The following is a 144,179-nucleotide window of genomic DNA, read 5'->3' as shown; positions in this document are numbered from 1 at the left end:
TGCTTGTCAGTTGTTTGACCTTAACCAGTTGAGCATGTCCCTTAGTGGCTGATGATATGTGCATCTCTGATCACGAGCAGAAGTAGTGGGGGAACATCATAGTCATGTGTTGAGAGGGATTCTTTGGGGTTTGAATAATTCGCCTCTGGAAACATGGGTGTTTCATTCAATATCCTTAAACAACCTTTTGAGCAGGATGGGTTACTCGATCAGAATAAAATTTTAAGTGGGCCCCACTAGCAAGGTCATGTGCTGCTTATCTTGATATGAGATCACCATGTCGTGCACATATGGTTGTGATGCATGTGCCTAGTGTACCCTTATCAGATGGGTAGTCATGATGGGTATACTGGGCTTCATATATTTTACCCCAGTGTCACTTTGATGGCATGCACTGCTCTCTCACTCAATAATAATAATAGCAATAATAATAATCCTCTCTACTATAGGCACAAGGCCTGAAACTTTAGGGGAGTGGAATATGATGGAAAGCAAAATCAACCTTGACAGAATTTGAACTCAGTATGCAGACTGGGGTCTGGGAAGCCCGGAGGCTGCACCAGGCCCCAATCTGACCTGGCAGTGTTTCTTCAGCTGGAGGCCCTTCCTAATGCCAACCACACTGAGAGTGTAGTGGGTGATTTTTACATGCCACCAGTGCAGGGACCAGAGGTCATTGCCACTCGTCTTTGAGGTAGCTTGTAGAAGGGTATCATAAAATGGTCCTTCTGATCATTTGGTAGCCTTGCTTGTGTGGCGTAGGCAGAGATAATTGTAGCTGTGCTGTTCTACAGGGCTAGCCTGAGCTTAAGCACTCTATCACATACCCTGACAACCTCTATGACCTTATCCACCCATTTCTCTGCATGGAGTATGCCAACACCTCCTTCTCTATCCATATTACCTTGCCAGAAGACTTTATACCTATGTACCTTGCCTGTGAGGACCCTAGCTGAAGCTTCTTTCCATCTTACCTCTTGTATGCAGCATACATCAACCCGTCTCCTTTCCAGCATCTCTACAATCTCACTAGACCTACCTTTCAGTATGCCTACATTGACAGTGCCAACTCTGAAAAATGGGAAAGGAATGTGGGGTGAGGCTTGGGGAGGAGAGATGTTATTCAGTGCCTGAAAAGAAGAGGGAGGTTCTCGTGTTCGTTTTTTAGGCATGCTTCACCCATTCTCACTTCTGACCTGACATCATTCAAACATTCAAACGTGTTAAGATTATTGCCCCTACTGGAGGTAGGAGTAGGTGTTGGCGGCATTGTAAGCATTACTGATAGTAATAATAATAATAATAATAATAATAAATGCCCTGATGCAGTACCAGGCAGTGACTCTCGTGGCTTCTGATCTTAACTGATTGGAAGTGTTATCATGTACATTGTTTTGTCTTGGTATAAAAGATGGGCTACAGCAAATATTCTGCTCAATACCATAGATTTGCTTGTCAGTTGTTTGACCTTAACCAGTTGAGCATGTCCCTTAGTGGCTGATGATATGTGCATCTCTGATCACGAGCAGAAGTAGTGGGGGAACATCATAGCCATGTGTTGAGAGGGATTCTTTGGGGTTTGAATAATTCACCTCTGGAAACATGGGTGGTTCTTTCAACATCCTTAAACAACCCTTATTCAGGGACCGTTTGAGCGGGATGGGCTACTCAACCTGAAGAAAATTCTAACTGGGCCCCACCTGCAAGGTCATGTGCTGCTTATCTTGATATGAGATCACCATGTCATGCACATATGGTTGTGATGCATGTGCCTGGTGTACCCTTATCAGACGGGTAGTCATGATGGGTATATTGGGCTTCGTATATTTTACCCCAGTGTTACTTTGATGGCATGAACTGCTCTCTCACTCAATAATAATAATAATAATAATAATAATAATAATAATAATAATAATTTATTCTTTTATTAGCCACAAGGGCTCACATAAAATAACATTAAAAGACATGCAACAACATAAAAGACAAAAACAGTAATGATGATGGTGATTGCCATTCACAATGCCATTATCATCATCATTAACATTTTTTAAAAAAGCCATTTTCCTAAGCTGGCGCTGGTTGGATGTGTCTTTTGTACATCCTATCATTCATCATTTTATTCTTTAGTTATTTCTTCTGTGAGACCAAATATTCTACAATTTATCTTCCACCCCAGCACACCTGCCAATACAGTTTGGTAGGTTCACAATTCTGTACTCTTTCTCTCTTTTCCTTCCCCACCATTCATAAAGTTTAAAAACACATTATCTTAGACATCTTCCAACAACTTATGTACCTCCCATTTCTGTCCAACCTCTATTGACCTTCTGCAACAGATGTCTCACTCTATCACAATGTAAAGACAAAGATAGGATGGCTGGGTGAGAGAAAAGGACAAAGAAATATTTGAAGTGGGGGAAAAGTGTTTGAGGAGAAATGAATGCATGTGAGATAGAGAACGTTAGAGAGAAGGTAAGAGGTAAGAGTACAAAAGAGAGTTGGAGAGAAAATTATGAAAGAGAGAGAGAATGTGAGGAAGAGTTAAAGAGAAGGTGAAGTAGATAGTAAGAGAAAAACATAGGGAGAACGTGGGAATGGGAGGAAAACATGAAAAGAGAGTATAAGGAAGAGTAAATGCAGGAGAGGGAGTATAACATTGAAAATAGAAGGGGAGAAAATAAAAAGGAAAAAGAAAAAGTATGGAAGCCCATCTTGTCAACAGCTTAACACAGTAATCGCCTTTCTAGATAACCAATGTCATCTGCTTTAATCTATGAGCTCACTTTTAGAAACAGAATACAGAAAGCAGCAGAAATCATTGCTTTCACTTCACTTGAAATAAATCTTGTATGGATTAAAGATTAATAAGGAATAACCATTTGTTCAGCCACACCTTAACCCCAAAGATCAGATTTAGTCAACAGGGCAGTGAAGTTGGTTACTTTCTGCAATTTAGAGTCATGATTCTCCTGTAAGCATTGAGGATTTTTGTTTCAGAAATGGTGAGAGGCACTGGAACTAGAAGATCCAGTTCACATTATATTAACTATCAAGTGGAAATTGTAGTCGTGATACCTGTGCCAGTGGCACATAAAAAGCACCATCCGAATGTGGCCGATGCCAGCATCACTTTGAGTGGCTTCTGTGCCGGTGGCACATAAAAAGCACCAACCAATCATGGCCAATGCCAGCCTCCCCTGGCACCTGTGCCGGTGGCATGTAAAAAGCACCAACCGATCATGGCCAATGCCAGCCTCCCCTGGCACCTGTGCCGGTGGCATGTAAAAAGCACCCACTACACTCACAGAGTGGTTGGCGTTAGGAAGGGCATCCAGCTGTAGAAACATTGCCAGATCAGACTGGTGCCTGGTGCAGCCTCCTGGATTCCCAGACCCTGGTCGAACCATCCATCCCGTGCTAGCAAGGAAAACGGACGTTAAACGATGATGGTGATGATGATGATGATGATGGTGGTGGTGGTGGTGGTGGTGGTGGTGGTGGTGGTGGTGGTGGTGGTGGTGGTGGTGGTGGTGGTGATTGGTGGTGGTGGTGGTGGTGGTGATGATGATGATGATGATGATGATGATGATGATGATGATGATGATTGTGATGATGATGAGGATATTAGCAACAGAGACAGTTTTATATCTTTAAAAAGCTTACTTGTTAATTGCTTTGGCACTGTTATTCTATATATTGTTGGTGAGGAGGTGAATTGTTACTATCTCTAGTGGTCAAGTGCCCATCATTGACAAGACCAAGGAAGGTTGAAATAATGTGATCCAGTGCTCTTGGTGCTGGAGGTGACAAGGGTTTAGCTCCCCATTAATGAAATAATCAAAAGTGCATTTTGCACCAAAACCCAATGTGAGTGTTTCTCTCATGGCAACTATTGTAGTATGGCTTGTTCTAACAGAACATCCACACTTAAGTGAGGATATATATATATATAAATATATAAATTAAATTAGAGATAAAACCACTATTAGGCAAATCAGACAGTGAAAAACATAAACCAAAACATAGAAATAAAATTAATTAATATAATATACAAAATATATAAAATATAAAATTCAAAATTTAAATTATTTAAAGTTAAAAATTTAAAATTATTAATTTATATTTATAAATTTATATATATATATAGAATAACAGTGTCAAAGCAATTAACAAGTAAGCTTGTTAAAGATATAAAACTGTCTCTGTTGCTAATATCCTCATCATCATCATCATCATCATCATCATCATTATCATCATCATCATCATCATCATCATTTAAATTTTTTTTTATTAAATATATATAACTATCAAAAACTATTAAAAAGTATTATATATATATATATAAACTTTTTACCATCTCTGATCCATAAAATACAAAGTAGTAACTTATAGGGATGGATAAAATATATACCACACTTGGAGGAGGATAATAACATTGAAAGAGGTGTTGGTGGTAGCAGTGGCAGTAATGTTGGTAGCAGTGGCAGTAATGTTGATAGCAAAGTTTATTGTTGTTTAGTAGAAGGTCAACTCTGACTGAGCAGAGCTATAAACAAAAACATTCCTACCATGACTATTTCCTTTCTGTGTATATCAGGAACTATACTCCAATGTATTTCTTTATATGCTTGCTCAATATGCTAGAAATAGCAGGCAAATTTTCCTTATATTACATCTTTGTACTGTTGGAAAGTATGATACTGCTCAGGTGGAAGCTGTTTTGCCTTTATCCCCCCACTCTTTTGATTAAAGTATCTCAATAATGAAAATGTTTGTTCAGAAGGTGGTGAGCTGGCAGAAACGTTAGCATGCCGGGCGAAATGCTTATCGGTATTTCGTCTGCCGTTACGTTCTCAGTTCAAATTCCACCGAGGTCAACTTTGCCTTTCATCCTTTCGGGGTCGATAAATTAAATACCAGTTACGCACTGGTGTCAATGTAATCGATTTCACCCCTTCCCCAAAACTGCTGGCATTGTGCCAAAATTTGAAACCAATATCATTACAATCTAATAAGGCAGCAAGCTGGCAAAAAGCTTAGAGGAATTTCATCCATCTTTATGTTCTGAGTTTAAATGTTGCCAAGGTCAACTTTGCCTTCCATCTTTTCCAGGTTGATAAAAATTTTGTATAGAAAGTACCAAACACTGTCCTTATTGTACTACTTTAACCAAAAAGATTGCTATTTTTTCCTATAAAAGAAATCCTTGTTGAATGATTTCAATCATATTGGATTAAAGACAAATGGTATTGATGAGCGCCAGCACGGTCATGTAGTTAAGAATTCATTTTGCAGCTACATGGCTCCAGGTTTGATCCTAGTGTACAACATGTGGGCAATTATCTTCTATCATAGTGTCAGACCATGATGAGTGGAAACTGTGCTGAAGCTCAACATGACGTATTTATTCTGCCATCAGTGACTGATATGTTGGCAAATGGATGTAATAATTACAAGAAAATTGAAAAAAAAAACAGTGATCCTTGAATAAAGAATTTTGCAATGTTTGTTCTGTTCGAAGTTACAACCACTCCCCTTTCATTCCCACCATCAGAAATACAATGATTGGCCTGTGGAAAACCTGTATTCAATGGTAGTCATGTTCAACAATTATAATATAAAATAAATATCTTGCCCAAAGGCAATAATAAGTAAAGTGCTATAGTCACATCTGAGAATTAAACTTACCTGGATCACATACTTGATATACTTAGAGCTTATCTTCTCTCACAACCTACCTAAATTGCTCCCTGAAATGATAATTCCATTAAAGTTTTGACTTCTCTTTAATGTACAGCTTTGTTGAATTTATTTGCCATCGCTACACATGTAAAAATTCACAGAAAACTCACCAATTTTTCTTGGAATTACATTTATGATGTTCTTTACATTTACAGATATTTATCTGTTATTGGACATTTTTCAAAACCATATTTTGAATGAAATATATAGCCAGAGTTTTTGTCAATTAATTTTGAAAATATAGAATTTAGGATGGTTTAGGAAAATGGAATGACCCCAAAACAGAATGTACTTATATAAAATTATGACTTATGGTGGTTTTGCATCAAAGGACAGGAAAATTAAATCCCATTTTCCTGTTCAATTTTTTTTTTTAAACAAAATATTTTTTATATTCTCTTTCTCTCTCTCTCTCTCTCTATCTCTCTCTCTCTCTCTCTTTCTTGGAGAGGTACAAGCACCTACACACACATATACACACTTGGCAGTTAAGTTCCACCTACCAAATTCAATCACAAAGCTTCAGTCAGCCCAGGGCTATAGCAGAAGACACTTGCCCAAAGTGTCATGCAGTAGGACTGAACCCAAAACCATGTAGCTGGGAAGCAAGCCTCCTAACCACACAGCCATACCTGTGCCTATCTATATATTTATATCTTAGTCATAAGGAGAAGGGCCAGAGTATTTTCAGGTCCTTGAAAACTGTTGGGAGGAAAAGAGGAATTTATCTTTACCAGCTAAGTGAAATTGTTGTCATGGCCAGTGTCAGAGACATGTAAAAGGCACCTCGCTAGTGACACATAAAAGTCACCCAGTACACTTTGCAAAGTGGTTGTCATTAGGAAGAACATCCAGCTGTAGAAATCAAACCAAAACAGATGACTAGAGCCTGGTGCAGACCTCCAGCTTACCAGCTCCATTCAAACCATCTAACCCATGCCAGCATGGGAAAATGAACATTGAATGATGACAACAGACGCCAATAATAATAATAATAATGAAATTATTGTATACAGTGCTCAGGTGCACCACAACTTGTCAGAAAGTGTGTATAAAGTATATGCAGTAATGTACAAATGTCTGGAAAGTGAACAATGTATGAGTCAGATACATGCTTGTGTGTGTATGGAGGGAAGGAAATCAGGTGTAGTGTTGGTGAATCTCAGAAAGCATGGAGGTTTTGAAGGATGCAGTGCTCCGACAACTAACAATTGATGCCGGCAGTTTGTTCCATGCTTCAGCAACTCTCAGCATGAAAAAAAAAATGTTGACAACACTGACAAAGATTTATAACAGAATGGATTTTGGTTAAAGTTCTTCAAAGGCCACATGATGGTAACAAATAAGGTCTACCATTCCAGAACAAGAACAGTTCATCTGATAGGTTACTAAATGGTTTCTCCTCTACAGATTCTACTCACTACACATGCCTCAAGCGAATGCTTGAACTTGAAACTTGAATGCAAATCAAACCACGGCATACCTGCATCCAATTGTGAATATCTTTGAGAGCAGAAGAAAGTTCCACATGAACCATGAATTTGATTGAGTTTTAAATACATCAGTTACTTCATTTACATTCATGAACACCATTAGACACGAATGTAATAAACTTGAATTGTTCACCCAGGCCTCCGTGTTTTCATTAATGGATAGGTATGTCTTAACAGATGATTATCTAATCATCACATCTGTATAGCATAAGTAAAATGTATGTTTTATTGGACAAAGTTCAAAACCAATTGTTGAAAGAGGAATGTGAAGGTAATTGAGTTTCACACACCATCATATAACAGCTGTATTGTATTATTATTAATAATTACACTTTGTTATATTAACCCTTTCGTTACTGTATTTATTTTGAGATGCTCTGTGTTTCCTTCAATTACTTTAAATATAACTAAGAATTTAGTAAAATAACTTAGTTACCATTAAGCTAGTATTAGGAACATAAATTGTGACTAAGGTTTGGTGGAAGATTTTAATTCAAAACTTTTGAAAACAAGACATTTGTACTCAGAGCCAGAGCCGGTTTCAGCCGGGTTGGTAACGAAAGGGTTAACAAGAATTTTATGCTATAAAGGCAACTTTATATTACTCATGTTAATTGGTTTAAAACTGTTAATTATAACACAAGTAATATTGTTTTATCTTCTGGTTGGTGTATTTTTGTATTATCTTTTATATATGAAAACAAAACATTTGTACTCAGAGCCAGAGCCGGTTTCAGCCGGGTTAGTAACAAAAGAGTTAATGTTTCATTATTTTATTAATATTGGTTTCAAATTTTGGCACAAGGCCAGCAATTTCAGGAGAAGAGCTAAATCAATTACATCAACCCCAGTGCTTGACTGGCACTTATTTTATCAACCCCAAAAGGATGAAAGGCAAAGTCAACCTCAGCAGAATTTGAACTCAGAACATAAAGATGGATGGAATATCACTAAGCATTTTGCCCAGCATACTAACAATTCTGCCAGCTTGTCATCTTTAATTATATATATTATTAACCCTTTGAGTCCTGACATTCTGAACTTTATTTTGCCATATACCTGGCACTCCACTAGTGCTACGGTATAGAGAAAAATAAGCCATCCACTGCTAAACCGGTGTTACAGGCCCAAAGGATTAATATAAATTTCTTTACTACCCACAAGGGGCTAAACACAGAGGGGACAAACAAAGAGAGACAAAGGGATTAAGTCGATTACATCGACCCCAGTGCGAAACTGGTACTTTATTTATTGACCCCGAAAGGATGAAAGGCAAAGTCAACCTCAGTGGAATTTGAACTCAGAGCTAGCAGAATTGTTACCACACTGGACAAAATGCTAAATGGTATTTCTTTTGGCTTCTTATGTTCTGAATTAAAATTCTATTTAGGCTGACTTTGCCTTTCATCCTTTCAAAGTCAATTGGGCATGGACACATTGAAACTCCGATGTCTGGCAGCTGACTTGGCAGACACCCATAAAATTATTAACCATCTTAAAAACAATAACTCTGAGCACCTTTTCAAACTCCACCCGTCTAACACCCGTGGGCATATTTGCAAAGTCAGAAAACAGCACAGCTCCCATGACTTTCGGAAACATTTTTTCACGCTGAGAGTTGCTGAAGCATGGAACAAACTGCTGGCATCAGTTGTTAGTTGTTGGAGCACTGCATCCTTCAAAACTTCCATGCTTCCTGAGATTCGCCAACACTACACCTGATTTTCTCCCCTCCATACACACACAAGCATGTATCTGACTCATACATTGTTTGCTTCTCAGTCATTTGTACATTACTGCATATACTTTATATACACTTTTGACAAGTTGTGGTGCACCTGAGCACTGTATACAATAATTTCATTATATATTATTATTATTAAAATAAGTACCAGCAGAGTAATGGAATTGATGTAATTGACTTGAACCCCACTCCCCGAAATTTCTGGCCTTGTGCCAAAAACTTTGAAAACCAATTTAAAATATTATTAATATAGAATATAATGATGATTGATCTACAAACTGTCAAAGTGTCTACAGGAGATTGATATCTCTATTTTCTCTTTTATTCAGGTGTTGCAATAACAAACAGCATTTTTACATTGATGGTGATGTCTGTGGATCGCTACCTCTCTTTACAATACGCACACAGCACTCAACGAACCACAAGTCCTCAACAAGCCATTGTCATTATAATTACAATTTGGGTGCTGGCTGCTTTGATCATGGGACCATTACTGTTCATTCGTGAGATCGATGTCCTTGTTCTGCCTTCATTAGAACCCATGTCATTTTGTATTGAAAATTGGCCTCAAAGTACTGACCGTGAAGCTTATGCCATCTTCTTGTTCTTTGTAGTTTACATCATTCCATCAACCACACTGTTTTTGTGTTATATTCGAGTATTTAAATATGTCTGCAAGCAGGAAATGCAACGCGAGAATTCAGACTGCAGCACAAAACGTCTGATTAGTCGCAGGAAAGCTGCAAGGATGCTCATCATACTGGTGCTGATATTTATGGTGTGCTGGTTACCTTACAACATTGTTTCGCTAATAAGTGATATTTGGGGCAGCGCGTGGAACCAGTTGGATTTACTGCGTTACGCGCTGTGGCTAGGACATTCTCACAGCGCCATCAATCCCGTTATGTATTGGCTTCTGAACAAGAGGTTCCGCCAGCAAGTTCGCAGAATGTTCCGGAAAACGAAAAACTGTGGCAGTTCACACACTTGTCATGGATTTATCAGTCTACCAACCCCTAAATATGTGTAGGCCCCATACTGTACTGTGAATGATAAAGTTGAGAGGGATGAGAGCAACCGCAAGGGATAGTGAGACAAAGTATGCAAGGTGAGAGACTGTGTACAGGTATAGATGTGTATGTGTATGTGTGTGTAGATGTTTATAAGAAATGGTTTGAATTTCTGTTTCCAGACCAAATAATAATAATGATCATAATCATAATAATAAGTATTTGTTACAATGAAAAAAATTTTTAATAATTAAAACCACCCTAAAAAAAAAAAACAGAAAATTTTTAAAAATAAAAGAAATATCAAAAAAATATAATTGAAGAACACAAAAGATTTAAGAATTTACTGACAGAAGTTGCTAATTGAATGCCGTTTTTTTTCTCTTTTTTTTTTATTATTGACGAGGGAATAAAAACTTTGACTTTATGAGAGAAGGAAAAATGGAAGTTGTGATGTTTGTGCCTTCTTTCACATGAAACAAGAGTGAAATGGTACCAGCTGGAAATTCAAACCATGTCAGGAATTTGGTTGAATCAGAAAATTTATTTCTGCACCATTTACCATTCACTGGAATCGGTAATTTATTCCACACCCACATACACACACACACACACACACACGCATACACATTTAATGTGTTATTATTACAGATAAAATTAGTTTATTACAGAAAAAAAAATATTCATTTTATTGTTATAGTCAAACTTTATTTATTAATTTATTATTGCAGCTAAAATTAAATTATTCAATGAAAACATGATTATTAATTTATTATTACAGACAAAATGAATTTTTAACAGAAAGTTAAAGTTTAATGTGATGGTGGGGAAGACATGGCTGACATTTTTTGTTTTTTTTTTCACTAATAAATAAAAATGAATTATTGTTAATAAACTTACATGTTTAATTCTTCATGTTTAACATTTTATAACTATTTGTAAACTATTTTCTGTTTTTTTTCTTTGATTTAAATATCTTTTTTATAAAATAATACTTCAGGTAAAATTTGTGGTACTTGAAAGGTTCGAAATCAAAATCGTTCAAAAATCAATGGAAATTGTAGTTGCGATACCAGTACCGGTTGCACGTAAGAAAACCATCCAAATGTGGCTGTTGCCAGCGCTGCCCCAACTGGCCTCCGTGCCGGTGGCACATAAAAAGGAAACCATCCAATCGTGGCCATTGCCAGCCTTGCCTGGCATGTAAAAGCACCCACTACACTCATGGAGTGTTTGGCATTAGGAAGGGCATCCAGCTGTAGAAACACTGCCAGATCAGACTGGGCCTGGTGCAGCCTCCTGGCTTCCCAGACCCCAGTCGAACCGTCCAACCCATGCTAGCATGGAAAGCGGACGTTAAACGTTGATGATGATGATGATGATGATGTTTTGAAGAGGAAGTTCCGAAAAACAATGTTTTGAAGTTAAAGATTTAAAAAAAAAAAATGAAAACTATTGTTTACTTTGATTTATTTCTGGAAGTTGTGGGAATGGGAGATCCAGGAAGACCTGGGATGATGTATTGTGGTCCGATCTCAAAATGTTGAACCTTACAAAGGATACGACAGAAGACCAAGTCATGTGGCACATTACTGTACTCAAGAAGACCTGCCCACCACAACAGAACTGAGATCCTAAAACCAAGGTGCCATGTAAAAAGCATTCGTGTGGGTGCTGGTACCCCGTAAAAAGTACTGGTGATGGCACCATGTAAAAAGTACCCTGTACATTCTGTGGAATGGTTGGCATTAGGAAGGGCATCCAACCATTGAAATCAAGCCAAAACAGACTATGGAACCTGGTGCAGCCCTTGGTCTTACCAGTTCCTGTCAAGCCATCCAACCCATGCCAAGATGAGAAATGGATATTAAATGATGATGTGTTTAACCCTTTAGCATTCAAACAGGCCAATCCGGCCCAAATATTTGATGTATTTTATGTTCAAACAGGCCAGATCTGACCTCTCACACCTACCCTACAGTGTCATTCTAAACATAGACAATCACATCATCAAAATCACGAAGCTATGAGATAATGCAGAATTAATTTGAAATAATGTGGATAAATAAGCATTACAATTGATGAATTAATGTGAACGCTAAAGGGTTAACAAAATTATGATTTTAGAGATTTTCTAAAACCTTAAATTATTAACAATACACAACACTCCAAGATACCACTTGTGATCTTCTGGAGAACAGCTAACTGCCATTTGTCTCATCCTTCAAAACTTCCATGCTTCCTGAGATTCGCCAACACTGCACCTGATTTTCTCCCCTCCATACACACTCAAGCATGTATCTGACTCATACATTGTTCGCTTTCCAGACATTTGTACATTACTGCATATACTTAATATGCACTTTTGACAAGTTGTGGTGCACCTGAGCACTGTATACAATAATTTCATTGTTATTATTATTATCATTATTATCATTATTATTATACTAAAAGTAATACTCCCTTTAGTCATGAATGACTTTGTGATCGTACCTAGCAAGTTCCCCTCCAGGGTACAAGTCCAGACAAGTTTGCTTTGTGGAAGACAAGCAGTCACACATACATACCTGTCTCCCCTCTCCATGCTATCGATGTTGTCCAAGGGAAAGGCAAAGGATAATACAGCTGTGGTGCACCTGAGCACTGTATACAATAATTTCATATTATATTACTTTCTCTCATGTCTTCTTGGGTCTCCTTCTTCCACAAGTTCCATCCACATTTTGTGATCAGCACCTCGTTATGCAGCTACCCTTATTCATACACATTACATGACCAAACCAGCTCATTCATCTCTCTTGCACTCCACATATGATGCCTTTTATGCCCAATTTTTCTCTCAACACATTTACACTCTGCTGTACATGTGCACTGACATTGCACATCCAGCAGAGCATGCTAGCTTCATTCCTCCCTAGTTTTCACATGTCCTCTGCATTCAAGGCTCATTTCACACTACCATGTAGCATTGCTGTTCATACATTATACAATCTTCTTTTCATTCTGAAAGTTAGGCCTTTTGTTATCAACAGAGATAAAAGTTTTCAGAACTTTCTCCATCCAATTTGTATTTTAGCAACTATACTTTCAGAGCATCCTTTTCCATTGCTAATTAGGCCACCTCATCATCATCATCATCATCATCATCATCATTTAGCGTCCGTTTTCCATGCTAGCATGGGTTGGACGGTTCAACTGGGGTCTGTGAAGCTGGAAGGCTTCATCAGGCCCAGTCAGATCTGGCAGTGTTTCTACGGCTGGATGCCCTTCCTAACGCCACCTAGATAACAGAAACTATCTACTACCTCTAGGAAACTTTCTGGGAGTTCAAGGAAATCTATTTTCTGCATGTTTTCAGTATTTATTGCTTCTGCATACCTTCCACATACAAAGTCTACTTTCTCTGTTAATATCTGTGTGATTCCGCTGCAACTTTTGCATGTCCATATTTTGCACTGGGTACACTTCATGGAATTTCTACCAACACCTTTTCTACATACTGAGCTGTGGCATTTTCCCAAAGAGATTAGTGGCTGGTCTATTTTCCTACTTGCAAAAAACTTTGATCTTTGCTAAGTTAGTTAGCTTTAACCCTTTAGCATTCAGATTACTCTGTCAAATATAATGCTTTTTCATTCACATTGTTTTGAATTAATCCTGCATTATCTTGTAGTTCTGAGAATTTGATGATGAGATGGTTTATTTTGAGGATGTCATTGTAGGATATGAGTGAAAGGCCAGATCTAGACAGTTTGAACATAAAAGAAGTAGAAAATTTGGGCCGGATATGGCCAGTTTAAATGCTAAACAGTGAAGGTCCTTTGATTCCAGTTTTTGCTTCAACACCTAGAATTTCTTTTCTAATTCTATGACAGATTCTGCTATGGGAACAAGGTCATCAACATATAGTAGTTTCCACGGCAGCCAGTCTTAAATCCTTTTGTTATAGCCCAAAGGACTATAATGAGTAGGAGGGTACTGAGAGCTGCGCCCTAGTGAAGTCCTACCTGTACACTAAATTTGTCATTGTATTCATTGATATCATCCACCTTACCGATAGCACCCCTGCACATGGCATAGGCAGCTCTCGTCAGCCATTCATATAGGCGCAGGAGTGGCTGTGTGGTAAGTAGCTTGCTTACCAACCACATGGTTCTGGGTTCAGTCCCACTGCGTGGCACCTTGGGCAAGTGTCTTCTACTATAGCCTCGGGCCGACCAAAGCCTTGTGAGTGGATTTGGTAGACGGAAACTGAAAGAAGCCCATCGTATAAATGTATATATGTGTGTGTATGTTTGTGTGTCTGTGTTTGTCCCCCTAGCATTGCTTGATAACTGATGCTGGTGTGTTTATGTCCCAGCAACTTAGTGGTTCGGCAAAAAGAGACCGATAGAATAAGTACTGGGCTTACAAAGAATAAGTCCCGGGGTCGAGTTGCTCGATTAAAGGTGGTGCTCCAGCATGGCCACAGACAAATGACTGAAACAAGTAAAAGAGTAAGAGAGTATACACCTAGCTTCTGCAGTAACTACCAGATCAGGAAGTGAGGGACCCTGTTGAAAGCTTTCTCCAGGTCAACAAATGCGAAGTACAATGGCTTACTTTTAGCTAATTACTTCTCTTGTAGTTGACTAACTAGGAAGATGGCATCTGTAGTACTTCTCTCTGGCATAAAACCAAACTGCATTTCATCTAGTCTAACTCTCTTCCTAATTAGCAGAGCTATAAATCTTTCTATAACATTCATGACTGGTCCAACAGTTTGATGTCTCTGTAATTACTTCTCTCTAAAGTATCACCTTTACCCTTGTAGCAGTTAATTATAATTTTACTACACCAGTCATTGAGAATAACACTTTTCTGTACAACCTAATTAATTATACAGCTAGCTATGCCTTTTCCTACTTTGCCAGATATTTTGAGCATCTCAGTAGTAATTCCTGATGGACCAAAAGCTTTCTCTTCCCTACCTTCATATCCTTAATTGCTTTGTTTGTGTATGTGGGGAGGTGTGGGGGGTGATATTAGTCCCACCAAAAAGTTTAGCAACAAAAAGAACATTTTCTTTAATCAGAGGAAAAGCAATTTATTGTATTAAAATGAATCTCTCAAGCAAAAAATTAGCAATAAATAATACATGGACAATTATTCCAACTGGTTAAGTCTGCACACATTACCGTACTTCTGTAATACTGGTGGAAGCACTCCGTCGGTTACGACGATGAGGGTTCCAGTTGATCCGAATCAACGGAACAGCCTGCTCGTGAAACTAACGTGCAAGTGGCTGAGCACTCCACAGACACGTGTACCCTTAACGTAGTTCTCGGGGATATTCAGCATGACACAGAGAGTGACAAGGCCGGCCCCTTGAAATACAGGTACAACAGAAACAAGAAGTAAGAGTGAGAGTAAGTTGTGGTGAAAGAGTACAGCAGGGATCACCACCATCCCCTGCCGGAGCCTCGTGGAGCTTTAGGTGTTTTCGCTCAATAAACACTCACAACGCCCGGTCTGGGTATCGAAACGTGATCTATGACCGCGAGTCCGTGCCCTAACCACTGGGCCATTGCGCCTCCCTGCACACATTACCGTACTTCTAACACCATAAGATTTTCAGTAAATGGAATAACAAACGAGGTCGTCATAAAGAGACATCTGTACATTGTAACGATGAATGTTTTTTCTCTTTTACTCTTTTACTTGTTTCAGTCATTTGACTGCGGCCATGCTGGAGCACCGCCTTTAGTCGAGAAAATCGACCCCCGGGACTTATTTTTCGTAAGCCCAGTACTTATTCTATCAGTCTCTTTTGCCGAACCGCTAAGTGACGGGGACGTAACACACACAGCATCGGTTGTCAAGCAATGCTAGGGGGGGACAAACATAGACACACAAACATATACACATACACATACATATATATATATACATATATACGACAGGCTTCTTTCAGTTTCCGTCTGCCAAATCCACTCACAAGGCATTGGTCGGCCCGGGGCTATAGCAGAAGACATTTGCCCAAGATGCCACGCAGTGGGACTGAACCCGGAACCATGTGGTTGGTAAGCAAGCTACTTACCACACAACCACTCCTTCACCTATGTTTGTACAACATTTGTACCATTCTCTGATGCTCTGTGATTAGTATCTTCTGACAGGCTGAAGCAAGATATAACCAATAATCACAAATCATACAAAACTGCAGGTTTTATATCAGGGTGTCCCTCTCCTAGAAAGATGCTGCGTCAATTGCTTGAGGCCCCTCACTTCCAGTGGTTTTACTATTTTACTACATCCCTGACATCAACAAGGATATTTCTTATTTCTTTACTGCCCACAAGGGGCTACACAGAGAGGGGACAAACAAGGACAGACGAACGGATTAAGTCGATTTATATTGACCCCAGTGCATAACTGGTACTTATCTAATCGACCCCGAAAGAATGAAAGGCAAAGTGGACCTCAACGGAATTTGAACTCAGAACGTAGCAGAAGACGAAATACCTATTTCTTTATTACCCACAAGGGGCTAAACATAGAGGGGACAAACAAGGACAGACATAGGTATTAAGTCGATTACATCAACCCCCAGTGCGTAACTGGTACTTAATTTATTGACCCTGAAAGGACGAAAAGGCAAAGTCAACCTCAATAGAATTTGAACTCAGAATGCAGCGGCAGATGAAATACCACTAAGCATTTCGCCCGGCAGGCTAACATTTCTGCCAGCTCGTCGCCTTAACCAGCTCACCGCCTTATACCAGCTCGCCGCCAAGGGTATTTCTAAATCCCCCTGCACAGATGAATTGTCATCACATATGCTAGTTAATCCATACCTGAGACTTTGATAGAAGCTACAACTCCAGGAAGGAGTAGCCCTAGAAATAATAGTGTGTACACATGGATGTTTACAGCTCAGCCACATATGCTTATAAGTATGTGGTGACAAGATGGAAATCACCCAAACATCAGATTTATAGGTACAGACATGGCTGTGAGGTAGAAAGCTTGCTTCACAAATACATGGTTCCAGGTTCAGTCCCATTGAATGGCACCTTGAAGTAGTGTCTTCTACTATAACCTTGGGCTGACCAAAGCCTTATGAGTGGATTTGGTAGATGGAAACTGAAAGAAACTTATATATATTAGGGAGTATAACTCCAAACTTACAGGGAAAAATTCAATTTAGTATTAAATCAAATTTCACAATATAAATATATAAAATATAAATTAGAGATAAAACCACTATTATGCAACTCAAACAGTGATATACATAAACCAAAACATAAATAACAAATAAAATATATTTTTATAAAACATATAACTAGATCTCAATATTTTGGTTTATGTCTATCACTGTTTGAGTTGCATAATAGTGGTTTTATCTCTAATTTATATTATATTATATATATATATACACGAGTGTACGTGTCTTTGTGTCTGTATTTGGCCCCCACAACCCCTTGACAACTGGTGTTAGTGTGTTTACATCCCCATAACTTAGCAGTCCAGCAAAGAGACTGATAGAGTAAGTATCAGGCTTAAAAAGTAAATTAAAAAAATAAGTACTGGAGTCAACTCTTTTGACTATAAATCTTCCAAGGTGCTGCCCCAGCATGGCAGTGATCATTTGACTGAAACAAGTAAAACGATAGAAAGATACATACAGAACAAGTGGGGGGTGAATAATAAGTTGCCAGGGAAGAAAATTCATGTTAGTCATATGTTTTTGTTTGCAGTCATGGTAAGGAATAGCGCAGATGTAGGAAGCTGCCAAGCCATAAACAGAAAGGGTAAAAAAAGGTTAAAGACCCCCTTTAGTCATGAATGACCATAGGATTATACCTAGAAAGTTACACTCCAAGGAACAAGTCCAGGCAAGGTTGTTAATGGAAGACCAGCAGTCACCCATGCATACCGGCCTCTCCTCTCCATGTCACCAATGTTATCCAAAGGAAAGGCAAAGGCCAATGCAGTTTGGCACCAGTGATGTTACAACTCATTTCTACAGTTAAGTGAACTGGAGCAACATGAAATAAAGTGTCTTACTTAAGAACACAACACACTCAGCCTGGTCCAAGAATCGAACTCACTACCTTCTGATTGTGAGCCTAACACTCTAACCACTAAGCCATGCACCTTCACAAGGCACAAGTCTGGGCAAGGTTGTTTATGGAAGACCAGCATGAAATAAAGTGTCTTTCTTCAGAACACAACACAGCCTGGTCTGGGAATTGAAATCGCTACCTCATGATTGTGATCCCAACAGAATAAAATGAAAATACAGAGACTTTCTAGAAAACTGTGAGTGTCATATCCTACCTGATAAAAAATCTTGAAACCCTTATTTAAAACTAACCCCATGTAGTTCTTTTGGGTGTGAACAAGTGTCTAGCAACATGAATCTTATTGTGATAGAAATTTGGTCTAGACTTCTAAATTAATCAGTCATGGGTATAAACCCTATTGGAAATACTGGATTCTTTCAGTAACATTTAAATTGTATATCTGGATAAATTTCTTCCCTTTTGGTACTGGAATTTTTTTGAACATAAGAATATATCTCTACCTTGATCTATATACCTATTTCTTTACTACCTACAAGGGGCTAAACACAGAGGGGACAAACAAAGACAGACAAAGGTATTAAGTCGATTACATCAACCCCAGGGCGTAACTGGTACTTAATTTATCGACCCCGAAAGGATGAAAGGCAAAGTTGACATCGGCGGAATTTGAACTCAGAACGTAATGGCAGACAAAATACAGCTATGCATTTCGCCCAGCCTGCTAACATTTCTGCCAGCTTGCCGCCTCATATACCTTGATCTATATACCATTTGTGGGTTATAACCCCTAGAAGACTACCCGACAATAAGAATAAAAGGCTTCATAAAGGACTAAAAGCTAAGTTACCAAAATCATATTTAATTTGTGGAGCATTAGAAAAAATAACAAGAAAAATAACAAGAAATAAATTAATAAAATGTGAGAAAAAAATGAACATTTTGATGACTAATATTTTTCTCGGTTTCCTGGAAAGTAAGGGAGACAACTTTAAATATCTTTCAGTCTTGTTTCCTTCTCAGTAGACCAAAGCATTTATATTTACTTAGTGAGTCATATATCCCTAGTTGAGCATTTGCTTAACTAGGGATGTATGATTTACTAAGTAAATATAAGAGACAGAGTATTTATTGACAGAAAAATAGAGATTAAATAATGTAGAAATGTCATCCAAATGAAAACCAATAATAATATTTGTGTTAGTGCAGGAAGTTGAAAAGAAATAACCTAATTTGAGGAATTGCACAGGATATTTTCATTTGACCCTAAAGTGGTCCACAAAAAAAATTTATGTATCATTATATGCATCTATTGATTAGACATATCACATCTATCCATCTATCACCTACTATTTTGTTACACACACACAAAGAACAGAATATGTACTTCTCACTACCGGAAGAAGGGTATAAATAATTTAATTCAATCAGCTGAAGCTAAACTGACCGAAACTATAGCTAGTGTCGTTTCAGTTGAGTGGGTTTAATTATTTATGCGTACTTGTGTGTAAGACAGAGAGAGAGAGAGAGAGAGAGAGAGAGAGAGAGAGAGAGATAAGACCATCACATATGATGATGATGATCATCATCATTTCTCAACATCTGTTTCTCTATACTGACATGGTTTAGACATGTCTCTCAATGACTTACACCTTGGTCTTGTGATATTTCTATTATAATCTGGTTTGCTCACTGACAGAGAGCATCTACCTCATTGTGTGGAGGCGCAATGGCCCAGTGGTTAGGGCAGCGGACTCGCGGTCGTAGGATCACGGTTTCGATTCCCAGACCGGGCATTGTGAGTGTTTATTGAGCGAAAACACCTAAAGCTTCACAAGGCTCCTGCAGGGGGTGGTGGTGAACCCTGCTGTACTCTTTCACCACAACTTTCTTCCTGTTTCTGTTGTACCTGTATTTCAAAGGGCCATCCTTGTCACACTCTGTGTCATGCTGAATCTCCTCGAGAACTACGTTAAGGGTACACATGTCTGTGGAATGCTCAGCCACTTGCACGTTAATTCCACGAGCAAGCTGTTCTGTTGATCGTATCAGCTGGGACCCTCATCGTCATAACCGACGGAGTGCTCCTACTACCTCATTGTGTTTGCTTTTAGTTGTTATACTTGAATATCTCAAACTGCAGGACTTGACTGGTTCTTATTTTACCAATGCAGGAATAATGACAACATCCACTCACCACCTCCAGTAGGATTTGAACATGAAACGCAACTAAATATTGGTTAAATACACACACAACATATTCTACACACAATAATGTATTGAGTATATTAATGTTTATGCTTAGAACAGATATCCTCTATCTATTTATCAATATACATATATATATAACGGGAAGGTTTACGAAAATAAACAAAAGATGAAGGCAGGTGGAGTACAAGCAAACAAATGTATTAGTATGGCGCTCAGGAATAGAAATAAAACAAGTCTTTTACATTTCGAGCCTACGCTCTTCGACAGAAAGATACACTGAAAAGAAACAAGGAGAGAAACAAGAAGAGAAAAAAATGACTGTAGGAGCTAACGATCTATATATATGTACGTGTGTGTGTGTGTGTGTGTGCATATGTATATATAGGAGCAGGTGTGGCAAAAAGCTTGCTTCCCAACCACATGGTTCCAGGTTCAATCCCACTGTGTGGCACCTTGGGCAAGTGTCTTACACTATAGCCTCAGGCAACCAAGGCCTTGTGAGTCGATTTAGTAGACAGAAACTGAAAGAAACCCTTCATGTGTGTGTGTGTGTCTTTATGTCTGTGTTTGTCCCTCTCCGCTGCTTAACAACCAGTGTAGGTGTTTTTACATTCCCTTAACTTAACAGTTTAGCAAAAAGAGACCAATAGCATAAGTACCAGGCTTTAAAAAACAATCAGTTCTGGGGTTAATTTATTCAACTAAAACCATTCAAGGTGGTGCCCCAATATGGCTGCAGTCAAATGACTGAAACAAGTAAAAGAAAAGATATATATATATATATATATATATATATATATATATATACAAATTGAGATAGGGGTTGTGAGTGCAACCCACCATGGGATAACATATATCCAATATACTGCCAGTAAAGCATCCAACAAAGTTAATACATAAATGTTAAGAATTGCAATGCAATTAATTCATTTACTGTATTATATGGGCAAAGGTAAAATGTTTTACCACAAATTAATAATACAAAATAAGGAAATGGAGAAATACATCTTAAGGTGTATTTCTCCATTTTCTTATTTTGTATATATATATATATATATTATTTTGATTATTTTGATTTGAAAACCCCACTAGAATGGGAGAAAGCGCTAATGATCTGAATGATATGATATATATATGTAAAAAATGTAATATATAAATAAATATGAACCATCCGATCTTCTGATTACCTCATTTCTTCTAATATATATATATATCATCATCATCATCGTTTAACGTCCGTTCTCCATGCTAGCATGGGTTGGACGGTTCGACCGGGGTTCTGGGAAGCCAGAAGGCTGCACCAGGCTTCAGTCTAATCTGGCCATGTTTCTACAGCTGGATGCCCTTCCTAATCTGTTCCATGGCACAGAAGTATTATTGACTTCTGTTTTTAGCGATGCAGGTACTCATGTAGTACCCTTGTGTATGTGTGTGTGTGTATATATATATATATTATATATATATATATATATATGAATACATATCTTATATTGTATGTATATATTTTGTTAATTTGCCTCTTCAGTCTGGTATTCGCTTGCCACTAGTGGCGTTCCTTTAATAGTACTATCACTCTTATATAACTACTTATAAATAATTTCACGTATTTCATTTCTTTAAATAGTGTTTGATCACTTCAAACGAATTTTGCAGGCATGGGGGGGGGGTAAATTTTAGTAGTAGTCAGCTGGCAGATTCTGTCTGAGGAGAAACTGACACCTTTTTGGTCCTAATTTCAAAACCATGGTATCAGATTGACCAGCATTACTTGTGCTCACCTAGCAAAGGTAAGACGACTTTATTGGTCACTGGAATTTTTTTCCTACCATGCCTTACCTGTATTAGATTTGAGACTTTCCATGGCACAGAAGTATTTTTGACTTCTATATTTAGCGATACACGTACTCATGTAGCACCCTCATGTATATATATATATATATATATATATATATTGGGCCTGACGAAGCCTTCCAGCTTCACAGACCCCAGTTGACCCGTCCAACCCATGCTAGCATGGAAAGCGGACGCTAAACGATGATGATGATGATGATGATATATATATATATATATATATATAGTCATTACAGATATAGAGTGAAATATAATTAATTTAATAAAATCAACAAATTTCACCTAGTAGTATTTCAGTATGGTAAAAGGACCATATTCGGTAAAAAATTATATAATTATAATAATAAGGGTTTTTTGCAAGAAGTTGCTTAACCACATACCGAAAATTTTAGAAATAGCAGCCAAAAGACTACTATATCCTTCTTTTGGCTGCTATTTCTAAAATTTTCGGTATGTGGTTAAGCAACTTGTTGCAAAAAACCCTTATTATTATAATTATATATATATATGTACATATCTTATATTGCCTGTACAGCTAGTATTCACATCCCACTAGTGAGGGTATTTTAATAGTACCATCACTCTTATATTTACTCATAAATATATATACACACACACATGCACACACAGGTTGTTCCAAAAAAGTTAACAGCTGATAACTGATAAATCAATTAACTTTCTTTTCTTTTTGATTTAACCCATTAAAATAATGTAAGGAGCCAGACTAAACTTTGAACAGAGGAAATTTTTCCTAAAATGGTATCGGAACTTTGAAAATGCAGTCAAAGAGCAAAGTCAGTCCCAGAAGGAGTTTCAAACAGATCTGCTTTTGCAACTTACCTATTTCTTTACTACCCACAAGGGGCTAAACACAGAGAGGACAAACAAAGACAGAAAAATGGATTAAGTCAATTATATCGACCCCAGTGTGTAACTGGTACTTATTTAATCGAACCCAAAAGGATAAAAGGCAAAGTCGACCTTGGCGGAATTTGAACTCAGAACATAACGGCAGACGAAATACAGCTATGCATTTCGCCCGGCGTGCTCACGTTTCTGCCAGCTCGCCGCCTTTTTGCAACTTACCACCACTCAAATTAGAGATAAGTCTGAAGTAGAAGGAACAGTTCAGAATGTCCACAGGAAATCTTCCAGAAGACCATGGCCATCAGTGAACTCCACAAAGCAAGAAAAGGCACAACGAATATTGCCAGACCTGAAGAAAATCTGCACAGTAAGCAAGTCAGCAGATAGTTATTTTGAAATTAAGTATCCATTGCGTTTTGAAGTGCTGCCATCGCGAAAGTTACATTCCAAAAATAATCCATGCTCTAAATCAATTTCTCGACTGGGTTCCATATGACCCCTGGAGGTCCATGGTAGTATTTTAGAGGCCCATAACAAAATTTTGATTTAGATGTATTTAATGCAAGAAACAGCTAGCTTTGTTTACTTTTTTATTCTTTTACTTGTTTCAGTCATTTGATAGTGGCCATGCTGGAACACCGCCTTTTAGTCGAGCAAATCAACCCCAAGACTTATTTTTTGTAAGCCCAGTACTTATTCTATCGGTCTCTTATGCTGAACCACTAAGTTATGGGGACGTAAACACACCAGCATCGGTTGTCAAGCAATGTTGGGGGGGACAAACATATACACACACATACATATATACGACGGGCTTCTTTCAGTTTCCGTCTACCTCCAATGTTATTCAAGGGAAAGGCAACGGCCGATACAGCTTGGCATCAGTGATGTCACAACTCATTTCTACAGATGAGTGAACTGCAGCAACATGGAATAAAGTGTCTTGCTCAAGAACACAACACGCAGCCCGGTCCAGGATTCGAGCTCACAACCTCACGATCATAAGCTCGATGCTCTAACCACTGAGCCATCTGCCTTCACTTCATAGGGATTAATTAATCTACATTTAGAGTTCCTCATGAGATTATCTTTATGGTCCTTAAGAAAGAGGTAAGGCCTGTGCAGGTTTAATCCTTTAACATTTAAACCAGCCTCTAATATTCCTTCGGTTTTATGTTCAAACTGACTAGATCCAGCCTTTCGCACCTATCCTACAAGGTCACTCTCAAAAATAAATGCTCACATCATTGAAATCTCAAAGCTATGAGATAATGCATGATTAATTGAAAATAATGTGAATAAATAAGCATTGCGTTTGACAGTAATTTGAATGCTGAAGGGTTGAACGTTCCATTCTGCTTCCTCGTTTATAGCATTATGGGTGTTTTGTGCCAGAGCAACAAGCTGGCCTCCGTGCCGATGGCACGTTAAAAGCACCATTTGAGTGTTATCATTACCTGCGTCACTTTACTAGCACTTGTGCTGGTGGCACATGAAAAAACGTTCGAGCGAGGTCGTTGCCAGTGCCGCTGGACTGGCACCTGTGCAGGTGGCACATAAAAAAGCACCATTTGAGCGTGGCTGTTGCCAGTACTGCCTGACTGGCCCTCATGCCAGCGGCACGTGAAAGCACCCACTACACTCTCGGAGTGGTTGGCTTTAGGAAGGGCATCCAGCTGCAGAAACTCTGCCAGATCAAGATTGGAGCCTGGTGCAGCCATCTGGTTCACCAGTCCTCAGTCAAATCGTCCAACCCATGCTAGCATGGAAAGCAGATGTTAAACGATGATGATGATGATGATATGTCTTTACTTTTGCCAGGCTACACAAATGAATTGGTAGAGTTTTTAAAGGGAGATAATTTGACGACTATTTTGCTATGTTTACACCAGTTGGTAAGTCTTTTGCAGGACCGTGACGGGTCAATTTTAGTAGTTCTTTGTAATCTCCTACAGTAAATTCAGCTTCCTCTGTGTGTGTGTGTGTGTATCATCATCATCATCATCATCATCGTTTAACGTCCGCTTTCCATGCTAGCATGGGTTGGACGATTTGACTGAGGACTGGCGAGCCAGATGGCTGCACCAGGCTCCAATCTGATCTGGCAATGTTTCTACAGCTGGGTGCCCTTCCTAACGCTAACCACTCCGAGAGTGTATGTACATAAATATTCATAAACATATATACATGTGTATTAGTTGTATCAAATAAATAAATCAAAGCAAAAGTATAGTTTTGTCACATAACTTTATCACATATGTATCAAACAGCTTTATTACACGCCCACACACTTATATAACTTCATAATATACATGTCGATAGATCGATAGATATGTGGAACATTTTGATCAGGTATTGGTATTATTCAACAATGTTAAAAGAACACAATGTTGAACAAAAAAGGATTATAAATCTGAATTTATTAATATTCTTACGTGTTTCAGCAAAGAGAGTATTCATTAAGCATTATTCATTAGCATCGAAATGAAAGAGAGTTGAGTGATGAGGAAATGGGATTTCATAAGCAGGAATGAGGTTTGGCAACAGGAAGAGCATCTGTCTGTAAAATGGTACCTGAAATATCTCCTGTTCAAGCCTATACCAGAATGGGAAAACAGATGTTGGATGATGAAATGAACAAAGAAAATGAGAAAAATTAATTCACTGGACATTTGCTTTGCTGAAAGAATAGTGAGTATAAGTAAGAATATGAATAAATCCATATATATATATATATATATATATATAATATATATATATAATATATATATATATATATATAAATAATAAAATATTAGGGAATAAATCCAAACTTACAGGGAAAAATCAGATTTAGGATTGAATCCAATTTTATAGTAAAATATTATATTATATTAAATTAGAGATAAAACCACTATTAGGCAAATCATACAATGAAAAACTTAAGCCAATACAAAAAATTAATAGTGTTTTACTCATTATCTTTTATTAAACTTTTAATACTTTTGATATATATTTAAAATAATATAAATTAATTAATTTTATGTATTGGCTTAAGTTTTTCATTGTTTCATTTGCCTAATAGTGGTTTTATCTCTAATTTACTATAATATATATATATATATATATATATATATACTTTATTTCAAAGCAGCAGAAATTCGACAAAACCTGTTACTCTGAGTTTCACATTCCCGTTTGTCGGACAGTTTTTTTTAAAAAATATTTTTTTTTTTAACAAAAACTGTCCAACGTTACTCTGAGTTTAACGTTCCCGTTCGTTGGACAGTTTTTGTTAAAAAAAACTTTTTTATCTTTTTAACAAAAACTGTCCGACGAACGGTAATGTGTAACTCAGAGTAACAGGTTTTGTTGAATTTCTACTGCTTTGAAATAAAGGATATTACTCTACCCCTGGTATTTGAGTACTCTTTTTTCCACCTTGTTTCACATTTATGTGTTTACTCCGGTATATATATATATATAATATATATATATATATATATATATATATATATTATTGGTGAATTGAAGAAATGGAGCTGAACGAAGATTGAACAGAAATGTTTTCTGCTGTGATTTTTGCTACCAAGGTATCGGTTAAACTTTTGATTAATCTGCTACAAGATTATTCATCTTCTATTTCACATTATATATATATATATATATATAATATATATATATATATGTGTGTGTGTGTGTGGTGTGTGTGTGTGGTGTGTATACATACATATACATATGTATATGTATACAGCCTTATGATAACTATTCTGAATCTACAAGCAACAAATCAAAATAGTTCTTTCTCTGGGATAAATTATTCTTGTTCATCAGCATCTTCAAAAAACGGCTCAAATTGGTCATACGATTCCTGTTTGCTCTCTGATTTAACATTGGTAATTTCTTCTGGTTCTTCATGATCAGTGAATTCAAGCTGGATGAGACCAATAGCAAAAGCATAACCAACCATTGCAGTAATAGCAAATATTCCTGCTAACACCATGTTCCGTAACTTGTTGGGGTTGTCTTCACTTAAACTACTTGTATTCCTACTCGTACTTTCATTTTCTGTGATGCCAAAAAAAAACAAAAAAATATTAATAAATAAAAGGGGGAAGAAGAAACAATTTAATTACATTTCAATCAAAACAAGAAACGTTTTGTACATCTGTCATTGATTGATAATTGTTACAGTATCTGTGAGGTATATTTGCCATCTCAATATGGCTAACCACTAAGGGTGGGTGTTACTGTAGCTTGTAGCCCCAGGAGAGCATCGTCTCTAGCTGGCTAAAGCCAGCTGGAGACGATGCTCTCCTGGGGCTTGGAGACGATGCTCTCCTGGGGCTTGGAGACGATGCTCTCCTGGGGCTTGGAGACGATGCTCTCCTGGGGCTTGGAGACGATGCTCTCCTGGGACTTGGAGACGATGCTCTCCTGGGGCTTGGAGACGATGCTCTCCTGGGGCTTGGAGACGATGCTCTCCTGGGGCTTGGAGACGATGGTCTCCTGGGACTTGGAGACAATGCTCTCCTGGGGCTTGGAGACGATGCTCTCCTGGGGCTTGGAGATGATGCTCTCCTGGGGCTTGGAGACAATGCTCTCCTGGGGCTTGGAAACGATGCTCTCCTGGGACTTGGAGACGATGCTCTCCTGGGGCTTGGAGACGATGCTCTCCTGGGGCTTGGAGACAATGCTCTCCTGGGACTACAAGCTACAGTAACACCCACCCTTAGTGGTTAGCCATATTGAGATGGCAAATATACCTCACATTGTTGTGCAGTTACTGTTTATACCTCGTTCAGAGATTTATTATTGTTACAGTATCATAGTCTGTAAATATACAGATGTGTGCAATGTGGGTGGGGTGTTTGTGTGTGCATGCATGTGTGAGTGTGTGTGTGTGTGTTTGGTGCAGACATGACTGTGTGTTAAGAACTTTGCTTTGCACTTTCGGTGAAAGCCTTCTATCAGCCTTCAGCTGACCAATGCCTTCTGAATGTAATTGGAAGGTGGAAACTGTGAAGAATCCTGTTGTGTGTGTATATGTGTATATGTAAGAATGTGCATGAGCATTAGCCAACACCAGGCAACTGAGCAGCTCTCACTGATGAAACATATGGAAATACACAAAACTAAACATTTAGTCTCAGAGGTTCTCAAATTTGGTCATGGGGAAATTTCTTCCCCAGTCAGCATATGTATATACATTTACATTCTTCCTACAACACAAGGAGTATTTTACTTCTATGTTTAGCAATATAGGTGTCTAGGCACCCTAGTTGCATTTAGCGACGATTATATCTATATCTGTAGATATATATATATATATGGGCATGGCTGTGTGGTTAGGGAGCTTTCTTCCTAGCTACATGGTTCCGGGTTCAGTCCCACTGCATGGCACTTTGGGCAGGTCTCTTCTACTATAGCCCCGAACCGACCGAAGCTTTGTGATTGAATTCAGTAGGTGGAAGTTACTGCCGTGTGTGTATGTGTGCGTGTAGGTGCTCAGTGCCTCTCCGAAAAAGAGAGACGGTAACTATTTCCCCTCGTCTCTCACCTCTCATCACCAAATCGAACTCTGTAACTAATCATTTGCTTTGATGTTGAGAATCTTATACTTTATAGTTTGTTTATTAATACTGCTAAACTACCAAGGCGGCGAACTGGCAGAAACATTAGCATGCCGGGCGAAATGCTTAGTGGTACTTTGTCTGTCTTTATGTTCTGAGTTCAATTTCTGCTGAGGTCGACTTTGCCTTTCATCCTTTCAGGGTCGATAAATTAAGTACCAGTTACGCACTGGGGTCGATGTAATCGGCTTAATACCTATTTCTGTCCTTGTTTGTCCCCTCTATGTTTAGCCCCTTGTGGGCAATAAAGAAATAAGAAACATTAGCACGCCGGGCGAAATGCTTAGTGGTACTTCGTCTGTCTTTACGTTCTGAGTTCAATTTCTGCTGAGGTCGACTTTGCCTTTCATCCTTTTGGGGGTCGATAAATTAAGTACTAGTTGCGTACTGAGGTCGATCCAATCGACTGGCCCCATCTCCAAAAATTTCGGGCCTTGTGCCTAGAGTAGAAAAGAATAATGCTAGACTACTGCTTGGAAAGTTACTAGACAAGGGTGTGCAATTCTGAAGAGCTCCTATTGCCTTCAAACTGATAGATTAACTGACCAAAAATTTGGAAATATAAATCTCATTTTTTTTATAAGACACCTATGTGATAATTCATATCTCAATCTAAGTGATTACTGTTTAAATTATAAAGTATTTGTAATACAATTACTGGGGGCTTTTTGCTTATGTAAGAAATTAATATTTTAAATGTTTCATAAGCATATATGCCTGAATGATACAATTTGTCTCCCCTGTGAAGTACATCAGGTAAGTACTGACAAAATTGGCAAGCATTGGACAAAATGCATGCAGTATCTAGTTAAATCTAGTTAAATCTTCAAACTCCACCCATCTAACACCCGTGGACATATTTACAAAGTAAGAAAACAGCACAGCTCCCATGACTTCAGGAAACATTTTTTCACGCTGAGAGTTGCTGAAGCGTGGAACAAACTGCCGGCATCGGTTGTTAGTTGTCGGAGCACGGCATCCTTCAAAACTTCCATGCTTCCTGAGATTCGCCATTACTACACTTGATTTTCTCCCCTCCATACACACACAAGCATGTTCACTTTCCAGACATTTCTACATTACTGCATGTACTTTATATGCACTTTCTGACAAGTTGTGGTGCACCTGAGCACTGTATACAATAATTTCATTATTATTATTATTATTAAGTTCTGAGTTTGAACCCCATCAGCCAACTTCATCTTTCATCTGATTGCGATTGATAAAATAAAATATGAACCAAGCACTGGGATTGGTTTTAATATTCCAGTAAAACATCCAAGATGTGAGAATGGGATCATAAAACTAAGAAGACTAAAAGACAATGTGGCTCCTGAAAGTCATTTAAGATGAAGATCTGTGCCGGTGGCACATAAAAAGCACCATCCCATCGTGGCCGTTTGCCAGCCTCGCCTGGCACCTGTGCCAGTGGCACGTAAAAACCACCCACTACACTCATGGAGTGGTTGGCGTTAGGAAGGGCATCCAGCCGTAAAAACATTGCCAGATCAGACTGGGCCTGGTGCAGCCTCCTGGCTTCCCAGACCCCAGTTGAACCCTCCAACTCATGCCAGCATGGAAAGCGGACGCTAAACGATGATGATGATGATGATGATTGGTGGAGGGGAGGTCTGGGATTTACGATTTTTAGAAGTTAAATGAAACAAAAAAAGGTTAAGGAAAATAATCTCACCTTGAAGGCTCTGAGGAAAATAATCATGTAAGATTCGCTTGCAAAAATCTGTCAGTTTTGTACACGCAAGCAAATGGTTCTGCAATTGATTGCTGCTCAGTGGAGCTTTCATCATAGGAGCCAAGTAACCAAAGACTACGGCATCAAATAAGGATGGTCTTGAAAAGAGAGAATTTACAAAGATGCTGTTTTGTAACAAATTGGTTCAACCCGCGTCAAGCATGGAAAACATGTTAAATGATAATGATGATTGTTTATAAGAAACTAGCAGTATCGCCCGGCGTTGCTCGGGTTTGTAAGGGAAATAACTATATAAGCATTTTTAGAGAGTTATAGCCAAAAAATAGCAAAAAAATGCATTAAAAGTGGAAAACAAATGATGGTAAATTTTTTTTTAAATCGTTGACTCATTGTAGACATTTTTAGAGAGTTACTTCCTTTATATAATAGCGAAAAATGCATTAAAATGGAAAAAAATGATGGTAAATTTTTTTTTAAATCGTAGACTCATTGTAGACGCGTGCTAATACCCAGAAGGGCTCGATATGAATCACGACTGATTCAAAATGTGGGAGTAGTTAGGAATCTAAATCGTAGGAGACAGACACACAACTTCTCTTTTATATATAAAAATATATAAAAGATAATACAAAAGTACACCAACCAGAAGATAAAACAGTATTACTTGTGTTATAATTAATAGTTTTAATCCAATTAACATGAGTAATGTAAAGTTGCCTTTTTAGCATAAAATTCTTGTTAATCCTTTTGTTACCAACCCGGCTGAAACCAGCTCTAGCTCTGAGTACAAATGTCTTGTTTTCATAAGTTTCGAATTAGAATATTCCACCAAACCTTAGTTATAATTTATGTTCCTAACACTAGCTGAATAATAACTAAGTTATTTTACTAAATTCTTTGTTATATTTAAAAGTAATTGAAAGAAACACAGAGTCTCTCAAAATAAATACGGTAGCAAAAGGGTTAAAACAGATGTAAAAATGAATGATACATAAGTATGAAGACACTTGGGCCACTGCTAGTTCTTCCTGTCTTAACCCTTTTGATACCAACCCACCTGAAACCACCTCTGACTCTGTAGTACAAATGTCTTGTTTTCATAAGTTTCGAATTAGAATCTTCCACCAAACCTTAGTTATAATTTATGTTCCTAACACTAGCTGAATAATAACTAAGTTATTTTACTAAATTCTTTGTTATATTTAAAGTAATTGAAAGAAATGCAGAGCATCTCAACAGAAATACAGTAATGGAAGGGTTAATGTTAACCATGAAATAAAGGCAGCAAGTTGGCAAAATGCTTAGTAATATTTTGTCCATCTTTATGCTCTGAGTTCAAATTCTACTGCAGTCGATTTTGCCTTTCATCCTTTCAGGACCAATAAAACAAGTACCAGAAGGGTGGCAGAATTGTTAGCACGCCGGGCAAAATGCTTAACAGTAATTTGTCTGCCATTATGTTCTGAGTTCAAGTTCTGCCAAGGTCGACTTTGCCTTTCATCCTTTCGGGGTTGATTAAATAAGTACCAGTTATGCACTGGGGTCGATCTAATCGACTTAATCCCTTTGTTTGTCCTTGCTTGTCCCCTCTATGTTTAGGCCTCTGTGGGCAATAGATAAATAAATAAAATAAGTACCAGTTAAGCACTAGGGTTGATGCATTTGACTAACTCCCTTCCTTGAAATTACTGGCCTTGTGCCAAAATTTGAAACCAATATTAATCATGAAATAGAAATGGAACCAGTTAACAGAGCAAACAGGTTGAGTCAAAGAGAGGTTCTTTGTCTATTGCTTAGTCAAGAGGGATGAGTAGTACTCATAACCTTTTATAGAACCTACAAGATTGGCAGGAAGGAGGCAAATATCTTTAACTGGAAATTTTACCTCAATACTTGCATCAGAATGGACTCTGCTAAAGGCACCCAAAGATTGGGTGGTGGCAGAAAACTGGGAGAGAGATTAAGTCAACCATCCAAGTAGGCGCAGGAGTGGCTGTGTAGTAAGTAGCTTGCTAACCAACCACATGGTCCCAGGTTCAGTCCCACTGCGTGGCATCTTGGGCAAGTGTCTTCTGCTATAGCCCCGGGCCGACCAACGCCTTGTGAGTGGATCTGGTAGACGGAAACTGAAAAGAAGCCTGTTGTATATATGTATATGTATATATATATATATATATATATAATATATATATATATATATATATGTATGTATGTGTGTGTTTGTGTGTCTGTGTTTGTCCCCCTAGCATTGCTTGACAACCGATGCTGGTGTGTTTACGTCCTCGTCACTTAGCGGTTCGGCAAAAGAGACCGATAGAATAAGTACTAGGCTTACAAAGAATAAGTCCCGGGGTTCGATTTGCTCGACTAAAGGCGGTGCTCCAGCATGGCCACAGTCAAATTACTGAAACAAGTAAAAGAGTAAAGAGAGGTGACAGTAGAATTTGAAATCAGAACAAAAGGACCCGGAACTAATAGCACAAAATAGCCATCTGATCCTAATGTTTCCATCATTCCACTATCCTAGCTTGGAATGTGTTGAATTCCAGCATCCAATATGCCTGGCTTTCTCCATCAGTTACAACGAATGTTCCAGTTGACACAACAGAACAGCCTGCTCATAAAATTAATATGCATGTGGCTGTGCACTCCAGAGACACAAGTACCTTTAACCCTTTAGCATTTAAACTGGCCATATCCGGCCAAAAGTATTCTGCCTGTTTTATGTTCAAACTGGCCAGATCTGGTCTCTCACACCAGCCCTACAATATCGTTTTAAAAATTAACAGCTACCTCATCAAAATCTCATAGCTACAAGATAATGCATTTAAACTGGCCATATCCAGCCAAAAGTATTCTGCCTGTTTTATGTTCAAACTGGCCAGATCTGGTCTCTCACACCAGCCCTACAATATTGTTTTAAAAATTAACAGCTACCTCATCAAAATCTCATAGCTACAAGATTAATGAATGATTAGTTCAAGGTAATGTTGATAAAAAAGGATTAATTTTGGCAGAATAATGTGAACACTAAAGGGTTAACATAGTTCTCAGGGAGATTCAATGTGACAGAGAATGTGACAAAGCTGGCCCTTTTGAAATAGAGATACTATTTATTTTTGCCAGCTAAGTTTACTGAAGCAATGAGAAATAAAGTGTCTTGCTCAAGGACACAACACGCTGCCAGGGATTGAACTCATTACCTTATGATAGTGCTGAATACCCATAGACCCTAAGCTACGCACCTTCAAGACAAGGAAATTAGATTACTATAGTGAATATTTTAGTATTTTAACTTGTGTCTTCGAGCCTCTCTCTTTCACTTGTTTCAGTCATTTGACTGTGGCCATGCTGGAGCACCGCCTTTAATCGAGCAACTCGACCCCGGGACTTATTCTTTTGTAAGCCCAGTACTTATTCTATCAGTCTCTTTTTGCCGAACCGCTAAGTAACGGGGGACATAAACACACCAGCATCGGTTGTCAAGCAATGCTAGGGGGACAAACACAGACACACAAACACATACACGCATATATACATATACATATATACGACAGGCTTCTTTCAGTTTCCTTCTACCAAATCCACTCACAAGGCTTTGGTCGGCCCGAGGCTATAGTAGAAACACTTGCCCAAAGTGCCACACAGTGGGACTGAACCCGGAACCATGTGGTTGGTAAACAAGCTACTTACCACACAGCCACTCCGAATAACTTTAAATAATTTTACGCAGCAATAAAAGCTCATGAATATATAAAAGACATCAAAGTCATGGGGCTTTTCTCAATTAATCATATAAGGGAAACAGCTACAAACAGGAAACCATAATGGGTCAAAGTGTTTCAGAAAAGTTTCCCTTCTACTGAGATAAACTAGAATTAGTCACCAAAGTATTGTAGATTTGGATCCTTGATCAAACAGAACAAAAAAAAAACTGGTTTTTTATGAGTGGATGCATAACAGATAATACCTACAAATCCAGAAACTTAAAGACTCATGATAAATCAGTAAATATTGTTTCTAAGTGGAGAATGGCATAAAAATGCCAAAATAAGAGACTACAGAGTACAAGGAATTCTTTCTCAATATCATATAAGCAATTACATTTGACTGAATCAGAAGTGACAGAATAAAAGAAAATAAAACTACCTTTCTCCAAAAAAATAACGATTGTTCCCCAATTTCTTTTCCAATAAATTGAGACAAAATTTTGCTTCTCTGTAAATCTAAAACAGATGGAAAAATACTTCTTAAAAGCAGAGAATATTTTGAAGATGGCTTATTATAATCAATATGAATTATATTTTATTAAACTTAACATTTTTAACATTTTTAAAAATTGCTAAATTCAAAAATTTTAAAAAAAGGAATGTGTTCAGCAGTAGGAAAATCCTTTTAATTTTCATTTGAGTACATGTTAGCTAAAGTCAAACTATGTCTAGTTATAGACAACACAGAATATAATAAGAGAAGAATGAATTTATTGTTTACAGTGCTCAGGTGAACAAACAGTGACTAAGTCCTTAAGAAAAATAGAAAAAAAAAAGTGGTGGGGCATCAGGTGTATTGTTGGTGGATTTCAGGAAGCATGGAAGTTTTGAAGGATGTAGTGTCTTGACAGCTAACAACTGATGGAGGTAATTTATTCCATGCTTCAGGAATTCTGAGCATGGAAAAGCATCGGAAAATGTCATGGGTGCTGTATTGTTTTTTGATTTTGAACACTTGTCCATGAGTGTTAGACATATAGATTTCAAAATGTTGCCTAAAATTGTTGTTGATGAATAATCTTGTGGGTGTCTACATTAGGAGTACTCCGTCGGTTACGACAACGAGGGTCCCAGCTGATACGATCAAGAGAACAATTTGCTTGTGAAATTAACGTGCAAGTGACTGAGCACTCCACAGACATGTGTACTCCTAACGTAGTTCTCAGGGAGATTCAGCGTGACAAGGCCGGCCCTTTGATATACAGGTACAACTCATTTTTGCCAGCTGAGTGGACTGGAGCAACGTGAAATAAAGTGTCTTGCTCAAGGACACAATGCGTCGTCAGGTATTGAACTCACGACCTTACAATCATGAGCCGAATGCCCCTAACCACTAAACCACACGCCTTCACAACTACACACATAAATGCATAATCCTAAATAATTATCACAGAAGATAAGATGAGCAAAGGAATGAAGTCATGCGATTTCAAAGGTTATTTTGAAAACATGTGATTTCAGGTCCAGTGTTACTGTTTGGCACCTCAGGCAAGTGTCTTGTGCTATAGCCTCAAGCCAGCCAATGCTTTGTGAGGGGAATTGGTAATCGGAAACTTTGCAGGAGTCCAACGCGTGTGTGTGTATGTGTGTGTTTGTTTACATTGTGTGAATAAATGTTGACTGTGTCTTTATGAACACAAAACAGCGACATTCTCTGGTAAACATGTCCCATGGATGTGAAGACATGTGAAGACCAGTAGGATGGAAAATACATCACTTGAAAGATAAATGGGGAGGGGCGACAAGAGTGCCCAGCTATAGAAAAGAAAATCTACCTCAATAACTCTAGTGTAACCCATGTCAGCATGGAAAATGGACATAATGCATGCATGTATGTATGCATGCATGTATATATATATATATATATATCTTTCCTCCCTTTTCTATTTGGCCTTGTATCTATGTACACTGTTATCATCATCATAACCATCACCGTCATCATCAGTAGAATCATTAGAGCTGTGGGAAAATTCCAAGTTCAAATTGTGCTGAGCTCAACTTTGGATGTATTTGGGGTACTTAATTGTGCTCGTGACTTAGTTTTTGCTTCTTCCATGGGTATGAGTAAGTATCTCATTTATTTCTTTGCCACATTTATCACTGACGAAGGGAGGGTTCCTTTGAACTAACCCTGAAATCGGTCCGATATGGTAATAATGGAATTTTTTAGAAATTTCTGTCGGCCTTTTTTGGAGTAGCGTGCATATTGTGAAAAATTATAATGGTAATGGACAATGAGTCTAATTTCGGCATATTTGGCATTAGAAATTTTTTTCATTTGCCCTCATTTATAAGTTATATATATATATATAAGTAGAAGTAGTTTTTAATTAAAATCCAAAGACAGACAATGGATGTGCTAAGACCAGCCCACCACAACAGAATTGAAATCTTAAAACGAAAGTACCACATAAAAAACATTAGTGCAGGTGCTGGTGCTACTTAAAAAGCACCCAGTACACTCTGTAAAGTGGTTGATAGGCATCCAGCAATGTAGAATTTGTTATTTTATTTACTGGAATATTTTCCATGATTATGATAAAACTTTTAATGCTACAAACAGATTCCTAATTATAGGATACAAGGGGAGAAAGCAGGATTAAAGTGAGAAAAATCACTGATTCACTGCTCTAAGTTTGATATTAATCAAATTCAACATGCTTATCATACTTACACAATTATTCTGTTAATTGGCCAAGAACTAGATTGTTTTAGAATTAATGAAATTTAAATATGATACTAGACTAAAACGGTTATAGACTATTTGAGATGAGACTGGGATAGTACCAGTAATATATTGATGTTCACAACGGTTTTCCAAAGTTCTTACTTTCATATCAACTTCTACATCTGTGACATTCTCACTGCTTTTAGAATATATTCTTGATTTGGCTTTCCTCCGCATCTTGCTGGGTATATAGAAATTCAGTGGAAACGGAGACGCTTTAGCAAAACCTGGTCTGGTAAGGTCTATGTAAGTCTTGGCATCAATCCACCATAAATGAAGCTGAAAATAATAATTATTATATATTATATTATTATATTTTTATATATTATTATTATCATTATTATTATTATTATTATTATTATAAAATAATATAATTATTGTTCAGTAACTGGAATAGACAGCCGAATCAAGGAAGTGCTGTGGACAACAGCAAACAGAATAATAATCTAGGACAAAGGATAAAACAGATTGCTTTAGAAAAAATTGTTAAAAGTAACAGGTTGAACCAGATTTCAGTTAAAAAAAAAACAACTAATATTTAATTACTTTATCAAGTAATATAATTATATTGTAGTACCATGTTTAGTTCTTTGTACTGTTTATGTGTTTAGTTCACATGATGTGTTAGTGTAATGACCTAACAGATATCAAACTAAGCAGTATTATTTTTCATACAGATTTCATGGTTTCATGATGAGAGAGTGTGTGTGTGTGTGTGTGTGTGTGTGTATGACAATAAAAATTACTTGGGACACAAAACTCTGCTTGTGTAGACCTGTTGAGGCAAGTGAAATCGAAATCAATCAAAAATCAATGGAAATTGCAATTGTGATACCAGTGCTGGTGGCACGTAAAAGAAGCATCCGAACGGGGCCATTGCCAGCACCGCCTCGACTGGCCTCCGTGTGGGTGGCACATAAAAAGCACCAACTGATCGTGGCCGTTGCCAGCCTCGCCTGGCATGTAAAAAGCACCCACTACACAGAGTGGTTGGCATTAGGAAGGGCATCCAGCTGTAGAAACACTGCCAGATTGGACTGGGCCTGGTGCAGCCTCCTGGCTTCCCAGACCCCAGTTGAACCGTCCAACCCATGCTAGCATGGAAAGCAGACGTTAAAAGATGATGATGATGATTTAAGTCATCATCACACAACAAAAATTGATGCTGATGCACTGGAAACTATAATGAATTCAATAATCATTTTGGGATGAACATGGGATGTATCCCCACAATTCATTCCATTTCGTTACCAACCCGGCTAAAACCGGCTTTGGCTCTGTAGTATAAATGTCTTCTTTTCATAAGTTTTCAATTAAAATCTTCCACTAAATCTTAGTCACAATTTATGTTCTTAACACTAGCTTAATGATAACTAAGTTATTTTACTGAATTCTTTGTTATATTTAAAATAATTGAAAGAAACACAGAGTCTCTCAACAGAAATATGGTAACAAAACAGATGTAAAAATGAATGATACATAAGTATGAAGACACCTTGGGCCACTGCTAGTTCTTCCTGTCTTAACCATTTTCATACCAACCCACCTGAAACTGCCTCTGGGTTTGTAGTACAAATGTCTTCTTTTCATAAGTTTTCAATTAAAATCTTCCACTAAATCTTAGTCACAATTTATGTTCCTAACACTAGCTGAATGATAACTAAGTTATTTTACTAAATTCTTTGTTATATTTAAGATAATTGAGAGAAACACAGAGTCTCTAAACAGAAATATGGTAACAAAAGTGTTAAAACAGATGTAAAAATGAATGATACATAAGTATCAAGACACCTTGGGCCACTGCTAGTTCTTCCTGTCTTAACCATTTTGATACCAACCCACCTGAAACTGCCTCTGGGTCTGTAGTACAAATGTCTTCTTTTCACAAGTTTTCAATTAAAATCTTCCACTAAATCTTAGTCACAATTTATGTTCTTAACACTAGCTTAATGATAACTAAGTTATTTTACTAAATTCTTTGTTATATTTAAAATAATTGAAAGAAACACAGAGTATCTCAAAATAAATACTGTAGCACAAGGGTTAAAGATATATTAATTGGTATACTAAAAAAAAACTGTTTAAACCTTACATTTAAGGTGACAAATAATCAAACACAAAGAAAGAGACAGTAATGTTTGCAAATCAATAGACAAAAATATACTTTATATCATAAAATATATTTTTTGTTTTAAATTTTTATCCTCAAACCTGTTCAAGTAATATATATATATATTTCTTTATTGCCCACAAGGGGCTAAACATAGAGGGGACAAACAAAGACAGACAAAGGGATTAAGTCGATTACATCGACCCCAGTGCGTAACTGGTACTTTATTTATCGACCCCGAAAGGATGAAAGGCAAAGTCGACCTCGGCGGAATTTGAACTCAGAACGTAACGGCAGACGAAATACGGCTACGCATTTCGCCTGGCATGCTAACGATTCTGCCAGCTCGCCGCCTTAAGTTAAGTAATATATATATATTACAATGAAATATACGGGCACATGCATGTTAATATTCTTAAGTTATTACACCTGGAAAAGTACGGAACAAGATTTCTACAGTAGAATTTGCCTAGTTCGTCATTTCTAAAGGAAACTAAAAAGTACCTAAAATTAAAATTCTACTGTACTTAAAATATTGCAGCTGAGAATAACATTTTTTAAAATTTACTATATTTTATTAAAACAAAAATTATAAAAACATTATTGGGTTTTTCCTAAAATAAGCCCATCCGATTTTATGCCTTTGGGCTTATATTCAGAAACTCTTTTCGTGTATAGCTCCAGTAATTTTTATTATTTTCAGAAAAAAAATTATCTAAGCAAAATTATTTCAGTCTGTATTTAAGTCCATGGGCATATTTTTGGAAAAAGCAGTATTTTAAAAATGAAATAAAGATTAATTTTTAAAAAATTAGAATTCACCTAATTAGTCATCCCTAGGAGAAAATTGAAAGTGATGAATTAGGTGAAGTAATGAATTAGCCAAAGACGAATTAGGCTAATTCTACTGTATTAATGTTAACGAATAAATTTTACTTATGATTTGTCAGATTAATTTTTTTTGCTTTTTAATGAGCATATGGTTGATTTGAAAACATTTAAAGACCATTCTACTGCAATTAATGTTTTTTTTTTTGGGGGGGGGGTGTAAAAGGAAAAAGAAACCTTGTGCAATATTATTTACAACTTCATAATTTTATTGTTTGTAGTTAATACAACTAAATAAAATGATTATTTTAATGGTATATTTCAAAAGACATGATTTAAAAATTTTTTTCGTTTTAATTTACTTTTGATTATTTTTGTACCATGTTTTTAAAGATTTATTTATTTTTTAGATTCTCATAATAAATAAAATAAATTATCTCAAATTTACCTAATATAATGTATTTTAATTTCAAAAACGTTATTCTCAAGTACAGTGGAATTTTAATTATAAGTACTTTCTAATATCCTTTAGAGGTGCCAAATTAGGTAAATTCTAATGTAGAAATCTTGTTCTGTACTTTTCCAGGTATAACATGGAATATTAACATGCATGCACCTGCATTTTTCATTGTAATCCACTTTTTTTCCAAGCAATGCAATAATACAAATGAATATTCTCTTGTTAAAAAAATACTTGAATTATTTTTCATTGTTGACGATTTGAATTAAAATAAGAATTTTATGAATGAGAAATATAATTATAATTGTAAAAAATATTAGATCCTATATCTTCATTGTATATAAAATTTTTATTTGAAACAAAGTACATAACGTGAACACACCAAAAAAGAAAGAGCAAAAATTCATTAAGAAAAATAATTTTCTGTATCATACATCATCATCATTTAACACCCATTGTCCATGCTGGCATGGGTTGGATGGTTTGACTGGGATGGCACACTGGAAGGCTGCACCAGACTCCAGTCTGATTTGGCATGGTTTTCTACAGATGGATGCCCTTCCTAATGCCAACCACTCCAAGAGTGTAACGGGTACTTTTATGTGTCATTTGTGTGACACTGGAATGCTTTTATGTGCCACCGCATATGGGTGCAAATTTGCATGACACTGTTATCTGCCACGACTGCAATTTTGCTTGGCTTGATGGGTCTTCTGCTCAAGCATGACATAATGCCAAAGGTCTCAGTCATTGTCTCCATGAGGCCCAATGCCACTTTGCCTCTGTGAGGCCTAACGTTCAAAAGAACTCAGCTACTTTACCTCCATAAGGCCCAACACTAGAAAGGAACTCAGCCACTATGCCTCTGTGAGGCCCAATGCTCGAATTCACTATATAATAATGAATATTAATGTAATACTTTTATATATTTGTTTTGCAAGATTTTTGATGTGAAATCGTATGTTGAAATAGATATTGTTGTATTTCGGAATGGTCATTTTGCCAGTTTAGCCAATAAAAACACACGCACTATATATTTGGTGTTTCTTTGCCTCAGCATTATTTATTTTTTACATTAATCTTAATCTTATTTCAGCCAGAGTTCTTTCGTCACACTCCTGTGACATCATCAGTGGTCCTTTGCTTTCTTCTTTCTTATTTGTGTGTCTCTCCTTACTAACGGTCAGCCATTTTGTATTTTGTATTCCTATTGTATGTGTCTTCATTTGCGCATGCGTCAACCTCTATGTGTGTCTATGTTTAGTTAGTGGGGGGGAGGGGGAGTGCCTGTAATATTTGTATCTCCTGTTTATATACATTCATGTAATTTGTTTTTTGTTTTGTTTTTGTGACGAAAGAACTCTGGCTGAAATAAGATTAAGATTAATGTAAAAAATAAATAACACTGAGGCAAAGTAACACCAAATATATAATGCGTGTGTTTTTATTGGCTAAACTGGCAAAATGACCATTCCAAAATATAACAATAATGTAATACTATTTTTATTATAAAATCAAGAAATAAATTAGCTATATCTATATATAGTAAGAAGAGCTAGCAAGAAGAGATATGAGAATATCTGAAATATATAGTAAGAAGAGAATCTGATTATATGAATAGTAAAGCCATGGCTAAAATAAAATTTTTTTAAATGCAAAAATAACCAATGCAGCCATCATAAGGCAGGATGAGCCATCTGCCCTTGTTAGGGCAAAGTTAGTTAGTCGAAATTCATGCAAAATAAGAAGAAACCCTGCAATTCAACAACTGTTCTTGTCAACTTGCCTGAAAATTAAAAATCTGAATTGATAGAAAGCCAGGCAATATGCTTAGCAGTATTTCACCTGTCTTTACATTCTGATTTCAGGCCTTGTGCCTTTAGTAGAAAAGATTATTTATCATCATCATCATTTAACGTCCGCTTTCCACGCTAGCATGGGTTGAACGATTTGACTGAGGACTGGTGAACCAGATGGCTGCACCAGGCTCCAATCTGATCTGTCAGAGTTTCTACAGCTGGATGCCCTTCCTAACGCCAACCACTCCAAGAGTGTATCATCATCATCATCATCATCGTTTAGCGTCCGCTTTCCATGCTAGCATGGGTTGGACGGTTCAACTGGGGTCTGGGAAGCCAGAAGGCTGCACCAGGCCCAGTCTGATCTGGCAATGTTTCTACAGCTGGATGCCCTTCCTAATGCCAACCACTCCAAGAGTGTAGTGGGTGCTTTTACGTGCCACTGGCACAAGTGCCAGTCAGGCAGTACTGGCAACAGCCACACTCAAGTGGTGTTTTTTATGTGCCACCTGCACTGGCAACAACCCCACTCGAATGTTTTTCACATGCTACCGGCACAAGTGCCAGTAAGGCAACGCTGGTAACGATCACGTTTGAATGGTAAGGCAGCAAGCTGGCAGAACTGTTAGCAAACTACATAAAATGCTTAGTAGCGTTTTGTCTGTCTTTACATTCTTATTTCTTTACTGCCCACAGGGGGCTAAACATAGAGGGGACAAACAAGGACAGACAAACAGATTAAGTCGATTATATCAACCCCAGTGCGTAACTGGTATTTATTTAATCGACCCCGAAAGGATGATAGGCAAAGTCGACCTCGGCGGCATTCGAACTCAGAACATAATGGCAGACGAAATACCGCTAGGCATTTCGCCCGGTGTGCTAACGTTTCTGCTAGCTCACCGCCTTTGTCTGTCTTTACATTCTGTCCTCAAATTCCTCCAAGGTCGAATTTGCCTTTCATCCTTTCAGAGTTGATAAAATAAGTACCATTGAAGTACTGGAGTCAATGTAATCTACTTCCCCCTCACCTCAAAAATTGCTGGCCCTGTGCCAAAATTTGAATCTATTACTTTTATTATTAGTTATCATCTATCTCTCTCTTTTACTCTTTTACTTGTTTCAGTCATTTGATTGCGGCCATGCTGGAGCACTGCCTTTAGTCGAGCAAATCGACCCCGGGACTAATTCTTTGTAAGCCCAGTACTTATTCTATTGGTCTCTTTTTGCCGAACCGCTAAGTGATGGGGACGTAAACACACCAGCATCGGTTGTCAAGCAATGCTAGGGGGACAAACACAGACACACAAACACACACACATATATATATATATATACATATATACGACAGGCTTCTTTCAGTTTCCGTCTACCAAATCCACTCACAAGGCATTGGTCGGCCCGGGGCTATAGCAGAAGACACTTGCCCAAGATGCCACGCAGTGGGACTGAACCCAGAACCATGTGGTTGGTTAGCAAGTTACTTACCACACAGCCACTCCTGTGCCTCTCATTACTTTTTCTTCTATTTACTTATTTACTGTAAGAAATAATAGAATTTTATGCCTTTAGAATTTAGAATTATTATTTTCACTACTGCTGCTGCTACTATTACTAATCTTAAACACAGCACTATTCGTTTTGATATTCAGGTTAGCTTTATTATTTTTAGTATATTTGTCAGTCAAAGTCCTTTTGTCACATTTTGTGACCTCTTCAGTAACTTTCAGTCCCCTGTGTCTCCTTTTGTCCTGCATATTCCATTTTTTTCTACAGCTACTCTCACATCCACTGAGCTTATTTGGTATCTTGCCACTCCTTCAGGTCATTAATGTCCTAACTCATTGTGTACAATACCAAAGAAAGAAAGAAAGAAGGAAGGAAGGAAGGAAGGAAGAAGGAAGGAAGGAAGGAAGGAAGGAAGGAAGAAAGAAAGAAAGAAAGAAAGAAGAAAGAAAGAAGGAAGGAAGAAAGAAAGAAAGAAAGAAAGGAAGAAAGGAAAGGAAGAAAAAAGAAAGGAAGGAAGGAAGGAAAGAAGGGAGGGAGGGAGGGAGGAAAAATAAAAAAGGAAAGAAGGAAGGAAAAAAGGAAAGAAAGAGAGAGACAGAGAGAGAAAGAGAGGGAGGGAGGGAGGGAGGGAGGGAGGGAGGGAGGGAGGGAGGGAGGGAGGAAGAAAGGAAGGAAGGAAGGAAGGAAGGAAAGAAGGAAGGAAGGAAAGAAGGAAGGAAAGAAGGAAAGAAAGAGAGGGATGGAGGGAGGGGGGAAGGAAGGAAGGAAGGAAGGAAGGAAAGAAAGAGAGGGATGGAGGGAGGGATGGAGGGGGAGAAGGAAGAAAGAAGGAAGGAAAGAAGGAAAGAAAGAAGGAAAGAAAGAAAGAGGGAGGAAGGAAGGAAGGAAGGAAGAGGATACATGAAATACAATTAGATAACAATTTAACTGCCCAACCATGAGTAGCCAACCAGAATGATTGACCTTTTACTGTGGAGAAAAAAAATTGTCTCTTATAGTAACAAGAAGTAAAAACCCCAGTGTTGCCTTCTGTCAGATTCCCACACGTGTTTCTAGCTCTTTGGCTTTTATCAATGTGAAATACTGAAGGATGGGTTCGCCATAGAAAACCTAAAAGGGCAATAAAAACGAAGCTGGTTCCTTGAAATAATGAGAAAGAAATTAACTTACAACAGCAGGTAAAAGTTTTTCTTCAAGTAGTGAGCAGAATGCTATGGTATCTGCACACTGGGTGTTGGACAGTCGGTTATCACAGCCCCAATGCTACAAATAAGACGAATACATGAATATGTTTAATGTTTCTTTGACACTGGGATAAGGTGCTCTTCTACATTTAATAAGATACAGAATGAGAAGGTGGGGGAACATTTATACAGGTGAAATATTTCCAAGATAGTAAAATGAGAACACATCCAATTGAATTGCCATCATTAACCATTTAGCATTTAAACCGGCCCTATCCGGCCAAAAGTATTCTGCCTGTTTTATGTTCAAACTGGCCAGATCTGGTCTCTCACACCATTCCTACAATATCGTTTTAAAAATTAACATCTACCTCATCAAAATCTCATAGCTACAAGATAATGCATTTAAACTGGCCATATCCGGCCAAAAGTATTCTGCCTGTTTTATGTTCAAACTGGCCAGATCTGGTCTCTCACACCAACCCTACAATATCGTTTTAAAAATTAACAGCTACCTCATCAAAATCTCATAGCTACAAGATAATGCATGATTAGTTCAAAACAATGTGGATAAAAAAGGATTAATTTTGGCAGAATAATGTGAACACTAAAGGGTTAAAGTTAAATGGCGTGGGGTAGGGTGGAGATTGGTTTGGTAGATGTGTATATAGTAGCTAACAGGCGTGTATAGTAGCTAATGAGTGTATATAATAGCTAACAGATTTGCATAGTAGGTAATAGGTGTACATCATCATCATTGTTCGACTGTGGTCGAGACAATGGAATTTACCATGCTACGCCAGACTTCACGGTCCATCATAGCTTTACGGAGGTCCTGTTGCTGGATGCCTGTATCCCTGGAGATTACATCAGGGTAGGAGAGTGTGCGCCCTCTGGTATCGTGAGTAGATGGCTTCAAGAGGAGAAGAGCAGAAATTACCTCGCCTTCAGCTCCACAACAATGTCCAGCAAACTGGACTCTCCCACCTTTCACAAGAGATGACACAGGTGGTAGTTTCCCATATATTTGCATTTTGGTTGGATGACGCTTCCACGAGAGATTTTGAGCTCTCATAAGGTGTACATAGTAGCTTAAGCAGTCATTGATTACACTTATATGTAGTATTTAATGGTTAATTAAGGTAGTAGTATATTGCAATTAATGGTTGGTCAGGGTTATAGTATAAAGCATTCCAGCCATGGCCATCCTTTTTTTTTCTCTTAGATATGCATTATCCAATATAGCTTTTCTCTTTAAGGACAATGAAGTATAATTTGAAGGAGATTTGATTGCTATTTCTAGGAAGTAGGCTGATCACATAGGGCTCCCTTGTTACCTAAGGATGGAAGATGGCATTATAAGAAACCAACAAAGACACAAACAAACTAAATTAAGATAAATATTTAAAATAAAAGCAAGAACCAAGTCTCTTAAGATTTGTTCAACTATTGGCAGCATAACATTAAAATTTATCCTAATTACAATTAAATCTATTAAATAAATTAAGAAACTACTTACCTTTTCTCGAAGATAATTAATTATATTTTCTGTTGAACTTTGAATTTCTGTTCCGTGTCGAAGTAAGGGAAGCTCTCCTACACAAAGAAGAAAGTTTATAAGATACTGCACCTAATGTTGTGCTTTGTGCTAATTTGGTGGACACTGGCAAAATGTTTAGCATTCTTGCCATTTTCTTTAATTAAATTGCCTCCTGTTGAGGCAAGTGAAAATCAAAATCGTAATCAATCAACATCAATGGAATTTGTAACTGTTAGTTAGTTAGTTAGTTAATTTGGCTCAAAAGCAAATAGCAAGGCCATGTAGGGGGACATGGAGTCAAGTACAGGGTGGTGTTCATGCAAAGAGTTCAGGCCACTTGAGGTCCAGGGAGGCTTTGAACAAAGCGGTCGTCGGCATCTTCACCATCTCGTCTGGCAGCTTGTTCCACGGATCCGCAACCCGGACAGAGAAAGCTCCTATCCTTCGATTGAGATGAAATCGTCGCAGGTAGAGCTTTTCGGAATGACCCCGCAGCCGACGCTCCGGAGCAGGAGTGAAGAACAGCTCTTTCGAGAGGTTACACTTCCCGCTTATGATGTTGTGGGCGAAAATGAGATCACCACGGCGGCAGCGTTTTTCAAGAGAATAAAGGTCGAGCGTCCTCAGCCTTTCTTCGTAGGACAAATTTTTGAGACCATGAACCATGCGGGTAGCCAGCCTCTGGACTCTTTCGAGGTGCTGTATGTCTTTGAGGAGATAAGGAGAAGAGGCTTGAATCCCATACTCCAACTGTGATACCAGTGCCGGTGGCACATAAAAGAACCATCCAAACGTGGCCATAGCCAGCACCGCCCTGACTGGCCTCCATGCTGGTGGCACGTAAAAAGCACCATCCGATCGTGGCCGTTTGCCAGCCTCGTCTGGCATGTAAAAAGCACCCACTACACTCACGGAGTGGATGGCGTTAGGAAGGGCATCCAGCTGTAGAAACACTGCCAGATCAGACTGGAGCCTGATGCAGCCTCCTGGCTTCCCAGACCCTGGTTGAACCGTCCAACCCGTGCTAGCTTGGAAAACAGACGTTAAACGATGATGATGATGATGAAATCTGGAGGAAAGAGCACAGCCCTTGGCCTTCACAAGGTCTTCTGAGATAAATGACATGAATGCTGTTGATGTTTGACTGAAACTTTTGCAAGTCCATAACACCAGACAAACCTATGGAAGTAGGCAATTCCAAAGTTTCATACCAACACTTGGCATGAAAGTACTGGCCTTCGAGTCATATATATATATATATATATATATATATATATATAATTATAACAATAAGGGTTTTGCAACAAGTTGCTTGACCACATACCGAAAATTTTAGAAATAGCAGCCAAAGGACTACTATTTCTTTTTTCTACAAAAGTATGTCTCCACAGACAACAATATTTGTAACTCACACATGGCAAAAAAAAGAAGAAAAATAATGAAATCAAACAGTCTTCGATTAAGAAACCCTTATTGTTATAATTACATACAAAAAAACTTTTTGTATAAGTTTTTACTGAATATGGTCCTTTTCCATACCGAAAAACTACTAGGTGAAATTTGTTGATTTTATTAAATTAATTATCTTTCACCCTATCTCTGTGTGTATATATGCAACAGAAAGTGCGAGGAATATTAATTGTTGCTTCTATTGAACTCATAAAGCAAAATATGCTGAATATGCTCCTTTGTCACTTCCATTATAGCTTTGAAAAAATAACTGTTTAAATCGAACTACACTCTTCAAAACTTGCACTAAGAATAAGGACAAGGTAAAACTATTACCTGCTTTTATAGCAAATTGATGTAGGTAGTTTATCCCATTCCCCTCCGGCTTTTAGTTCAATCAATTGAAAAAACTGCATTATTTATTGGCTGACCCAATATACACACACAAACACTTATATATATATATATATATATATATATATATATATATATATATACATACACACAGATATAGGGTGAAAGATAATTAATTTAATAAAATCAACAAATTTCACCTAATAGTTTTTCGGTATGGAAAAGGACCATATTCGGTAAAAACTTATACAAAAAGTTTTTTTATATATAATTATAACAATAAGGGTTTCTTAATCAAAGACTGTTTGATTTCATTATTTTTCTTCTTTTTTTTGCCATGTGAAACGAGTAAAAGAGTAAAGAGAATATGAATGTGAAAGAGATAGTTGAATAACTGTAAACCTGCTTTTGGGCCACATTGTATACATAAAAACACATATATTCAAATGTTCAAGCTTGTCAATTCAATGAATGAGGATGAGAGTACTCAATACATGTTGAAGAGTATAACATGCATTTGCTTGTGGCATACATATTTTACTTGTTTTATCACATCCTTACCTGACGGAGATCGAAATGGATTCCCAGTTTTCTGTATACATACTGGAACCCCAGAAAATTTACAATATGTCTGTAAGTAAAAATAAATGCATATTTAGGGCAAAACATGAAAATACAGATCTTCAATGAGTAAACATATCAGCAGATTTTTATTTATTGGTGGTGCCAAATTGTATGATGGAAAGATCTGTGATCAAAATCCTTAACCTATTTCCAATCAGAATTATTTCCTGCTTTATTTCATTGTATTACATGGAATGGTGGAATGCTAGACATAATAGCTTGTAATATGGTTACAAGCTAATGGACGGCAAGCTGAGTCATTAACATGGTGGGTAAAATGCTTAGTGGCATTTCATGTCTTTATGTTCTGAGTTCAAATTCCACTGTGGCTGATTTTGCCTTTCATCCTTTTTGGGGTCAATAAAATAAGTACCAGTTGAGCACTGGGGTCAATGTAATCGATTTCACCCCTTCCCCAAAACTGCTGGCATTGTGCCAAAATTTGAAACTAAAATCATTACAAGCCAATAATATTAGTGAGTATAACTTGGAATGAGGTAGTCTCTACAGATTCCCCAGAGATTAAAAAGGAAAGTCAGAACTAAGAAGTTATATTTAAATGGAACTGAAAGCGGCGAGCTGGCAGACACATTAGCGTGTCGGGTGAAATGCTTTGCGGTATTTCGTCTGTCGTTACGTTCTGAGTTCAAATTCCGCCAAAGTCGACTTTACCTTTCATCCTTTCGGAGTTGATAAATAAAGTACCAGTTTTGCACTGGGGTTGATGTAATCGACTTAATCCCTTTGTCTGTCCTTGTTTGTCCCCTCTATGTTTAGCCCCTTGTGGGCAATAAAGAAATATATATTTACATGGAACTTGTGTTTGGCTGAAGACAAAATCACCAGGTGTTCTCATTAAGATGTGCTGTATTTTTGAAAGTCACTAGTCACACCTGACCAGTTCTTTATCTTTGATATCAGCAAACGATATAATGTTTCTCAGCTCATGAACAAGAACAATAACTGCATAACTTAATTCAAAAATAGTTTATGTAACAACTAAACACACCATAGTAATCTTTTAGTCTCTTGTTTCCTACTTCTCATTAACTTACTCTTCTATCTGTTTCAGTCATTAGATGACAGCCATGCTGGAGCACCACCTTGATAAACTTTTGGTCAAATGAATCAACTCGAGTACTTTATTTTCTTAAGCCTTGTACTTATTCTATCATGGAGCCGTGTGGCTTAGTGGTTAGGGTGTCAGCATCATGATCGTAAGATTGTGGTTTCGATTCCTGGACTAGGCGACATGGTGTGTTCTTGAGCAAAACACTTCATTTTTCACGTTGTTCCAGTCCACTCAGCTGGCAAAAATGAGTAACGCTACAATGGACTGGCGTCCCGTCCAGGTGGGGAATTTCTACGCCACTGAAACCGGGCCCATTAGCCTGGCTAGGCTTGGAAAGGGTGATAGGGTGTCAGCATCATGATCATAAGATTGTGGTTTCGATTCCTGGACCAGGCGACATGGTGTGTTCTTGAGCAAAACACTTCATTTTCACATTGTTCCAGTCCACTCAGCTGGCAAAAATGAGTAATGCTGTGATGGACTGGCGTCCCGTCCAGCTGGGGAACACATATGCCATTGAAACCAGGCCCACGAGCCTGGCTAGGCATTAAAAAGGGCACAGTGGAGGTGCAATGGCCCAGTGGTTAGGTCAGCGGACTCGCAGTTGGAGGATCGCAGTTTCGATTCCCAGACCAGGCGTTGTATTTATTGAGCGAAAACACCTAAAACCTCCACAAGGCTCCGACAGGGGGTGGTGGTGACCCCGGTTATCAAGTGGTGGTGGGGGACAAACAAAGGCACACACTTATGAGGAGAGGAGGAAGACTGAAGAAACAAAAAGAAGGCAACACAAGGCCCTGCAACTCCAAGCAAGACCACCACCTGCCTTGCCATGTGATCAATGCTCGACACTGTTCCATTCCCAACATGGCCTTCTGAGCCATGTCAGGTTTAAGCATCATGGAGGCACCACATGAACCAAATTCAGACACAAGTGGGTGCTGACAACAATATATATATATATATATATACACACGATGGGCTTCCTTCAATTTCCGTCTACCAAACCTACTCACAAGACTTTGGTCAGCCCAAGGATATATTTATTTCTTTATTGCCCACAGGGATCTAAACACAAAGGGGACAAACAGATTAAGTCGATTATATCGACCCCAGTGCGTAACTGGTACTTAATTTATCGACCACTTACCCAAGGTGCTAAGTAGTGGGACTGAACCCAGAACCATGTGGTTGGGAAGCAAGCATCCCATTTACATAGCCACACCTTTACAAAAAAAAAATAACGACACTATACTCTAACCCCCTTTCTTTTTCTTATTATACTCTATACTCTAACCCCCTTTCTTTTTATTACCTAAACTGAAACTACTGTCTATTCTTTGTATAGAAATGTTTGAGGAATGGAAAGTTATTTTTTTAATTCTTTGTTCTTTAAAATATCAGAAATTGTGATTAATACTAAAAAGTCCATCAGCTTATATTTTAGCATGTAATCATCATCATGACAATACTGCAAGATGTTGTGGATAGCATCTGATCAGCTGAGGCGACCAGCAGAGATGATCTTGGCTGGGATCCTATGGGTGTTGTTGAGTCAAGCTAGAGTGAACAGCTTGTTTGGAGCAGTGAAGTGTGAGATGTTCCTTGTATCAGGTCCATTCTGACCAACTCAGGAAGGATGTATTGTTGACGACAGCTTGCCTGTTTCTCCTTCTTCAGGCAGAATGATATCAGCTTGTACATTTTTGAAGAACAAGGAATTACATGTGTTATGAGGCCACCATGTTCTGCTGACAATGCTACAGCTTCAACAATTTTCAGAGGGCTATTAGTAATTCTGGCTTGGGTCCTTTGAGAACTGGTAACTCTACTACAGTCACATCTGGAGCTCTCAGTGCCACCCTGTGTCACCTTAGTTCCACCACAGTCACATCTGGAGCTCTCAGTACTACCCTGTTCCAACTCAGTTCCACCACAGTCACATCTGGAGCTCAGTGTCATCTTGTGCCACCTCTGTTACATCTGGAGCTCTCAGTACCACTCTGTTCCACCACAGTAACATCTGGTGCTCTCAGTGCCATCTTGTGCCACCTCAATTCCACCACAGTCACATCTGGATCTCTCAGTATCACCCTGTTCCACCACAGTAACATCTGGTGCTCTCAGTGCCATCTTGTTCCACCTCAATTCCACCACAGTCACATCTGGATCTCTCAGTATCACCCTGTTCCACCACAGTAACATCTGGTGCTCTCAGTACCATCTTGTATCACCTCAGTTCTACCAGTCACATCTGGAGCTCTCAGTGCCATCCTGTGTCACCTCAGTTCCACCATAGTCTCATCTGGTGCTCTCAGTGCCATCTTGTGCCACCTCAGTTCCACCATAGTCACATCTGGTGCTCTCAGTGCCATCCTTTTCCACCTCAGTTCCACCAGTCACATCTGGAGCTCTCAGTGCTGCCCTGAGTATCGCAATGAACTTGTGAAATGTTACTATTGTCTCTGCTGTCACAACTGGAATCAACTCAGTTTTTTAAAATAATGCTTGCCCCCATGGTTACAACCCTTGCATGCATAAGCCAGTTCACCTGCCCTTGTTTCAAGAACATGCTTTAGAGAATGCTTGTCTGTTAAGGCTTTATGTCGAAGAATATAGAAAAACAGTCTTGCAACATTGATGCTAAAATCTTATTTCCCCATAGACATTCGCGAAAGTCATATGTTGCAGTCACCGAACATAGTTTAGTATAGTAATAACTGAGATCTTCATGGCTCTGGATAGCTTGTGTGAAGTTTCCCCGAGAAGTATTCAGCAAAAATTTCTACTTCATCCACAGTGAGTACAGTACCACATTTCTCTTCGTCTCTAAAAGAGTATCAGTTTTCTTATGGCTAGTCAAGTCCACAGCCCACTGATTTCCAAACCTTTTCTACTACCTAACACACCCGATTCTTCATCACCGTGTACAGGAAATGAAGGTAAATAAGTTAGTCGTGTTGTCATACATCACATTTAAAGGCTCTCCATCTCCAATACAGTATCGCTCAGCTCTCTGTCTATCTATCTATAATGGTTAAAAGATGGATAGTCTATTTATAATGATTTGTGATTTACGCAAAGGGCCAGTAATTGTAAGGGGTTAGTCGATCCAATCGATCCAGAGGGATCGAAAGGCAAAGTTGACCTAGGCGGGACTTAAACTCAGAACACAAAGAACCGAAGGAAATACTGCAATGCATATTTTCCGACGTTCTAATGATTCTGCCATCTCGCCACCTTTAGTCTACTTATAATAATATAAGCAGTTGAAATAACCCAAGAACCATTTCCGGTACACTTGTTTACAAAAATAATAACGACGTTGTACTACACATGTACTATTAAATAGTATTTATGTCATGCGTGGGTGCGAAACAGATGTTCTCGGATAACCAAATACCGCGGCCCAGATTTAATTTCTTCGCTTATTACAATCAGTTATTAATGAAGCTTAACAAAATCCAAGTTTCCCATAATTTTAGCAACTGAAACAAAAATTTTCGAAATGGAAAATAATACACTAAACTGTGGGATACGCCAAAATCTTTAGCGAACGAGGCACGACGAAGGGTACTTTTCTTGCAATCAAAGGTGATGCGATGGAATCCACCTTGTGTTATATTTTATCGACCTTAGGAAGGAAGTCAGATCGGTCCCCTATTCGTAAAGCAACAAAACAGAAAAAGTTTTCTGGACTTCCTGAGTAAAATCTTTTACTATATACGCTATATCGATCTGAAATTTTTCCTGTGGTGCAGAGAAATAAGAATTAACCAAACGAAATGATCGGTTAATGTCAGTCGATACGGTAAGCTCCCGGCAAACCGAGTGCGCCAGGTAACCTTCGAGTTGCGTTTACTTGAGAGTCATTTCAATTTGCTTGTGACCTTAAGACAAGTATGAACGTCACGAAATCTCCTTCATCATTCCCTTATAAACCTCCTGCCTTGTGCATCTCTAAGAAATTCCGCCGTTCCATATCGATTCTCAGATACTCCGAGCACTGCTCTTTGACTGACATACATAATAACGTTATGCCCTTGCTTTCATTAATTAATACAACGAAGTCACAACGTCAGAATTAGTACAAATGACGAAAGAGAAATTAGCAGACAATAAGTGTATTACCAGTACAGCGAGACATTTCGGTTCAACAGTTGGTAATCCCCAATCTCCGTGCCAAATATCTAATTCTATACACTCTGCCATATTTAGGTTGTTTCATTTAAATCCCCGTTGCTCGGCCACGTGACACCAACAAGCTCTTTCTCTTTCTCTCACTCTCTGTCTTTCACTTAATCTCTCTCTCTCACTCTCTGTCTTTCACTTAATCTCTCTCTCTCACTCTCTGTCTTTTACTTAATATCTCTCTCTCTCTCTCTCTCTCTTTTTTCCCTCTCTCACAGGACATTCAGGACAAAAAGCGCTCTGCGAACGGGCGGACTTTCCATTAGAATTTTTTTTTAATATTGATTTATACATATATTTTATGCATTAATAAAAAAAAATCTGTTGTAAAATATTATTGGTTGCAGCGTATAAAATCTATTTTATCGTTTTCGGGAAAATAATTAAAACTGTGCTAGCGATGGCACCCGGCCTTACTATAATACGTACATACCTACCACCTACGTACCTTCCTTTATTTTTTACTTCTTTCAGGTGTTAGACTGTGGCCACGCTGGAGTACTGTCTTTAAAGATTTTAGTCGAACAAATCTACCCCAGTACTTTTTTTTTTTAAACTGGTACTTATTCTATCGGGTCATTAGATCGAACCGCTAAGTTATGGGGACATAAACAAACGACCGGTTGGAAAGCGGTGTGAGAGACAAATACACACACACACATACATGCAACAAAACTTCCATAAGCTAGAAAGCCTTAAACAAGTATTAACCTTACCAGAATTAGAATCCCAATGAAAGACATTCAGACAACATTAATGTAGGGTGCGGTTGCGGGTGGTGTATGACACTCAACACCAACAAACCCGTACAGATGGGGCTTGAGCGGGGACCAGTTGTGTAGACTTTGTGGAGAAAGGGGTACCGTGACACACATCGTATCTGGGTGCAAAATAACACTTATTCAAAGGAGATACAGGTGGCGCCATGGCAAGGTACTTGCAACACTGGCTCACACTCTGGAACAGGAAAGGCTCAGGAAACACCATCATCAGAGGAAAATAGCAGCAATCAAATTTGTGAGAGAAGGAGAAAAGCTAGTGAGTACAGCAAAGAGGACAAATAGCTTATGACATGGGTCCCAATTATGAGATATGAGAGTAGACCTGGAAACTGCAGTTTCTCCAGGTCATCCATATAACTCTGAGCCCAAATGTAGTTCTGTGGTCTGAAAAGCAAGGTAAGTAATCTTGATCAGGCTTGTAGTCCAGTAGGAAGAAGGATGTAATCAGGTTTACAAACTGAAGTGAGGGTCTTCTGCAGGATTGCAGGGAAAAGAAACGGCAGTCATGGCTTTTCCCAGTCGAAGTTGGCTGTAGGGAATTCCTGACCCAATCAGTATAGAGGATGCTTATAGCCATTAGAACAAGAGGAAAAGAGCAAAGGGTGGATGTGTGCAGGATGGAAGAGGCAGCAGAAAGAGCCTTTTACTGATTATGGAGTAAGAGAGAAGAGTTAAGCCAGGAGGAGATGAAGAACCACCTCTACTGATCCACTGACAGGGGGGTATTATGGTATAGAGTCAAAAGATCTGATGAGCATTGGATACAGTCTGATGATATCATTTCCTCCTGGCCAAAGCTTCATTCACTTGAGCAAGTGGAAAAGAAGCATCCTTTTTCCAGATGTTACCAATAACAACATATACAATGAAACCACCACAAACCAAGAAACTAAAACCCCTAAACAAGGTCAACCCTCAAGAACAATTTCAATGGAGGAAAGTTTAGAACAACAAGAACACTGGATATAAAAATTTCAGTCAATAAACATATCAAATGCCTGCATCCATCATCAGTTGCCGAACAGATATCATTATGGTTTTGACTCCTTAGGAATTAATTGACATAAAGCAGGATTGAAACATTATCATGATATGTCCATTTGTCTACACCTATATGATGGGTTTCTACCCAGTTTCTGTCTACCAAATGCACTCACAACACATTGGTTGATCCAAGGCTATAGTAGAAGACACTTGCCCAATGTGCCAAACATAAGGACTGAACTAAAATTAAGTGGTTGTAAAAAAAAGCTTCTTAACCACACAGCCATGGCTGTACCTATATCATCATCTTCTTCATCATTTAATGTCCATGTTCCATGCTGATGTGGGATGGATGGTTTGTCAGAATCCAATGGGACCAAGAACTGGATCTTGCACCAATGTCCTTCCTAATGCCAACAGTATGTCCTAGGTGCTTTTTTCATGCCACCAGCACTACTGAGGTTGCCATGCAACTTACAAGACTACAAACCCTGAGGGAGGGGAGAGGTCAGTCGAAGAAAAACAGCAGGGTCTTGCAGAGTAGCAGCATGATTACTCATATTTAGTAGAGGAGAGAGAGAGAAAGTGATTAACAGGAGCTGCAAAGAGATAGATAGGAGATTAAGTGTCCATAACTCAGAATTTCACATAATCTTTTATCTTTTATTTGTCTCAGTCATTAGACCGTGGCCATGCTGGAGCACCACCTTGAACAATTTGTTTTAGTCAAATGAATCAATCCCATTGCTTATTTTTTTGTTAAGCCTGATATTTATTCTATTGGGCTCTTTTGCCGAACCGCTAAGTTAGAGGGATGTAAACACACTAACACTGGTTGTCATGTGGTGTTGGGGAACAAACATTAGACACACACACACATACATATATGATGGGCTTCTTTCAGTTTCTGTCTCCCAAATCCACTCACAAAGCTTTGGTTGGCCTGAGGCTATAATAGAAGACACTTGTTTAAGTTACCATGTAGTGGGACTGAACTTGGAACCATGTGCTTCAGAAGCAAGCTTCTTACCACAGAGTCATGCCTGTGCTTAACTCTGCCTCTAGAGGATGTTTCATAGTTATCAAATGGCAATTAAAACCAGTTCTACTTGAGAAGGGGAGATAATCTCAAACACCAAGAATTCTCCAAAGATGACACACCACTAAGGAGAAGGACAGGCTTATTGTCTGGAGGTAAATGGACAGCTGGGACATATGTTTCTGCCTCAGAAGGTGTTATCAGCACAACAGTGATCCAGCTTTATCATCATTTTAACTCTCTCTTTTACTCTTTTTACTCTTTTACTTGTTTCAGTCATTTGACTGCGGCCATGCTGGAGCACCGCATTTAGTCGAGCAACTCGACCCCGGGACTTATTCTTTTTTTGTAAGCCCAGTACTTATTCTATCGGTCTCTTTTTGCTGAACCGCTAAGTGACGGGGACGTAAACACACCAGCATCGGTTGTCAAGCAATGCTAGGGGGACAAACACAAACACACAAACAAACACACATACATATATATATATATATATATATAAATATATACGACAGGCTTCTTTCAGTTTCCGTCAACCAAATCCACTCACAAGGCATTGGTCGGCCCGGGGCTATAGCAGAAGACACTTGCCCAAGATGCCACGCAGTGGGACTGAACCCGGAACCATGTGGTTGGTTAGCAAGCTACTTACCACACAGCCACTCCTGCGCATTCACTTTTCCATGTGTTGTTGAAAAGCATGAAAGTTGCTCTTACCTGGAGTTGCAATCGGCGATAATCACTCCAAATGTCACATCATGGGAAAAACCAAACAGATCTCACAGTTGTAATCATATGTCAACTCAGTCAATTCCTTGCCTGCTAGGACCACTAGACCATGACTGCTAGCAGCTCATGACTTGCCATGCCTGTAGACCCTATAAGGAAGAGGCCGTCTTTTCCTGTTGCTCGCTGACATGATATCATCTCGTCCCTCTTCCAGTCCCTTCATGACATCCCTCCCTCTCCCTTCCAGTCACAGAACATAAAGATGGACAAAATGCTACAAAGTATTTTATCCAGCATGCTAGCAATTCAGCCAGCTCACCACATTGTATTAGCACAAATATTAATTTCAAATTTTGGCACAAGGCTAACCCCTGTGTTCTAACTGGTACTTATTTTATTGACCCCCCAACCCCAAAAAGATGAAAGACAAGGTCAACCATGGCAGAATTTGAACTTGGAATGCAAAGACAGAGCAAATGCCACTAGTCATTTTGCCTGGCATGCTAAAAATTCCTGCCAGCTTGCTGCCTTAACTAGCACAAATTGTGCAACACTGTTCAGCATTCTATGACCCTGCCAAGTACGTATGAAAGATAAAATAAAACGTTACTTATAAGAGGAAATAGTTGTTTCATTGATATGAGCTGGTAATTTCGCTGAAAAACCGAAAATAATCCCTTTGTTGAGTAGTCCACTCTTTTGGGTGGTCAGTCTTAGGAAAGGCATCCAGCCATAAAAAAAAACATGCCAGAACAGACACTGAAGCCTGGTACAGCCTTCTACCTAGCCAGCTCCAGTCAAACCATCCAACTCAAGCCAGCATGGAACGCGGACGTTGAATTATGATACTGATGAATGATACTTATGATATACTAAACATATGATACAACTTATGAAGTAAATTGCTATAACCAACAGGGTTTAAGAGTTTCTGAAACATCTCTTAGAGAACCTTAATGTTGTTGCTTAGTCTAAGAACGGCCCTTATTGGGCATACCTATAATGTATGACATATCAGCAGTGACAGGTCCGTCTTTTTAGGACTATGTATCCTAACGTATCCTATTTTAAAGTTGGTAGGTTATTTCAAGGATATTTGGCTATTATTTTTAGCAGTTTGAGCGACCACTAGAGGCTCCCTACATGTTACAGGTATCACTCAGTATCATTGATTAGCTAAGACACCATGATTAGAGAATTATTATTCAATATGTACAGTGTTTAAGGATTCTAGTTAGTAACATTTGGAATTAAACTTTTAAAGTAACTTAGAAAGCAGCTGAGATCATTTACGTAGGAGGGACGTTTTATTAGTTAGCACCGGCAACAACCCGAACTTGTCTATTTTATAACGTTCCACATGAAAATTATTTCAATTATTTGGTATATTTAATAAACTCCACTAAAAATGGGTAAACTGAATGCAACATTACTTCGTTATTTAACTCAGGAAGATTTCCGGGTTATCACCTCAGTGAGTATATGGTTATTTTTAGTGATCAACTATTTTTTGTAAGGATCGAGACTTCAGCTCACACACGTGTCTCTAATAATAATATTTTTACACTTTGATAGTATATACTTTCTTTCACATAAAACAGTGTATTTTATTTTATTTTAATTCAATTTTATTTTGACAGTATCTTCCTTGCTTTGTGTTGAAAACTAATTCTACGTTTTAGAGGTTTTAAAAGTGAAATCTTCATTTCATGTATTGCTTTCCTCAATAAAAATCATTGTCGTTTTGACCCAGTAATGATCTTAACACCAACAACGTATTTGTAATTTTCCATTTATGAAAATATATTATGTAGGAACTAAGAAAAACTGTTGAAATTTGTCTGTTAAATGTGAAAGTAGATTTTGAGAACTATGTTAGATGGGTGTGTATAATTGTAAAGTTATATGCATCGACATCCATATGTTAGAATATAGGGAAGTATGAGAAAAGTTCGTCTTTTTCCAAAGATATTGGTTCCGATGGTTTTTGTGAATGAGAAGTGAATACTGCAAACGTAAACAAATACTGGTCGAGTTTATTTATTCTTTCATTTCCTAACACATCACTCAGCTGATAATCTTTAGGTGCCGCGGGCATGAAGGGCTTGAGATATGCGCACACTTGACAGCTTCGATCCCTTACCCAAATGCTACGGTTATGTATATAGAAACCCGACTGCATTGATCGGGGGGAGGCTTATGTTGCTGTTAAGTCGGCCCTAGGCACAAGGAAGCTTCCTGGTGATTGGTCAACCTGCTAGAAATAGCAGTAAATTTTCTCCTAAATCACGATTTACGAAGGAGATATATAATGGACAATGTAGATCAAAAAGCACAGTTTGGAATAACTGTCTTTCGATGCCCCATGAGAAAAGAAAGAGACACGGTACTATTTAAGAAGAGTGATCCTGGTGCGCATACTCGTTAGCTAATCGTGACTAGTCGATCCTTTGTGTTTTATTTATAAATCCAAATTATTTATTTTGTGTTTTATTTACTTTGCTAGGTAGTCGTAGGATCGACTAGTCACGACTAGCTAGCGCGGATGCACGAGTGCCTGCACTGGGACCACTCTTCTTAAATAGTAGAGGTACAGAAAGTATATGTGTGTGTAGGCGGGGTTGGTGTAAAAATAATCGAAATTTTGGGATTTTTTTTTTTTGTCACAGTCGTTATTTGTGTTGTAAGAAACGCAGGAATACTACGTGATTAACTTAGCCTGAAGGCCAACAACCAAAAATCGTGCTGGTGTTTTATATAAGTTTGGTCTCAGGAATGAATTGTGTTCATGACCTCAGTTTCTCCAAGATCTACGTGATTAATGTTTGTCTTCAAATTGACTGCTGGTAAAATGTGGGCAGATAGTGAATTCCTGAGGGCTGACATCATGGGAAAGAACTGGATGTGAAAGTTAGTATGACTCTGGATGGTGGGTGGCACAATACAGGTGATGAGGGGAAAGAAAGAAGTTTGGAATACCTGAGTTAAGGTACATGAGACCAGACATCTTTAAAGATCAAAGATCGATGTATGTCTGATATAAAAGACAGAGAGAGACGAGATAGTAATGGTGTGACCAAATATTTGTGCTGACCTTGAGAGTTTTAGTTGCATTGTGTTCTTGAATTGTGGGTTAGGGTATTGTTTTCCTGATATATAGAGTGATTGTGTCTTGTGCTATTGAAGAAGACAAAACTGATATGAACCATTTGAAGGACGTTGTTGGTGTCAGTGAAGGTTTGGCATGGTGTCCAGGGCAAATAAACTAGGATAGAAGGACAGGAGCTGGTGTCTTGCTGAAGAGGTGGATACATGGCTTGCTTACTAGGAAAGAGGAAAAGAGATGTGAGGTCAAAGTACAAGGTAAATACGAGAGACAGAATATGATAGAAGAGCATAAAAGGTGAGTGGATGTGCTAGAGTGAAAAGTGTGTGACATTATTAGTGATAGAGAATGAGTTGGATACAGAGAATATCAGTGCAATGAGGGGGAAGTGAAGGAAGGAAATAGGGTAACGTAGAAGATTGATGAAAGAATGGGTGTTAGTTGTGGGGGAAGGGCTTGACAGAACCTCAATTCTGCTGAGATGGACAGGTCTTCTCATGTACAGTATGTTGTTAGATTTGGGTGAAAGAGATGGATAGAAATAAAAGTGGACTGTGGTAAGAAGGATTGGTGAATGTCAATGGTAAATTGTCTGGTGAGAGGGATTAATGAATGTCAATGGTAAATTGTCTGGTAAGAGGGAGTGATGACTGGCGGTACTGAAAGGGCAATGGTAGAATCTGCAGAATGTGGCTGTGTGGTAAGTAGCTTGCTAACCAACCACATGGTTCCGGGTTCAGTCCCACTGCGTGGCATCTTGGGCAAGTGTCTTCTGCTATAGCCCCGGGCCAACCAATGCCTTGTGAATGGATTTGGTAGACGGAAACTGAAAGAAGCCTGTCGTATGTATGTGTGTGTGTTTGTGCGTCTGTGTTTGTTCCCCTAGCATTGCTTGACAACCGATGCTGGTGTGTTTACGTCCCCGTCACTTAGCGGTTCGGCAAAAAGAGACCGATAGAATAAGTACTGGGCTTACAAAAAGAATAAGTCCCGGGGTCGAGTTGCTCGACTAAAGGCGGTGCTCCAGCATGGCCGCAGTCAAATGGCTGAAACAAGTAAAAGAGTAAAGATCCAATGAAATTCTTTATATAGATAATTTAATTTTTATTTTCATTTTCTTGTCAAGGTTGAAATGGGAATGAAGAACCATGAACTAGTTCCTGCTCCACTTATTGCCTCTATAGCTAACCTCCCTCATGGTGGCTGCTTCAAAATTTTGCGAGAGCTCTGCAAGCATCGTCTGATTTGTTACGAGCGATGTAAAGGAAGTAAGACTGCTTAAAATTTCTTCCTTTTTTTGTTTTTATGTTGTTTTTGTATAGCCCCAGGTCAGCCTCGTCAAGCAAATTTATGATCAAAGGATTCCAGCTTGGAACATCCTGTAGTGATATTTATGACTAGATCATTAAATGCAAGAGAGATATGAAGTCAGTAGATCTGGACATCCTGGGACTGGAGGAGGTCACAAATGATTGCCCATGCTGGAGACAAATATTACCTAAGGGGAAGAGAAATTGGAATTTGCCACCAATGAAAAGTGCACTCAAAGAAAAGAAGTCAGTAGTGCCAGTGGAGCACTTCGTCAGATGCAGTCATTGCATGCGGGCTTGTACAGCCACAGTAGACACTACCATCATCAGTATCTGACACAAATTCTCTAATCACAGATCCATGGTCTCTGAAGACCAACGGATGCCTATCTGTTGTCCAATATGTCTTTATTTTTAACACAGTAAAGTGTGGTTTGAAGGAGATTTGGCTGCTATTTCTAACAAGCTGAGGGAATGTTGAATTTGAAGTTCCTTCTTCGACCCAGCCTTTCCTGTTGGTTTGATACAGTAAGGATAATGAGTTGCTCAATGGGTTAAATAATGAAGAATCTTATCTGTGGGATTATGATAGAAAGTTTGTGATTCCAGGATGTCCAGTAACTAATTCTGGATTCTACTTTTAGTAAAATATTGAAGAGCAGTAAGCATCCTCTACTTTATTTATCTGACAGAATTGAAAAATTAATAAAGACCAACTTATTTGTGGAGCATCAAACTAACTGGAAGTTGACGTGAAGTTCATTAGTCTACAACAGTGGTTTTCAACCAGGGTTCCGCCAGTACAGTCCAGGGGTTCCGCAAGAAGTTACAAAACTGCTAAAATTGGCAGTAATTTTTAATTCACCTGTGCAGATATGTGTGCATAAGACTATTAAATTATTGCACAGGGGTTCCTCGAGCCAGTGGAATGTTTCCTTGGGGTTCCGCTCCAGCAAAAAGGTTGAAAAGCACTGGTATAGAGAATGAGTTTAAATATTTTTAGCAATATTTCTATGTTGAAAAATTCAACCAACTGGCAGAACCGTTACCATGCTTAGTGGCATTTCGTCTATCTTTATCTTCTGAGTTCAAATTCCACTGAGGTCGACTTTGCCTTTCATCCCTTTGGGGTCAATAAGATAAGTACCAGTTGAGCACTTTGGTTAATGTAATCGAACTAACCCGATCTCCTGAACTTGCCGTCCTTATGCCAGAATTTAAAACCCATATTTCTGTGTCGAAAGAAGGTGGTGAGCTGGCAGAATCATTACCGTGCTGGGAAAAATGCTTAGTGACATTTTGTCTGTCTTTATGTTCTGAGTTCAAATTCTCGCACCTACCCTGCAATGTCTTTCTTAAAATAAGCAATTACATCTTTCCTGTTTTGAAGCTACAAAATAATATCAGATAAATTTTGCCAAATTAATATGAATGCTAAAGGGTTAAACACTGGGGTTGATGTAATCAACTTACCTCCTCCTCTGAAATTGTTGACCTTGTGCCAAAATTTGAAGCCTATATTTCTATGTTGAAAGTTTTCTACAAGTAAACATATTCCTTAAATATGCTTGATCTATGATTGTGTAACTTCTGAGGATGGCATTTTCTTTGTGTCTGAAGGTCATGAAAAAGAGCAGCATGCCTTCAAATGGCTATGTAAACTGATCTTTGAGGCTGTAGGACTTGTCTTCTTTTTGTTTGTTCCTTCTCAAGCCATGCCTGGCTCATAAGGGCCGGTTTCCCGGTTTCTTGGCATATAGGTTCCCCACCTGGATGGGACACCAGTCCGTCGCAGGTGAGCTGCAAGATGCAGGAGGAAAGAGTGAGAGAAAGTTGTGACGGAAGAGTCAGCAGAAGTTTCGTCATTACCTTCTGCTGGAGCCGCATGGAGCTTAGGTGTTTCGCTCATAAACACACACATCGTCCGGTCTGAGATTCGAACCCACAATCCCTCGACCGCGAGTCCGCTGCTCTAACCACTAGACCATGTGCCTCCACACACTTGTCTTCTTGATTGCACTTAGTATCTTTAAAGTGAGAGTCACTTTGCTCAATCCATTCTCACTCTTTAAACTTTGAGGTCTGACTACAATGGCTCAGTGAGCTAAGACAGCTGTAGTGACCAGCAAGCTGTAGGTTTTACACTGGAGTAGCTTTCTCCTAGGTGAATTGCCTTACAGGGCTTGGGTTCTCCATCTACTCTGGAGTTGCTGGGAGGGTGTCAAAGATGACACTGGACCACTTGAGGGACTTCATTCTTTGAATTACTGAAAAGGGTGACTTCCCTTGCCTTTTCCTTTCCCAAAGCACTCCAAGGCTGGAACCCCGTCAGGTGCTGCTACTCCAGGTCAGAGTAGACCTGGAAACAATAGGCACTAAGAGGTGGTTCCTCATTTTTCAAAACCCTAGAACTCCCATCCCAAGACCTCACTACTAAATGTAGTTTAGTCATACCCAGGACAGCAATATGTTTGGCACTCCTTGCCGGTGGCACGTAAAAAGCACCATCCGATCATGGCTGTTTGCCAGCCTCGTCTGGCACCTGTGCCGGGGCACATAAAAAGCACCCACTACACTCATGGAGTGGTTGGCGTTAGGAAGAGCATCCAGCTGTAGAAACACTGCCAGATCAAACTGGGCCTGGTGCAGCCTTCTGGCTTCCCAGCCCCCAACTGAACCGTCCAACCCATGCTAGCATGGAAAGCAGACGCTAAACGATGATGATGATGATGATGATATAAAAGGATTTGTTACAGAGGTGCCAAGTCTTTCTTGTAATTAGCTCTACACATCCTAGTTTGTTTATAGTTTTAATTATCATGTACCTGTTTTCTTTCAGATGATGGCTATCGTTTAACTAACAGTGGATATGATTATCTAGCTCTGAGGGTTTTTACAAATCGAGGTGTGATATCTTCTATTGGGAATCAAATTGGTGTTGGTAAGGAATCTGGTAAGTTTCAAACAAAACTTTGGCTTAATCTAATTTGTCTTAATTGTCTCCCTGCTGGAGATAATTAGTTTACTGATGAAGTGATAAAAGATAATTCAAGGATACTAGCAGAAAAACTGCCCTCCATGCAGTTTTCTGCTAGCATATGTATTGCGCATATTGATATTATATATACATATAGATATCTTTATATATAAAAGTGAGGTTGTGTGCTGTCTGTCTCCTATGATTAGATTCCAAACGACTCCCACATTTTGCGGTGCAGTTTAACCAAAACCGGGTATCTTATAGTCGTGATTCATATCGAGCCCTTCTGGGTATTAGCGCGCGTCTACAATGAGTCTACAATTTAAAAAATATTTACCATCAATTTTTCTCATTTTTAATGCACTTTTGGCATATATAAGGGAAGTAACTCTCTAAAAATTTATTATTTAATCTCAGAACGTAAAAAGCTACAGTAACACCCCCCCCTTTGTGGTTAGCCATATTGAGATGGCTATTATTCTTTACATCTCTAAAAATGCTTATATAGTTATTTCCCTTACAAACCCAAGCAACGCCGGGCGATACTGCTTGTGATATATAAATTATAAAGTAAATTGACAATTTGCACATGAATTGGAGAAAGACTCTGTTCTAGTTTATTCTGTAATCAGTAAAATAATCCAAGATTAATATTCATTTATAATTTATTCAAAGTGATATACTCTTTTACTTGTTTCAGTCATTTGACTGTGGCCATGCTGGAGCACTGCCTTTAGTTGAGCAAATTGACCCCAGGACTTATTCTTTGTAAGCCTAGTATTTATTCTATCGGCCTCTTTTGCCGAACCGCTAAGTTACGGTGACGTAAACACACCAGCATCGGTTGTCAAGCGATGTTGGGAGGACAAACACTGACACACAAACACACACACACACACACACATATATATATATATATATACGATGGGCTTCTTTCAGTTTCTGTCTACCAAATCCACTCACAAGGCTTTGGTCGGCCCAAGGCTGTAGTAGAAGACACTTGCCCAAGGTGCCATGCAGTGGGAATGAGCCCGGAGCCATGTGGTTGGTAAACAAGCTACTTACCACACAGCCATTCCTTCACCTATGTAACTTTTTTTTAAAACATGAAGAAAAAAAACCAAAAAACTGGACACAGTCCTACACTTCTTCAATTATTATATTATAGAAAGATTGGTTTTGTTTTGTTTTTTTTTCTCATTTTATTACACTCTTTATGGAGATGTATTTGCATAGCAAGTGACTTCGTGTGAGATCATGTGCTGAAACAAAAACAATTGTAGTGTGGAAGATATTTGTAAGCCATTCAAGAGCACACAAAAGCCATTAGTTTCGCTTCAACATTTAAATCTCATTTGTGTCAAAATATTTTCATTGCTTTGAAACTGCAACCTGCTCACTGACAAAATTTGGTGAAGTTTTGTCAGTGTGCAGGTCTCAGTTTCAAAGCAATGAAAATATTTCGACACAACAGTGAACAGGTCACGGTTTCAAAGTGACAAAAATATTTTGACACAAATGAAATTTAAATGTTGAAACAAAACCAATGGTTTTTGTGTGTTCTTGAGTGGCTTACAAATATCTTCCGAACGCGAAGAAAAACTATTTGTTTATATATGGAATTCAAACAGAAGTTGACATTTAAAACAGAAGCAAATCTTGTAATATTAAGCATTATAATTTATGTTTACTATACAAATAAACTTTATACCTTAAGAATTTTTTTAATATTCATTTATAATTTCTTCAAAGTAATATAACATTTTTTAATAACATGGGAAAAAACAAAAAAAAACTGGACACAGCCCCACACTTCTTCAATCATAATATCAAAATGAGTGAATTGTTTTTCCTTACAATTGCTAGCTGGTGTATGTATGTGTGTGGTGGGGTAGCAGATTTCAGCTTTTATCCAATTTATATTTTTCCTGTGAAATGTTTCCAGAAGAATCCAGAAAGGATGGTGGTTGGTGTAGTGGGGGGGCACCCTAGTTTCTCTGGAAGTTTTCATACTTAATAAATTTATTCGTCTTCAGTTTCACAAAAGCACATTTGCATAAGATACTCTTTCTTGAATAGGACAAACAGCACTCAATTCTATGGAATGTTATAATCTTTATATATAAAAATGTAGTTGTGTGTGTGTCTGTCTACACCGATTTAGATTCCTAAATTTGCGGTGCACATTTTGCGGTGCAGTTTAACCAAAAGCGAGTATCTTATAGTCGTGATTCATATCAAGCCCTTCTGGGTATTAGCGCGCATCTACGATGAGTCTATGATTTAAAAAAAAATTACCATAATTTTTCCTCATTTTTAATGCATTTTCGCTCGGTTTATATAAGGGAAGTAACTCTCTAAAAGTGCTTATATAGTTATTTCCCTTACAAACCCGAGCAACGCCAGGCGATACTGCTAGTATTTATATATTTTCTGTTAAATTTTCTTTCCAGATGTCTATATTGTTGCTACAGAATCTGGAATACAGTATGTCTTAAAATTACAAAGGTACAAGAAATTTATTATATGATATTTTTTTTTTGTTATGATATTTTTGTTGAAATACCCTGCCCTTGTTTCAATTAATTTTGAAAACAATAAAGAATTTAGTAAGATTACTTTGTCATGATTAAACTGGTGTAAGCAGAGAACTGGTAGAAACGTCAGCATGGCGATGCCCCAGCATGGCCACAGCTTGTGAGCTGAAACTAGATAAAATGAAAATGAATGAAATGCCAAGCAAAATGCTTAGTGGCATTCATCTGTCTTTGTGTTCTGAGTTCAAATTCTGTTGAGGTCAACTTTGCTTTTCATCCTTTTGAGGTCAATAAAATAAGTCCCAGTCAAATACTGGAGTTGATGTAATCCACGCGCCCCACTCCCCCTCTCCTGAACTTGCTGGACATGTGCCAGAATTTGAAACCATTATTAAGCTAGTGTTTGGAACAAAAATTAACATGAAATTTCAGCGGAAAGTTTTAATTTAAATTACATTTAACCCTTTAGTGTTCAGATTATTCTCTCAAATGTGATGTTTGTTTATTTAAAATGGATTGAATTAGTCATGCATTATCTTGCAGTTTAGAGATTTCAGTGATGTGGTTTTTTTAGTTTTAGAATGACATGGTAGGCTGAGTTAAGAGGCAAGCTCTGGTCAGTTTCAATATAAAACAGGTTAAGTATTCTGGCCGGATATGGCCGGTTTGAATGCTAAAGGGTTAAAACAGCAATTTGTATAATAGAACCAGTTGCAGTTTCAGACAGGTTGGTTTAAAAGAGTTAACCTATCTGTGATACAGATTGTCCGGGTTGATACTTTCTGTGCCAACAACAAACTCTTGACCTCATGCTTCCTGTTGATTTATATGTGACCTATGATAACGTGGTGCTATTTTCTAGATTATGGTAGCACACAATAAAGAGATTGGTGGCTTCAGTGAACATAGCATAATTCATGATGGAGCTAACATATTGTTTGTATACTCTCTTTTACTTGTTTCAGTCCTTTGACTGCGGCCATGCTGGAGCACCACCTTTAGTCGAGCAAATCGACCCCGGGACTTATTCTTTGTAAGCCTAGTACGTATTCTATCGGTCTCTTTTGCCGAACCGCTAAGTGACGGGGACGTAAACACACCAGCATCGGTTGTCAAGCAATGCTAGGGGGACAAACACAGACACACAAACATATACACACACATACATATATATATATATACATATATATGACGGGCTTCTTTCAGTTTCCGTCTACCAAATCCACTCACAAGGCTTTCGTCGGCCCGAGGCTATAGTAGAAGACATTTGCCCAAGGTGCCATGCTGTGGGACTGAACCCGGAACCATGTGGTTGGTAAGCAAGCTACTTACCACACAGCCACTCAATGTTATTGTTTCTTTATTGACCATTTAACATCTGCTTTCCATCCTGTTCAAAGAGCTGTTACCTTTCTTGGTCACAATAGGCCTCCCCTCTGAGTGAAAGGCAGATTGTACAAAGCTTGTGTACAAATGGCTATGATACATAGTAGTGAAATGTAACTGCAGAGGACGTGCAAAAGCTTAAAAGAAATTAGCCAGGATGCTTCACTAGGTGTGCAATGTCAGTATGCATGTACGACAAAGTGTGTGTTGAGAGAAAAATCGAGTATAAGAGATATCAGATGTAGTAACTCTGTGTGCATTACCTAACCTCTTTCTTTACTGCCCACAAGGGGCTACACACAGAGGGGACAAACTAGGACAGACAAACGGATTAAGTCGATTATATATTTCTTTACTACCCACAAGGGGCTAAACACAGGGGACAAACTAGGACAGACAAACGGATTAAGTCGATTATATATTTCTTTACTACCCACAAGGGGCTAAACACAGAGGGGACAAACTAGGACAGACAAACGGATTAAGTCGATTATATATTTCTTTACTACCCACAAGGGGCTAAACACAGAGGGGACAAACTAGGACAGACAAACGGATTAAGTCGATTATATATTTCTTTACTACCCACAAGGGGCTAAACACAGAGGGGACAAACTAGGACAGACAAACGGATTAAGTCGATTATATATTTCTTTACTACCCACAAGGGGCTAAACACAGAGGGGACAAACTAGGACAGACAAACGGATTAAGTCGATTACATCGACCCCAGTGCGTAACTGGTACTTGATTTATCGACCCCGAAAGGATGAAAGGCAAAGTCGACCTCGGCGGAATTTGAACTCAGAACGTAGCGGCAGATGAAATAACGCTAAGCATTTCGCCCGACGTGCTAACGTTTCTGCCAGCTCGCCGCCTTACCTAACACCAACCGTTTGACAGTATATGCTGAGTGTATTTTATTACAGCACCATCCTTAAGCGCATGTGTGTGTGTGGCAAGAAGGAGGATGTCTCATCTTCAGAAAAATTTAATAGGGTAATCTGTTTCTGTACCCCACTCTCTCTCTTTCTCTCTCTCTCTCACACATCTTGTATCTCCTCTATAGCAAGACAGCTGTTTCTGTCCCTCTGTCACACTCTAACCTCTCATCACCCAGCACAAGGCTCCGCCTCCAATACCCCCAAACTCTAAAAGGATCTTTGTCTTGCAAGTCATTTGGTGAACTTGCCGGTTCTGGTACCACATAAAAAGCATCCAGTCCACATTGTAAAGTGTTTGGCATTTGGAAAAGCATCCAGCTGTAAAAAGCACGCCAAAACAGACCCTTGCCTGTGTTGGTGCCACGTAAAAATCTCTCAGTCTTATCTGTGGGGTGTTTGGTATTAGGAAAGGTATCCAGCCATACGAACCAATCCAAAACAGAGTGAAGCCTGGTGCAGTCTTCTGTCTAGCCAGCTCCTGTCAAACCATCCAACCCAAGCCATCATGGAAAGCAGATGTTAAATGATGATGACAATGTAGAGGAGGAGGAGGATCAGCATGGAACTTGGTTTAGTTTGTAACTTAATGCAAGTAACCCAGTTTGAGCCAACATTTTCAGTTGATAGGGTTGGTTGGAGGAAGACAACAAATTAACAGATTTGGAATCAACTGTGTGAGCTGAAGAAATAATTTCCTAATGGCCATTTGACAATTATAATGTGTTATATTTTGCTCTCATGACTCCAACAAAATAATGTGATATATTGGATGATTTGTGTCCTTTTTTTCTTTCTACAGACTGGGCAGAACATCTTTCCGTCAGCTGAAGAATAAACGTGATTACCACAAACACCGTAAAAGTGCTTCCTGGCTTTATCTTTCTCGAATTGCTGCCATGAAAGAGTTTGCTTACATGAAGGTGAGTGCCTGAATTGGTGGATTTCACTGGCTTCTTAGACTAACTTTCATCAGGAGTTTTCTGACATTGTCGGGGGAAGAAAATTAATGAAAATAAAAAATAATAAAATCTGTTTTAATACCAAATATTAGCCATTTTCTTATAACTGTGTGCACTGGATGATGAAGGATCTCAACAAGTTATGAGACTTGTCAAAGCCATACTAGCATGAAAAGATGGATGTGAAATAAAGGGATCTTTTCTGTTTGAATGGCAATTTTTTCTAGCAGTGTCATATGAAATTGTCACCCATAATTATGACCTTAGTATCGATCTATTGCATTTCAATCTGTTTTAGGGTTAGGGGTGGGGGGAAGGGTATCTTTTTTTCTTCAGAAATGTAAATAAACCCAATCTGTTTCTTAAACGAGGGACATATTTATACGGCACTGAATGTTTTCACCTCAATGGGCGTCATTGATTAGTTGAAATTTCAGAAATTGAAGAAAAAAAACAACAAATATCTTACAAACCATAGAATTTTCTCAATAAAGCCAACAGAAAAAGATATTTTATAAACACATTCTTCCAGTGTACGAAGTTTAAAAGTGTTTAGTTACGTGGAAATTATTTTAAAAACTGCCAGTCAACCGAAAAGATCCAAATAAAGATCACATTGAACAGACACAAACAGGAAACCAAAAAGATTCTTATCTGACCAGTGTCCATGTTTTTATTTATTATATGTATCATCATTTAACCTTCACTTTCTATGCTGTTCAGAGAGCTATTACTTTTCTTGGTAACAAAGGGACTCTCTGCCAGGGTGAAAGGCAGATTTGCCAACCTTACTACTATTGCTAGTACCACGTAAAAAGTACCTATTACACTTTGTAGAGTGGTTGGTTTTAGGAAAGATGCCCAGCTGTAGAAACCATGCCAGAGAAGACTGTTGAGCTTGGCATCCTTTGAATCTCCATCTCCTGTCAAACTGTTCAAACCATGCCAACATAGAAGATGGACATTAAATGATGATGATGATTATATATTATACATACTCACACACACACACGTACAGAAAAATATTTTTTGAACCGTCTGGCACCACCATCTGTTCATGGCTGTTGCCAGCGCCGCCCCGACTGGTCTCGTGCCGGTGGCACGTAAAAGGCACCATCCGTTCGTGGCCGTTGCCAGCCTCGCCTGGCCCCCGTGCCGGTGGCATGTAAAAGGCAACATCTGTTCGTGGCCATTGCCAGCCTCGCCTGGCCCCCGTGTCGGTGGCACGTAAAAAGCACCATCCATTCGTGGCCATTGCCAGCCTCACCTGGCCCCCGTGCCGGTGGCACATAAAAAGCACCATCCGATCGTGGCCGTTTGCCAGCCTCATCTGGCACGTAAAAAGCACCCACTACACTCTCGGAGTGGTTGGTGTTAGGAAGGGCATCCAGCCGTAACAACATTGCCAGATCAAACTGGGCCTGGTGCAGCCTTCTGGCTTCCCAGACCCCAGTTGAACTGTCCAACCCATGCTAGCATAAAAAGCGGACGCTAAACGATGATGATGATGATGATGATGATGAATGTTGACCAAATAAATAAAATTTAACATGCTTGTCTTTCTGCTCTGTTTCAGGCTCTTCACACTCGTGGATTTCCAGTTCCTAAACCCATTGATTTTAACAGGCATGCAGTTATAATGGAACTCATTGATGCATATCCAATGTTAGTATGGTTTACTATCCTATCACTTCTGCTGTAAACATTTTGACCTGTTGCTCTTTCAGTGTACACTGCCAAAATTTCTGTAGCCTCTTGGGCATAAATGCTTGGAACATTTTCCTATGTCTCATATATATATATAAAATTAGAAAAAAACCCACCTTTTATCAATTCAAAATGAACAATTAAATTACACCATCTAGAAAATTACATATAATAGAAAAATTAAAATTAAAATAGCAATAAAATGTCAAATATTAAGTAAATTGCAAAAAAATAATAATAAAAAAATAATAAAAACGTATATTAATAGGTAGAAAAACTATTATATATGTTTTATTATTATTTTTTGCAATTTACTTAATATTTGACATTTTATTGTTATTTTAATTTTAATTTTTCTATTATATGTAATTTTCTAGATGGTGTAATTTAATTGTTCATTTTGAATTGATAAAAGGTGGTTTTTTCTAATTTTTTATATATATATATATATTATATTGTATGAAATTTGATTTAGTATTTCTAAATTGAATTTATTTCCTTGTAAGTTTGGATTTTATTCTCTCAAATAATAATTATATATATATATATACGAGATCTGATCAATAAGTATCCGGACTGTTGCCATAGTAACAATGCTAAAACACACATAGTGAAGCCGCTTGACACAGATTGACCTTGAACTCTGCTGTGTATGTGCACTAAATTTTAACATTCTAGCTCACTTCTGCTGTTTACAGCAGTGCTTGGAAAGAACGTGTGTAGCATGTGATCATCGCATTGACCATGACTGAGAAAGTTGTCATGGTGATACGTGCTCAGAGGCCTACACAAAGTTGCAGAAAGTGTATGGAGAGAAGTGTATCAGCCGCACAAAGTGTACGAGTGGTTCAGACATTTCCAAGATGGCTGAAAAAATGTCAATATCGATGAATGTTCTGGGAGACCTACAACAGGCAGAACTGAGAGAAACTTCAGAGATGTGTATGCAGCTGTGAGAGGAAAATTGTCGAATTACCGTCTCTGCGTTATCAGAGGATGTGAAAATTAGTTACAGTTCAGTTCAGTCCATTATCACTGAAGACTTGGGTACTCTCTCTTTTACTCTTTTACTTGTTTCAGTCATTTGACTGCGGCCATGCTGGAGCACCACCTTTAGTCGAGCAAATCGACCCCGGGACTTATTCTTTGTAAGCCCAGTACTTATTCTATCGGTCTCTTTTGCCGAACCGCTAAGTGATGGGGACGTAAACACACCAGCATCGGTTGTCAAGCAATGCTAGGGGGACAAACACAGACACACAAACTCACACACACACATACATATATACGACAGGCTTCTTTCAGTTTCTGTCTACCAAATCCACTCACAAGGCATTGGTCGGCCTGGGGCTATAGCAGAAGACACTTGCCCAAGATGCCACGCAGTGGGACTGAACCCGGAATCATGTGGTTGGTTAGCAAGCTACTTACCACACAGCCACTCCTGCACCTATGAGACATGTGTCTGTCAAGTTTGTGTCAAAACAGGGAGCAAGGTCTGGACTGTAGGGAGGATGAGGGACAGTTTTGATGCCCATCTTTGTCACGTAGTTGGCTACCAGGATGGAATTGTCCTGGTACAGGTGCCACCAACCCGAGCGGAAGAACTCTGGCCTTTTGAGACAAAATCTTTTCCTGAACACCCTCAAAATCTCCACAAAGTACTCTTTGTTGATCATCTGGCCAGAGGGAACCCAGTGGATGTAGATGATGTCCTTGCTATCAAAAAGGGGATCATTCATTCATACACACACACAACTGTGCCTAGTCAAAATAAAAAAAAATTTAATCATTATCCCTGTAACATTCAGATCACTCTATAATATAATACTTATTCATTCACATTCATCATCATCATCATCGTTTAACGTCTGTTTTCCATGCTAGCATGGGTTGGACGGTTCAACTGGGGTCTGGGAAGCCAGAAGGCTGCGCCAGGCCCAGTCTGATCTGGCAGTGTTTCTACAGCTGGATGCCCTTCCTAACGCCAACCACTCCGTGAGTGTAGTGGGTGCTTTTTACGTGCCACCTGCACAGGTGCCAGACGAGTCTGGCAAACGGCCACGATCGGATGGTGCTTTTTACGTGCCACCAGCCACATTCGGATGGTGCATTTTACGTGCCACTGGCCCGGAGGCCAGTCAGGGCAGCACATTGTTTTAGATTAATCATGCATATTTTGTAGCTTCGAGCTTTTGATGATGTGAGTGTTTATTTTTAGAATGACTTTGTCAGGTAGGTATGAGAAGCCAGATCTGGTTGGCTTGAACATAAAACAAGGACAATATTTGGGCCGGATCTGACCGGTGTTTAAATGCTAAAGGATTAAATAATTGGTCATTATGTGACTGCTGAAGTAAAAGGTGTGTTTTAATTTTGTTCAGGTGCCAAGTTCACGATGTTGGTGATGCAGGAGAAGTCTACAACCAGGTGATGCAGATGATAGTAGATTTGGCCAACTGTGGTGTAATTCATGGAGACTTTAACGAATTTAACTTAATGATAAATGATGAAGGTAAAGTGACTATGATTGATTTTCCTCAGATGGTATCAGTCTCTCACCACAATGCTGAATGGTAGGTCATCTTGTTTTATTTTTGTTTTGTTTTTTATGTCTAAATTCTTGTTTCACTGACTTGAATTTGAATTAAAATGTTCATTTTCTTATAAATCATCATCATTTAAAATCTATTTTTCATGTTGGCATGGATTGGGTGGTTTGAGCGGCGCTGGTATGGCCAGGAGCCTCACCAGGCTCCATTGTCTGTTATGGCATGGTTTCTACAATTGGATGCACTTCCAAACTCCAGCCACTCCACAAGGTATACTTGATGCTTTTTATGTGGTGCCAGCACTGTGTACAATCACATTTAACATGTCCACATACATTAAAACATGGAAAAAAACTCCATGTGAAAACCATCTCTGGAGAGAAATTCTTCTTGTAGACAATGTGTGTGAAAAACACAGCACTAGGCCATGAATGATGTCATTGGATCATAGGACATGTTTCAGCATCATTACACATCATCAGCTAGGTGCACTCAATCTGTCATTCACGACCCATTAAGAATTGTTAAACAGCAAATTAAACATTTGCTGGTGTGTGCAAAGTTTTGTCAAGCTGGAATTAAATTTATTTAACTAGAGATACACAAAGCAGCAATGATTGAAATATAAGTACGTACAATTATGTTTAACATGTCCATACACTCCAAAATATAGAGTGACTGCCTGCTCTGGTCAACTCTGCTCAAACCAGTTCAGGACAAAAAAAGTTGATTGACCAAAGCATTTTTAATTAGGCTATCCTGGTTTTATTGTGGGCATGCTGTCATGTATTATGATGTGCAGCAATTAGTGCAGTGTTTTCCAACCTATTTTCCAGTAAAATGTATGTCCCACCAGTGGTTGTAAAAATACTGGATCTTTTCAGTTTGAACAGCAGTTTTTTAAATTAATTTTCACGTAACTAAACACTTTTAAACTTCGTATACTGGTAGAATGTGTTTATAAAACATCTTTTTCTCTTGGCTTTATTGAGAAAATTCTATAGTTTGTAAGATATTTGTTGTTTTTTTTCTTCAATTCTGCAATTTCAACCAATCAATGGATGTCTATTGAGGTGACAACATTCTGTACCGTATGAATATATCCCTCGTTTAAGAAACAGATTGGGTTTATTTACATTTCTGAAGAAAAAAAGTTACTCTTCCCCCCAACCCTAACCCTAAAACAGATTGAAATGCAGTAGATCGATACTAGGGCCATAATTATGGGTGACAATTTCATATGACACCGCTAGAAAAAACTGCCGTTCAAACCGAAAAGATCCAAAATACTTTATAATATTTTTATCACAATTATTGAATCTAAATGAATCTAATAGTAACTCTTTTATTAAAGTACTGAGTACACAAAAAAAAATCACGATGAGCTTAGAATAAACTCATTTTTCCAACCACATTCAATTTTTTTTACAGCAAATTGTTGTGCCATTTGTATGAAATACATGAAAAGATTGATAATTTATTAATTTTTCATAATTATATACTTTCTGTAAAGAAATATCCACACTTGGGCATTATAATAGCACTATACTGTAACAAACAGTCTTCACACAGTATACTTGGCTGGAGAGATTGGTTTGGCTTGGCTGAATATATATGTGGTATGTTTGTTGTGAAGAAAACAATTTTCATAATTCCATGTCCCACTAAAAACAAAAAAAAATGTTGGATCTCATGCCCCACCACAATTTTCCCAGGCCCCACTAGTGGGGTGCATGCTCCATGTTGGGAATCGCTGAATTATTGAATACTGGTGTAGTCAGCAGAATCAATGAGGCACTGTTGCGAAAACTTTGTTTTTCTATAGAACAGTGAATGTAGGGACTGTCATGGATGAGTTGACAGCATTTAAAACTTACAAATTATTTTCATACTGCAACTATTATAGTCTTTCACTTCAGCCATTGACTTTACAATATATTTTGGCACAATAAATTGAATGACATGTCCTATGACCGATACTTCCTTTGAAGGTGAAACAAAAGATGATTGTGTACAGGTAATCAGATTTTCAATCTGATTACCTGTATGAGTCACTGGAAACTTTGGATATAAATAGATGTGTGTGAACAAGCAATTTGGAAGTAGAGTGATTATCAGCTGTTATTGTTGATAGTGGTGGTCTAATTGGTCTGTGATGATTAATAATTATTGCAAAAACAGGAAAAGGAACACAACAGAGTCAGTGACCTATGAAGTGTGTGTGTATGTATATATGTATGTTTGTGTTTTTTATGGGGTTTTTTATTGGTTTATATGTTTTATTGCTTTATATTGGTTTATATGTTGATGTCAAATTTGATTTTAGCGGAGTGATGGTGTGATTTGTCAGAAATTTTAGCTGCTTTTTCTTACAGATCAAGCAGCCATATAAAGACTTTATTGTTGGTCTCTGTCTGTGTTTGTTTGTACATGTGTGTACTTCTATGTTTGTTTGTGTATTAGTAAAATTGATATTAGATTGTTATAATTGTCTGTGTGAATGCATGTGCTATATCCTGTTATATATATATATATATATATAACAGGATATAGCACATGCATTCACACAGACAATTATAATATATATATCATTATCATCATCATCATCATTTAACGTCCGTTCTCCATGCTGTATATATATATATATATATATATTATATATATATATATATATATAAAATCCATTGTCTATCTGTGTGTGTGTGTCTTCTAGGATCTCAGGCATCCTCCATCCAATTGTGCTCAAATTTGATATGTAGATACCGACACTATCAGGGTGTGTATAAGTCTTGAAAAAATTACAAAAATCGATTCCAGGTGAGAATGCGATCAATAAAGCCGTGGGAATGTGCATTTGTACATGCAAGTACATCAGCTGTTGCGATTGATACTATGTGTATGTGTAAAAAATGCACGATGTCTCAAATTTAGGTTAAATCAGTGTTTCTCAAAGGGGGGAGGCCTATGGGACGGTCAGACAAGTTGTTTTGAGAAAATTTGGTTTAAATGTTTGACAACTCAGCACCATCCATTGGATGGGGAGGGTGCGTTTTGCTCATATATATATCCATAGTGGAAATTTAGTATCTATAATAAAGTTGAAGCTTTGAGGAAAATGTGTGTGTCATGTCTGTTTTAATGAAATAATGTAAAACTTTGTTACATCTTCTATTTTAGGTACTTTAACAGAGATGTGCAATGTATAAAAGAATTCTTCCTCAGAAAATATCATTATGAAAGTGAAATATTCCCCACATTTGCTGATACAAGGTAAGGATATCAGGAAATCTCTCTTAAAATGTTATGTTATTTTTTAATGTTTTCATGATTGTCAGGGCTCCATACAAGGCTGTTTAACCCTTTAACATTTAATCTGGCTGTAATTGGCCCAAATATTCAACCAGACTGGCAAGATTTAACCTTTCACACCTACCCTACAATATCATTCTAAAAATATACAGTCTCCTCATTGAAATCTTGAAGCTATAAGATAATGCATGACTAATTCAAAACATTGAATAAATAAGCATCATATTCTTTAGCTGAATAATCTGAATACTAAAGGGTTAAAAGAGAAAATATATCTTATTTTTAGGACAGCAAGCCATTATAGAGAATGTTTTCTGAAGCAGGATTAGGGGTGTGTTCAATGACTTGTTTGAAAGTTAGGGTTAGTAGTGTTATGAATTTATGGTCCACTAACTTCTGATTCAGTGGTTCAGACACTCAAGTTTTGTGTGAACATAATTTGTACATCACTATCCTTGGATGCCAAATGACATAGATCTAGGGGAAAACAACAACAATAACAATGGTGAATCATTGTGATTTTAATTAAAATTTAACCTTTTAGGCTACTTTCAAGCCTTCGCCATAACTTGATTTATCTTTCTATCTCTCTCTCTACAAAATTTAACCTTAGGCCAGGCTACCTCAAGCCGTAATCCTATCTCTTCCCATCTCTTCCCATCTTTCAGCCATTGGCGGTCTTTTTTCCTCCTCAACCATTACGATTCTATAATTTAAATTCCCAATTCAATTTCAACTCCCGTTCGATGTCCGCAGCAAGTTCTTAAAAATTTATCTTACTATTTTATTCGTTGTTACTACGTTTCTTCATACATTGTTACGAAAATTTAACCTTTTAGGCTACTTTCAAGCCTTCGCCATAACTTGATTTATCTTTCTATCTCTCTCTCTACAAAATTTAACCTTAGGCCAGGCTACCTCAAGCCGTAATCCTATCTCTTCCATCTCTTCCCATCTTTCAGCCATTGGCGGTCTTTTTTCCTCCTCTCACCATTACGATTCTATAATTTAAATTCCCAATTCAATTTCAACTCCCGTTCGATGTCCGCAGCAAGTTCTTAAAAATTTATCTTACTATTTTATTCGTTGTTACTACGTTTCTTCATACATTGTTACGAAAATTTAACCTTTTAGGCTACTTTCAAGCCTTCGCCATAACTTGATTTATCTTTCTATCTCTCTCTCTACAAAATTTAACCTTAGGCCAGGCTACCTCAAGCCGTAATCCTATCTCTTCCCATCTCTTCCCATCTTTCAGCCATTGGCGGTGCGCCCGCCCCCCACCCCCACCACCAATACCGATACCGATGAACACTGTTCTCACCCCCACCACCAATACCGGTGAACACTGTTCCTCACCTCCCACCACCAATACCAGTATACCCTGTCCTCACCATCTACACCGGATACGCCTTACTCATCTACACCGGGTACGCCCTACTCCCTCCTCCTCCCCCCACTACCCCTTCTCCTCATATGCTTTCACTGTGAAAAGACAAGCTGCTAGCGCCATAGCTCATCAACTGCCCACCGATCTTATGCTTCCTCCTGACACTGCCTCATTCCGACTATCCCCTTTAGCACCCTCCCGCCTCGTAATATCCTATGTTTTTATTTCTTAGGAACCTACACCAACCCTTCCTGCCATCGTTCCTCCTTACCCCAACCTTCCCCACTGGTTGCTCCCCTATATTACCCGCCTCAACTGGACCCCCCCTCTCTCCCCAACTCAACTCTCGAATATCTGTATTCTTTCCTCTACCTAATAACGTTACTCAGTGACGATAACGAATGTCTTTATTTCTTAGGAACCTACACCAACCCTTCCTGCCATCGTTCCTCCTTACCCCAACCTCCCCACTGGTTGCCCTCCTATATTACCCGCCTCAACTGGACCTCCCCCTCCCCAACTCAACTCTAGAATATCTGTATTTCTTTCCTCTACCTAATACGTTACTCAGTGATGATAAATGCTGTGACTACAAAGACCCGGGCTGCTTTTTCTGCAGCAATTCCACATACCCCCTACTCATTCTAAGTACCCCGGATCCCCAAAGTACCCTGGATCCCAAAGTACCCCGGACCTCGTTGCCCATGTGCCGCTGACACGTTAAAATGCTCGAACCGATCGTGACGATGCCGGACCCTCCGGCCCTGTGCAGGTGGCACGTAAAAAGCACCCAATCCACTCACGGAGTGGTTGGCGTTAGGAAGGGCATCCAGCCGTAGAAACTCTGCCAGATTCAGACTGGAGCCTGGTGCGGCCCCTGGCTTCCCAGACCCGGTCAAACCGTCCAACCCGTGCTAGCGCGGAAAGCGGACGTTAAACGATGATGATGAAGATAAACTTTCACACACATGAGAAGGGTTTTTTGTTTATTGCCACAGATTTCTGTCTTAGTCTTCTTATAGAGAGAGTTTACGAAAATAAACAAAAGACAAAGACAGGTGGTGTACAAAACAAACAGATGTATTAGTATAACGCTCAGGAATAGAAAAAGTCTTTTACGTTTCGAGCCTATGCTCTTCTACAGAAAGGTACACAGAAGAAACAAGGAGAGAAAAAAATGTGTGTAGTGGCTAACGATCTATCATGGTGACTCATATAGTTTGCTTAACTCTTCATCTAGAAATACAAGTGGATTTTCTGTGTGTATTGTTTTATCTGATGGACTGAAGAAAGCAGAACAAGTGCCTTGTCTTACATGTAGGAGTAAATGACTGAAGGAAAAGAAGTAACTTTTATGTGAACTAAGTTTTAAAACTAACAAAATTCTAGCATCAATCTGGTTTCAAGTGTTTAATGAGAGCAATTACAGCTGATCAAATCGATTAGTAGATTTCTAACCATAAGGTCAGTATTTCTTCTGTTGCCAAGGTAACATTTGTCAACCAAGTCCATACCATTGTTAACAGATTCCCATTCTGCTGTGTATAGCTGGAGAGTTTTGTAACTGACAAATGATGTCACCTTATGGGCAGGTGCTGAAAAGTTCCTCACTTTAGGGTATCACGAAAAACCTGGTTGGAGGCTCAACCTTTGGAATTCTTTTACAGAGCTTAGAAAAACTGAAGGGCCACTGTAAGAAGTGTGTGAATCTATGAGGAGAATATGGTGAATAAGATCATAATAAACTGATCTTCATGTATTTTCTTTTACCCAAAGCCATGAACTTTTCACTACCCCTAATATATATATATATATATATATATATATATATGGATGTATGTATGTATACACACACAAGGCGGTGCTGAAAAGTTCATGGCTTTAAGGGTATTGTGAAAGGCTTGGTTGAGGGGCCAATCTTTGAAGGTCTTTTGCTGAAAAACTGAAGGACCACTGCAATTATCATCATCATCATCGTTTAACACCTGCCTTCTATGCTGGCATGGATTAGATGGTTTGACAAGAGCCTGCACCAGACTTCTGTATCTGTTTTAGCAGGGTTATTATGGCTGGATGCCCTTCCCAATGCCAACCACCCAGCAGAAGTGATTGGTGTTAGGAAGGTGTGTGAATCTGAGAGGGGAATATGTTGAATAAAATCATAATTAACTGATCTTCCTGTTTTTTCTTTTACCAAAAGCCAAGGACTTTTCAGCACCTCTCGTATAATGGCTGATTTCCATCCAGTTTAAAGTGGGATGATCCTTGGTTGGGTGACTTAATGTGTTAGTCTGTTTACTGATGCCCCAGCAACTTGATAGGTTACAGTACCTATAATAATCTGTTGATAACTATTTTCAAAATATTCTTGTGTTTTTTTGAAGTAGACAAAATAGTCCAACTCTGTGTTCAATTCTTTGCAGCCGAACTGACTCAATGGATGTTGAAATTGCTGCCAGTGGTTTTACTAAAGACATTGCAGAGCCATTTGATGAGGTAACATTTTCAATCTTCACATCATTTCCACAACTATCTAAGCCAGTGGTTCCCCAACTTTTTCTGGCTGGCACCAAGACCACATTCCTAACGTCGCCTCGCCCCCTTCACCGCCACAAACATAGACCATTTTCTGCAGCAATTTTTTTAAAAATGTATTTCACAAATTAAACTTAAATTAATTAACCCATTATTTTGTTTGCTTTTACATCCATTGCTCCCTTTTAGCCACCCCATTATCACCCCACTTTTCTTCAATGTCCCCTCTGAATTTTTCCATCACCCACTGGGAACCACTGAGCTAAGTATTGTAGTGGGTGCTCTTTACATGCCACCGGCACAGGTGCCAGACGAGGCTGGCAAACGGCCACGATCGGATGGTGCATTTTACGTGCCACTGGCACAGGGGCCAGGCGAGGCTGGCAAACGGCCACAATCGGATGGTGCATTTTACGTGCCACTGGCACAGGGGCCAGGCGAGGCTGGCAAACGGCCACGATCGGATGGTGCATTTTACGTGCCACTGGCACAGGGGCCAGGCGAGGCTGGCAAACGGCCACAATCGGATGGTGCATTTTACGTGCCACTGGCACAGGGGCCAGGCGAGGCTGGCAAACGCACGGCCACGATCGGATGGTGCATTTTAGTGCCACTGGCACAGGGGCCAGGCGAGGCTGGCAAACAGCCACAATCGGATGGTGCATTTTACGTGCCACTGGCACAGGGGCCAGGCGAGGCTGGCAAACGGCCACAATCGGATGGTGCATTTTACGTGCCACTGGCACAGGGGCCAGGCGAGGCTGGCAAACGGCCACAATCGATGGTGCATTTTACGTGCCACTGGCACAGGGGCCAGGCGAGGCTGGCAAACGGCCACAATCGGATGGTGCATTTTACGTGCCACTGGCACAGGGGCCAGGTGAGGCTGGCAAACGGCCACAATCGGATGGTGCATTTTACGTGCCACTGGCACAGGGGCCAGGCGAGGCTGGCAAACGGCCACAATCGGATGGTGCATTTTACGTGCCACTGGCACAGGGGCCAGGCGAGGCTGGCAAACGGCCACGATCGGATGGTGCATTTTACGTGCCACTGGCACAGGGGCCAGGCGAGGCTGGCAACAGCCACAATCGGATGGTGCATTTTAACGTGCCACTGGCACAGGGGCCAGGCGAGGCTGGCAAACGGCCACAATCGGATGGTGCATTTTACGTGCCACTGGCACAGGGGCCAGGCGGCTGGCAAACGGCCACAATCGGATGGTGCATTTTACGTGCCCTCTGGCACAGGGGCCAGGCGAGGCTGGCAAACGGCACAATCGGATGGTGCATTTTACGTGCCACTGGCACAGGGGCCAGGCGAGGCTGGCAAACGGCCACAATCGGATGGTGCATTTTACGTGCCACTGGCACAGGGGCCAGGCGAGGCTGGCAAACGGCCACAATCGGATTGGTGCATTTTACGTGCCACTGGCACAGGGGCCAGGCGAGGCTGGCAAACGGCCACAATCGGATGGTGCATTTTACGTGCCACTGGCACAGGGGCCAGGCGAGGCTGGCAAACGGCCACAATCGGATGGTGCATTTTACGTGCCACTGGCACAGGGGCCAGGCGAGGCTGGCAAATGGCCACAATCTGATGGTGCATTTTACGTGCCACTGGCACAGGGGCCAGGCGAGGCTGGCAAACGGCCACAATCGGATGGTGCATTTTACGTGCCACTGGCACAGGGGCCAGGCGAGGCTGGCAAACGGCCACAATCGGATGGTGCATTTTACGTGCCACTGGCACAGGGCCAGCAGGCGAGGCTGGCAAACGGCCACAATCGGATGGTGCATTTTACGTGCCACTGGCACAGGGGCCAGGCGAGGCTGGCAAACGGCCACAATCGGATGGTGCATTTTACGTGCCACTGGCACAGGGGCCAGGCGAGGCTGGCAAACAGCCACAATCGGATGGTGCATTTTACGTGCCACTGCACAGGGGCCAGGCGAGGCTGGCAAACAGCCACAATCGGATGGTGCATTTTACATGCCACTGGCACAGGGGCCAGGCGAGGCTGGCAAACGGCCACAATCGGATGGTGCATTTTACGTGCCACTGGCATGAGGCCAGTCGGGGCGGCGCTGGCAATGCCCACGTTCAGATGGTTCTCTTACGTACCACCGGCACTGGTATCACAGCTGCAATTTCCATTGTTTTGATCGACTTCGATTTTGATTTAGGTTTTATATAATTAATTTAAATGTCTGTGTTGTATCATCATCATTGTCATTATTTATGTTTTGCATAAAATAATTCTTTTTCTTAATAATTTCTGACTCATGGCAAATTATTATCTTTCTGAAATGGTTAATTATTTTTTGAGGATCATTTTAGCTTAAACTTGCCTCAGTTTTGCATGGTTTATTATGTTCTTGCCAAGCACATGTGTAAAGGATCCTGATATATATATATATATATATATGTATGTATATATAAATTAAATTAGAGATAAAACCACTATTAGGCAAATCAAACAGTGAAAAACATAAACATAAAAATAAAAATAATTAATATAATATACAAAATATATAAAATATAAAAATTTAAATTATTTAAATTTAAAATTAAAATTATTAATTTATATTTATAAATTTTTATATTTTATTAATATATATATATATATATATATTTTTTTAAAATTAAATATATATAAACTATCAAAAAGTATTAAAAAGTTTAATATATATGTTTTTTTTTTCTAGGCCTTGAAAGATATTGGTGTTTTGGAAGATTTTGATGAAACTAAAGAAGACGAAGAAGAAGAAGAATCTGATTGTGAAAGTGTTAAAGAACAGAGTAAGGATAGTCCAAAAGAGAAACAACAGACAAATTCCAAATCTAAATCTATCGAAGCTTGGCTAAAAGATTGCGATACCATCCAAGAAGTTGATGATGATGATATTTATTATTGCGCAGCAGATTTTGTTGAAGGAAACCAAGCTCCTAACACTGCAGAATCTACCGATGAAAAAGATGGAGAAAATACTCTGAGTAATTCTGTCAAAGAAGCTGAAGAAGTACAGTCGGAAGGCGTTAAGCCAGATGAAAAATGTGAAGAAGCAACAAGTTGTCCGTTCGACAGAGAGGAGCAACTAACTGAGAGTCGAAGCATGAGGGCTACAAGCATAACGAGTTCCACGTTTGACCCCAGATTTGTGAAAGAGAAAATCAAAAGAGAGGTTCATAAGAAAATAACCAAACAAGCTTCTAGCAATATCAGAAAGACGGGAGAGAACTTTTATATTAATAAGAAAAGGCAAGACATGAAATTCGACATCAAGGATTCTATGGATGGGTTCTGGTCTTAGGATTTCATTAACCCTTTAGCATTCAGATTATTCTGTTAAATGTAAGACTTATTTATTCACATTTCTCTGAATTAATCTTGTATTATTTCATAGATTTGGAATTACAATGATACAATTGTGTATTTTTAGAATGACATTGTTGGGCAGGTGCGATAGGTTGGATCTATCCAGTTTGAACATAAAACAGAAACAATATTTTGGCCGGATACAGCCGGTTTAAATACAAAAGAGTTAACATGAATTCTGTTTCTTTAGTAGGTATCTGACTTTAAGAACTTGCCCATTTTACGAAATGAATAACACCATTCAGAAATTGTACCATTTTGGGAACTGGGTTGATTCTGAAATCAAAACACCAAATCTCAAAATGGTAACTGAAGACATATCATGTAATTGTCTTGTTCTTCAGTTGGTTGACTGTCACTCTAAGAACTATACACTGGAAGATTGCAGAAACTATGTTAGTTCTTTGTCCACCATAGAGAACTTTCTGCTCATCCTACAGAAACTAACTGGCTTCAAAGAGGTCAAACTTGTATTTTTGATATCCTTCAAGAAACTCAATTAAACTTACTGTATTGTTTTTGTTTTGTTGTAAATAATTTGTTTTATTAGCTTTATCATCATCATCATTTTTCATCAGTTCGGACAAGTCTCACCTCCTGGCAACTGTTTGTTGTTGTATATCTTTACTCTTTCACTTGTTTCAGTCATTTGACTGAGGCCATGCTGGAGCACCGCCTTTAGTCAAGCAAATCGACCCCTGGACTTATTCTTTGTAAGCCCAGTACTTATTCTATCGGTCTCTTTTGCCGAACTGCTAAGTGACTGAGACGTAAACACACCAGCATCGGTTGTCAAGCAATACTAGGGGGACAAACACAGACACACAAACATACATGCACATACATATATATACGACAGGCTTCTTTCAGTTTCCATCTACCAAATCCACTCACGAGGCATTGGTCGGCCCGGGGCTGTGATAGAAGACACTTACCCAAGATGCCAACGCAGCGGGACTGAACCCGGAACCATGTGGCTGCTAAGCAAGCTACTTACCACACAGCCACCCCTGCGCCTTGGTTTTTATTACTGGATGTCCTTCATATCATTAATCACTTTACAGCATGGATGAACTGCCAGGACATGCCTACCACTAAGGAGGAGAGTGGGGCACTAGATGGCACTGCCCCTTCACTGTTCAGTTATGCACTCTCGGAATGAGAAAATGCTGTTTACAAAAATCTTCCTACAATACAAATTAGTGCCCACCCCCAGGCACCAAAGTCTGGCCACAGGCCTGTGACAGGAACAAAATATCCTCTCCACTTTCAATTTCTATTCAGAGTTACTGTTCTCCTAAGATATTTGACCAGCAGTGTGCCTTCATTTCCACCTTTCTTTTGTGAGATATGGTTTTTATAGTTGAATGCTCCTCCTGTGACTAACCACATTCCTGTGTAGTCTGGGTGTATTTTATCATGTCACCGGCACTAGAGACGTGGGTTGCAGCAGAAGCAAAGAGCCCTTTCTGCTTAGGTAATGACAATAACAGTTCAATCTATGCCACAATGGAACATAAATGTTAAATGCTGACAATATATAACAGTAAGATATACAGGTCATGACTATGGGCCTCTCTCTCTCTTTATAATTATGTATATATATATATATATTATATTAAATTAGAGATAAAACCACTATTAAGCAAATGAAACAATGAAAAACATAAGCCAATACATAAAATTATTAATTTATATTATTTTAAATGTATATCAAAAGTATTAAAAGTTTAATAAAAGATAAAGAGTAAAACACTACGATCGTTTCATGGCTGTACAATTCGTAATAATTCGAGTTATGGTTACAGTCAATCTTCAGGTTAATTGAAATATCTAAAATATAAAATATAAAATATATATATATATATATAGAGAGAGAGAGAGAGAGCAATAAGAAAATGGAGGGGATCAATAGGTGGTTCATTAACTTTTAGACATTATATTATGTCAACTTATTTATTTATTTACTAAAATGACAATTACACGAATATACATACATGTATAACATATTATGCTTTACATATTATCCCTTAGTTGGTTGGATTCGCAACCTCTAACTTTCTTGGAATATATATATATATAGATCCAATATAGCTTGTCGAGTGAGAATTCGCCATTGAGAATTCATAACCATGCATGTTGGCGTCCGGTGGGTGAACTGAGCCGTGATGTCCTCCTCCCAACTCCACTTCCCAACTGGCGGAAACGCACGGGCGGGCAGCTGAAGACTTGGGTTACGACGATCAAGGAGGACCTCTCCGTGCTCACAGGACCACAGGTGGTCGGCCTGCACTGATGGAACCGTGACTGGCGCAGGACTGCCATGGTTCGAGATGCCTCGAGGGTGGTAGAAGAAGCTGACTCAACCCGCCCAGGGTGAATGTCACAAGTACAAGTAGTAATATAGCTGCAATCAATAAATAAAAGTATTTCATCCAGTGAGAGATAAATATCAACTTAATACACAATTGAAAGAGCTACCAATAGTTTCACGTTTTTATGATACTTCAAGCTACATAGCATATTATATAAATCATAAAAGATATATATATATCTATATAAAAGGCAAGTCGTCTGTCAGGTTGTACCCTCGCCCTGACCATGGCTTTCAACCGATTCTGATGATGTATCATAAAAGCGTGGAACTATTATTAGTAGCTCTTTCAGTTGTGTATTAAGTTATATATATGTATATATCATAATACACACATGCACATAGTGAACCAGTGTCAACATCATTTTATCATTCTCTCCATTCATATAAGAACTACTACTTTAGCCATTGCTTGAGTTCCAGCTTCATATCTTAAATCAGGTAATATTTATTTATTAATTTTGCTCGTGTCCTGTAGGCTTTTGGTTGTATTTGTCTACTACTACACTTCTATTACTATCACTACCACCACAAGTGGATTGGCCAAAAGTGGGGACAATAGATGTAAAAACAACAAAATAATAGATGAAGTTTATTAATGAAATATATATTTCTTTACTACCCACAAGGGGCTAAACATAGAGGGGACAAACAAGGACAGACAAACGGATTAAGTTGATTACATCGACCCCAGTGCGAAACTGGTACTTTATTTATCGATCCCGAAAGGATGAAAGGCAGAGTTAACCTTGGCGGAATTTGAACTCAGAACGTAACGACAGACGAAATACCGCTAAGCATTTCGCCCAGCGTGCTAACGTTTCTGCCAGCTCACCGCCTTCTTATTAATGAAATATAGTCATTTTGAATTTGCCACTGAAAATGGTCTATGTTTGTGATGGTGAATGGTGGGTGGGTACTAGGAATGTGGTCTGAGTGTCAAGTGTGTACTGAAAATGTTTGGGGATCGCTAGTGTGAATACACCTGAAATCAGCTCGCAGTTCTGCCTATCCAGACTGAAATAGAACAGAGATGTTTCTAAGTTTTAGATCCAACACAACCAGGCTTTATGTTATGTCAAGTATCATCATCATCTTCGTTTAGCATCCGCTTTCCATGCTAGCATGGGTTGGATGGTTCAACTGGGGTCTGGGAAGCCAGGCCCAGTCTGATCTGGCAGTGTTTCTATGGCTGGATGCCCTTCCTAACGCCAACCACTCCGAGAGTGTAGTGGGTGCTTTTTATGTGCCACCTGCACAGGTGCCAGATGAGGCTGGCAAACAGCCACGATCGGGTGATGCTTTTTACGTGCCACTGGCACAGGTGCCAGTTGAGGCTGGCAACGCCCACAATCGGATGGTGCTTTTTACGTGCCACCGGCACGGAGCCAGTCGGGGCGGAGCTGGCAATGGCCACGTTCAGACGGTTCTCTTACGTGCCACTGGCACTGGTATCTCAGCTATAATTTCCAATTTTCATTCAAATCCAGTGCAGTTTTCAACTTTTGGCTCAATATATGTGCTCTGCTGTTTGCCAAGCAACTGAAGTAAAAATTATTTCAGATTTACACCCAGAAAAGGCATAATGGTGACTTAAATGTCTGTTTAGTTTTACTACATTGACCTACCAAATGGTATCAAGATAGACAGGCTAATTAGGTTCTTTTTATTTTTGTCATGTCTGTCAATTAACATAATGAATAATGAGAGAAATGCAATCAGATTATGAGGACTAAACCTTACTTAGTTTTAAGTTGCTACTTCTCTTATCTTTTACTTGTTTCAATCATCAGACTATGGCCATGCTAGGGCATCACCTTAAAAACTTTTAGTCAAATGAATCAGCCCCAGTACTTATTCTATTGGTCTCCTTTGCTGAACTGCTAAGTTACAAGGACATAAACACACCAACACTGGTAGTCAAGCGATGGTAAGGGACAAACACACACATCCATATAATGATGATGATGTTGCTTCTTTCAATTTCCATCTATCAAATCCACTCACAAGGCTTTGGATGGCCTGAGGCTGTAGTAGAAGACACTTGTTTAAGGTGCCACGCAGTGGGACTGAACCCAGAACCATGTGATTGGGAAGCAAGCTTCTTAACACACAGCCATTCCTGCGTTCTATACTCGTGTTTTGTTTGTTCCTTCTCGAGCTACACCTGGCTCATTAGGGCCGGTTTCCTTGGCATATAGGTTCCCCACCTGGACGGGACACCGGTCCATCGCAGGTGAGCTGCAAGATGCAGGAGGAAAGAATGAGAGAAAGTTGTGGCAAAAGAGTCAGCAGAAGTTTGCTACTACCTTCTGCTGGAGCCGCATGGAGCTTAGGTGTTTCAATCATAAACACACACATTGCTCAGTCTGAGATTCAAACCTGCGATCCCTTGACCGTGAGTCCGCTGCTCTAACCACTAGGCCATGTGCCTTTACTCTTTACTTCTGTAACAACTTCTTAACATTAATTTAAATGTTCTAATTGTTCATCAAAGAGTTCTCATATTTTTAACATTCTTCTACAAACTATACTTTCTGGTACTTTACATAAATTTATTAACATTTCCTTGCTCTCTCTCCCTCTCTTCACCATAACATACAATATATTAGTTGTGATTGTTCTTGTCTTATAATTTATCTCACTCTCTATGTTTAGTATTTTGTGAGCAATCTATCAAAAGTACTTTTAATCCTGTTGTATCCAGTTTACTCTGTCAAATCTAATGCTTATTTATTCACATTGGTTTGAATTAATTATGCATAGAGGTGGCTGTGTGGTAAGTAGCTTGCTTACCGACCACATGGTTCAGGGTTCAGTCCCACGACGTGACACCTTGGGCAAGTGTCTTCTACTATAGCCTCGGGTCGACCAAAGCCTTGTGAGTGGATTTGGTAGACAGAAACTGAAAGAAGCCCGTTGTATATATGTATATATATATATATTTATGTGTGTGTCTGTGTTTGTGCCCCCAACATCGTTTGACAACCGATGCTGGTGTGTTTACGTCCCCGTAACTTAGCGGTTCGGCAAAAGAGACCGATAGAATAAGTACTAGGCTTCCAAAGAATAAGTTCTGGGGTTGATTTGCTCGACTAAAGGTGGTGCTACAGCATGGCCACAGTCAAATGACTGAAACAAGTAAAAGAGTAACTCATAGCCTCAATATTTTAGTGATGTGATTTGTTATTTTTAGAATAATATTGTAAGGTAGGTGTGAAAGGCCAGATCTAGCTGGCCATCTCGGCTTCATGTACCAAACTATCATAGCTGTATTACCGTGATGTAGAATGAAAGTGGCTCGCTTGAAAGAAAGAGGTGCAGAGTGATCTTTCTAACAGCACAGCTGCTTCTAAGAGCAAGAACGAGAGGAACATCAACCCCCAGTACATGACAGGTACTTTATTGGTCTCAGAAGAATGTAATGGTGAAGTGGACCGTGGCAGGATCTGGACTCAAAATCAAAGAATTGGAACTGCTACCACAAAGGTATTTGCCCATCAAACTAATCATTTTGTCAGTAAACCACATCAGGAGTCACTCATTCTGAACAATTTAGTGCAATTGCAGTACAGTCTCATCTCTAGTGTCACCAAGTCTTTTTCATCAGTTTCCTTCTCAAAACTCAATTTAACAACAATTTCAGAATTTTTTAATACTCCTCTCATCACATCAATTTTCCACATAGTCAATATGGTAGTCTTCCGGTTTCATTTATTTTACGTCCATATGTAGGCATAGGAGTGGCTGTGTGGTAAGTAGCTTGCTTACCAACCACATGGTTCCGGGCTCAGTTCCACTGCATGGCACCTTGGGCAAGTGTCTTCTACTATAGCCTCGGGCCAACCAAAGCCTTGTGAGTGGATTTGGTAGACGGAAACTGAAAGAAGCCCGTCGTATATATATGTGTTTGTGTTTGTCCCCCCTTGAGTTTCTAACCTCAATAAAGAAAAGATAAAGAGCTGTTTCTCTGGTTGAGGTACAAGATTTTCTACTAATAACGATTGATTTTACTTAAGATTATATCCAACTACTTAGTATTTACAGAGCAGGATTATGACATGGTAGATGGTGGGTGTTATGTCTAAGGTTCCCACAGAATCATTACATAATCATCATTGTTTAATGTCCATTCTCTTTAGTAAACAGATCTGTTGATTTTGATGATGAACATTCAATGATTGAATCAACTAAACTTCCTGCTCTTTGATTAAGCATGAACCCTTGAGGGGATTCTGAGACAATTAGCTTGACACAGTGTGAGGTTTATCTTTAAATTCCAGGAACAATCCATCTGATGAACTGAATGGTTTCCATTGACTCACTCCTATTTGTAAGGTTTGGATGTGAAATTATGGAAGCAAAAAAATCCTTCCCCACCCCACATGCCATGCAGTGGGGATAAATCCAGTACCTTGTGATTGCAAAGTGAGCCCTCTTAATTATTTGGTCATTCAACAACTGTAGAAACTGTGAGGAATCCTGTTGAGTGGTTTCTACCCTACCTGGAATTCAAAGCTCCAGTGTTTGTCATGCTGATTCTGCCCAAGAATTACATTAAGGTATCCTGTGGAATAGACAGAGATCCATTTATCTCTCTGGACTGGCTTCTGTGCCGGTGGCACGTAAAAAGCACCAACCGATCGTGGCCGCTGCCAGACTCCCCCAGCACCTGTACCGGTGGCACGTAAAAAGCACCCACTACACTCACGGAGTGGTTGGTGTTAGGAAGGGAATCCAGCTGTAGAAACACTGCCAGATCAGACTGGAGCCTGGCGCAGCCGCCTGGCTTCCCAGACCCTGGTCGAACCGTCCAACCCGTGCTAGCATGGAAAACGGACGTTAAACGATGACGATGATGTACCAGAACAAAGAAACTAGATGGAATGTACTCTCACTGCCATACTACACATCAGGCCTATTGTACTTCACACATCCTACCAATTCATTTCCTCCAGCATTCATGAAATGTGTGTTGGATTTTCCCACACAATAACAACTTCTATTTTTCACTTCATTTGGAGGTAGCAGTTTAAAATGTCCTAAGCTCGTTCAGTCAACTCCTTTCTCCAGTCTCTGATCAATATGCTCAACTTCATCATCATGATCATTTAGCATCCGTTTGCCATGCTGGCATGGGTTAGCTGGTTTTACTTGAATTGGTAAGTCAGAGAGCTGCACCAGGCTCGTCTGTTTTGGCTTGGTTTCTACAGCTGGATGCCTTCCTAATGCCAACCATTTCCAGAGTATAGTGGGTGCCTTTCACATGTCACCAGCACAGGTGCCTTTCACATGTCACCAGCACAGTTGCCTTTCACATGTCACTAGCACAGGTGCCTTTCACATGTCACCAGCACAGTTGCCTTTCACATGTCACTAGCACAGGTGCCTTTCACATGTCACCAGCACAGATGTCTTTCACATGTCACTAGCACAGATGCCTTTCACATGTCACCAGCACAGGTGCCTTTCACATGTCACCAGCACAGATGCCTTTCACATGTCACCAGCACAGGTGCCTTTCACATGTCACCAGCACAGGTGCCTTTCACATGTCACCAGCACAGATGTCTTTCACATGTCACCAGCACAGTTGCCTTTCACATGTCACCAGCACAGATGTCTTTCACATGTCACTAGCACAGATGCCTTTCACATGTCACCAGCACAGGTGCCTTTCACATGTCACCAGCACAGATGTCTTTCACATGTCACCAGCACAGTTGCCTTTCACATGTCACTAGCACAGATGTCTTTCACATGTCACCAGCACAGTTGCCTTTCACATGTCACCAGCACAGTTGCCTTTCACATGTCACCAGCACAGTTGCCTTTCACATGTCATCAGCATGTGTGCCTTTTACATGTTGCCGGCATGGGTGCCTTTCATATGTTGCCAGTACTGGCCATTGTGATTTCACTTAGCTTGTCATGCCTTCTCAAGCACAACAAATTTCCAAAAGTCACAGTCACTTGTTGTTGCCTGTGTGAAACTCACATCCAAAGATCATATTTCACTACCTGATCCCACATCTTCCTGGGCCTAATTCTTCCACAGGTTCATAGTATTTTTTTTAAACAGCTTACTGCAACTAAAATATACAACGTCAACTATTTATCAACATAACCATTTCTCATAAACAAAACTAAACAACTGAGTGTTCAGTTTTACAGTAAAAAAAGACTGACATATTAAAATTAATAATAATTTTTTTTTATTGAAAATTTATTTCTAAAAAATAAAATGTTAGTCATTTTCAACAAAATCTTATTGAATAAACTAATAAATCACTTCATCCCTTTAGCAAATGATTTACCAAAATTCAGAAAAGTCAGATGGAAACAAAATGAGTTTCATGAATTTTGAGGTCAATCGTCCTTCTTATTGGAAACCGGTTGTGGAGTTGTTTCGGCAGCAGAAACAGGTGCATCCTGCAATAAAAGAAATAGGATCTTTTTAAAAAAATTTTAACAATAACTGTTTCACTTGATTTAAATACATCAGTTTAATGTTCATACTTTAAAAATCATCTTCAACATCCATTTTCCATGCTGGCAAGGGTTGATGTTGATGTTGAACAAATCAATGACAGAAGCAAATTACCATTTTGTGGTGCTATGTGTATCATGTTGTTATATCCATGAACTTGAAATGCACTTTCCTTCTATGACCCAATTTGACAATAAAACAAATGGATTACCAGATAATTTACCTTTGTTAAGATGAGTCATGGATTACCAGATAATTTACCTTAGCTAAGATGAGCCATGGATTATCAGATAATTTACCTTAGCTAAGATGAGCCATGGATTATCAGATAATTTACCTTAGCTAAGATGAGCCAAATAGCAGCTAACTCTCACTCAAACCATATCCAAAGACACGTTGGATAATTTAGTCCAAAGAATAGCATGCCTGAAAAAAAAAATTTTATAAACCAGTATGGTCCTAGCTGGAGTGCTTTTGATCATGGGATCTGCTTCAGATATTCTCATTTTAAAAATCATCTCTAGCTAATCATTTAGAGGATGTTGGTGTTACCTTGGTGAAGGTTTGCACTCTCTCAGTGCTTTTCTTGTTAATGTTATTTTCCCAAGGTGGCGAGCTAGCAGAATCATTAGCATGCCAGGCTAAATCCTTAGCAGTATTCACCCATCGCTACCACTTGAGTTCAAATTCTACTGAGGTCGACTTTGCCTTTCATCCTTTCAGGGTCGATAAAATAAGTACAAGTTGGGTACTGGGGTCGATGTATTCAACTAGCTCACTCACACCAAATTTCAGGTGTATGAATATGTTCCTCGTTTAAGAAACAAAGTGGGTTTATTTACATTTGTGAAGAAAAAAAGATACCCTTCCCCCCACCCCTAACCCTAAAACAGATTGAAATGCAATAGATCGATTCTAGGGTCATAATTATGGGTGACAATTCCATATGACACCGCTAGAAAAAACTGCCGTTCAAACCGAAAAGATCCCCAGACCTCATTATCTCGCATCCTTTTAATTTATATAATATACTGGAAAAAAATACAAATGGTAGGTTTCTTTTTAGAAAATATTGGGGTAGGTGGTAACGAACTTCCGGTAAATTATATAACATCCAAGGAAATACAGGAAGGGAAATTTTCAGTTCCCAAAATATGACTTCTATTACATAATAGAAGTCATATTATGTAATAGAAGTCATATTTTGGGAACTGTCACCTCTCTCTACATTCCTCAAAGACGGCTGACGTAAACTTTACTGTCAAACAGACTCGAGTTATGACACTACCAATTCATCTTCTAATTCCACAAAAACTAGCACACCACCTTCAAATGAAAGTTAGAGAAAATAAATTTAACTACTTACTATAAGCTTTTCTTCACTAATATATTTTTACACGTTTTTCTTTTAATTTAAAATAAAAATTATCTTTTGATTTGACACACCTGTTAGACATTGCCAATTTAAGTTTATTGCTACCAGGGGTAGATCTCTTGATCTGGTCATTGGTTTATTTAGTAACAACTTGTTGATATTCATCATTCAACTGGGACGTTAGTTTATTACATAAATATATTTTAATGGTCAATGTCTGTTTTCTTCGCTCGTATTTACGTTTCTTCGGTTTTAGATTTGTACTTTAACGTGATTTTGTATTATGTATGTAATCTCAGTAAATGGTGCGTGTTAAGGAATATTCTAGTAGGTGTTAACGAAAGAAAACTTTTTTTCTTATCTACACGCATCTATTATATATCTATTCATCCTGATATTGGTAATACTGCTAGTATTTACTTTTTTTATTAATCATTACACAAGAAAAACAGAACATCAACCAAAGCAATCATCATTATTTCGATTACTTCCGAAGTGACTGACCTAATTTGAATGTGATTAATGATAATAGTTACCTTTTAGAATCAACTCATCCGTGACACTAAATATTTAGTGTTAGATAATGACACACACGCACACATAAATACAAACTTATCTTGTTCAGTAACGTGATCAGGGTTGGTATGAATTGAGTAATTCATGTTGTCACCAACTCTGTTATCAGACCGTATGGAATCCTTGGCAGTGATGTTACAATCACACACAGACTGATGTTAGTAATAAATCGTAATTGCGTATCCTCTATGAATTAAATGGCGACAACAGCGACTCAGGAAAAACATCTTTCGGCAACTACACAACCCATCCCCGTCGCGAATAAAAAAATTACAATTAAAAACTTGATTTCCGCTAGTTTCACTTTTCCTTGACCCTTCTAGAAGTCCTTTGATTTTAAAATATTTTTTCGATGTTAATCGATTATCAATTATAAGAAACTATCTATTGTAAATGAGTCAATGAGGAAGACCTATAAATGATCGCTCGGTTTGTTAGAAATAGCAGCAAATCTCCCTCCAATAATAACCTCGTGTCTTTAAAAAAAAAAACAGTGGATAGTGTAGTTTGGAAGTGCACTAAACCCAGAACAAAAAAAATGGGACGGGTGGGAATGTCTAGCTGTTTTTGACAGTGGGTCTGCTCAAACAGGGTTCTCTCGGAGTTAAATACGGAAATGTCGAACAGCCAAGATTTCCTCAGAATGTCAACTCCCGATTTGATGCCATTGAGAGCAAAGTGGAAGTTTAAAGCGAGAAAATCTTCACTGGTTGGAGTGAATACTGTAGGATGTTGGATGGAAAATTGGTAAAAATCCCTGTCAAAACGGAAAAAACATCCAACTTAGATGTGCGTCCTGATCTGAAACTCCGCCGAACAGAAAATAAAAATAAAATGGATCAGTTGATGGTTTATACAGCCATCGGCTGGTGGGTTCAATTCACAAGCAGGTTCTAGTTTACATCCTATTATTATACGAGGTGAATCGGTGCATTCAAACAATACCGAAATATACCATCACAATTTGCACAGTCACTGTTTTCATTCTGGACTATCAGGAAATGTAAACTAGTGGTTAATAACCTACCATGATATTGTTCACACAATTCGGTTTATAAAATAAACAAATAAATTCACGATAGTTTAAAATGCTGAGAAGAGCGAGGGACTTACTTTTGAAGGTGGTGTGCTAGTTTTTGTGGAATTAGAAGATGAAGTTGTCGTGTCAGCTGCACAACTGATGGGTTTCTTCCATGGGTCCCAGAATTTTAGAATGAACGGTCGAAGGAATCTGTGGAATATCCATAGGAAAAACGGTATTACAATACAAGGTATACACACCATGCTTCGAGGTGGGTATAAATTGTTATTCTTGTATTGTTATTTTTGTATTGTTCTTCTTTTCAGTTTCGAGTACAAAAATTGTTTGTACTTCGTTTTTATTTTGTCAACAAAATATACCTCGACAATTACCTCCCTTTATATCACGTGACCTGATTGATCAGCTGACTGAGGTCGATCATTTATCAGTCAACGACTAACAGTTTCGTGTTATGACACTAATCAAACTTAGGCGACGGAGCTGGCAGAAACGTTAGCACACCGGGCGAAATACGTAGCAGTATTTCGTCTGCCGTTACGTTCTGAGTTCAAATTCCGCCGAGGTCGACTTTGCCTTTCATCTTTTCGGGGTCGATAAATTAAATACCAGTTGCGCACTGGGGTCGATGTAATCGACTTAATCCGTTTGTCTGTCCTTGTTTGTCCTCTCTGTGTTTAGCCCCTTGTGGGTAGTAAAGAAATAGTTATGACCCTTTTACTCATTTACTTGTTTCAGTCATTTGACTGCGGCCATGCTGGAGCACCGCCTTTAGTCGAGCAAATCGACCCCGGGACTTATTCTTTGTAAGCCCAGTACTTATTCTATCGGTCTCTTTTGCCGAACCGCTAAGTAACGGGGACATAAACACACCAGCATCGGTTGTCAAGCAATGCTAGGGGGACAAACACAGACACACAAACACACACATACATATATATATATACATATATACGACAGGCTTCTTTCAGTTTCCGTCTACCAAATCCACTCACAAGGCATTGGTCGGCCCGGGGCTACAGCAGAAGACACTTGCCCAAGATGCCACGCAGTGGGACCGAACCCGGAACCATGTGGTTGGTTAGCAAGCTACTTACAACACAGCCACTCCTGCGCCTATCAAACTTTTTTATTATTATTAAAGACAGCGATTTGGCAGAATCGGAAGCGTGTCAGGACAAAATACTTAGCGGCATTCCGTTCGTTTTTACATTCTGAATTCAAATTCCGCTGAGATTGATTTGCCTTTTATCCTTTCGGGGGGGGGGGTCGATGTAATAAGTACCAGTTGAGCACGGGGTGGTCGATGTAATTAACTTGCCCCATCTCCCCAAATTACTGGCCTTGTACCTACAGTGGAAAGAATTATTAAAAGTGTCGAGCTAGTAGAATCGATAACGCATCAGACAAAATGATTAGTGGTATTACGTTCCGTGTTCAAATCCCTCCGAGGCCAATTCTGTCTGTCGTCTTTTCGGGACCAATAAAATAAAATAACAGTCAAATTTTGGGATCAGCATAATCGACTAAGACCCTCCACCACCACAAAAATATATGCTGGCTTTGGACCAAGATTTGAAGCAATTATTGAAAAGGATAATAATAAAGCGTGTGTGTGTGTGTATTATAATGATGAAGTCAAGCCAAATAAGAATATTTTGAAAGTATTTATTATGTACGTTCTAGATTTGCGTAATATAAAATAGGAAATATATCCCACTAGCAGTATCGCCCGGCGTTGCTCGGGTTTGTAAGGGAAATAACTATATAAGCATTTTTAGAGATGTAAAGTATAATAGCCATCTCAATATGGCTAACCACAAAGGGGGTGTTACTGTAGCTTTTTACGTTCTGAGATTTAATAATACATTTTTAGAGTTACTTCCCTTATGTAAACCGAGCGAAAATGCATTAAAAATGCGGAAAAATTATGGTAAATTTTTTTTTTAATCGTAGACTCATCGTAGACGCGCGCTAATACCAAGAAGGGCTCGATATGAATCACGACTATAAGATACCCGCTTTTGGTTACACTGCACCGCAAAATGTGGGAGTAGTTAGGAATCTAAATCGTAGGAGACAGACAGCACACAACCTCTCTTTTATATATATAGATTAGGCAATATCTTCCTCAGTTAATACATTTCAAAATATTTTGAAAAGTTTAACTTAAAATTAGTAAGAAGAGGAATACAATTTATAGACATTAGATATTTTAAATCAAGATGTTGTTGCTTGACTCCTGGTTATTGGTCATTGAGCTAACCTATAATTAAAGGCAGTCCAACAGTATCCAACTCGTCTTTTATACGGTGTTTGTAGGACTACATTATTTTATGTGTCCTTTATGTTTTAAGATGACACAGTCTGATTTGATGGTGATTTAGCTGCTGTTTCTAATAGGTTGAATTACCAACTCTATCTAAGACAGAGAGAAATCTGTTTGGAAAAAAAAAGCGTAACTTCGGTATAAGTACCGGATACATTTCAAGAAAGTGGGTTTTTTTTTATATATGGGGGGTTTGGTTTTGTGTTAGGGTTAGTGGTGGGAGAAAAGGGTTTCTGTTATCTTCAGAAATGTAAACAAAGTCACGTGTGTACTTATACCGAAGGATCGCCAAAAATAATAATAATGATAATAATAATATAATAATAATAATAATAAAAACATTGTGTACAGTGCTCAGGTGCACTACAACTCATCTAAAGTGTATGTATAATCAGGTGTAGTTTCGGCGGATTTCGGAAAGCATGAGGGCCTTAAAGGATGCAGTGTCATGGCAGTCAACAACTGACGCAGGCAGTTTATTCCATGCTTCAGCAACTCTGAGCGTGAAAAAATGTTTCCGAAAGTCATGGGAGCTGTGTTGTTTTCTGACTTTGTAGGCATGTCCACGTGTGTTGGAGATCAAAAAGGTGTTCAGTGTTGTTGTTGGTGAGATGGTTGATAACTTTGTGAGTGTTTACCAAGTCCATCGCCAAACGCCGGAGCTTCAGTGGATCCATGCCCAGGGAAACAAGGCGCTCGGAGTATGGTAGGTGTCTGATGGAGGGTATGCGTTTGGTGGCACGTCTCTGAACAGATTCCAGGAGGTCAATGTTCTGAGCAAGATAGGGTTTCCAAACTGATGATGCGAATTCCAAGTGTGGTCGTACCATAGCTGTATACAGCTTTAAATAGATGGCTGGAGAGCGGCTAACAAAAGTCTTGCTGAGTGATGCCAAGACACCCTCGGCCTTCTTGATAATTTTAGAGATATGCTTTGTCCAACGCAAATCACTGTCGACAGTGATGCCTAGGTCACGCTCAGTGTTGTGGAGGGAATATGTGGACGCAGGGTTTTTTCTCCCAAAATGCATGATGGTACACTTGTCCACAGCCAGTTTCAGTTGCCAGTCTGTGATCCATTGCTGCATTGTGTCCAGGTCTGATTGCAGGAAAGAGCTGTAGACAACAGGATCTGTCCTCTTGATTTCAATGTACAGCTTGATGTCGTCTGCATATTTCAATACTGTGGCATTCTTTAAATTGACATCTATGTCATTAATGTATGCCACAAACAAGAGGGGACCAAGAACAAATCCCTGTGGTACACCCGATGACATCTCATATGGTGTAGAATGCTGTCCTAGAACTGTGACTACCTCCTTTCGGCTGAGAATGAAGGATTTCAACCAGTTAAAAAGATCATCCCTCACACCCATTGCAGAGAGTTTCACCATAAGCCTTTTGTGTGGCACAGAGTTGAAAGCCTTAGCAAAGTCAAGGTAGACAACATCCACCCATGAGCCACTGTCAGTGATCTGAGTAATGTCCTCAAGGAACTCGACAAGCTGATCACTGCAGCTGGAGTTAGGGACAAATCCATATTGTGAGGGTCGGATGAGACTGTGAGAGCTCCAGAAGTTCCAAAGTGTTTCTCTGACACACGATTCCATCAGTTTTGCAATACAGCTAGTGAGACTGACTGGGCGATAGTTGACAGGTGATTGCGGTCGCCCTTTTTGAACAGAGGAATGACACTGGCAGTTTTCCACTGCTCCGGAGTAGCACCATTGTTGAGACAGTACTGGAAAAAAATAGAAAGCTGGTGTAAAAGGAAGTACCTGCCACGTTTGAGAAGCAGGTATGTAACTCCATCAAGACCAGGGGAGGCATAGTTGCGCTTATTTTGAAGGTGACGTCGCAGCATTGCAGGTGTAAATTCCATAGTTGTTATGGAATTTGCTATTAGAGATGGTGAAGATGGTACATTTTGATTTTCAACAGTGAATATGTTTGCATAGCACTCGGCAATGAGTTCTGCGCATTCCTTGGGATCATCAGTGATCTGGTTTGTGTGAGGGTTGCGAAGAGGCCTCACTGGAGAGTGAGGTCTCAGCTTCGAATGCACATATTTCCAGAAAACCTTGCTGATGATGTCTTTTCTTTCTCTCTCAGACAAAAACTGGAAACGGTTTCTCTCCACAACTAACAAACTAATCGAAACTCAAGAAACTGTCTTTTAACAAAAAGAGACACTGGTTAAAGTAATTCTAGAAGCAAAACAAACTGTTATTTGTTTATTATGTAGAATTAAAATAGAAAAACTGAATTTCAATAAATAGACTGCTTAGAAAACATTTATCTGTACATTTCTAAAACGAGGAATCATGTAGAAGAAGCCGGGTGAAATGCGTAGCCGTATTTCGTCTGTCGTTACGTTCTGAGTTCAAATTCCGCCGAGGTCGACTTTGCTTTTCATCCTTTCGGGGTTGATTAAATAAGTACCAGTTACGCACTAGGGTCGATATAATCGACTTAATCTGTTTGTCTGTCCTCTGTGTGTTTAGCCCTTTGTGGGTAGTAAAGAAATAGGGTAAAATTACAGATTAACACCCGCAAGATTTTCACTAAGAAAAAAAAAAACTCGGATTTTTTGCGTGGAATCAAGTACCCTGACCTCCTAATATGCTGCAAATCCCATATTTTGGTTCGGAATTGGTCCGGAGGGGGGGGTAACCCCCCCCCCCCCCGCCCGGAATTTTCACACAAAAAAGAACTCTGATTTTATGCGTGGAATCAAGTACTCTAATCTCGTAATATGCTGTAAATGCCATATTTGGGTTCTGAAGGGGGGGGGGGCTTGATAATCCCAAATATGGGAGTTACAGCATATTACGAGGTCACAGTACTTGATTCCACGCAAAATTTTTTTTGTGTGTGAAAATTCCGGGCTGGGGGGGGAGAACCCCCTCCCCCGGACCAATTCCGAACCAAAATATGGGATTTGCAGCATATTAGGTCAGGGTACTTGATTCCACGCAAAAAACTCCGATTTTTTTTTTCTTAGTGAAAATCGTGCGGCTGTTAATCTGTAATTTTACCAGAAAAATAGTTATTCGAGGCTTTAAAATTATATCCAACATCGGAAAAATATGGAAATCAATCATAATGCCTTCCTCATTAATTCTAACGCTTTATCTTATAAACCCTTGTTATTTTTTAACCAATAATTTCAATATCTGACTACTTTTCAGTCAAGTTGGTCTCGACGGGCGGGAGTCAGAATGAAAGAAGATACTCTTTGCTATGTCACCGTTACTTCTACAATATACTTCCGGTTTCTATTGATTACTTCTTTCTTCAGCTGAAAATTCTTGGATTTATAAGTAAATAGGCCATTTACTATGTTCTACATTGTGTGTCGCTGGACTGAATCCGACATAAGCCAAAACATCAATCGTTTATAACAAAGTGGTGATCGGGTCTTTTTGTGAAATAACTTGGTACCAGTGGAATACCTTGTGGTTTGTCATCGTCGTTTACGCAGGTATTTATCTCGATACGTAAAGCTCATCGATAGTTCTCTGTCACTCTTTCATGGCACGGGAGGTTAGGCTCTAGTCCTAATTTCTATCCCATTCCATACAATACACAAATGAACACGAACTATATGTTCATTTTGCTCGTCAGCTGTTTTGCTACTTTGAATATTCGTGTCGTTAGTAGCACAGAGGACTTGTATGATGTCCTAGGTGTGAGCAGGTTCGCCTCGTCCCAGGAAATTAAAAAAGCCTATAAAAACTTAGCCAAAATATGGCATCCTGATAAAAATCATGATCCTGATGCCACAGACAAATTTATGAAAATTAACGAAGCTTATGAAACTTTGGCCGACAATGATAAACGCTCTATGTATGACAGACATGGTTATAGCTCTGCACATGAGCCGCCTCCTGGGAGTCAAAGAGGGGGAGGCTTCGGCGAATTCCCCTCGTTTTTTAGGCACGGGCCCTTCGGCTCATTTAATTTCAACTTTGGAAACAGTGAATCTATCCTTGATAAATATACTATTTCTTTAAGATTTTACGAGAACCATGTTCTTCCCAACAGTTATTTAACCCCCTATTTTTTATATGCGTATACAGACTTTTGTTTTGCCTGCATGCACTATGAATCTTTGATTGAAAAAATGATCAAGGAACTTGAAGAAGTTGGTATTGGTGTAGCAACCGTTCATGTGGCTTCTAGTCGACCCCTTGCAAGTAAACTTCGGCTTCACGAAGTGCCCCAAATCATGGGCGTCATCAACGGTCATGTTCACTATTTGAAAAAACAAATATCGCTGCAGATTCTCAGGGATTTTATCCGCAACCTTTTCCCAACCAATACCATTCAACGTTTAAATGACAAAAATATCAAAGACTTTTTGCTCGGCTGGCCCGACAATCGAGTCCGAGCACTGTTTTTTTCTTCAAAAGACAAGATTCCAGGTAGGTTTCTTGTACCTGCATTCAGATTTAAAGAGAAAATAGCATCTGGTTTCATCAACATGAAGGAGGCGTCTGCTGTGGCCAATAGCTTACAGAAATATAATATTAATAACAATGCTAAAGACACACTTATCATTGTAGGGGAGAATATCAACAGTACTCTGGGAGTCGTATCCATGCCTTCATTATCCAAAAATAACGTCGTGGAATTTATGAATAGATTTCAGTTTCTGACTTTACCACGATTATCTTCTGAACTATTTTTCGATGAACTCTGCCCCATTGAGGGCAAAGTTAAACAGAGAAAGCTGTGTGTTGTTCTTTTGACTTTGAAAACTGAAGAACATGACACTCATCGAACATTATTTCGAAATTATGTTCAGCAGGCACCATCCTTTCAGAATCGAGTGAGATTTTCATACATATTCAAAGATGTTCAATATCGGTTTGTTGATTCTCTGTTAGATGGCCGTCACTCAGACGAGACTGAAGACAGGCTGAAGATAGCTGTTTTATGGCGAATGAACAAAAACTATATAAATTATGAATGGATTGAACCTGGCTGGTCAAAAGAACTTCATGAAAACCAAGTCGTTTGTCAAAATATGGAAAAGCACTTGCAAGAATTACTTGTTGGTTCCAATCAGCTTCATTACACTGCCACATATACTTCATTTTATAATGAACATTCTTCTGGAATGTTTATGAACATTTTAACAAAACTGTCTAATGGTTGCTATGATTTCTACGAATATATTTCAGCAGGTGTAAGTAACTTTGATAGCGCTATGTGGCTTACCATTTGGTTAGCTATTTTAATTATTGGAGTATTATTCCAAAGAAAGCTTTTAATTAAAGAGATGAAAAATCGACAGTCAGAGAGAAGGCAACGTCAGTCCACAACTACTGCAGAAGCATCAATATATAAAAATTCGAAAATACATCTGCATGAACTTTGCAGCCAGACCTTCAGTAAGTTGATGCTAAATGAGGATTCTTGCTTAACAATTACATTATTAGTTAACAAAGAAAGCAAGGATAAATTATTGGCCAAATTCTTGCAAATTGTTACACGATATTCATGGTCAAAAATATCAAAATTTGCATTTCTTCAATTAGATCATTATTTGAATTGGTATCAACGATTATTGAGAGACAGCAATGTTTACTTTGGGCAGCTCTCTGAAACTGATTGCACTGGAACGGTAATTGCTTTTAATGCTTATCGGAAGTACTATTACATTTTTCATTCAAAGACTGCCTCTAAACGGGCAGAAAATGCAAACATTGGTAAGAAATGTTCCATATTTGACTCTGATTCAGATGAAGCTGGTGAAACTGAAAATGTTGTAGATGATCTGAAAGGTTTGGAAAACTGGTTAGATAAAATTATTGAGGGAATGTTGGAAAGGATTTCTATTCAGAATTGGCCACAAATGGAAAATTCTCTATGAGTTGTTAAACCTTGTCCTTTTTTCTTGTCGTATGTATTGTTTGTGTCTAGAGTTCTTGCTCCTGGAAATCTGTTGAGGTGGTCTGTTTGTGGCAACTGCTGTAGAAGATATCAATAATAGTCTGTTGACAATAAAGCCAGTTTTTCAACAGATCTCTCTCTCTCTCTGCAACAACAACAGGCAACAATTGATAGACAAACTGGGGGCTAATATTTATTTCTAGTTTACTACCAACTACATGAACCAATAAGCAGGAGCCAGGACAATTTATTCAATTCCATTTTGTTGTTTCGAAATACTAATATGCTGCTATCCTCTGAACTCTACTGAGACTAAACATTTTCAACAATATTACCATCTCCTCTCTCTCTAAACATTTCATGGGTGAAAAATGAAAAATTCTTTGGAAAGCAATTTGAACACAGTAATTTGGAATAGCTAAGCTATTTTATTTTGTGCAATAAAAGTTTGCAAGAATATAACATCAATTAAATAAAGAAAAAAAAAGAAAGAAAACAAAATGATAAAGCCAACTTTTTAAAATCCTCTTTTCTTCTACATTTCTTCCATTTGAATGATTGAAGCTGGTCATCAAATTGATGTTAACTTGTGACTGGGAAAAGCTGTTTCATTTTCAAGTTGTATTGATCCATCCAATCACCACTTGCTGTCCTCTTTGTAAAACTCTTTAATTTTCCTCTCTTTTGCAAGCAAGTTTTTTATATTTACAGCACACTTTTGCTACAAATAAGCTGACATATATCACCCTTGACAAACATTTTTTTCTATGAAACAAAATCTTTTCAGTGCAAAGATGAATAGGATTTTTTTTAAAACTCAATTATTTAAAATAATTTTATTCTTTGAACAACTACAAACTCCTATCACTGACTTCATTAACTCTTGCTTCTGCACTCATTAACCTATGAAAATTATTGCAACACTAGTTTAGTGATTTACATATGCTATTTACTTTTCACATGGGAGGTAGCTGCTATGCAGTTGCTTGTCCTGCTGAAAATTGCAGCCAAATCTCCCGCATATCATCACATCACACTCTAGTGTCTTAGAAAAGCACACATTGGATAATGCACTCTTAGGTGCACTGTGCCAAGATGAAGAGGGGCTGGTCACGGCTGGAGCGCCTTTGCTCGGAGCTGACCTGGGACTAAAGCAACAACAACTATTTGAGTCAAAGACTTTACAGCAGCCTGAGATTTGTGCAAGTTGGAATAAATAGAAAACTGAAATTTAATTTTGTAATACAGCCATGCAATGGGTGGTATGGTGTGAGGGGTCAGGGTGTAGGAATAAAAACAACTTTGAATTTAGTATTAGGAACACTAATTATATTAATTTACTGGAGCAATTTATAAAAAAAAATATTGATTAATGTTTGCAAGGGAAGCAGATGACCGTATTGTCATGGATGCGATTGGAAATGGTAGATGAAGGGAAAAAAATAGACCCCGAATAAATGTTAGCTCTACTGATGAAACTTATTTTCTTGTTAAAGTAACACCTAATTACAAGGAGAATATTTATGCTGTCCATCGAGTTCAGCTGAATCTTGTTTATTGATTTAATCAGGGCAGGTTCTATCACTAGATTCTTGTGTATCACTAGCAGAACTAGGAAGTTGTTCTGTAGTTTCTCCACCAAGTCAGTGTAGATATCACAGCAGTATAACAGTAATAGTAGTAGTAATAGGCTTTGAGTGACAGCCACGAGTAGCAGAAGTAGATTAGTAGTTGGGAGGGGTGGTTGAGGCAGAGGTGAGTTAACTGAGCAAATGGTAGATTGGGGTTAGTATTGATGGTTAGTAAAAGGTGGCGAGCTGGCAGAAACATTAGCACACCGGGCGAAATGCATAGCCGTATTTTGTCTGCTGTTACGTTCTGAGTTCAAATTCTGCCGAGGTTGACTTTGCCTTTCATCCTTTCGGGGTTGATTAAATAAGTACCAGTTACGCACTGGGGTCGATGTAATCGACTCAATCCCTATGTCTGTCCATGTTTGTCCCCTCTGTGTTTAGCCCCTTGTGGGCAATAATGAAATAAGAAACGTTAACACACCGGGCGAAATGCGTAGCCATATTTCGTCTGCCGTTACATTCTGAGTTCAAATTCTGCCGAGGTTGACTTTGCCTTTCATCCTTTCGGGGTTGATTAAATAAGTACCAGTTACGCACTGGGGTCGATATAATCGACTTAATCCGTGTGTTTGTCCTCTCTGTGTTTGGCTCCTTGTGGGTAGTAAAGAAATAGGTAAGCTAGCAGAATCGCGAATACGCCAGGCTTACTAGCATTTTGTCCATCATTATGTTCTGGGTTCAAAATTTCACCGAGGTCGACTTTGCCTTTCATCTCTTTCGGGGGTGTCAATAAAATAAGTACCAGTTGAACACTGGGGTCAATTTAATTGATTTGCCCCCCCCCCCCAAACCTGCTAGCCTTGTGCCAAAATTTGAAGCCAATACTTATGGTTATCTAGGGAAAAATTAACTATAGTTGGTTGGAGAGGAGAAAGAAATGTAATATTTTGAGGTTAAGGCTAATACATAAATTTCTTGTGGTAGATGCTGGAAAGGGCAATTTTAAATTGTTTTGATACAATTAGAAAAATGAAGTTAGTTGTGTAGTTGTTTGTAATGGCTCAGTTAGAAGATGGTTAGAAAAAGTTACTGTCTGGAAAATATCAATCTTATAAAGTTTATAAATGAGTAAAACAAAAATGGAACAAGCTAGATAAATGCATTTTTGCACAGCTGAGTATCCAGTTGCAACTTTGACAAATCGATGTAAAAAAAGCAATGTTGGTGATGTTTGTTGATTTTGATGTTATTTATTTTTGTTTATATTTTGTCATACATTTGTGAAAAATAAGCATTGATGGTTGTAACTTATTTTATATCTCTTATTTGTAAGTTATTTTATATCTCTTTTCTAAACCATATTCATGTCTTTCTCCCCTTATTTTTTTTTTTCATAAACATTGTGTTAAAACATTGTCATATGGATTCCTTTTGTAGATGGATTTTTTTATTTTATTTTATTTTTCATTTGTGTGTTTTTATTTTTAAAATATTAAAAAAAAACCTTCCCCCAAAAAAACAATTTTAATAACTTAAATGGTGATAAATATTCCAACATAAATGTTATATAAATCACAGAATATATTTAATAATTAAATATTAAACCAAATCATTTCAAGTATTTTAGTTTAATTTTATAATTATCTTCATTGGTATATGACTTTTTGCTTTGCATCCATTATATCAAGCCTATTTTTCCACCTCGTTAATTAGTGACTTATTTCATTTCCACTAATTACTCATCATTATATATAATGATATGGCATTACATGTCATTACATCTCTGCACCATATTGGTAAATATGTCAGAACATTGGATAAAACACCCTCTGCAATTTCTTCACATTCTCTCATGCATGTTCTCATTCTCTCACCATTTCTAGGCCAACTTAATACTGGCATTGTTTCTTCTCTTTTGGAAAAAAAAAAGTGAGTAACGGTCTCTCCTGATTGTTATCAGACACAGAGGGGAATAGACTGCCCTAAGTTTAGATGTACAAGTCTTGTTCATCATCATCATCATCATCATCGTTTAACGTCTGTTTTCCATGCTAGCATGGGTTGGACGGTTCGACTGGGGTCTGGGAAGCCAGGAGGCTGCACTAGGCTCCAGTTTGATCTGGCAGTGTTTCTACAGCTGGGTGCCCTTCCTAACGCCAACGACTCCATGAGTGTAGTGGGTGCTTTTTAAATGCCACCAGCACAGGGGCCAGAGGAGGCTGGCAAACGGCCATGATCGGTTGGTGCTTTTTACGTTTCACCGACGCAGATGCCAGTCAGGCGGCGCTGGCATCTGCCAAGTTCGGACGGTGCTTTTTACGTGTCACCAGCACAGGTATCTTAACTACAATTTCCATTTGTTGTATGTCAGAATGATGCTTCCCCTTCCACTGTATGATTCTATCAGGAGTCGAAGATCTGAGCTATCTCTGCCATACAATAAACCTCTATTCAACCATATTTTTATCCTCACTGCAACATCATCATCATCGTTTAGCGTCCGCTTTCCATGCTAGCATGGGTTGGACGGTTCAACTGGGGTCTGGGAAGCCAGGAGGCTGCACCAGGCCCAGTCTGATCTGGCAATGTTTCTACAGCTGGATGCCCTTCCTAACGCCAACCACTCCGTGAGTGTAGTGGGTGCTTTTACGTGCCACCGACACAGGTGCCAGACGAGGCTGGCAACGGCCACGATCGGATGGCCGTTGCAACACATTGCTAAACTCCTTAGGGACAAAACTCAGGTTAAAAACTCACATGCCTAACATATTTCAAGTGTTTCATGAAAAACCCATTATTTGGCCGAAAGAAATTGTATCAGAAAGAAGAGACATTGTTGCCAGGTTTTACATAACTCAAAATGTAAAGACATGGAGCAAATTCACTTAGAGCAACATTCTAAGGATTCTGTCTATTAACTCTTCTGAAATAACATCATGAGTTCCTTCACCCCATTAAATCCACTGACTGCTCTTGACTGTCCCCAACAATATTGGATAGACATACAAGACAGACACCTTAAATAGCACCCAAATGAAGACCATTCAACTGATTGCCAAAGACTCTTTCACCAACATGCTCTAGCTATTGACTCATGTATGCACCATTCCTTCTCTTGCCTCCTACTCCTCCCCTTCCTCTTTGTCTTCTTCTTCTTCATCATCTCCTCCTCCACTTCACTCTCCTTCCATCATCCTCATTCTGCACTGTACCCCAGATTCCATATCATTAACCCTTTTGTTACCAACCTGGCTGAAACCGGCTCTGGCTCTGTAGTACATATGTCTTGTTTTCAGAATTTTTGAATTAAAATCTTCTACCAAAAACTTAGTCACAATTTATGTTCCTAATACAAGCTTAATGATAACTAGGTTATTTTACTAAATTCTTTGTTATATTTAAAATTAATTGGAAGAAACACAGAGTATCTCAAAATAAATACAGTAACGAAAGGGTTAAACACCCTTTCACCTCTTTCATCTCCCACTTTTTCCACAGACCGTACCCCCTACAGGATGTTCAAACTGAATATCACCTACATTGGTCTCATTGATATGGAGTGGAAGGACTCCAAAGTGTATAAATATTGTCATTCCTTCACTGACCAATAGCAAAAAAAAAAAAAGAAAGGCATCCATCTCAACATTAACTCCTCACCTGCACCCATTGACCCCCAAATTCCATTGTCAGACATCCTTGTTTACTCTTCTACTACATTCCCAAATATCGGAATCAAAGAACCATTGCTGACAAAATTACAAATGGTTACTCTTTTTACTCTTTTACTTGTTTCAGTCATTTGACTGCGGCCATGCTGGAGCACCGCCTTTTAGTCGAGCAAATCGACCCCGGGACTTATTCTTTGTAAGCCCAGTACTTATTCTATCGGTCTCTTTTGCCGAACCGCTAAGTGATGGGGATGTAAACACACCAGCATCGGTTGTCAAGCAATGCTAGGGGGACAAACACAGACACACAAACACATACACACACATATATATATATATATACATATATATGACAGGCTTCTTTCAGTTTCCGTCTACCAAATCCACTCACAAGGCATTGGTCGGCCCGGGGCTATAGCAGAAGACACTTGCCCAAGATGCCACGCAGTGGGACTGAACCCGGAACCATGTGGTTGGTTAGCAAGCTACTTACCACACAGCCACTCCTGCGCCTATGGCGTCACTGTTATCTTTACCTTGTTTCAGTCATTAGATTACGGCCATGCTGGGGCATCGCCTTGAAGAAGTTTTAGTCAAATGAATAAACCCAAGTACTTTCTTTTTCTTTAAACCTGGTACTTATTTTATCAGTGTCTTTTGCCAAACTGCTAAGTTACAGGGATGTAAACACAACACCGATTACCAAACAGTGGTGGGGGACAAACAACCAAACACACACACGCACGCACATGACAGGCTTCTTTCAGTTTCTATCTACCAAATCCACTCACAAGGCTTTTGGTCAACCACACAGTGGGACTGAACCTGGAACCATGTGGTTGAGAAGTAAGCTTCTTATTTCTTTTTATTGCCCACAAGGGGCTAAACATAGAGGGGACAAACAAGGACAGACAATTACATCGATCCCAGTGTGTAACTGGTACTTAATTTATCGACCCCGAAAGGATGAAAGGCAAAGTCGACCTCGGCGGAATTTGAACTCAGAACGTAACGGCAGACGAAATACCTATTTCTTTACTACCCAAAAGTGGCTAAACACAGAGGGGACAAACAAGGACAGATAAACGGATTAAGTCGATTACATCGATCCCAGTGTGTAACTGGTACTTAATTTATCGACCCCGAAAGGATGAAAGGCAAAGTCGACCACGGCGGAATTTGAACTCAGAACGTAACGGCAGACGAAATACCTATTTCTTTACTACCCAAAAGTGGCTAAACACAGAGGGGACAAACAGGGACAGATAAACGGATTAAGTCGATTACATCGATCCCAGTGTGTAACTGGTACTTAATTTATCGACCCCGAAAGGATGAAAGGCAAAGTTGACCTCGGCGGAATTTGAACTCAGAACGTAACGGCAGACGAAATACCTATTTCTTTACTACCCAAAAGTGGCTAAACACAGAGGGGACAAACAAGGACAGATAAACGGATTAAGTCGATTACATCGATCCCAGTGTGTAACTGGTACTTAATTTATCGACCCCGAAAGGATGAAAGGCAAAGTCGACCACGGCGGAATTTGAACTCAGAACGTAACGGCAGACGAAATACCTATTTCTTTACTACCCAAAAGTGGCTAAACACAGAGGGGACAAACAGGGACAGATAAACGGATTAAGTCGATTACATCGATCCCAGTGTGTAACTGGTACTTAATTTATCGACCCCGAAAGGATGAAAGGCAAAGTTGACCTTGGCGGAATTTGAACTCAGAACGTAACGGCAGACGAAATACCTATTTCTTTACTACCCAAAAGTGGCTAAACACAGAGGGGACAAACAGGGACAGATAAACGGATTAAGTCGATTACATCGATCCCAGTGTGTAACTGGTACTTAATTTATCGACCCCGAAAGGATGAAAGGCAAAGTTGACCACGGCGGAATTTGAACTCAGAACGTAACGGCAGACGAAATACCTATTTCTTTACTACCCAAAAGTGGCTAAACACAGAGAGGACAAACAAGGACAGATAAACGGATTAAGTCGATTACATCGATCCCAGTGTGTAACTGGTACTTAATTTATCGACCCCGAAAGGATGAAAGGCAAAGTCGACCACGGCGGAATTTGAACTCAGAACGTAGCGGCAGACGAAATACCACTAAGCATTTCGCCCGGCGTGCTAATGTTTCTGCCAGCTCGCCACCAGAAACGTTACCATATAGCCATGCTTGCACCTGCATCTTTTTACCACTTGAAGAGGCTGACTTTGCCTTGTTCACCTTTCATTCTGTTATTTCAGTGTGCTGGTTATGTTCAATTCTGTTTGGCATTCAAATTTCTCTGTCAAATGTAATCCTTGTTTATTCCCATTATTTCAAATTAATCACGAATTATCTCATATACTCTTTACTCTTACTCTTTTACTTGTTTCAGTCATTTGACTGCGGCCATCCAGGAGCAGCACCTTTAGTCTAGCAACTCGACCCCGGGACTTATTCTTTGTAAGCCCAGTACTTATTCTATCGGTCTCTTTTGCCGAACCACTAAGTTACGGGGACATAAACACACCAGCATCGGTTGTCAAGCAATGCTAGGGGGACAAACACAGACACACAAACACACACATACACACACACACACACACACACACATATATATATATATATATATATATATATATACATATATATGACGGGCTTCTTTCAGTTTCCGTCTACCAAATCCACTCACAAGGCTTTGGTCGGCCCGAGGCTATAGTAGAAGACACTTGCCCAAGGTGCCACGCAGTGGGAATGAACCCGGAACCATGTGGTTGGTAAGCAAGCTACTTACCACACAGCCACTCCTGCGCCATATCTTTGCAATTTTGGTGATGTGATTCCTTATTTTTAGAATTACATTGTAGGATCCTTGTAAGAGTACAGTTCTGGCCAGTTTTAACTTAGTAGCAGGTAAAATATTTGAGCAAAATATGGTCAGTTTAAACACTAATGGGTTAAGTCTTTTATGATTGTGAAAGGGTGAAGACGCATGGCTTAGTGATTAGAGTGTTCAGTTCACAATCATAAGGTCATAAGTTCAATTCCCAGCAGAGTGTTGTGTCCTTGAGCAAGACACTTTATTTCATGTTGCTTCAGTCCACTCAGCTGGCAAAAATGAGTTGTAGAAGTAATTCAAAGCACCATCGTTTTTATATTCTGTGTCACACTGAATCTCTCTAAGAACTACGTGAGGAGTACACATGTCTGTGGAGTGCTCAACCACCTGCATGTTAATTTCACAAGCAGGCTGTTCCATTGATCAGACCAACTGAAACTCTCATCATTGTAACCAGCAGAGTGTCAGTTATTTGTGAAAGGATTTGAACCAACTCATTAAGATGTGAAACCATGATAGAGTTTGATCAGACACTTCAATACTGGTTCATTACCTTTTTTGTGTCATTACCATGTGCCCCCCCCCCCCCCGACTGCAAGCTGGCAAAATTGTTAGTACGCCAGACGAAAAGCTTAATAGTATTTTGTCTGCGGTGTGCTGGCAGAAACATTAGCACATCAGGCGAAATTTTTAGACGTATTTCGTCTGCCGCTACGTTCTGAGTTCAAATTCCGCCGAGGTCGACTTTGCCTTTCATCCTTTTGGGGTCGATTAAGTAAGTACCAGTTACGCACTGGGATCAATGTAATCGACTTAATCCATTTGTCTGTCCCCTCTGTGTTTAGCCCCTTGTGGGTAGTAAAGAAATGAGTATTTTGTCTGCCTCTATGTTCTTAGTTCAAATTCCGCTGAGGTCAACTTTGCCTTTCATCTTTTCAGTGTCAATAAATTAAATACCAGTTATACACTGGGGTCGATGTAATTGGCTATCCCACTTCGCCAAAAATTTTCAAGGCCTTGTGCTTAGAGTAGAAATAATTATCATGTGGCCCCATTCCCCATCACTGGACCAATTTATCTTCATTATTATTGGTGTATGCCACATGGTGGGTGACTTATTTCTGCAGAAGCTCTCTCTTAATTTAAGTTGTTTAAAGTTTAAATATTAGACAGACAGAAGTGTGGTAAGTAGCTTGTTTACCAACCACATGGTTGCGGGTTCAGTCCCACTGCGTGGCACCTTGGGCAAGTGTCTTCTACTATAGCCTCGGGCTGACCAAAGCCTTGTGAGTGGATTTGTAAGACGGAAACTGAAAAAAGCCCGTCGTATATATGTATGTATATATATATATATATATATATATATATGTGCGTATATGTTTGTGTGTCTGTGTTTGTCCCCCTAGCATTGCTTGACAACTGATGCTGGTGTGTTTATGTCCCCGTAACTTAGCGGTTCGGCAAAAGAGGCCGATAGAAAAAGTACTGGGCTTACAAAGAATGAGTCCCAGGGTCAAGTTGCTCGATTAAAGGCGGTGCTCCAGCATGGCCGCAGTCGAAATGACTGAAACAAGTAAAAGAGAAATATATCACTCTCCAGATGTCAGGGTTTCTTAGTTGCCATAAATCTTTCTGATCAAAATTGCTCCAGCTGTGACAATTTTAGTATTTTTCTGCACTCATTCCCTATGAATCCATTATTCAGTGTATCTTTCCGTTTTTTTATTTAAAATGATGGGGTATAATCTTGCTGTTATTTCTAGCAGGTTGAGCAAGTACACTGAGGCAACATCAGAGAAAAATAGGGAACTGAAACTAGATCTACTAAAGATTAAGCTTCAATATTACATTCTATCTATCTATCTGTCTGTCTATCTATCTGCTTAGATCAGTTTATCCCAGCATGGGGCATACACCTCGCTGGTGAGACCCAGAAAAATTGCGGTCAGGTGTGATGCTGTAGTCGCCAGGCACATGGTTCTCATTAAAGTCATTTAATTTTTTATTTTCTTAGTCAATGATGTACTTATTTTGTACTCAATACTTAATAAAAGAATTACTGGGTAGATTCTTTTGTATTAAATAATTACTCTTTTACTCTTTTACTTGTTTCAGTCATTTGACTGCGGCCATGCTGGAACACCGCCTTTAATCGAGCAAATCGACCCCGGGACTTATTCTTTGTAAGCCCAGTACTTATTCTGTTGGTCTCTTTTTGCCGAACCGCTAAGTGACGGGAACGTAAACACACCAGCATCGGTTGTCAAGCAATGCTAGGGGGACAAACACAGACACACAAACACACACACATACATATATACGATGGGCTTCTTTCAGTTTCCGCCTACCAAGTCCACTCATAAGGCTTTGGTCAGCCCGAGGCTATAGTAGAAGACACTTGCCCAAGGTGCCACGCAGTGGGACTGAACCCGGTACCATGTGGTTGGTAAACAAGCTACTTACCACACAGCCACTCCTGCGCCTAATTGTGATAAAATATTAAAATTAATTTTTTTTTTTCCATCAACTGGGGCATACATTTTTCTGGAAAGTTATTGTAGGGCCTAAGAGAAAGCAGGTTGGTGAACACTGATCTAGATAGATGTGTGTGCCATATGTTTAAATGATAGAATTGTCTGGTTATGCAAACTGCAAAAAATGTTTAGAAAGGTTAGAATTACGAGCCCTGAGTTCCATTGACTCCCCTATTGTCAGCAAATAAAGGCAAATCCTGTTATGTTTCTGTTGCTAATTACTTGACCTTCTCTCATCAGTTTCTCACACTCTAATTATAAGCGGAAAGTGTAACCTCTCGAAAGAGCTGTTCTTCACTCCTGCTCCAGATCGTCGGCTGCGGGGTCACTCCGCAAAGCTCTATCTGCGACAATTTCATCTCAATCGAAGGAGAGGGGCTTTCTCTGTCCAGGTTGCGGATCTGTGGAATAAGCTGCCGGACGAGATAGTAAAGATGCCGACGACCGCTTGGTTCAAAGTCTCTCTTGACCAGAAATGGCCTGAACTCTTTGCATGAACACCCTCCCTGTACATAACTCCATGTCCCCCTACATGGCCTTGCTTTTTGCTTTTTGAGCCAAAAAATTAACTTAACTTAACTAATTACTCATCCTGCAAGTAATCTTCACAGCTAATCAGCCACAGTTTGGCTTCATTTTAGTTAATTAGCAAACAAAAACCAAATCCACCATTGTTGATGTATGTAAAACATTTCTTGTAATCCTTTCTGCTCTAGGCACAAGACCTGAATGTTTGAGGGCAGGAGGTTGATAGTCAGCAACATCGACTCCAGTGTGTAACTGGTACTTATTTCATTGAACCCCAAAAGGATGAAAGACAAAGTCGACCTCAGCTGAATTTGAACACAGACGAAATGCCACCCTGTTTGGTATGCTAACAGTCCTGCCTTTAAAGCATTTACAATAATTAGTAAACCATGGATTTATTTAGAATAATGTTTGAATCTCAGAGCATACTGGATTATTGATTTCATCTGCATGTCGTATATCCTGATCAATTGGTCTGACTAAATCCTTCTTCTTCCAAAACATAACATTGGATGGAATTCAGATTACTTTGTCAAATGTAATGCTTATTTATTCACAGTGTTTTCAATTCATCGTGTATTATCTCGTAGTTGTGAGATTTTGATAATGTGATTATTTATTTTTAGAATGACATTGCAAGACTGGTGTGAAAGGCTGGATATAACCAGTTTGAACATAAAAGAGGTAGAATATATGGACCAGATATGGCCAGTTTAAATGCTAAACCATTAATTCTAGAATGCTTCAGCTCTTCAAATTTTATTACTGAATGACAACCTTCTTTCAGTACAAGCTTATTGACAAATGATCAGAAGACTGAATTTTTTACCGTGGCCGTTTGCCAGCCCCATCTGGCACGTAAAAAGCACCCACTACACTCACGAAGTGGTTGGCATTAGGAAGGGCATCCAGCCGTAGAAACATTGCCAGATCAGACTGGGCCTGGTGCAGCCTTCTGGCTTCCCAGACCCCAGTTGAACCGTCCAACCCATGCTAGCATGGAAAGCAGACGCTAAATGATGATGATGATTATGTAGCCCTGACAAGAAAGGAGGTCTTTGGCTACTATCCTGATAATAATGCTTGTCTGTCATCAATGATGACCAGGACATGACATGGAAGAAGATGGGTCAAGTGCATCCAGATGTGGCCTGTGCATGCTCGAAAGGTTCTGCCACAGGTCAGATACTGGTGCTCTGTGGGAATGAAGGCAAGGACAGCTTGTGTTTCTTTGTGCTCCTGTGATCCTTTTTTGTTTGTAGGAGATGGCACCTCTGCTAGTGCAGTTACGCCAGGCAGGGCAGTCCTGTACCTGCATTTCCCAGGTGTCAGGGTGGTTCTGAAAGCACTTCGGTGAGGCTTTGAGTGTATCTTTGAAGGTCCCAGACACAGAGGTCCTCTCTCAAGCTCGTCTGCCAAGCATTTCCACTCTGCTGAGGATTGCACAGGTCAGGTGGATAGGCCACATTCTTTGAATGCCTGACACACGGCTACCCAAAAAGAGTACTGTCCTATTTATATTAAGAACATGCTTTAAAAAAGGAGTGATAGTGAAGCTTAACATTTGAAGCAACTGTATGAGATCTAGTTGAGTACTGTTTATATTTAAGAACACATCAATGTTGATTTGAGCATGGGACAAAGCAAGCTCTTTCAGTACATTGTGATGGTGAGATCTAATTAGGAGTTATAATAAAAAATAATATAATAATGAAATTATTGTATACAGTGCTCAGGTGCACCACAACTTGTCAGAAAGTGCGTATAAAGCATATGCAGGAATGTTCAAATGTCTGGGAAGTGAACAGTGTATGAGTCAGATACATGCTTGTGTGTGTTTGGAGGGGAGAAAATCAGGTGTAGTGTTGGCGAATCTCAGGAAGCATGGAAGTTTTGAAGGATGCAGTGCTCCGACAACTAACAACTGATGCCAGCAGTTTGTTCCATGCTTCAGCAACTCTCAGCGTGAAACAATGTTTCTGAAAGTCATGGCAGCTGTGCTGTTTTCTGACTTTGTAAATATGTCCACGGGTGTTAGACGGGTGGAGTCTGAAAAGGTGCTCAGAGTTATTGTTAGTAAGATGCTTAATAATTTTGAGTTGCAGGCTGATTCAGTCAGTTAAAACTCTGAACTAATAGTTTAGTTAATTACCTAATAAATCTTAGATATTTCTCCTGCTAAGAACTATTAAGGTCCACTGAGTTGGCTTAAGGTTACTTTGTAGAGCAATAACATCTCAAGGGTATATTGGGCAAGCCATTCATCTCTGTCTGAATTTGTATCACTTGAGCCAAAGAAGTAAAGGGGTTTCAAACTCCAAGAAAAAAGGCTGTTACATGCTGAAGGAAAGGCCCGACAGGCCAAGAATGAGGATGTGATGTGGAGAAGGAATGGCTTATAATTAGAAGCAGTCATATTTTACAGCAAAGTGGATAATGTAATCAAATCTATTTTTATTGAAAGCCAAATTTGCAAACCAATGTTAAATATAGTTTTTATTGTCTTTATAGTAAAGTCTTTTTGATACCATTCAATGTTTTGCAGTGACATAAAATCTATATTTGGCTTCAAATCACAGTGAAGTTGTTCATTTTATTTTTGAGAGGAGTTCAACCAGGCCCACCCATTCAAAATACATTGCCACTGCCACAAGTTTTGATTAATCCTATCCTTCATGTTTAATGTACATTTCTAGCCTGCTAACCACATCTTACCTTCATTGGTAGTAAATCTTGTACTTCTTCAATAACTTTATGGTTTTTGTCAGTTCTTCCAATAAAAATACAAAATAATATTTTTTTTTTATTCAACACCTGTGCTATCATTAAGTGCAATAGAAAATTTTCTCAAGACCTTTCACAGGTGGAAGTTGTTTTCTGCTATGAAATGCTTACTAAGTCATTGATGTGGCTTTCAGCAGTACTTGCTGACAAGCTCATATGTTAAAAAAGATTTCTTTTTCTCAGCGCAAAGGATTGTCAATCTATGATAAAAATGCCTTCAGTGAATGATCAGAATAATTTTCCAATGATTTCACTTAGTAAAACTATGAGGGGATGAGGAAAAGTTCCTGGCTTTGAGTAAAAGAAAATACAGGGGGATCAGTTAATTATGATTCTATTCAACATATTCCCCTCTCAGATTCACACACTTGTTGCAGCAGTTCTTCATTTTTTCTAAGCCCTGTAAAAGAACTTGTCAGGTTGGGTCTCCAACGAGGACTTTCGTGATACCCTTAAAGCCAGGACTTTTCAGCATCCCATTGTTCTTACAATCATTTCACTTGTTTTATACTAAAAAAAAAAATGTTTTGTTGCTTTAACAGGGCCAACTTAAGTTGCTTACCTCTCATATTTTTCCATTGCAAATTTCATCGTGTGTGTAGTTTCCTAATACCCTCCAACATGGCATCCGTGCTAGTGGAGCACTAAGAGCACCATCCGAGCGTGATCGTTGCCAGAGCAGCTAACCGGTGTTCGTGCCGGTGGCATATAAAAAAAGCACCATTCAAGCATGATCATTACCAGCGTCACCTGACTGGCCCTTGTGCCAGTGGCACATAAAAGCACCCACTACACTCTCAGAGTGGTTGGCGTTAGAAAGGGCATCCAACTGTAGAAACTCTGCTAGATCAGATTGGAGTCTGGTGCAGCCATCTGGTTCGCCAGTCCTCAATCAAATCATCCAACCCATACTAGCATGGAAAGCGGACGTTAAGCGACGATGACGATGATTATACTCTTTACGTACTGTAATAGTATGCAGTGATATTAACCCTTGTATTCTGTCACCTCTGTTACAAAATACATATGTTCCCATCCTTAATTTTCCATTTACTTTGACACTGGCATTTATAATGATTATAGTAAAAATTATTAAAAGACTTACGGAGATGTACTTGCATAGCAAGTGATTTGATCTGAGGTTGTGTGCTGAAACGAAAACAATTGCAGCGTAGAAGGTATTTGTAAGCCATTTAAGAAACACAAAAGCCGTTCGATTCAATTCAACATTTAAGTTTAATTTGTCAAAATATTTTCGTCGCTTTAAGACCGCGACCTGTTCACTGACAAAAATCTGTGCTGCAGCACTTAAATGTTGAAGTGAATCGAACAGCTTTTGTGTGTCTTAAATGGCTTACAAATACCTTCCATGCTGCAATTGTTTATTAAAAGACTGTCATATGTATTTATGAAATCTAAAGTCAGATGGATCAAGTCGTAGACTCGTTATCATAATGCACTTTTTTTGATTATTCAAGTCAAACATTTTAGGAAAACTTATAATTAAATAACATTATAATTTTTTTGAAAACTTTATTAGAAAAAGCTATACTACTAATAATAATAATGAAATTATTGTATACAATACTCCGGTGCACCACAACTTGTCAAAAGTGTGTATAGAGTATATGCAGTAATGTACAAATGTCTGGAAAGCAAACAGTGTATGAGTCAGATACATGCTTGCGTGTGTATGGAGGGGAGAAAATCAGGTGTAGTGTTGGCGAATCTCAGAAAGCATGGAAGTTTTGAAGGATGCAGCGCTCCAACAACTAACAACTGATGCCGGCAGTTTGTTCCATGCTTCAGCAACTCTCAGCATGAAAAAATGTTTCCGAAAGTCATGGCAGCTGTGCTGTTTTCTGCCTTTGTAAATATGTCCACAGGTGTTAGACGGGTGGAGTTTGAAAAGGTGCTCAGAGTTATTTGTTTGTAAGATGGTTAATAATTTTCACATGATATTCTTTCTACTATAGGTACAACACTTGAAACTTTTGGTGTGGAAGCCAGTTGATTACATCAATTCCACTGTTCAACTGGTATTTTATATTATCAACCCCAAAAAGAAGAAATGAAAGGCAAAGTCAGCCTCGGCAATATTTGAACTCAGAACGTAAAGCCAGAGGAAATGCTACTTAAGCATTTTGTCTGGCATGCTAACAATTCTGCCAGCTGACTGCCTCTATTAATCATTTAATAATAGACATGAATATAATTCTGTAAGTTTTTTTTTATTCAACTTATAGGTGTAGGAGTGGCTGTGTGATAAGTAGCTTGCTTACGAATCACATGGTTCTGGGTTCAGTCCCACTGCGTGGCACCTTGGGCAAGTGTCTTCTACTACAGCCTCGGGCCAACCAAAGCCTTGTGAGTGGGTTTAGTAGACAGAAACTGAAAGAAGCCTGTCGTATATATGTCTATGTATGTGTGTGTATATGCCCCCCCCCCACATCGCTTGACAACCGATGCTGGTGTGTTGACGTCCCTGTAACTTAGCAGTTCGGCAAAAGAGACCGATAGAATAAGTACTAGGCTTATAAAGAATAAGTCCTGGGGTCGATTTGCTCAACTAAAGGCGGTGCTCCAGCATGGCCACAGTCAAATGACTGAAACAAGGAAAAGAGTGTTGGGGTGAAAATTTGGGAAAACAATTTTTTTTTCAACATGACTCAGGCACTTTTCGAAGGGAGGGCACAAGATCAGAAGGAAATACAATTCCAAGAGAAAAGGGCATAATTCTTTTCTTGAGGGTGGCACATGCCCCTGTAACTGAAGCAATTTTTTTGTTACTGACTCTAGACAGCTTATTTAACACAATAGATAGTCATGTTTATAGGAAAATATTAGCTATGATACCAGCAACAATTTGTGAACTTTTTGTGTATCTAAATATAGAATAGCCTTTTATACCTTTGGTGTGTGTGAAAAATTTAAACAAGTTCTGTATTCAGTTGCAACGACAATAGACTTTTACATCCAAACAACAGGATAAAATCTCTGAATGACTGTGGGTCACATAAAATTAGTGTGTAGCCTACATGTTGGAGGTCACTGTTCTATATAATTGTTTGAACTACTAGAAATAGCAGCCAAATCTCCCTCAAATTACATGTATGTTAAAAAAAATGGAAGGACAAATTAGATAATTTAGTATGGAAAAATAAAATACAAGATGGTTACTTCTGAAATGTGTGGTAAGTAGCTTGCTTACCAACCACATGGTTCTGGATTCATTCCCACTGTGTGGCACCTTAGGTAAGTGTCTTCTACAATAGCCTCGGGCCGCCCAAAGCCTTGTGAGTGGATTTGGTAGACAGAAACTGAATGAAGCCTGTCGTATGTATGTGTGTATATTTTTGTCCCCCCCAACATCGCTTGACAAGCGATGCTGGTGTGTTTAGGTCCCCTGTAACTTAGCAGTTTGGCAAAAGAGACCGATAGAACAAGTACTAGACTTCCAAAGAATAAGTCCTGGGGGGTTGATTTGCTTGAGTAATGGTGGTGCTCCAGCATGGCCGCAGTTAAATGACTGAAACAAGTAAAAGAGTATAGGTTTGCTTGTTCAACACAGAGCTAAATGTCTAGAAATTAAAGTGGTTATTTAATAATGTCCAGTAATAACTATCACACAGTTTTGACATGGAGAAACCAGTCATGTGTATGTCTACTATAGCCTCGGGCCGACCAAAGCCTTTTGAGTGGATTTGGTAGATGGAAACTGAAAGAAGCCTGAAATGTTTGTCTGTGTTTGTCTCCCTAACATCGCTTGACAACCGTTGCTGTTGTGTTTAGGTCCCCATAACTTAGCAGTTCGGCAAAAGAGACCGATAGAATAAGTACCAGGCTTACAAAGAAGGAGTGGCTGTGTGGTAAGTAGTTTGCTTACAAATCACATGGTTCTGGGTTCAGTCCCACTGCGTGGCACCTTGGGCAAGTGTCCTATACTACAGCCTCGGGCCAACCAAAGCCTTGTGAATGGATTTAGTAGACGGAAACTGAAAGAAGCCTGTCGTATATATGTCTATGTATGTGTGTGTATATGTCCCCCCCCACCAACATCGCTTGACAACCGATGCTGGTGTGTTGATGTCCCTGTAACTTAGCAGTTCGGCAAAAAAGACCGATAAATTAAGTACTAGGCTTACAAAGAATAAGTCCTGGGGGTCGATTTGCTCGACTAAAGGCAGTGCTCCAGCATGGCCACAGTCAAATGACTGAAACAAGTAGAAGAGAGACAGTCGAGGGATTACTGTAATACTTTTCATCTCTGATACAAAGCAAAGAAAAAAAGCCAAAGGCAAATCTAATGTATAAATGAGATGTTTTTATTTCTATGAGTTCAATAATAGCAAGATATGACAGAAGTAATAGGATAGCTCAGGTGAGGATGTCATGAGCTCGGTCTTCCAAAAGTATTTCCATTTGGTTGACATCATCACTCCATTGACTCAAGCGTTTCTGCATAGTTGATATCTAAACAAAAGACAACTTATTAAAATTAGCAGCTGAATTAATTCACAACAGAAGTATTTCTACAAAAGAAGCAAAGTCTCTCATCAACAATGATTAATTTGTTAAATGAACAATACATGGGACATAATTAGCAGGAAGTCGCCAAATCGAAAGAATCAGCCCAACCATCTCTATATATATAAAACTGAGAATGTGTGTCTGTCTGTGTGTTTCCCTAAAACTTGAGAACTACACAACCAATTTCATTCAAATTTTACACATGCCTTACTTAGGGTCCAGGGAGTGTCATCGGCAAAATAATTTTTTAACTTTTTGCCTAGGGCGAGCCCACAGCAATATCATATCTTCTCCACTATGATTCCCTAAAACTTGAGAACTACACAACCAATTTCATTCAAATTTTACACATGCCTTACTTAGGGTCCAGGGAGTGTCATCGGCAAAATAATTTTTTTACTTTTTGCCTAGGGCGAGCGCACAGCAATATCATATCTTCTCCACTATGATTCCCCAAAAACTTGAGAACTACACAACTAATTTCATTCAAATTTTACACATGCACCAGCACTATGCATTTTATACATGCACTAGCACTATGACCTGGCAACGACGGGTCATAATGCTAGTAGGATATAATGTAATGACTGAATTTACTCCACCTTGTCACACAATAGAGGCAGATGCAGAGGCAACAACCATCAGTAACCACCAAAATTCTGATAAAGATATATTGGATTTTGAGTTAGAATTTCTAACTCTGCACAATTAGTAGATAATGGTTAACTCTATGCAGGATTCAACTGTCCTACTTTAGTCTCTGGTAACTCATCTATCTAACCTTGGAATGGTTCAGGTTTGGCTGCCAATGACCTGACAAAAGATTGTGAAGTTAAGGTTTTCAGCTATCGATCAAATAGTTCAGGAGTTTTGAAAATAGCTGTTGTGATGTGTCCTAAGCAAAGACCCAGCAGAACCGAGACAAATGAAGAGAGTAGAAAATCATACTAAGTCTTCATTGTCTCATATGATTTGTGATTGACTAAATAGTTAATAGCAGACGTAAAATGAGGATGATTATCTTATTACATAATTGCACCATCTGGAGCGCTTCAATATCATGGTCACACATATACACAACACATGAGAATTTTCAGTTTTCTTTCAGATAAACTGAACCATAAAAAATTACTTGTTTGCTACAAAAACATTGGATGTGAAGGTGCATGGCTCGGTGGTTAGAGCATCAAGCTTACAATCATGAGGTTGTGAGTTTGATTCCTGGACAAGGCTGTGTGTTGTTCTTGAGCAAGACACTTTATTTCATGTTGCTTCAGTTCACTCAGCTGTAAAAATGAGTTGCGACGTCACTGGTGCCAAGCTGTATTGGCCTTCTCCTTGGATAACATCAGTGGCATGGAAAGAGGAAACTGGTATGCATGAACAACTGCCGGGCTTCCACTGCCTGGACTTATGCCTCAGAGGTGAACTTCTTAGGTTCAATCCCATGGCCATTCCTGACCAAAGTGAATATTTTACCCTTTTACTTAGGATCATTTCATTTACTTACAACTTTGCAGAACTACAGTACCTGGGGTTCGATTAAACAGTAAACAGTAAACAGTAAATAAGATTTAAAGTGAAAAAAAAAAATCCCTTAGGAGACTGATATTTACCTGAGTCAAATCCAACACTCTTGGTTGCACCCAGGTCATGTAAACTTTCTCGTCCACTTGATCTATATGCCCACAAACTAACCCCAAACTCAGGGCCTTCATCACAAGAGGTTCAACCTAAAATGATAGAAGAAATTACACAATCTGTTTCAACATTTTAATGAAGGCAAACAAAAGAATCCATCTCATGTATTAACCACCTACTCTCTCTACAACCAGATGCAGTTCCATTTTTTATAGAAGGCTTTAACTCTTTAGCATTCAGATTACTCTGTCAGATATATATCTTTTCATGTTGTTAATTAGTCATGCATTATCTTGTAGCTTCAAGATTTTGTTGGTATGATTGTTTTATTTTTAGAATTACATTATAGAGTAGGTGTGAAAGGTTGGATGTTGCTAGTTTGAACATGAAATAGAAAATATTTGGACAGGATTTGACTCGTTTGAATGCTAAAGAGTTAAATCTGAACATTAAAATGTAGAATACTGGATGCCAGGTAAGAAAAGATCTGTTGAAAATATGATAAAGGCACAGTATATAAAAACTACCGATAGGCATATGCAAAAGCTACATATGTAAAAGTAGACAAGCTTCTTTGGCATCTTGTAAGTCATACATAAATCTAGAATTTATTTTTAATTTTAGTGAAAGTATAGTAACTCAAGGAGAACTGCTGACAACAGTTCTCTCTCCATCCAAAAGACAGATTATATTAAACATGTGTAAGAAGTATGATGTTACATAAGATAGTTTGAATATGTGGAGAGATGTGAAATGTAAGACAATGATTGTTGTTGTGACAGTGGAAGGTCATAGAGAGACCAAAACAGGCAGGAAGAAGTAGTGAGATTAGATCTCGGAAGGGTTAATGCAGCACAGAGGTTAACAGTGATTTACTATATTGCACACTTATGCAACCAATAACAGCATGGAAAAAGAAATAACAGCAATGAAGATGATGAGGATTGATTTACACAAAATGTTGGAATAGAAATATAATAATATAGGCTTTTCATGATTCTATCATCATCATCATCCTTTAATGTCCGTTTTTCATGATGACATGCCTTGGACAGTTTAACCAGAGCTGGCAAGCAGAAGAGCAGCACCAAGTTCCAGTCTGATTTGGCTTGATGTCATTCCTAGTGCCAAGCACTTTTACAGTGTGTGCTGGATGCTTTTAATGTGGCACCAGCACAAATGCACGCCTGTGATGCTGGCATGAGTGCTTTTTACATGGCACTGGCACAGTGGTGCCATCAGCTGGGTCTATAATAGTGGGAAACAGGAAAGAGATAAATTCTGAATAGGCAGGACAGATGAATGGGTACAGGTAAGGTTGTGGAGTTTGGGGTTTGATTCTACTGTGTAGTATCTTGTGAAAATGTCTTCTATTACAGCCTTAGATCAACCAAAGCCTTATGAGTAAAACAGGGTACAAAGGAACTGAGTGGAAGTCTAGGGACCATTCCCATTCTTGTTGGGTGGACTTTATCCAGTTTGGTTTAATACCACCACCTGGGCCTTGGAAAAGGTTTGTGGAGTGAAGTTTGTTGTAAGCATTCAACTCAAGTGTCCAGTCTGAATACAACTTACTCCTTTTTCCCCCCTGGCCAAAGGAAGCCCTACAAAGGGTTGATGAGTGCTGCTCCACTTTCTATGGTTAAGTCATTGAAAAGGTTAAAATACAGCAAAAGGAAAATAAAGGTAGGTGAGACAAAGAAGAAACAGCCATACTTCATATAAAGGTATATCAGCTTCTCTGGCAATGTCAGCAAAAGAGAGTTGACGACTAGTTGCTGGTCTGCTGAAAGTCATCTGTAAAAGTCAAGAAATTAGTTAATTATTTGTGATTATAACGAGGACTTCTAAATAGTTTTTATAACGAGGACTTCTAAATAGTTTTTGCAACATATAAACAGAATAATGATATGTGTAGGTAACTCATAGACAATCCTTCTCTGACAAACTTGGAACTATTAACCATGTAAGTTGGCCGAAATAAGTAGAGTTTAATCGCCTTGTCTGATGATACACATTAGTCTCTGCAACAACAGCAACTTGAAAAGCAGGAAATCTTGTTGTGTTACTTATATTAAATTTATCATTCTTAACAAAATGTAAGAGCAAAACAAAATCCTTCAACCTATCTAGGATGGATACTAACTCTGTAAAAGAACTGACTGTGATGTACTGTCCAACCCTTGTCAGCATGGAAAGCAGACATAAAATGAGGATGATTATCTTATTAGATAATCGCACCATCTGGAACGTTTCAATATCATGGTCACACATATACACAACACATGAGAATTTTCAGTTTTCTTTCAGATAAACTGAGCCATAAAAAATTACTTGTTTGCTACAAAAACCAACCACGAAGGTTAAATCCACTAAATGACATGGCAAGTGGACTAAGGTCTCACTTCTGGAACCATAGGACAATAAATTCCTGGGATTTAGATAACGAAGGGAAAGGTAATGTGACCAAAGAATGTCTTTGTGCTGACACACTTCGAAACCATCCACGACCACCAAACACTATTCCTGACCCTTCTGACAGATAGGTTGGATACTCTGCTATAAAATACGAGTTCTGGTTCCTAAATTTGATACAAGACAGGTTGTGTACAGAACTGTTTGCTTGCAATGACCCAGAGATCAATCACAAATGTGATCTGGCCACAGGGATCATGCACTCCCTGTGGAAGCCCTCTGGCACTACTGCTCTATCTCCCAGAAGACAATGCTCTGCAATTACAATGCAATGGCCTTCTCGAAGACATTCAATAACAGAGCCCTGAAAATTATTGAAGACATCAGGTAGTGCCATCATATTTCCAGCAAAGAACTGCATGTGTGCACAGATCAGCCTGCAACCTCCTACCATTTATCCATTGCATGCAATGTTATGGACATGTCCTCTGTCTCCCACTAAATTATCCTACCAGGGCTTTACTCTCATTTGATGCAGCAGCTGTGGGATGGAAGAGGCCTCATGGCAGGCCCTGCACCAAGTGGCTGGATGTAATTGGAGAAGATCTCCAGAGGCTTGACATCACCTTAGAGGATGCAGAGGGGCTGGCACAGGAACACCAGCTATGGAGAGCACTGGTGGACTGGTTGGCTCTACACATGATGTCTCAGGGACCACTAAGCTGGGATGACCCCAACCTCATCAAGCAGGCAAGCAATGTGATTTAAAGTTTGTGTTTCGTAATGTGATTTCAAATTTGACAACTCTATAAAACACAGTGAACCCAGTTAACTAACATGGCTAAAAATATTCTTTGAAAAAAAATATTTAAAACAAAAAAAAACTCTAAATGAATTTTGCGAAATAATTAAATAGAAATACTTTAATGATATAAAACACTTGATGTATTTTGTTAATTTATGTGCCACATATCAAGTTAATTTAATAAGAAAATACATTTATTTTCAACAGATAATTTTTTCATCAATTTACAAAAAGATTAAAAAGATTGCAAAGAACTTTTTCTTCGCAGAAATAAACAGACAACACTATTCAAATTCAGAGAAAAAGTTAGGAAAACCTCAAAATGCTACAATTGTACAAGTATCATCATGGACATAGAAGAGAATTTTGAAATAAAGAACAGACAGAAAGGATAGTTACCTCCATGAGACAAAGCAGGCGGATCTTTTGTTTAAGAGCAACTTCTTCTGCCACAAGTTCTGGCTGAAAATATCAAGGAAGTTAATATAGAACATTTGGCGAAATATGAAGATGCTAGACAAGGTGGCAAATATTGATTTAAAATCTTGGCACAAGACCAGCAAGTTCAAGGTAAGGGACTGGTCAATTACATCAACTCCAGTACTCAACTGGAACTTATTTTATCAACCCCCAAAGGGATGATAGGCAAAGTTGACCACATCAGAATTTGAACTCAGAACGTAAAGACAGATGGAATGCTGCTAAGCATTTGCTTGGCATGTTAACAATTCTGCCAGTTTGTTGCCTTACAAAGACACACACTTTAAAATAAAACAAAGGCATTTCTAAACAAAGAAAGCTACACTTCAAAGTGAAACCAGACTAGAACATCTTTTAATACATGAATTGATAATTAATAAATCTCCAATTCGAAAACTTATTAACATCTCTACATAACCTACATAGATGTCATATAGTTCAAATTTACAGAAAACGAAAGACAAAGACAGGTGTAGGAACAGAACAACAAACAGGTGTATTAGTTTAACACTCAGGGAAAATAGAAAAGTCTTTTACATTTCAAGCCTATGCTCTTCAACAGAAAGGGTTGAGAGGGAAAAAAATGGAGAGAGAAAAACTGCAGAATTCAATGGTCCAACATGGTGAGATGATTGGTGTCATATCTGGATCTATGGATTGAGCTTCGTTATTTAGACAAGTGACTGCCATGTCTTCCCCCATTAGCATTCAGATCCTTTGTTGAATGTAATGCTTATTTATTCACATTGTTTTGAATCAATAATGCACTATATCACAGCTTTGAGATTTCAATGATGTAATCGTTTTTTTTTTTTTTTTTTAATGACATTGCAGGGTTGGTTTGAGAGACCAGATTTGGAGATAAAACAGGTCGAATATTTTGGCTGGATATGGCTAATTTAAATGCTTAAAGGGTTAAATCTAGTTAATCAAGTAAAGATTTTGTTACTCAAAGCTACCCAATCTTTTTATATCTACCGATGCCAGCGCCGCCTTGACTGGCTTCCATGCCGGTGGCACGTAAAATGCACCAATCCGATCGTGGCTGTTGCCAGCCTCGCCTGGCACCTGTGCCGGTGGCATGTAAAAAGCACCCACTACACTCACGGAGTGGTTGGCGTTAGGAAGGGCATCCAGCTGTAGAAACACTGCCAGATCAGACTGGAGCCTGGTGCAGCCTTCTGGCTTCCCAGATCCCCGGTCGAACCGTCCAACCCATGTTAGCATGGAGAACGGACGTTAAACGATGATGATGATGATCTCTATACCTTCTTCAGTTTATCTGCTGGTCAATCAGGTAAGTTAAATGGAAAATAGCCATCACTGCCAAATTAAGTCATCATATAACAGTAGTTTATTACTTTGCTGTCATAATGAGAAGCATTGAAAGAGAAAATGCTAGGTTTTCCGTTGGTTGAATGAGATTCAGAAGCAAAAATACTTTTTCTCCAAAAACTGTGCCCACATCCTACTGGGTAATTGCAAGAAAATGTAAACACACACTGCTAGAATATGTCTGCTCAACGAAATCATTATAATTAAAATTTTGGAGATGAATTAATAATTTACTGAGGTTTCTGTATTGAAGATAGAACCATTTCTATGGGAATGAGTGTTGAGCCTCGTGGAGGCAATGACAGATGATCAAGACCTTTGGCAATATGCCATGTTTGAGAAGAAGACCCATCAAGCTGAGTGAAATTATAGTTGTGGTAGACACTGGTGTCACGCCAGTGGCATGTAAAAGTACCTATTACACTCTCGGAGTGGTTGGCGTTAGGAAGGGCATCCAGCCATAGATATCAGGCTAAATCAGACTAGTGTCTAGTGCAGCCCTTCAGCTTATCAGCCCTGGTCAAACCATCCAACTCATGCCAGTATGGACAACGGTTGTTAAATGATGATGATGATGATGATATTAAAAAAAATCTGTCAAAAAGTATCTGAATCTTAATAGACAGAAAAAAATCTAACTATTCTCAAAATATATCAGCCTTATTTTTTTTCCCTGGCATAAAAATGGTGTTGTTGTTTGTTCCTTCCCAAGCCATGCCCAGTTCATAAGGGCCGGTTTCCCGGTTTCCTTGGCGTATAGGTTCCCCACCTGGATTGGATGCCGGTCCGTCACAGGTGAGCTGCAAGATGCAGGAGGAAAGAGTGAGAGAAAGTTGTGGCAAAAGAGTCAGCAGAAGTTTGCCATTACCTTCTGCTGGAGCCGTGTGGAGCTTAGGTGTTTTCGCTCATAAACACACACATTACCCAGTCTGGGATTCGAACCCGCGATCCCTCGACCGTGAGTCCGCTGCTCTAACCACTAGGCCATGTGCTGAGATTGACCTGGACATCTTACAGGGGTTAAAATTCATTAGGTAGACTTCTATAACCCTTTAGCATACAAACTGACCATATCAGGCCCAAGTATTCCACATGTTTTATGTTCAAAGTGGCCCAGATACTGTTCCTCACGTCTACTCTACAATATCATTCTAAAAACAAACAATCACATCACTGAAATTTCAAAGCTACACAATAATAAATGATTGAATTCAAAACAGTGTGAATAAATAAGCATATAGGCGCAGGAGTGGCTATGTGGTAAGTAGCTTGTTTACCAACCACATGGTTCCGAGTTCATTCCCACTGCGTGGCACCCTGGGCAAGTGTCTTCTGCTATAACCTCGGGCAGACCAAAGCCTTGCGAGGGTGGATTTGGTAGACGGAAACTGAAAGAAGCCCGTCGTATATATATATGTATATATATGTGTGAGCATGTATGTTTGTGTGTCTGTGTTTGTCCCACTAGCATTGATTGACAACCGATGCTGGTGTGTTTATGTCACCGTCACTTGGCGGTTCGGCAAAAGAGACCGATAGAATAAGTACTGGGCTTACAAAGAATAAGTCCTGGAGTCGAGTTGCTCGATTAAAGGCGGTGCTCCAGCATGGCCGCAGTCAAATGACTGAAACAAGTAAAAGAGAAAGAGATAACATTTGAAAGAGTAATCTGAATGCTAAAGGGTGAATGAGATTCATTCACAAGCTGACTCATTATACTTTAGACCAGTGGTTTTCAACCAGGGTTCCGCAGAACCTTAGGGTTCCACCAGTACATTCCAGGGGTTCCGCAAGAAGTTACAAAACTGCTAAAATCGGCAGTAATTTTTAATTCTCCTGTGCAGATATGTGTGCATAAGACTATTAAAGTATTGCACAGGGGTTCCTCGAGCCAGTGGAATGTTTCCTTGGGGTTCTGCTCCAGCAAAAAGTTTGAAAAGCACTGCTTTAGACACTGTTAGGTTTACTGAAAGGCAAAGTCATGAAAGAAGGCATCACATGAAAAGAAAAAAAATCTACTTACCACTGCAGCCCAATGTGTCTTTAGGCTATCAAATTTAGAAAGGTTGCCACTATTAAAAGCGTATAACAGTTGTACTAGCCATTCTCTGTTGGTACCAGTAAGGCTGTTTACAATAGGGTGAGCCAACTAGGATAAAAATAAAAATAAGAGAATTCTTAATGGATCTAAGGCAGAAGACAAACAGAAAAATGTAACTTTGTAATAGTGATTGAAGAGGAGAAGAAAGGAGGTGATTTTCATAGATTTACCAAAGACAGTATTTTCTTTGGGATAATGCGGCGAGCTGGCAGAAACGTTAGCACGCCGGGCGAAATGCGTAGCCGCATTTCGTCTGCCGTTACGTTCTGAGTTCAAATTCCGCCGAGGTCGACTTTGCCTTTCATCCTTTCGGGGTTGATTAAATAAGTACCAGTTACGCACTGGGGTCTATGTAATTGACTTAATCCCTTTGTCTGTCCCCTCTATGTTTAGCCCCTTGTGGGCAATAAAGAAATATATCTTCATTGCAGACTGGGTTGGCTTGCAGTTCGGCTTTATTCAAAATTATTTGCCAAAATGAAATAACAGAGTCTGAGAAAATCTAAAATCATTTCTGTTGCCAGAGGATTCAGAATAACAGGGCTTGTTGCAGTAAAGGCACTTCTGATGATGTAGCAGTTGCTGCTGCTGCTGCTTCTACTACTACTACTACTACTACTATCACTGTGAAAACAATTGTTGATTATCACTCAAGTTTCCATCAGTTTTTAGGTTCCTTATTATTATTATGGCCTAGTAGTTAGGGTGTTGCACTCAAGATTGCAAGGTTGTGGTTTCAATACCTAGACTGGGTGGTGCATTGTGTTTTTGAGCATAACACTTCATCTCAGGTTGCTCTGTCATCACTTCAACACCCACCTGATGTGTGGTACACAATACACCTATTCAGGTAATGTCAATTTGATGGGAAGAGGGAGCTAATGAGCAGCACATACATTTGATCAATATAAGCAAATCATTTGTGTAGATCATTTGGCAAAAGCTGAACATTCATACAGGAGGGTCCATCATCATCATCATCATCATCATTTAACGTCCGCTTTCCATGCTGGCATGGGTTGGACGGTTTGACTGAGGACATCATTATTATTATTATTATTATTATTACAGCAAGAAACTCACGGAACCATTAGCCCGCTGAGCAAACTGCTTAACAGCTTTTCTTCTGGCTAGTTAACCTTGGTGGAATTTGAATTCAGTGCCAGCCTCGCCTGGCCTTTGTGCTGGTGGCACGTAAAAAGCACCATCCGATCGTGACCGTTTGCCAGCCTCGCCTGGCCTCTGTGCTGGTGGCACGTAAAAAGCACCATCCGATCGTGACCGTTTGCCAGCCTCGCCTGGCCTCTGTGCTGTGGCACGTAAAAAGCACCATCCGATCGTGACCGTTTGCCAGCCTCGCCTGGCCTCTTGCTGGTGGCACGTAAAAAGCACCATCCGATCGTGACCGTTTGCCAGCCTCGCCTGGCCTCTGTGCTGGTGGCACGTAAAAAGCACCATCCGATCGTGACCGTTTGCCAGCCTCGCCTGGCCTTTGTGCTGGTGGCACGTAAAAAGCACCATCCGATCGTGACCGTTTGCCAGCCTCGCCTGGCCTTTGTGCTGGTGGCACGTAAAAAGCACCATCCGATCGTGACCGTTTGCCAGCCTCGCCTGGCCTCTGTGCTGGTGGCACGTAAAAAGCACCATCCGATCGTGACCGTTTGCCAGCCTCGCCTGGCCTCTGTGCTGGTGGCACGTAAAAAGCACCATCCGATCGTGACCGTTTGCCAGCCTCGCCTGGCCTTTGTGCTGGTGGCACGTAAAAAGCACCATCCGATCGTGACCGTTTGCCAGCCTCGCCTGGCCTCTGTGCTGGTGGCACGTAAAAAGCACCATCCGATCATGGCCATTTGCCAGCCTCGTCTAGCCCCCGTGCCGGTGGCACGTAGCACCATCCGTTCGTGGCCGTTGCCAGCCTCGCCTGGCACCTGTGCCGGTGGCACGTAAAAAGCACCCACTGCACTCATGGAGTGGTTGGCATTAGGAAGGGCATCCAGCCGTAGAGACATTGCCAGATCAGACTGGGCCTGGTGCAGCCTTCTGGCCTCCCAGACCCAGTTGAACCGTCCAACCCATGGAAAGCGGACACTAAACGACGACGATGATGAATGTAAATTCTGAATTCAAATTCCACCAAGGTTAACTTTGCCTTTCATCCTCTCAGGGTTAATAAATTAAGTACTAGTCAAATACTGTGGTTGATGCAATTGATGAATACCACCTCACTCCAAAATTCTGGGTTTTGTGCCAAGGGTAGAAAATATTATGGTTATTTTCTCCACTTGAAGATATTTTATTCTTTCTTGTACCTCACTGGCTAACCATGTACCTCCTCTATAGCAAGACATTTGTTTCTGCTCCTCTGTCTCTTTGTCATACTCTAACCTTTCATCCCCTGACACAAGTTCCCCTCCCCAAATGCTCCTACCACTTTCATAATTCATTGTCTTGCAAGGTACTTGGTGGCTCTGCCAGTACTGGTGCCATGTAAAAAGCACTGTAAAGTGGTTGGCATTTGTAAGGGCATCCAGTAAGACACCTATTTCTGTCTCCCTTTTTCTGTCACACTCGAACCTTTCATCATCTGATACGGGATCACCTCCTCCAATGCCCCCTCCATTATAGCATGACACCTGTTTCTGTCTCTTGATCACACTTTAACCTTGCATCCCCTAACACAAGTTCCCCTTCTCATAATTCCTTGTCTTGCAAGTTACTTGGTGGCCCTGCCTGTACTGGTGCCATGTAAAAAGCACTGTGAATTGGTTTGCATTTGTAAGGGCATCCAGCTGTAAAAATCACGCCAAAACTAACCTCGCCTGTGCTAGTACCACATACAAAGCACTGAGTCCACTTTGCAGAGTGGTTGGCATTAAGAAGGGCATCAAGTTGTAAAAACTCTGCTGAAACAGACACAGTTAGCCTAGAGTAGTTTTTCTACCTGGCCAGTTCCTGTCAACTGTCCTATCCAATAATGCAAGAATGATGGATGTTAAACAATGATGATGATGAAAGGTAGGGGACAATTAACTTACCAATTCTCCAAAATTATAAACACCATCTCCAAGGAGGGCAGAAATACCCAGCTGGTATGCTCTTTGTTGCTTTTCATCAACTGAAAGGTGAAATCATTCATAATTACTGTCTAAACATGACATCACACATAAACGTGTCAACTTTGGAATAGATTTACCTTGGAATTTTAAGGTTTTTCCATTCCAGGGGTTGATTTTGTATGCATTATAGAACGGTGGAGCAGAATTTGAGATATCAAGAAAGAAGATAAGTATTACACAGTCCAAACTTTTTTGAGATTAGTAATTGTGACTAATTCAATTGATCCTTTTATAAAAAGAAAAATGTATTGTACCTCATCAAAAAATATAATTAACTAGCAGTATTGTCCGGCGTTGCTCAGGTTTGTAAGGGAAATAACTATATAAGCCTTTTTAGAGAGTTACTTCCCTTATATAATAGCCAAAAAATGCATTAAAAATGGTAATTTTTTTTTAAATCGTAGACTCATCATAGACACGCGCTAATACCCAGAAGGGCTCAGTATGAATCACGACTATAAGATACCCGCTTTTGGTTAAACTGCACTGCAAAATGTGGGAGTAGTTAGGAATCTAAATTGTAGGAGACAGACACTCACACAACTTCACTTTTATATATAAAGACTAGCAGTATCACCCGGCGTTGCTCGGGTTTGTAAGGGAAATAACTACATAAGCATTTTTAGAGAGTTATTTCCCTTATATAATAGCCAAAAAATGCATTAAAAATGGTAATTTTTTTTTAAATCGTAGACGCGCGCTAATACCCAGAAGGGCTAAGTATGAATCACGACTATAAGATACCCGCTTTTGGTTAAACTGCACCGCAAAATGTGGAGTAGTTAGGAATCTAAATTGTAGGAGACAGACACTCACACAACTTCACTTTTATATATAAAGACTAGCAGTATCACCCGGCGTTGCTCGGGTTTGTAAGGGAAATAACTACATAAGCATTTTTAGAGAGTTATTTCCCTTATATAATAGCCAAAAAATGCATTAAAAATGGTAATTTTTTTTTAAATCGTAGACGCGCGCTAATACCCAGAAGGGCTAAGTATGAATCACGACTATAAGATACCCGCTTTTGGTTAAACTGCACCGCAAAATGTGGGAGTAGTTAGGAATCTAAATCGTAGGAGTTAGACACTCACACAACTTCACTTTTATATATAAAGATTACTAAAAGTTAAATGATCAAATATAGAAATCCTTGCTGGCAGAAGAATCATAAGTTGAGAAGGGTCAACAGTTACAATATCTTGAATCATTTCGGACTGGATCCAGCTGGATTGGACCAGACTGGACCAGACTACAGCTGCGCCATGGAAATAACAAAATAAATGAAGCCAATGAGGAACTTCTATATGGATGCTGAACCTGCTAGAAATAGCAGCCAAATATTTCTCAAACCACATCCGAATGTTTTATTAAGAGTTACAGTGGACGATGTCCTGGGAGTCATAATTGCAGATGGCATGGTCGTGGTTGGAACGGCCTTTGATCATAGTTCTACATGCTCTATCAGTGTTGACAGGGAGTTAAACAGTAACAGCAGAAATAGAATTACTTTAAAAATTCATTAACAAGAATACTAACCAGGAATATCTTCCATGTCAGTGCAGCCCAAAAAGCGTAAAGCATCTTTGTAATATGGAGCATGGCTGTGAATGATGTGCAAATAAGAGCTTGATAAGTTATAGAAACGTCCATGGACTGAGGTAACGCCATCTAATCCTTCTAGCAGTTCTCGAGCTTCTTCTATGATTTTCTGAGGAAGAACAAAGGGGACGACAGACAGCAAGGTCAAAACTGAGAATAAAACATTGAAATTTCAGAAATTTAATCCATCCAAAAATAGAATAACAAATAAAAGGCACCAGTATGACAGTAATGAAATATACAGTTTTTATTGATCAGAATCGAAATCGATCAATGGAAATTGCAGATGTGTTACCAGTGCCAGGTCGAAACTCTACTTGTGAAGACCTGTTGAGGCAAGTGAGGATCAGAATCGAAATCAATCAATGGAAATTGCAGATGTGTTACCAGTGCCGGTGGCATGTCGAAACTCTACTTGTGAAGACATGTTGAGGCAAGTGAGGATCAGAATCGAAATCAATCAATGGAAATTGCAGATGTGTTACCAGTGCCGGTGGCATGTCGAAACTCTACTTGTGAAGACCTGTTGAGGCAAGTGAGGATCAGAATCGAAATCGATCAATGGAAATTGCAGATGTGTTACCAGTGCCGGTGGCATGTAAGAGAACCTTCCGTTTCGCGACCGTTGCCAGCGCTGCCCCGACTGGCCTCGTGCCGGTGGCACGTAAAAAGCACAATCCGTTCGTGTCCGTTCGCCAGCTCTGTCTGGCACCTGTGCGGGTGGCACATAAAAAGCACCCACTACACTCCCACTACCACTACACTCCCACAAGTGGTTGGCGTTAGGAAGGGCATCCAGCCATAGAAACACTGCCAGATTTGACTGGGCCTGATGAAGCCTTCTGGCTTCCCAGACCCCAGTAGAACCGTCCAACCCATGCTAGCATGGAAAACGGACGCTAAACGATGATGATGATTGAGGGCTCATGGGTGTTTGTACCACAAAAGTGCCCCTGCTGATGCTATGTAAAAACAACTGTGCCAGTGCCATGTTACAAGCACCCAGTACCCTCTCAAAACACTGAGCCTTATGAGGGAAATGACAGAGGACTGAGATATGTGGTGCATTGCTGTACTCAATAAGACCTACCCGCCACAATAGAATTGAGATCCTGAAAGTAAGGTGCCACGTAAAAGGCACTGGTGATGGTGCCATATAAAAGGCACCCAGTAGACTCTGTAAAGTGGTCGGTGTTAGGAAGGGCACCGAGCCATAGAAACTAAGCCAAAACAGACAATGGAACATGGTGCCAGTTCCTGTCAAGCCCTCCAACCCATGCCAACATGAAAAACAGACGTTAAATGTTAATGATGATGAAGTTGCTCTAGTTTTTAAAAACATATAGAATTATACATAGGCGCAGGAGTGGCTGTGTGGTAAGTAGCTTGCTAACCAACCACATGGTTCCGGGTTCAGTCCCACTGCATGGCATCTTGGACAAGTGTCTTCTGCTATAGCCCCGGGCCGACCAATGCTTTGTGATTGGATTTGGTAGACGGAAACTGAAAGAAGCCTGTCGTATATATGTATATATATATATATATGTATGTGTGTGTGTGTTTGTGTGTCTGTGTTTGTCCCCCTAGCATTGCTTGACAGCCGATGCTGGTGTGTTTACGTCCCCGTCACTTAGCGGTTCGGCAAAAGAGACCGATAGAATAAGTACTGGGCTTACAAAGAATAAGTCCCGGGGTCAATTTGCACGACTAAAGGCTGTGCTCCAGCATGGCCGCAGTCAAATGACTGAAACAAGTAAAAAGAGTAGAGTGATAACTGAATTCAGACAATAACAGGAAAAATATTTGCAACGCGAAGTTTTAAAATGTGATGTTAAACTATTCAACAAAAAAAAATTCCTCATAACAAACTCACCTTTGTATCATCAAGTTTATCACTTTTTAATTTTAAAGTGGCAATGGTGGTTAACACTAAGATTTTTGCTTCTTCATTACTTTTAATCTGAACAAGAAAGAAGGATTGTAATGTGAAAATCAGGAGAATTAACACAAAAATATACACAGACATACACAGACCTACACATACAGTTCTCAGCAACTTGGTTGCAGACATCTCAATATCCTTCACAAACTAAGAAAGGCTGATGAACCAGTAACAGACCTTCTGTGTAATCATTAGATCTGTTAGAAATAACAATGAAATCTCTCCCAAACCACACCCTCCCATCTTTACTAAATAACAACATGCTTCTGAGTGAAATAGTCTCTCAATATCATTTAGTAGCCGACTACAAATATTGAGGTGGGCGAGTTTTGTCAGAAACAGCTAAAAGGGGAAACAATCTAAAATAATTCAGTAGTTTTTTTTTTTTTTTTCATAATTGCCATTTCCTTATTAAGAATGAAAGGTTTGAATACATTCTTGGAGCAGGTGGTTTACAACAGGATAATACAGTGAGAGATGCTATATTCCTGCTAAATATACTAAAGAAAAAATGCCAATCGAGTATTAGAAATAACCTTTGACCTCATGGTCCATTATTAATAAGAAACCTAACAATTACTCAGTCATAATACCTCATTGTCAGATTTAACAAATTTAAATTTTAAAAAGGACGTCACTGTTAGAAAATTAAGCCGAATCTTAATTAATATTATAGTATTAGAATTTAAATTCAACCAAAGTAGTAGTTTTTACCAAATTGGTTTGATTAATATTGCCAGTGCCACCTTGACTGGCTTCTGTGCTGGTGGCACGTAAAAAGCACCATCCGTTCGTGGCTGTTGCCAGCCAACCCTGGCACCTAAAAAGCACCATCCATATGTGGCCGATGCCAGCGCCGCCTTGACTGGCTTCCGTGTTGTTGGCACTTAAAAATCACCAACCAATCGTGGATAATGCCAGCCTCCCCTGGCACCCATGCCGGTGGCACGTAAAAAGCACCATCCGTTCGTGGTTATCGCCAGCCAACCCTGGCACCTAAAAAGCACCATCCATATGTGGCCGATGCCAGCCTCCCCTGGCACCTGTGCTGGTGGCACATAAAAAGCACCCACTACACTCACAGAGTGGTTGGCGTTAGGAAGGGCATCCAGCTGTAGAAACACTGCCAGATCAGATTGGAGCCTGGTGCAGCCTCCTGGCTTCCCAGATGCCGGTCGAACCGTCCAACCCATGCTAGCATGGAAAACGGACGTTAAACGATGATGATGATGTTTATTTCTAGTAGTTTAGTCACTCAAAGCTGGAAGAAATGTATGGAGATAGACCACAAAAGAACAGTAAATGGTTTAATGATGCAAAATATCCATTAAAAAAGTTGTTGCTTATGTAATGGAGGCATCTACTTTAAATTTAAAGAAACGGGTTTAAAAAATTATCGTCAGTAGAAATCAGTATAACTGTCTGACTTTTCAGTTATAAATCAGTTTATTTCCATGCAACCTCTCTCCTATGTCACCCTACCTGTGAAGTCTTTGTAGCTTATTACCTGAATACTCTCCAAAAGAATTCAATATCTTACTTAGGTGGGTCTATCCATTATCAGCTATAAAGTGGAAACAATATGGTTAAGACACTGAGATTACAAGATCTTTGGTTCAAACCAACAACCAAAATTTTAATTCTACTTCCACTTACATCATACCAAATTATTTGGAATATTATCTCTGGAGATAAAGAGACAGAGGCTATTGTATCTACTTCAGCTTTAGACTCTTTCTCTTTCAACCAATTTCTGATGAAATTTCCCCAGCCAATATCAACATATTTATAAGTACTATCTGAGCTAGACATAAAAAGTTAATTTCTAAAATTTAGTTGTTCCAAATTCCAACATAATTAAGAAACAGTTATTCTACTAAATTATTCATTATTTTCAAAATTAATTCAAACAAAGGCAGTGTATTTAAACAGAAATATAGTAATAAAAAGGTTAATAAGGCAGAATGTTAATGATAGCATTAATTATTGCACTTCTCATTTCACACTTCCAGTGTTTTATTACCATATTACATCACATTTACAAAATAAACATTAGCAAACTCACTCGTTAAAAACAACAAAAACAAAAATACCTTTTCTTTAATCTTCTCAAGGAATTCAACAGCTTGGTTTGCATCTACAATAAAGAAAAGAGAAGACATTTATAAATGCTAGTTTAACCCTTCAAGTGATTAAGTTTTAAATAATCCCATGACTTTCGGAAACATTTTTTCATGCTGAGAGTTGCTGAAGCATGGAACAAACTGCCGGCATCAGTTGTTAGTTGTCGGAGCACTGCATCCTTCAAAACTTCCATGCTTTCTGAGATTCGTCAACACTACACCTGATTTTCTCCCCTCCATACATACGCAAGCATGTATCTGACTCATACATTGTTCGCTTTCCAGACATTTGTACATTACTGCATATGCTTTATACGCACTTTTGACAAGTTGTGGTGCACCTGAGCACTGTATACAATAACTTCATTATTATTATTATTATTTACTACAGGCATAAGGCCTGAAACTTTGGGGGGAGGGGGCTAGTCAATTACATTGACCCCAGTGCATAACTGGTACTTATCTCATCAACTATGAAAGGATAAAAGGCAAAGTTGACCTCAGGGGAATTTTAAATCAGAACACAAAGGTGGACGAAATACAGGTAAGCATTTTTCCCGGTGTGCTAACGATTCTGCCAGCTCTCCACCTTACTAAGTTTTAAATTTATATCTAATGTTCTGTTAGTATACACAGACAGAAACAATTTTTAAAATAAATTTAGATGTTTGCATACTATGAGACATCAGAGAAGGTATGTTTATAATTGAATGCTTACTTGTACTTGTGGCAACATTCACCCTGGGCGGCTTGAGTCGTCGGCTTCTATTTTGGAAGAAGTTTCGTGGGAATATGTGAATTTCACAAGCAGTCCCCAACAATCCCGCATGTAGAGACATCCTGTTTGCTGCAGACGCAGGGACAGAATGACTGAGGAGCCGCCGGTTGCCGAAACAGATACTCCAAGGATTTTCACCAGAGCCCCGTCTGCCGGGTTGTGGCCCTAATACCACTCGGTGTCAGACCAATCCGCCTTGGGTGGCCCTACCAGGAACCCAAGTTCCCAACGGCATAGCTCTGACACTACCCATTGCTAGCGTCCCCACCACGGTGAGAAGGGGATGGGCTTCAATTGAATACTTGTCCTACTACTTCACTTTTAACCCATTAGCATTCAGATATCTCGTCAAATGTAGTGCTAATTTATTAATATTGTTTTGAATTAATCATACATTATCTCATAGCTTTGAAATTTCAATGTTTTTATATATTTTTAGAAAGACATTATAGGGTAGGTGTAATAGGCCAAATCCAGCTGGTTTGAACATACAACAGGCAGGATATTTTGACCGGATATGGGTGGTTTAAATGCTAAAGGGTTAAGGTGATATCTAATCATCATCATCGTTTAACGTCCGCTTTCCATGCTAGCATGGGTTGGACGGTTTAACTGGGGTCTGGGAAGCCCAAAGGCTGCACCAGGCCCAGTCAGATCTGGCAGTGTTTCTACAGCTGGATGCCCTTCCTAACGCCAACCACTCTGTGAGTGTATTGGTGCTTTTTACATGCCACCTGCACAGGTGCCAGGGGAGGCTGGCAACAGCCAAGAACGGTTGGTCCTTTTTATGTAGCACCGGCACGGAAGCCAGACGAGGCTGGCAGCCTGAATTAATCATACATTATCTCATAGCTTTGAAATTTTCATGTTTTTATATATTTTTAGAATGACATTATAGGGTAGGTGTAAGAAGCCAAATCCGGCTGGTTTGAACATATAACAGGTAGAATATTTTGACCGGATATGGGTGGTTTAAATGCTAAAGGGTTAAGGTGATATCTAATCTGATATCTAATGTGAACCAGAAAAAACTGAGGTAAACAGAGAAACAGATTATATTAAGAAAATACAAAACAAGGTACAGAGCAAAGAATCTACATCCATTACTTTATGTGTTTTTCCATGTTGTCATGGGTTGGATGGATTTCACTTCTTGTTCCAAACTATCATCTGATACACAAGCAGAGAAAACAAATTAACTCTGTTACTGTTAACCCTTTCGTTACCAATCCGGCTGAAACTGGCTCTGGCTCTGAGTACAAATGTCTTGTTTTCAAAAGTTTTGAACTAAAATCTTTCACCAAACCTTTGTCACAATTTATGTTCTTAACACTAGCCGAATGATAACTAAGTTATTTTACTAAATTCTTTGTTATATTTAAAGTAATTGAAAGAAGAACAGAGATTCTCAAGATAAATACAGTAACGAAAGGGTTAATGTAATATTTTTCTGTGAAGTTAATTTTTTTAAACTTGCGCCATTTCTATTACAAACCATTTTACAGTACGGATTCCACAATTTAATGTTCTACTTGCCCAAAAATCATAATCTCTTAGCCACTAATTAATATTTGGATGGTTGCTTACAATGTTTGAATTAGAAATACTAATTAAAAGAGGGCAAAAATCATAAGAGATGTTAGAACTTATATCTAAAAGGTATAAAACCAGCATCCTATGTTGGTATGGTTATTGGAAGAAACAGAAACCACTGACTTACCACTCATCTGT

The 144,179-nt window shown here is 39.1% G+C and overlaps 6 protein-coding genes across 9 annotated transcripts in view; 3 read left to right on the top strand and 3 right to left on the bottom strand.

Annotated features, from left to right (window-relative positions):
• The window catches only part of LOC115223827 (QRFP-like peptide receptor), an 84,358-nt gene extending 73,457 nt beyond the window's left edge, over positions 1-10,901 (top strand). For both annotated transcript variants that reach the window (XM_029794503.2, XM_036512779.1), the window contains one exon: positions 9,309-10,901. In XM_029794503.2, coding sequence (XP_029650363.1) covers positions 9,309-10,009 — 701 coding nt within the window. In that variant the 3' untranslated portion in view covers positions 10,010-10,901. The remainder of the gene's footprint in view (positions 1-9,308) is intronic.
• Positions 10,902-25,212: 14,311 nt separating this feature from the next.
• LOC115223928 (metaxin-1) lies at positions 25,213-54,033 on the bottom strand. Of its 3 annotated transcripts, none has more exons than XM_036513064.1 (9): positions 53,869-54,033; positions 48,603-48,672; positions 46,218-46,294; positions 44,685-44,777; positions 36,911-37,087; positions 34,460-34,536; positions 30,290-30,447; positions 26,655-27,031; positions 25,213-25,732 (listed from the first exon to the last, which is right to left on the bottom strand). In XM_036513064.1, exons 1-8 carry the CDS (start codon positions 53,947-53,949, stop codon positions 26,781-26,783), a joined length of 984 nt encoding a protein of 327 aa, XP_036368957.1. In that variant the 5' UTR covers positions 53,950-54,033; the 3' UTR covers positions 25,213-25,732; positions 26,655-26,780. The 3 variants fall into 3 exon arrangements, with proteins under 3 accessions (XP_036368957.1, XP_036368958.1, XP_029650524.1); XM_036513065.1 differs by having other exon boundaries at positions 26,668-27,031; XM_029794664.2 differs by having other exon boundaries at positions 25,213-25,719; positions 26,675-27,031.
• Positions 54,034-58,764: 4,731 nt separating this feature from the next.
• On the top strand, positions 58,765-86,074 carry LOC115224003 (serine/threonine-protein kinase rio2). Its single transcript, XM_036513063.1, has 11 exons — positions 58,765-58,936; positions 61,695-61,836; positions 64,718-64,831; positions 67,312-67,366; positions 70,525-70,645; positions 72,261-72,349; positions 74,776-74,967; positions 78,121-78,213; positions 82,066-82,138; positions 84,886-85,498; positions 85,723-86,074. Exons 1-10 carry the CDS (start codon positions 58,871-58,873, stop codon positions 85,489-85,491), a joined length of 1,551 nt encoding a protein of 516 aa, XP_036368956.1. The 5' UTR covers positions 58,765-58,870; the 3' UTR covers positions 85,492-85,498; positions 85,723-86,074.
• An 8,074-nt stretch (positions 86,075-94,148) lies between these two features.
• Positions 94,149-97,792, bottom strand: LOC115223974 (UPF0729 protein AGAP000931). The gene is made up of 2 exons (XM_029794737.2): positions 97,485-97,792; positions 94,149-94,362 (listed from the first exon to the last, which is right to left on the bottom strand). Exons 1-2 carry the CDS (start codon positions 97,653-97,655, stop codon positions 94,300-94,302), a joined length of 234 nt encoding a protein of 77 aa, XP_029650597.1. The 5' UTR covers positions 97,656-97,792; the 3' UTR covers positions 94,149-94,299.
• Positions 97,793-102,977: 5,185 nt separating this feature from the next.
• On the top strand, positions 102,978-107,075 carry LOC115223871 (dnaJ homolog subfamily C member 16-like). Its single transcript, XM_029794575.2, has one exon. It carries the CDS (start codon positions 103,332-103,334, stop codon positions 105,618-105,620), a length of 2,289 nt encoding a protein of 762 aa, XP_029650435.1. The 5' UTR covers positions 102,978-103,331; the 3' UTR covers positions 105,621-107,075.
• Positions 107,076-123,884: 16,809 nt separating this feature from the next.
• The window catches only part of LOC115223818 (26S proteasome non-ATPase regulatory subunit 13), a 27,323-nt gene continuing 7,028 nt past the window's right edge, over positions 123,885-144,179 (bottom strand). Inside the window, exons 4-13 of the mRNA XM_029794493.2 lie at positions 144,169-144,179; positions 141,641-141,684; positions 139,479-139,565; positions 137,543-137,714; positions 135,923-136,002; positions 132,810-132,935; positions 129,371-129,433; positions 127,468-127,548; positions 125,727-125,843; positions 123,885-124,053 (exon numbers count right to left, since the gene is read on the bottom strand). The exon at positions 144,169-144,179 is cut by the window's right edge and continues 45 nt beyond it. Of these exons, the coding sequence (XP_029650353.1) occupies positions 123,958-124,053; positions 125,727-125,843; positions 127,468-127,548; positions 129,371-129,433; positions 132,810-132,935; positions 135,923-136,002; positions 137,543-137,714; positions 139,479-139,565; positions 141,641-141,684; positions 144,169-144,179 (877 nt within the window). The 3' untranslated portion in view covers positions 123,885-123,957. The remainder of the gene's footprint in view (positions 124,054-125,726; positions 125,844-127,467; positions 127,549-129,370; positions 129,434-132,809; positions 132,936-135,922; positions 136,003-137,542; positions 137,715-139,478; positions 139,566-141,640; positions 141,685-144,168) is intronic.

This window comes from Octopus sinensis, linkage group LG24 (assembly GCF_006345805.1).
Source record: "Octopus sinensis linkage group LG24, ASM634580v1, whole genome shotgun sequence".
Taxonomy (NCBI): domain Eukaryota; kingdom Metazoa; phylum Mollusca; class Cephalopoda; order Octopoda; family Octopodidae; genus Octopus; species Octopus sinensis.
This window is presented reverse-complemented; position numbering and strand designations above follow the sequence as displayed.

Bases quoted from the DNA above. Each gene is read 5' to 3' on its own strand.
- LOC115223928 (XM_036513064.1), bottom strand. From the start codon at position 53,949: ATGGCAGAGTGTATAGAATTAGATATTTGGCACGGAGATTGGGGATTA. The intron at 37,088-44,684 runs GTAAGTTAATTT...TATTATTTTCAG, and splicing joins AAAAACTTTTACCTGCTGTT to CTTCATTTATGGTGGATTGA. The intron at 27,032-30,289 runs GTGAGATTATTT...TTGGCATCACAG, and splicing joins TTTTCCTCAGAGCCTTCAAG to AAAATGAAAGTACGAGTAGG.
- LOC115224003 (XM_036513063.1), top strand. From the start codon at position 58,871: ATGGGTAAACTGAATGCAACATTACTTCGTTATTTAACTCAGGAAGAT. The intron at 67,367-70,524 runs GTACAAGAAATT...TTCTTTCTACAG, and splicing joins TATGTCTTAAAATTACAAAG to ACTGGGCAGAACATCTTTCC. The intron at 70,646-72,260 runs GTGAGTGCCTGA...GCTCTGTTTCAG, and splicing joins AAGAGTTTGCTTACATGAAG to GCTCTTCACACTCGTGGATT.
- LOC115223974 (XM_029794737.2), bottom strand. From the start codon at position 97,655: ATGGTGTGTATACCTTGTATTGTAATACCGTTTTTCCTATGGATATTC. The intron at 94,363-97,484 runs GTAAGTCCCTCG...CTTTTATTGCAG, and splicing joins CTAGCACACCACCTTCAAAA to GATGCACCTGTTTCTGCTGC.
- LOC115223871 (XM_029794575.2), top strand. From the start codon at position 103,332: ATGAACACGAACTATATGTTCATTTTGCTCGTCAGCTGTTTTGCTACT.